This window comes from Mustela lutreola, chromosome 1 (genome assembly GCF_030435805.1).
Source record: "Mustela lutreola isolate mMusLut2 chromosome 1, mMusLut2.pri, whole genome shotgun sequence".
NCBI classification, from domain to species: domain Eukaryota; kingdom Metazoa; phylum Chordata; class Mammalia; order Carnivora; family Mustelidae; genus Mustela; species Mustela lutreola.
This window is the reverse complement of record NC_081290.1, coordinates 279,193,311-279,326,573: the sequence shown is the minus strand read 5'-3', so window position 1 is coordinate 279,326,573 and position 133,263 is coordinate 279,193,311. Positions and strand designations below refer to the sequence as shown.

The window sequence follows — 133,263 nt, the reverse complement described above, 5'->3', positions numbered from 1 at the left end:
CTCAAAACTTCAATAACCAGATTTAAAGTATGAAGTGAATATATTTTGTCCACATTCAACAAAAGTGTAAAGTAATCAGGAATTCACTGAAAGCATGAAGAATTTATATGAGGAAAGATACACATTTTTTATTACAGGACATCAAACAAGCCTTGGTTACATTAACATATTTCTGGATGTCAGTTATCCCAAAATTTAATTCAAATGTAATATACTTCCAAAAAAAAGTTTCTTGTAGAACTTGACAAAGATTTGAAGTTCATCTGGAATAAATTTATCTAGCCAGAAGCACTTCAGAAAGAGAAAAGCGGCAGGAAGGATTGTATTATCAGAAATTAAAGTAGAATACATGTTAAAAGATACAAATTGTGGGGCACCTGGGTGGCTCAGTTGGTTAAGCCTCTACCTTCAGCTCAGGTCATGGTCTCAGGGTGGTAGGATAGAGCCTCAAGTTAGGCTGTCTGCTCAGCAGGGAGCCTGCTTTCCCCTCTCCCTCTGCCTGCCTCTCTGTCTACTTGTGATCTCTCTCTCTATGTGTGTCAAATAAATAAATAAAATCTTTAAAAAAATATACAAATTGTGCAAATTGTGTGTTGCTGGTGCTGAAGTGAACTGAATGGTAAGATAGAGTAGAAATCCCCGATAGGGGCGCCTGGATGGCTTAGTCGTTTACTGTCTACATTTGGCCCAGGTCATGATCCCAGGATCCTGGGTTCGAGCCTCACATCAGGCTCCCTGCTCGGCCAGGAGCCTGCTTCTCCCTCTCCCACTGCCCCTGCTTGTGTTCCCTCTCTTGCTGAGTCTCTCTCTGTCAAATAAATAAAATCTTTTAAAAAAGAAAGAAATATCAGACAGCAGCCCTGTCTCTATACAAAAATAGTATATAAAAAATGTTAGTAAATGTCTATTGAAAGTACTCAATAAATTACTTTCAAACCATGGGAAAAAATATAGCTAGGCCTCAAGAAAACTGGTCCAGTTCTCAGAATCCAGCCCAGCTGCCAAACAAAGAAAACCCTATAACCTGATAGAGGACCGTATCCAAGCTTAAAGTTAGAGACCTTCCTGCGGCTGGTTGTTTCAGGAACATAAGCCAGGATGCACTTTTCACTCTTTCTCCATTGAAAGGAAAAGGAATTCCTAGTTTGGGGGATGAATTAGGATGGAGCATCCGGGGAAACCTCAAACACTGGCATTAGGCATAGCTGTTCTTCATTGATTACAAACACGTGTGGAAAACACCGCACCATCTTAAGAAGTCCAGAAATACAAAGACACACCACTCTGCTAGTCCCTGCCCTGTAGCGCTGATTGTTGTCATCTCCCTGCCTCTCCTCATCACCCTCCATCCCTGAATATCCCCTCACAAAACTTCTGCTATGGGCTTAGCCTATTCCTATATGCCAGGCCGCTGCACCCAGTTCTGCTGTCCTGAATTCTGTCTGTCTGTCTGTTTGTTTGTTTTCTTCCTACACATGGGCCTTCCTAATCCGTTTCCTTTGGGTAGCTTTTCTCTAAGCTTAGGAAAACACTCATCTTTATTGCCACTTGCCAAGCACCTTCTTATGACATGCATCAGCCCTTAAACAACTCGGCAATTTAGTGACTGTTAAGTCAACTTTGCATATGTGGCAGAACAGTGTATATGACTCACCTCTAGGGAGTGTTTAACGCATTGGATGACACCAAGGAGGAATTCACATAAATGCTTGTGTTTTCAAGTACGGTGAACCTGCTCTGACACAGCAGGCGATCTGTTTTACCGCGCCCTTGTGGTTCTTTTGGGGCCCTCTTCCTGTCTGCGACCTCATCATTACCAAGTTTATTCAGTCTAGCACAGAGATGCATGGAAGGAAGAAACTTGAGCTTGGAGCCAGAAAACCTGGGTTCTCATCCAGAATCTTGCATTTACCAGCCGTTTTGACCAAGTTCCCTGAGGTTAGGCAGTGCCCTGAATGGCCCTGGGTTGCCTGCCCCCTTGTGTGATAAACTGGGTGAATTCAGAGCCCTGCACACTCCAGTTCCTTCTTTTGTCCTAGAGCACCGCTAATGTCATGGAGACCCTCCCTGAGGAGTTGCTTAAATGAAACACACACACACACACACACACATACACACAGTTCTTACAGAGTAAAGGTGAGGAGTGGGCTCAACCTGAGAAGCCAATGTGCATCTTAGAAATACAGAAATCAGAGCTAGCAGAGACTTGGAGATCTCCCTACACTGAAATAGGAGGAAACTGTGACCCCGAGAAAGAAAGTGACTTGTATCATGAAGGTAATGGATTTACAACCAGTTTCCCCAACTCTCCTCCTGAATAACTTGACTCCTTTCTTTAACATTGAGTTGACATACTTAATGGAGCCACAAGAGGGAGACTGAGGGCAAGGAAAGGTGCTTGGCAGGCCCATATTAGCCCCAGGGTCTTGGGGAGGCTCCCAGGGGCTCTCTGGGAAGGCAGACCTACAGCTGTGGTACCTGTGCGAGATCTGGTTGGATCCCATTTCTATCCCATATTACCTGTGGGAATAGTGGATAAACTAATTCATCTGAGCCTCTGTTTTCTCATTTGCTAAGAGGAGACACTGTTCTATAGAAAGATGTTTGTAAGGATAATTGAGGTTGAAGACAAAAAACGCAGCACAAAGTTGAATCTTGAGATGGGTGTTAATGACGCTGACCGGTGGAGTGATAACGCTCTCATTTCAAAGAGTGCTTTTGTCCCTCGGTCCCATCTCATCCCCTGCACTGTGGGTAACTTGAAAGCCATCATTCAGACTTGGTGTAATTGTTATGTGCTCTCGCCTCCTCTTTTCTCCATCTTCACAGTCTGGGAAGTCTGAGCACCTGCCAGATGGAGGAGGTCATGGATTAAGGTAGAGGGAGAGACTAAGATGAAAAACTCACCTGGTCTCCTATTCTGTATGGTTTAGGTTGTGGGTGGGACCCCTGAGCCATTGTCATGTCCTGTTTTCTGTTTGGTGGAAAGGGGACCTTGCTGTAGAAGGTGAGGGTTGGGGAAGGCTCCAGGATGAGTGGCCCGGTGGCGCCACCAAAGTCTGTCTTCCTTCCGTTCCTGGTGGTGGCCACTGGCCTCTGGAGCAGATAACAGCCTGACCTTGACCTGGAGGCTCCTGCATACCAGGACTTGAGGATCTGGAACTCATATCATGGAAATAAGTCAAGGGCGGACATTGGAATAACTCATGATCTCTGGGGCTAGGCATGTCTCTGGGGGGGAACAAGCCAACCTGGTCGTTTCCAGTGAAGCCGACAGATGAGAACAGATGCTCGATGCCATAGAGTGGATCAGTGGGAGAGCTGAGAGGAACATTAAAAAGGTGAAATGAAACCAGGACTCAGGTCCGTCACGACTGGGCCATTTACCACTATTAGAGATTTTGGTTTGGTTTTAATTCTCTCACTGTGTCACACAGGACAGAGCTTCACTGGTTTGTTCTAACACTTCTCCAGCCCTGTCACCCCCACAAGAATTTTAAATTACACCCCATCCTAGGCCAGCAATTAAATAACCACCTTGGGTCCCTGTGTACCCCTTAGGGTTCTCACTCTCTATTCAATATGGCTAATAAAGGATTTTTTTTTTTTTCAGGAGGAATTGAGGTGGATACAATTTAATCGAACATAATACATAAGTACTATTATTTTTCTGACTAAAAATGTTGAACGTGGTGAGTGGAATAGAGCAATTGGATACTACAGATCCCTAGAGCTCACCAGCAATTCTTAGGGCAGAGGAAATGGAAAGAACAAAGTTCTTCAGGTGAGTAAGAGCCCGGAGCTTCTGAGGAGGCATGTGTGTGACACGGAGGGCCGGAGGTGGGAGAGGACCAGGCAATGCGGTCTGCCCTGCCTGGGAACTGGATCACAAAAGGGCTTGAGACCACGCCGCGGACTTGAGCTTTTATTCTGAGTGAGGTGGGATGCGTTGGGGGATTCTGAGCAAAGGAGAGAATGGATCTGACTTGTGTTTTCTCTGGATCACTCTGCCACCATGCTGTGTTGAAAACAGACCACAGGCGGGCAAGAGCAGAAGCGGGGAGAACCGTGAGGAGGCCATGCCCAGGACAGAGGATGGTGGTTCACATCACTGTGAGGGGGCATCACTGCGCCTCAAAACAAACTCCCAGGAGTGGGGTAGGCACTTCCCTGTCCTTCACCCCATCATGTTCAGTCTTGTTGAAGCCCCAGTTACCAGCCAGGATCTCCCCGGGAAACAGGATTCATTTGAAGGGACTTTAACAAAGGCCTAAGAAGGGATGGAAGGAAGCAGAGATGAGAACCGGCAGGAGGCTGCACCCCTTCTAGGTCTAAAGGCACGAAAAGAAGAAAGCGTTCCTTCCTTGAGTCCAACAAGAGCAGGAGTCGGTCAAGGAGCTGCTTTGCTGGCTAGCCATGAAGGAAGTAGTTCCAGCAGATGCTGTGCCCATGCAGGGAGAACATGGGGGAAGGAATGCTTTGCTCTTAATCCTCCAAACAACCGCACACACTTTGCTTTCTGATTCCAAATTTACTGGAGATTTGAGGTTTTCCTTGAGGCACAGTTGGTGAGTGGTCAGATTACATCTAATGCTCGTGTCTGCTGCCCTGGGATCTCTCCATCATGCCACATGGGACGCACCCCCCCCCCCCAATCCTGGAAGAAATGATGAAATGAAACTTGGCTTTGGCTCACAGGCATAGTAAATGTGAAAACTCAAAGTACAGGTGGGTGAGAAGACAAAGTATCTGCTCACTCCTTTCCTTCTCCTCCAGGGAGAAAAAAGAGGTGACAGTGAGGTTACATCCAGTTTTGGATTGAGCAGCTTTCTGGGACTGCTGGGGTCTCCATGGCTCTCCCTGATGTTTAATGTAGCTTTGATACCTAGAGTCACCTTCTAAGAGGATGAAGGCTGCAGCTCACTTAGAGTGGAGGAAGGGGGCGCACTTTGATGACCTTTACCTCCAGGAGCCCCACCAGATTCTCAGGGTAAAGACCAGAGAAAATTGCCCTGGTGCTTCTGGCCTATACCAGGCACCATCTGTTCTTGGGGACAGGACACCCTGTGACGGGGGCAGATGCTGACCTTGCAGCATGGAGTCCTGCCTCTTTGTGCCGCTGCTTGCACACAGCTCAGGTGAGGGGTGAAGAGCCTGTTCAGTAGCCCCAGCATGGACCAAGGCCTGGGCTTTATGGATCAAGGTGGTCAGGTCTGCAGAAAGAACAAGCACGAGATACACATGGCAGATGGCATTGCTGGTGGGGGAGGAGGTGTTCAGATCAGCGGGTCCACACTGACAAGGAGGCAGTCAGATAGGGAGAGTGAGAAGCCATGGTGGCAGCTAACCTGATGTGGAACCACGGGGGCTCAGGTCAGCTGGTCATTCGAATAGGTCTCTTTTGGTTCCTCTCTTGGAGGATGAAGAAAAAATCTCACTGGCATTGCGTTGAGCTCAGCAGCTGAGCAGAAATGAAAATCTGGGCCACCTCCCTGTGAAGTCCTGTAGCTTCTCATCTTTGGCACTGCTTCTCCTCAGTCTTCACAGCAACAAGCTCTGGGACAGAGTCCAGCGGGCGCTTTGCTGGTTTTCCCTTGTTACCACTGGTCATCTCTGTTTCCTCTTTGCTCCTGCCTGCAGGGTTTTCATGCCCTTTTCCTAAAATTCATAGCCAGATCTCAAATCTTACTGAATCAGGCTTCATGGGCCCATCAAAACGTCTCTATACAGAACGGATCTTAAAAGTTCCCATCATAAGGGGCACCTGGGTGGCTCAGTGGGTTAAGCCTCTGCCTTCGGCTCAGGTCATGATCCCAGGGTCCTGGGATGGAGCCCTTCATCGGGCTCTCTGCTCAGCAGGGAGCCTGCTTCCTCCTCTCTCTCTACTTGCCTCTCTGCCTGCTTGTGATCTCTGTCTGTCAAATAAATAAATAAAATCTTTTTTTTAAAAAAAAAAAAAAGTTCCCATCATAAGAAAAAAAAATATTTGTGACTAGGTGTGGTGGTGGACTTAACCAGACATCGTGGTGATCATTTTGCAATATATACAGGTGTTAGATCATTCTACTATACACTTGGAACTGATATAATGTGGTATGTCAACTATGTCTCAAAAAAGGAAGTATTAAACATACAACCTCATAATTCACTGGGAAAGCTCTTGTCCTGGGGTGGGGTAGAGAACAAGTTGTAATCAACTGCATTTCTATAGCACTTGACAGTGTACTAAATACTTTCACATCCTTCGTCTCACTTTACCACAGACACCAGAGCCCAGGAGGGCGGATAGATAGATTCCTGCATGCTGGGGCTCTGAAGAACTCTTGGGGCCTACCCTGTAAGCTCGGCATAGAAGCAGAGGTCCCTACAGATGAAGCATGGGGGCTCTTCAAAGACCCATCTCTCTAGTTTCAAATCTGGACTTAGCCCTTCTTTGCTGTGTGATCCTAGCTTTGTGTCTCAGCTTCTCTGAGCCTCAGCTGTAACTTGGTGCTAATGATACCTTCCTTGTAGAGTTATTGTGAGAATTAAAGGAGATATGTCTAAAGCATCTTGTCTAGCACCCTGCTCAGAATAGGCCCTTAATTCACAGCAGCCAGTTCTGGATTCAGGTACCCCCCGAGGCCACTTCTCTGTTACTGCTATGGTTCATTCAGCCCCCAGCCCCAGTCCCCTTGGCTTAAAGGGGAAAAAAAGTTTGTATATAGTTTTAAGTCATCTGCTATTTTATTTATTAAATAAATAAATGAATGGTTGCTGGAGAAGAGCATTTGCTTGGATTAGTGAATATATTAGAGGAAACCTGAGATAATTGATCATTCCAGGTTCAGAATTTAGAGGAAATGACACTGTGAGAAATGTCCTATCAAGCCAGTGAAGTTGGATTTGGAGAAATGCTTAGATCTCATATTTAGCTCTTTGTGGAATTTATACTTCCTGCTCCAAGGTTACAAGATAAAATCCAGTGTACCAAAAATATGTCTTTATAACTCCTGATAAAACCGAAGTGTTGGGGGAATTACTTACCACAGATTGTTGGTGTTTATTATTTGCTGGGAAACTCGGTGTTCAAAACAAGTGAGATTAGATGTCCCTGAAATTGTAGGCCTTTAGAATTCCCCTTTAGAAAAAAAAAATAAGAAGCAGTGCTTTTGTCTGAAAAACATTTTCTAAGAAGTTCAGCGAAAAACCCAATTTACTTAGTTGGCAAAATGATTGCAGAGCAGTAAATGAGCAGAGTTGAGGGAGCTGACAATGGTAAAGAATGGAAGACTAGGGGCGCCTGGGTGGCTCAGTGGGTTAAAGCCTCTGCCTTTGGCTCACGTCATGATCCCAGGGTCCTGGGATTGGGCCCCGCATCGGACTCTCTGCTCCCGGAGAGCCTGCTTCCTCCTCTCTCTCTGCCACCTCTCTGCCTACTTATGATCTCTGTCTGTCAAATAAATAAATAAAATCTTAAAAAAAAAAAAAAAGGAAGACTATAACATGTGTGCCTGTTTTCATGCTGGGGCAGAAACATGTTCATGCTGTCGCGGAACAGACTTTGTGTGTGTATGGGTCTCTAAGAGTAACGTATTAGACTCATACAGGCACAAGTGACTGAGGTTACATAGTAAGCATTTTCAGAGTGATTTCTTAAGAATAATACTTTTCTTTCCTGTGTATTTACTATTTGCAGAATCATTTTGTTCACAATCGTAGAGGAAGCCCACACGGAAAAATATGTATTTTGTGCTTCCAATTTGGAACTCTACAAACACTAGAAAAACACCTTTTTTTAAAAAAAATTTTGCTTTATTAAAGCAAAGCAATATCCTTCCTAGATTCAACATAATGAAGAACAATTCTTAAATAAATCACCTCAACTTTATATGACCCCCAGTTTCTAATATATTTGTCCTCACATTTTTCCTCTGCTCTAATCTTTAATACCAGATGTCTCAGTCTTTTCCTTTGTCTTTCGCTGAAGTTAGAATTTAATTTCCTCCTATCTCAAGTCCCTTCTAAGGCGTCACCTACAGCCACTCCCTCCTTTGACCCAATAACATTCAATAGAAATGTCCCTGTGTGGTATCAGATACCATTAAGTAAAATCAGAAAAATGAATAAGACACTTTCCCATCTTCAAAGGTATAATAGACTGGTAAGAAAACACATCATTTTTAACTGATGGCTAATCTTGGTGGATTAAACTAATCTGATTCTGTCGCTTCATGAAACCTAACAAAAATAACAGTAAGAGGTAGGAAGAAACTTATTAACCTACAAATCCAAAAAAAAAAAAATAGGAGAGAAAGGGGTGTCACATTTTTTCCAAATGTTAGCAAGCAAACGGATAAATAGTAAGTAACTTAGCAGCCCACAGAAAGTGTGAATCTGACCGATAGAGCTAGAAGTCTGGAAAAAGGCTGATCCTCATTTGTAGAAGTCAGTAAGTCTTGAGAATTGGAAGTGCCTCCAGTTGGATGTATCACAGGACACGGTGAAGGCCTGGTTCTGACTGAGAAGCTAGTGAATTAGTAAATCATGTAAATTGACTAAGAAGGGTGAACTAAGATCTCAGAAGGCCTAGAGGGTAATCATTTCTAAGTGGAACAACAGAATACAGAGTTCCAGAAGGAATGTCTCCAGAAAAATTAAATGAAATATTGTCCTCTGAGTCTGCAAAGATCAAGGGATTTGTGTTCATGGTGGGGTTCTTGGGAAATAATTGCCAAGGGGTAGGAAAAGCTAAGCATATGAAATGTGAGGCAGTTTTAAGTCCTGGAAAAGAAGTGGTTGAAAGAAGATACAAACATAACATGCATAGTAATTTACCTATTCATGACTAAAACACCATATATTGATCCAACTAAAAATGGTGGTGATAGAACTCTATTGGGAGAATGAGGGAGAAGAAAGTGTTATTACGGGGAGGGGTATCCAGAGTAAGGGAGGAAGATGTAGGGGTGAGTCCATTGTCTTCAATAATAGGGAGTTATTTATAAAAGCCCCAAATTAAAAATAATGTTAAATACATTGTCTTAAGGGCTCCTGGGTGGCTCAGTCTGTTAAGCATCTGACTTGAGCTCAGGTCGTGATCTTAGGGTCCTGAGATCCAGTTGCCCCCTTGGGCTCCACGCTCAGCAGGAAGTCTGCTTCTCCCTCTTCCTCTGCCTCCCCCATCCCACTTGTGCTCTCTCTTTCTTTCTCTCTCAAATAAACAAAATATTAAAAATAAATAAATGCACTGGCTTAGAAATATGGACGTAAACACAAAATGAAACAACTGAAAATTTAAATGCTTGCTTCTAGAGAAAGGAAATTAGTTGAGACTCTGGTCACGGGATACTAATGATCTCCTTCAGGCTAAATCCAATGAACATTTTGCTGTTAATGTCTTGCTTCTCTGAACTTTCTGGTATTACTCAGAATATTTCTTTCTGTTGAAATACTGCTGTGTACAGTTTATGTGTATTACCTAAGATAATCCTCTCAATAACCATATGACATATTACCTACATTTAAAAAAAAGATTTTATTTATTTATTTATCTATTTTTTGGACAGACAGAGACACAGTGAGAGAGGGAACAGAAGCAGGGGGAGTGGGAGAGGGAGAAGCAAGCCTCCTGCTGAGAAGGGAGCCTGACGCCGGGCTCCATCCCAGGACACTAGGATCATGACCTGAGCCGAAGGCAGATGCTTAACGACTGAGCCACCCAGGCGCCCTGACATATCTACATCCTACAGGTGAATAAACTGAAGCTTGGAGAGCTCATTGGTCCCAGATCATGCAAGGAAACCTAGCTCTGTCTGATTCCAGCGTCTACACTGAAGACTACTAGTACTGTGGACTTTTCTCTTCCTGTAAAGATAATTTGATCCTCAAAATTGCCGTGTACTATATGTTAGCTAACTTGAACATAACAAAAAAATCAGAAAAATAGTTGCCATGTGAATTTATTTCAATTATTATTTTTTGATAGTGTTAATGCAGCTACCTCCTACAGCATCCTCTTGGTCCATACGAATTCCATGCATCCAAATGTAGCTCGCCCTACTCTTTAGCTTCCTTTACAACAGTTGGTCAGTGTCCCATCTTCAGACTTCTTTGGGGCCACGTTAGATGGGAATCTCTAAACCATTGTAGACTTAAAGGGTCATGGGCCAGTTAACACATGACCTTGCTTATTCTCTGCTCTAGTGGCAACTTGGGGCTCGCCTATGGTTTTCTACAGCTCAGCAAGTAAAATTCCAGACTTGCCTTCTGACAACTGCTTCCCCCCAAACCTCCAAAGAGTTCCTTGCTGACCATGCACTTGTCTGTTTGTGAGGACTAATGTGGGAAATGCCAAAAATTTCTGTAGTCCTATAAATTCCCTTCCTCCTTTTTGATGATGAATCTCTAGGCTTTTCTGCAAAGGGCTGCTGGGTTTGATGATCACTGAGTAGTTTCGCTAACGTTTTTTTAAGTTCTGGAGAAATGGATCCAGAAGCTGTCTTTCATTTGGGGGTACTTGTTGGCTCTTACTCTCTGAATTGTGTTTCAAATAAACTCCAGGGCCTATAGGAAAAATCACAACCTACCTCCTATTATTTTCATTTGGTTTTCATTTTTCTCTTACTTTCATGATAGGTGGAATGTGTTAAGATAATGAAATCTACCGTTAGGTAAGAATAAAGAGACTGGGTCCAATGATGAGTCTATCTGTGCTTTATTCTCCCCCTGTGGGGGGGGGGGACAAGTGCATTTTTGTCTCTAAGGGGGATAGTTACATTACATTAGATGTACACATTTTAAAAAAAGAATAGATAATAAATGATGGATAAAGATTTTGATAGAAGGTTGTAAGTTTGTGAACTCGATATTCAAGGAATGGAAAAGAGTAGACATAATGTCATGGCTTGACCAGCCTCTTATTTTTCTGAACTGTATTCAGAGTTTTTTTCCTTTAAGGAATACCCTCAATTATTGCAAAGGATATTAGGATACCTGTACTTTTCCTCCTGTTTCTCATGTTGGAGTCATGTCATTTTGAGTTCCAGTTGTTATATTTTACATGAAAAAACACTTAGTCTTTAATCTCTTACTGCTTTATTTGTTCAATGCTATTTTGTGTTTTACTCATTATTTCACATTAGCTTTTTGTTTTGCTGGGTTATATCCTTTGATAATTCCAAACAGCTCTGAGGAGGCCTTCTGTGCCCAGTTGTTTCTTAGATAATACTTTTTTTGCCCTTACTTTTGAGTGTTGCTATTTTGTAGGACTTCTCATAGTTTCATTCCAGAAGATAGTGAAGTTTCTGTCCCTTCTGAACTTAATGATCCATAGAATCTACCCATTCCTGTTTTAACCCTTTAGAGTATCTCAAGGGACTAGTTTTCAACTGAAGCACTTTGGGAAATACCAGAATAACCCATTTTGGAACCAAGTGGTAGTAGTAGAGGTGAACTTTGTGGGTTGGGCTTGGCCAATGACAGGAATTAGAGAACAGGAGGAGAAACGGGTTGAAGACTTTGTATAGCCAAGAGCAGCTCACCATCTCGGGAAATTTTTCCTTAATAATTGAAAATGATAAGGAAACTCGGAGAAGTGAACCTAGTATACGGGATTCTTTTTATTTAAGAATATTTGCTGATTCTATTGGGTATCCATTGGTATCGAAATATGGCTTTAATTTTCATTTTATTTATTTCTAATGAAATTAAACATGTTTTCATATCTTTTTTGACCATTTGGGTGTTCTATTTTTGTGAAATGCCTGGACAAGTCTTTTAAACAATTTTCTCCTGAGTTGTCTCTTCTTTAGCTAATACTTATAAGAGTTCTTTGTATGTTCAGGATACATATCCTTTCTTGCTTATATATATTTAAAATGCCATCTAAAATTCAGTGGATTTTCAATTTTTGCTGTTATTAGAGGTTCTCTCTTTTTGCATTAAGGACAGCACATGATGTGATGCTCTGGGTATTGTATCCAACTGATAAATTACTAAATACTATATCTGAAATGAAAGATGTACTGTATATTGGCTAACTAAATTCAAATTAAAAAAAGAAAATGCTTTCAACACACACAAAAAGTATATACACATTTAAAATTGTTCCATCTTTTTTTTTTATTAATTTTTTATTTTTTATAAACATATATTTTTATCCCCAGGGGTACAGGTCTGTGAATCACCAGGTTTACACACGTCACAGCACTCACCAAAGCACATACCCTCCCCAATGTCCATAATCTTATTACATAAATAAATAAATAAATAAAATTGTTCCATCTTCCTGGAGATTTTGACTGTAATAATAATTTTTAATTATGTAATGTTCCTCTTTTGGATAAATAACACTTTCTGCTCTAAGGTTAACTTTGTCTGATATTAATAAGGCTTAGCTTTAGAGTTTGCCCGATACATCTTTTCTCATTCTTTTACTTTAAACTGTGTTGTATTTATTAAGATTTGCCTCTTTTAAATAGTAAGTAATGGGGTTTGGTTTTTTTAATCTAGCCTAAAATTTTTGTCACATGTTACACATAATATATTTGCTCGTATATTTGGAATTAAATCTACCATCTTAAAATTGACTTTCCTGGAAGAAATTAAAGTTCTAATTCTTATTAGAATCTGATAAGTCAATTATACATGCTGTGATTTTTAGAGATATAAGTAAACACCTAGTAAAAGACTTTATAATTAGTAGACTAATTGAAGAGAGAACTATAATAATAAAAAAAACTCATTGAAAAATACTCATATCGAAAATTAAGCAATAAAGGGGAAATAAGAGAATACAGAGCAGTTGCCAAAAAATAGAAAACATTTTTTTGTTTGTTCATTTGTTTAAGCTGGTTACTCTATTTTATGGTATTGGTTTCCCTAAATGCTCTGTTTCTATTCACACTTCAACTTGGTAATAGCTTTTTTCATGTCAATAAATATACATTCTGCTCACCACAGCCTACATCTGATGATTTTGAGGGAGAAGTAAGCATGAAGCCAGGTCATATGTGCAGGAAAATGGTGACTTAGGTGAGGAGAGCACCCACTTCTCTAGACAAAAGTGCCCTCTGAGTCTCCATGTTTAGAATCCTAGTTCTTGAGGGGATAGTCAGGACTTTCATTTGAGTACCAATTCCATAATACCCTTCTTCCTACTTTTTCTTCTGTTATTTCGAAGGCTTGACATTATTCCTGCCTCTGTTCTGCTTCTTACTGCGATCTGGTACTCACATCCTATGTATTTGCCTAAAGCAGAAAGGTAATTTTGCTCAGAAAAAAGTTCCCAAACCTTGCCTTGGGGCTACACCACACTGCTGTGTGGTGTAGTACCTGGGTGAAGGAGAAAGGGACTACTGACCTAGATGTTTCCAATAAAATTTTAAAAATGGTTTAACTAAATAACTGCCCCAGGCTCTGCCCTACTCTATTATTTACAGCTTCTGACACCGATCCTGAACTCTCTGTGTTTGCTCTTACTTCTGTGGTGGTCCTATCTGCTTTCTTTGGGGTAGAGAGATTCTATTCATGCTTCTCTGTCAAGTCTCATTTCTACTCTTCACTCTGTTTCCATAATTCTTCAACATCACTTGCCAGTTATGCTGTGTCTAACTTTTTTGTCGTTCCATGCAATCTGGTTCTTTGGAACACCCTCCAACCCCCAACTCAGTGGAACAGAGTAGAGAGCCCAGATATGGACCCTCAACTCTATGGTCAATTAATCTTCAACAAAACAGGAAAAAATATACAGTGGAAAAAAGACAGTCTCTTCAATAAATGGTGCTGGGGAAACTGGACAACTATATGCAGAAGAATGAAACTTGACCATTCTCTTACACCATGCACAAAGATAAACTCAAAATGGATAAAAGATCTCAACGTGAGACAGGAATCCCTCAGAATCATAGAGGAGAACATAGGCAGTAACTCTTCGATATCAGCCACAGCAACTTCTTTCAAGATATGTCTCCAAAGGCAAAGGAAACAAAAGCGAAGATGAACTTTTGGGACTTCATCAAGCTCAAAAGCTTCTTCTGCACAGCCAAGGAAACAGTCAAGAAAACAAAGAGGCAACCATGGAATGGGAGAAGATATTTGCAAATGACAGTACAGACAAAAGGTTGATATCCAGGATCTATAATGAGCTCCTCAAACTCAACACACACAAGACAGACAATCATATCAAAAAACGGGCAGAAGATATGAACAGACACTTCTCCAGTGAAGACATACAAATGGCTATCAGACACATGAAAAAATGTTCATCATCACTAGCCATCAGGGAGATTCAAATTAAAACCACATTGAGATACCACCTTACACCAGTTAGAATGGCCAAAATTAGCAAGAGAGGAAACAACATGTGTTGGAGAGGATGTGGAGAAAGGGGAACCCTCTTCCACTGTTGGTGGGAATGCAAGTTGGTGCAGCCTCTTTGGAGAACAGTGTGGAGATTCCTCAAGAAATTAAAAATAGAACTTCCCTATGACCCTGCCATTACACTCCTGGGTATTTACCCCAAAGATACAGATGTCATGAAAAGAAGGGCCATCTGTACCCCAATGTTTATAGCAGCAATGGCCGCGGTCGCCAAACTGTGGAAAGAACCAAGATGCCCTTCAATGGATGAATGGATAAGGAAGATGTGGTCCATATACACTATAGAGTATTATACCTCCATCAGAAAGGATGAATACCCAACTTTTGTAGCAACATGGATGGGACTGGAAGAGATTATGCTGAGTGAAATAAGTCAAGCAGAGAGAGTCAATTATCATATGGTTTCACTTATTTGTGGAGCATAACAAATAGCATGGAGGATAAGGGGAGATGGAGAGCAGAAGGGAGTTGGGGGAAATTGGAAGGGGAGGTGAACCATGAGAGACTATGGATTCTGAACAACAATCTGAGGGTTTTGAAGGGGCGGGGGGTGGGAGGTTGGGGGATCCAGGTGGTAGGTATTGGAGAGGGCATGGATTGCATGGAGCACTGGGTGTGGTGCAAAAATAATGAATACTGTTACACTGAAAAAATAAAAAAAAATTTTTAAGTCATTAAATTAGTTTATGTATGTATATAAAGACCTTTGAGCAGAGTGTGACCCACAGTAAATCCTTAGCCACTGATCTCCACCGATACACACAGTAATGACACATTATAGACTATATACACGGTATTACACATGCTATTATTTTCCTATAAAAGACTGTATGAGGCAGTCACTGCTCATTCAGCAAATTTCACAACAGACACCCACACTCGTATTAAGGATGCTAAATCAGTTAGCACTTCCGACATAAAAAAGGAAGCAGCTGTGCACTCAGAAATACTCAGCACTGCCTTTGGGGATCAGAAAAACTGCAGGAGAGGAATGCAGAATTGACCTGAGTGAGGTGTGGAGTGGGGCCAAGTGTTTTATCTGGACTGAAGGCACTTGCCCAGAGTCTCCGGCACTCATAGGACGCACTGCAGACATTGCAGGCCTGAAGAAAGGTAGGGCATGCCTTTCTAGGCTCTGGGGCTGATGGGCTTTTCATCTGCTGGTTCTAGGGTGACTGAGAGTGGAATGAGAGAGGATCAAGTTACTTCTCACAGCAGGAGCTGGTATTCTGGGTTGGGGGTGGGTCTAGTGCACCTTTAAGTGTATGTTGGGAGGGGTGGGTTGGAGAACATTCTTTGTTGCAGAGGATGGTGGTAAGGACAGGCTCCTAGAGGCTGAGCCTGGGTAAGGTGGTCACAATTATGTTTGATCCCTACATCCCTAGGCTCTTAGGGAAACCGAAAGCAATATTTTATATTTTTTCACTAAGTATTTCATATACTCTTGAGTCTCCTTCTTTCGTGTTCTTTATTCTCTGTCTCTGACATCATTTTTATAATTCAGCAGTCAAAAAGGGCCTGTCACGTGAAGAATTTGGTGGAGATGCTGTCAGGCGAAGGTGGGGTCCCCAGTCTTAAGCAGTCCCTGGGGTACACTGTGGTCTGACCTAGTTCTCCAACCATTCCAGGGCAGCATTCACGAGACGCCATGCCACAGACTGAAGATACCTGTGAGGAAGTCTACTGAGGAAAGGGATTTTGTAGATTTAAGTTTGATGAAGACCATTGTCCAGCTCCCTCATTGGCACTTGGGACTCAGGAGGGAGTTGGTGATAAAACAGTAGGAAACAAAAGATGGGTGGCGGTACTCACCCCCAAGAAGATTTGGCATCAGTAGAAGAAAAGTGGGATGTTTTCTAGGTTTCTCCACATTTGTAGCAGGAACAGCAATAACAGGAAGACACTCTACTTGTCAACAGCCCAACACATATCGCAAATAATATGGTAATACTACAGTTCAGAGTCTTCCCCAATCTAGAGGAAATGTTCCTCATACCTTTCCAAACTTTTTTGTTGTTTTGGTTTCCTTTTTATTTGAAAATAGGGAAGTCCAGACCTAGAGGGTAAACACGTATTTATCCTTGAGGACTTTATCTTCCCTAGGCAATTACACACGGATTTCTGTGGTAGGAAAGAAGGAGGCAGTTAAGCAAATGTATAGTCAGAGTTCATTAGAAGGACCAGAGCATCAGCCCCAAATTACCAGGACCAGATATATGTTGCCACAGAATATGGAAAGACCATTAGAGACATTTGGAAGTGTTATTATAATATAGTGTTTGCTTGTGGGAAACTCAAAGTCTTATTAAATAGAGAGGAAGAACCACCAAGGATGTTTGACAAGATAGGGCCTACATCACCTAAATCCTCAATCTGAAGATAAGTCTGAGAGGTGAACGCAGAAATTTATTTGCATTAAAAAAGTACACTAAAATACACCTTTATTTGGACTAAGAATTACCAGTAGTTACTTTTACAATACTTTTGGTCTCTATGGTACAAGAAGGAAATAACTGAGTCTTTTTTTTCTTTCTTTTCTAGGTTTATTAAAAAATAATTGGCGTATATCGTTGTATAAGTTTAAGGAGTACAGCATGATCATTTCATTTATATGTTGTGAAGTGATGATCAGTCAGTTAAGCTAACCTCCATCTTCTCCTATAAATACAATAAAAAGAAAAAGAAAAAAAAGGGGGGAAATTTCTCCTTGTGATAAGAATTACAGGATTTACTCTCTTAACAGCTTTCCTATATATTACATAGTCATGTTCACTATAGTCATCATATTGTACGTTGCATCCCTAGTACTTATGGATCTTATAACTGGAAGTTTGCATCTTTTTACAGCTTCTGCCATTTCTGCCCACTGACTCTTCACCTCTAGTGACCATAATTCTGATCTCTTTCTAGGAGTTTTGGATTTTTTAAAAAATAAAATTCGACATGTAAGTGATATTATATAATATTTGTCTTGCCTGACATATTTCACTTAGCATAATGTCTCCAAGGTCCCTCTCTGTTGTTACAAATGGTAGAATTTCCTTTTTTTTTTTTCATGGCTGAATAATAATCCAGTGTGTGTGTGTGTGTGTGTGTGTGTGTGTGTAATGCTGCCATGAATGTGGGGGGATAGATACCTTTTCAAATTAGTGTCTTCATTTCCTTTGCACATATTCTCAAAAGTGTGATTGCTGGATCAAATGGTCATTCTATTTTAAATTTCTATTTATTTATTTATTGGATAATACTGTTTTATTTTTTTGTTTTTTGTTTTTTTTGGCTTTTTTTTTTTTTTGCATGCATCAAGAAGTGTGTTTTTTTTGGCTTTTTAAATTTATTTTCAGCATAACAGTGTCATTATTTTTTCACCACACCCAGTGCTCCATGCAATCCGTGCCCTCTTTAATACCCACCACCTGGTACCCCGACCTCCCACCCCCCCCACCACTTCAAACCCCTCAGATTGTTTTTCAGAGTCCATAGTCTCTCATGATTTTTAATTTTTTGAGGAACCTCCATACTGTTTCCCACACTTACTGCTCCAATCTACATTCCCACCAACCATGTACAAGGATTTCTTTTTCTCCACATCCTCTCCAGCATTTGTTCTCTCCCATCTTTTTGAGGATGGCTATTCTAACCAGTGTAAGGTGATATCTTGTGATTTTGACTTGAATTTCCCTAAGGGCTAGTGATGTTGAGCATCTTTTCATATATCTATTGGGGTTTTATATATCTTATTTGGAGAAATTTCTTTTCAAATCCTTTGCCCATTTTTTTTTTCCTATTGAGTTGTATGAATTCTTTATGTATTTTGGACAGTAACCCCTTATCAGATATGTGATTTGCAAATACCTTTATCCTTTATCCCGTTCCATAGGTTGTTTTTCCCTTTCTTGATGGTTTCTTTTGATAAATAGAAGATTTTGGTTTAATGTAGTCCTGTTTGTTTATTGTAGATTTTTTCTTGCTTGTGCTCTAGATGTCATATCAAAAATTCATCATCAGGACGCATGTCAAAAGCTTTACTCCTATGTTTCCTTTGTAGGAGTTTATGGTTCCAGGTCTTACACTGAGGTCTTTATCCATTTTGAGTTAGTTTTTGTGAGTGGTGTAAGATTTATGTCCAGTGTAATTCTTCAACTTGTGTTCACCTAATTTTCCTAGCACCATTTGTGGAAGAGACTGTCTTTTCTCCATGGAGTATTCTTGACTCTCTTGTCAAATAGTAGTTGACCGTGTGTGCTTGGGTTTAGTTCCGGGCTCTGAATTTTGTTGTTGGTCTGTCTGTCTGTTTTTTGGCAGCACCACACTGTTTGGATGACTAAATCCTAATAGTATAACCTGAAATCAGGAAATGTGATGCCTTCTGTTTGTTCTCCTTTTTCAGTTTTTCTTTGGCTAATTGGAATCTTCTGTGCTTCCATATAAATGTTAGGAGTGTTTTTTTCTACTTCTATAAAAAATGCCATTAAAATCTTGATAAGCAATGCATTGAATCTATAGATGGCTCTCAGTGGTATTGACATTTTAACAGGATTAATTTTTCCAATCCGTGAACAGGGAATACTTTTCCATTTATATGTGTTTACAATTTCTTTCATTAATGTCTTGCAGTTTTCAGCATAGATCTTTTACCTTCTTAGTTAAATTTATTCATAAGTGTTTTTTGTTTTTGGTGTTGTTATAAATGAGATCAATTTTTTCATTTCTTTTTCAAAAATTCCACAGTGTCTAGAAATGCTACTGATTTTGTATATATTCATTTTGTATCCTGCAACTTCCCTGAATTCATTGATTAGATCTAATAGGTTTTTAGTTGAGTCTTTAGGATTTTTTAAATATAAAAATCATATCATCTGCAAATAGAGACAATATTACTGCTTCCTTTCCAATTCCAATACCTTTTACTTCTGTTTCTTGACTGATTGGTCCAGCTAGTACCATATTGAATGGAAGTGGTGAGAGTAGACAACCTTGTCTTGTCCCTGATCTTTGAAGAAAAGCCTTCAACCTTTCACCTTTGTGTATGATATTAGCTGTGGGCTATTTGTATATGACCTTTATTAAGTTGAGTATGTTCTTCTATGTCTATCAGGTTAACAGTTTTATCATGAGTGGATGTTGAATTTTGTCAAATACTTTTTTCTGCATCTATTGAGATGATCATATGGTTCTTTTCTTTCATTCTATTACTGTGATGTATGATTGATTTGCATATGTTGAACAATTTTTGGTTTCAGGAGTAAATTCTGCTTGGTCACAGTGAACAATCCTTTCAATGTGTTGTTGAATTCAGTTTCCTAGTATTTTACTGAGAGTTTTAGCATGCATCAGGGATATATTCCTCCAGTATCTCTATCAGTATTTCCCTTCCTGGTTTTGGTATCAGACTAATGCTGGCCTCATAAAATGAGGTTTGAAATTTCCCCCTTTTTAAAAATTTTTATTTTATTTTTTATAAACATATAATGTATTTTTATCCCCAGGGGTACAGGTCTGTGAATCACCAGGTTTACACACTTCACAGCATTCACCATAGCACATACCCTCCCCAGTGTCCATAACCCCACCCCCTCTCCTGACCCCCTGACCCCCCAGCAATCCTCAGTTTGTTTTGTGAGATTAAGAGTCACGTATGGTTTGTCTCCCTCTCAATCCCATCTTGTTTCATTTATTCTTTTCCTACCTCCCAAAACCCCCATGTTGCATCTCCACTTCCTCATATCAGGGAGATCATATGAGAGTTGTCTTTCTCTGATTGACTTATTTCACTAAGCATAATACCCTCTAGTTCCATCCACATTGTCGCAAATGGCAAGATTTTCATTTCTTTTGATGGTTGCATAGTATTCCGTTGTGTATATATACCACATCTTCTTTATCCATTCATCTGTTGATGGACATCTAGGTTCTTTCCATAGTTTGGCTATAGCGGACATTGCTGCTATAAATATTCAGGAGCATGTGCCCCTTCGGATCACTACATTTGTATCTTTAGGGTGAATACCCAGTAGTGCAATTGCTGGGTCATAGGGTAGCTCTAGTTTCAACTTTTTGAGGAACCTCCATACTGTTTTCCAGAGTGGTTGCACCAGCTTGCATTCCCACCAGCAGTGTAGGAGGGTTCCCCTTTCTCCACATCCTCACCAGCATCTGTCATTTTCTGACTTGTTAATTTTAGCCATTCTGACTGGTGTGAGGTGGTATCTCATTGCGGTTTTGATTTGTATTTCCTGATGCTGAGTGATGTGGAGCATTTTTTCATGTGTCTGTTGGCCATCTGGATGTCTTCTTTGCAGAAATGTCTGTTCATGTCTTCTGCCCATTTCTTTTTTTTTTTTTAAGATTTTATTTATTTATTTGACAGAGAGAAATCACAAGTAGATGGAGAGGCAGGCAGAGAGAGAGAGGGAAGCAGGCTCCCTGCTGAGCAGAGAACCCAATGCGGGACTCGATCCCAGGACCCCGAGATCATGACCTGAGCCGAAGGCAGCGGCTTAACCCACTGAGCCACCCAGACACCCCTCTGCCCATTTCTTGATTGGATTTTTGTTCTTTGGGTGTTGAGTTTGCTAAGCTCTTTATAGATTTTGGACACTCTTCTATCGTTTTGAGTTTTCTGTCATTTATTTCTGCTCTAATCTTTATTATTTCCTTTCTTCTGCGAACTTGGGACTCAGTTTATTCTTCCTTTTCTTGTCCTTAAGGGGTAGAGTTAGCTTGTTTATTTGTGATCTTTCTTACTTCTTAATGTAGGTATTTATTGCTGTGAAATTCCTTCAGAGTTGCTTTTGCTGCATTCCACAAGTTCTGGTAAGCTGTGTTCCCACGTTTGTCTCAGGAAATTTTAAAATCTCCCCTTTAATTTCTTTTTTTGACCCATTGGTTGTTCAGGAGTGCTGTTCAATTTCCATATGTTGATGAATTTTCCTCTTTTCCTCTTGTTTTGACTTCTAGCTTCATGCCATTGATGTCAGAGAAGATAAATGGTGTGATTTTAATTTTCTTGAATTTTCTAAGACTTCTTTGTATCCACACATATGGTCTATCCTAGAATGTGCACTTGAGAAGAAAATGTGTTCTGCTGTTGCTCTAGTGTCTTTTCTCATCTACAGAATGGGCTGGGGAACACTCTGACCAGGGGACTCGGTAAGATCCATATCTGACTGAATTGGATCCTTAAACAAGTTTTGTGTCTTTGTTCATAAAGGATATTCATCTGTGGTTTTCTTTTTTTAATGATGCCTTTTCTTGATTTTGATATCAAGGTAACCTGGCCTTGAACAATAAATTGGGAAGTATCCTTCCTCTTCCAGTTTTTTAAAAGAGTTTTTGAAGAAAAGTTATTGAATCTTTTGTCTTCCTCTTCCAGTTTTTTTTTTAAGAAGTTTTGAAGAGGGGTTATTGAATCTTTTTATTTTTTTTTATTTTTTTTAAAGATTTTATTTATTTATTTGACAGAGAGAAATCACAAGTAGATGGAGAGGCAGGCAGAGAGCGAGAGAGGGAAGCAGGCTCCCTGCTGAGCAGAGAGCCCGATGCGGGACTCGATCCCAGGACCCTGAGATCATGACCTGAGCTGAAGGCAGCGGCTTAACCCACTGAGCCACCCAGGCGCCCAATTATTGAATCTTTTTAAAATGCTTAATACAATCACCAGTGAAACCATATGGGCCTGGGCTTTTCTTTATAGGAAATTTTTAATTTCCTCATTTAAATGCTTGTTATAGGTCTATATAGCTTTTGTGTTTCTTCTTCCATCAGTTTCATTAGTATCTCTACAAGAATTTAACTGTGTCATCTAAGTTATCTCATTTATTGGCATATAGTTATTCATAGTAATCTATGAATTTTACAATTTTTTTTTTCTGTAAGGTTGGTTATCATATTGACTTCATTCCTGATTTTGGTAATTTCTTCTTACAATTCTTCTTGTTCAGTCTAGATGATTTTCTAATGATTTCTAAAAATCTAATGATTTTCCAGTTTTGTTGATCTTTTCAAAGAATACCCCATTCCAAGTATTCATTGTTGTTGTGGCTATTTGTCATTGCTGTGTTGTTGTTGTTGTGTAGTGACTGTCAGATCTCTTCTGTGAAGTATATATTCTGTGTAATCTGTGCACATCAGAATTTCTGTTTGATTCAGGTTAGTGGTCAGCTACTGATTTAAGAGATATCTTTAAGAGCCTCCTCCTCCTAATAAGTCTCCTTCCATTTTGTCTTAAGTCATGTGTGCATGCATTGAGCAAACTTTAATACTCTGGTACTTTATGACCCTGTATTTCATTTCTCTATAGCCTTTCCTTCTTCCTTGCACAGAGTCCTGAGATAAGACATAGTTGAGGAATTAGGAACTTCTCAGGTCTTTCCTGGGCACACATACAACATACACATATATGGACTTCTAGATCCCCAGGGATATATTAAGAATTTTTCAAGGTCCTTTCAGAAATCTCATTCCTGTTTTTTTCTTTTAACTATTTTTTAAATTCAGCTTTTTTTTTTTTAACTCCAACTGTATCACTGCCTCAGGAAGCTATGAATTAAACAATTTCTGATAATTGCTTTTGACAAACACCTTGGAGTTAAGGCTGCCATCACCGAATGAGCCTTGAGTCCTACATATCAAGTAAAGACAAGATCTATGAGTAGAGCTTTTCCAGATGTTTTCCAAACAAGTTAGTAGTGACAATTTCCTAGAGATGGGGTTTGTTAAGAATTTCCAATTTTATTTTAACCCCTTCACAGACTGTTAAGTGGCCAGTTTCTGTAGCTGCCATGGTTCTAAGACTTCTAGTTTTCAGGGCTACCACAGAACTGGGAGAGGGTTATAGGAGTAGGATTAAGTTAAAACAACAATAGAGAGAATTGATGAAACCAAGAGTTTGTTCTTTGAAAATATCAACAAAATTGACAAACATTTAGTTAGATTATCTAATACAAAAAGATGAGTCAAATAACTAATTTATAAGTGAAAAGGGACATAATACTGATTTTATAGAAATAATAAAAGGATTATAAGAGAGTACTATGAACAATCGTTTCCCAATAACTTGGATAACCTAAATGAAATGGACAAATTCGTGGAAAGATGCAGCCTACCTAGACTTACTCATGAAGAAATTAGAAAGTCTGAAGAGGCCTATAATTAGAAAAGATATTGAAGAAATAATTGAAAACCTCCCCAAAAAGAAAAACCAAGGACCAGGTAGCTTCACTGGTGAAATCTACCAAACATTTAAAGAAAAATTAATGCCAATCTTTATCAACTTTTCCAAAACATTCAAAGGGAGGAAACACCCCATAATTCATTCCATGAGGTGAGCATTACCTTATTACCAAAGCCAGATAAAGACATGACAAGAAAACTATAGAGCACTATCCCTTATAATTATTGACACCAATATCTTCAACAAAGAACTAAAAACCAAATTTGACAGTCTATTAAAAGGATTATATACCATGACCAGGTGAGACTTATACCTAGAATGCAAGGATAGTCCAATATATAAAAGTGGATTAGTTAATATGCCACATTAACAGAATGACCTAAAGAGTCACACATGATAATCTGAATTGATGCAGAAAAAGCATTTGACAAAATTCAACTCCCTTTCCTTACAAAAACACTCAGAAAACTATAAATAGAAGGAAGCTCCCTTAACATAATAAAGGCCATATATAAAAAGTTTACAGTCAACATTGTACTTAACGTTAAAAAAAGAATGAAATTCTCTCTCTGCCTGCCTCTCTGCCTACTTGTGATCTCTGTCTGTCAAATAAATAAATAAAATCTTTAAAAAAAAAAAGAATGAAACCTTTTCCTCTAAGATTAGAAACAAAGCAAGGACCTGCTTTCGCCACTTTTATTCAGCATAGAAACAGAAGTTCCTGTCAGAGAAATTAGGCAAGCTAAAGTAATAAGAGGCATCATCAACATTGTAAAGGAAGAAGTAAAATTATCTCTGTTGGCAAGATGACATGCTTTTATATATAGAAAACCCTAAAGATCGCACACACACAGCTGTTAGAAGTAATAAATGAATTCAGGAAAAGTTGCAGGACACAGAATCAACACACAAAAATCACCTGCATTTCTCTATACTAACAATGAACAACCTGAGAAGAAAATAAAGAAAACCAATTTATAATAGTGTTGAAATAATAAAAGATTTCAGCTTAAACTTAACCAAGGAGATGAGACTTTCAATGCTGAAAACTACAAAATATTCCTCAAGGAAACTGAAGATAACACAAATAAATGGAAAGACATGCCATGTTCACGGACTAAAATTGCTAAGATAGAAGTATTGAAGAGAATTAATGCAATACCCAGACAAAGAAAATATGGTTTATACATATAATAGAAACCTATTCAGCCTTAAAAGGAAAAGAAGTTTTGGTACCTGGCTACACATGAGTGAAATAAGACATTTTGTTAAGTGAAATAAGCTAGTCACCAAAGAACAGTATTGCATCATTCTCCTTATATGAGTTTCCTGCAGTAGTTCAGTTCATGAAGACAGAAAGTAGAACATTTGCTAGGAGAGGTGGAAATGGGGAGTTTCAGCACAGAGTTTCAGCTGAGAAAATAGAAAAAGTTTTGGCGATGTATGTAATGCTTGCACAACAATGTGAATGGACTTAGAGCAACTATTACACTTAATACTAGTTTAAATGGTAAATTATATCCTGTGAATCTTTATGACAAAGAAAAAATGACAAAGTTCAATATGCCTATCAAAAGTCAACAATTATCTTTGAATAAATGTTTTTGATTGTTACAAGATCTTGGTTAATGTCTAGACTTCTGGGAAAGTAGATTTTCACCATTTTCCCAGTGTGATCTCAATGCTTTCAAAGAAGAGTGGATTTTCAGATGCCCTCAAATAATTCTGGAGGTGATTAGTCCTCTACGATAGTTTTTGCTTTCTGTTTGTCTCGCTTATTTTTCTGTTCATTTTATCTCCTTTCTTGCCTTTTTGGTGGATAGATAACATTTTTTTCTTCATTTTCTCGTAACATTTTCCCTTCTTTATTGAAAAAAAATTACATAACCATTTCTTATCTTTATCAGTAACTCTTGTTTTTTTCACCCTAATTGAATGGGTGAGCCTGATGATGGGTATTAAGGAGGACATGTATTGCATGGAGCATTAGGTGTGGTACATAAACAATGAATTTTGGAACACTGAAAAAATAAAAAAGAAAAAGAGAAAGGTAAAAAAAAAAAAAGAAATCTAAAGTTACTATCTTCACCCATTTCCCAAAGAGCACAAGGACATTAGAAGACCAATTCTTATCATCCCAATCCTAAATTTTGCTTTTTGGGGAGTTCAGTGTTTTCTATTTTGTCCTTACGTTTCACCTAATGAATCAATTATTGTTGGTCTTATTTTGTGCAAACAACACATATGCATACATGTTTACCAATTTCTTTGCTAACCATTCCTTCTTGCATCAAAAAACAACCTTCTGGGACTCATGTTTCTCATTTTTTAAGCACTTCATTTGAAAGTTCTATTTAGTAAACATTCTATTTGGTGGATGTTTGCCAGTGCTGGTAAACACCATCAAGGGTTTACTTATCTGAAAATGTCTTCATGTCACCCTTGATCTCGAAGCCCAGTTTTAGTGCATAAAACAAAATTCTAGGTCTATCATTGTTTCCTCTCAGGCTTTTGAAAAATATTTTTCTATGGTTTTCTGGCTTATGTTGTAATCAGTCTAATTGCTCTCACTTTGCACAGGATCAGACTTTTCGTTTTTACTACTCTCTTTTTTTTAAATTTATTTTTTATTTATTTTCAGCATAACAGTATTCATTATTTTTGCACCATACCCAGTCCTCCATGCAATCCGTGCCCTCTCCAATACCCACCACCTGGTACCCTGACTTCCTACTCCCCGCCCCTTCAAAACCCTCAGATTGTTTTTCAGAGTCCATAGTCTCTCATGGTTCACTTCCCCTTCCAATTTCCCCCAACTCCCTTCTCCTCTCTAACTCCCCTTGTCCTCCATGCTATTTATTATGCTCCACAAATAAGTGAAACCATATGATAATTGACTCTCTCTGCTTGACTTATTTCACTCAGCATAATCTCTTCCAGTTCCATCCATGTTGCTACAAAAGTTGGGTATTCGTCCTTTCTGATGGAGACATAATACTCTATAGTGTATATGGACCACATCTTCCTTATCCATTCGTCCATTGAAGGGCATCTTGGTTCTTTCCACAGTTTGGCGACCGCGGCCATTGCTGCTATAAACACTGGGGTACAGATGGCCCTTCTTTTCACTCCATCTGTATCTTTGGGGTAAATACCCAGTAGTGCAATTGCAGAGTCATAGGGAAGTTCTATTTTTAATTTCTTGAGGAATCTCCACACTGTTCTCCAAAGAGGCTGCACCAACTTGCACTCCCACCAACAGTGGAAGAGGGTTCCCCTTTCTCCACATCCTCTCCAACACATGTTGTTTCCTGTCTTGCTAATTTTGGCCATTCTAACTGGTATAAGGTGGTATCTCAATGTGGCTTTAATTTGAATCTCCCTCATGGCTACTGATGATGAACATTTTTTCATGTGTCCGATAGCCATTTGTAAGTCTTCATTGGAGAAGTGTCTGTTCATATCTTCTGCCCATTTTTTACATATACACTGTGTTTTCATTTTTACTACTATTAAGATCATCTTTGCTTTTTGCTATCTTGTAAGTTTACCATGATGTGTTTGAATATAAATTTTTTGAAAGAAAACTGCTTGGTGTATGTTATGTGATCTGTGTCTGTGAGTTTCACATATTGCCAATTTCACCCATCCTCCATTTGTTGTCTCCTTTTTTTATAGGACTCTATACACATCTCAAATTTTTAGTTCTGTACTTCTAATCTTTTTATATCTCTTCTCCTATGTCCATTTCTTTGTCTGTGTGACTTCTAGGTCATTTTTCCAGATTTATCTTCCAGTTCACAGATTCCCTTTTCTTTGTCCATTGCTGTGTAACACATTAACCAAGTATTTTTTTTAATGTCGACATTGCTTTCTTTACATTTGAAATTTGTCAAGTCACTTCAGCACTTTATCTGTGTTTTCTCATTTTTGAAATTCCATTTTTATTTGAACACTTTGTCAATACTTATTACACATTCTGTATTTGATTATCATAATATCTGAAGCATTTGTTGTTTCTCATAACTAAATCTCTTGTTTTTTGTACACTTGGTGATCTTTGACTATGATGATATACTCAGATGATTCCAATCTGTAGGATTTCTTGGAGATTTTTGGCAAGAAGACTTGCTTCCTCCTTTGTTTGTTTTTTAAGATTTTATTTATTTATTTGACAGACAGAGATCACAAGTAGGCAGAGAAGCAGGCAGAGAGAGGAGGAAGCAGGCTCCCTGCTGAGCAGAGAGCCCCATGTGGGGCTTGATCCCAGAACCCTGGGATCATGACCCCAGCCGAAGGCAGAGGCTTTAACCCACTAAGCCACCCAGATGCCCCTGCTCCCTTCTTTGCAGACTCCAGTGTAAGAATTATTCAGAGACAGATGGCTTCCTACAAAAGTGGCTTTTTGATGTGTTTTCTCTGCTATTCCCACCTTTTATGTCTCAGAACTATACTTGCCCAGGGAAGCTGCAGCTGTCAGCTAGTGTGTTCATTCTCTGGATTATAAATAAGAGCATGTGTTTTATACCTCAGCGAGACTCTCGCCTTTGATAAGTGTACGCTGAAATCTGTGGCGTAATGTCCTGCTTCTTTGATACTCCTTCTGCATTTCTCCCAAATTTTTCTTCATGCAGTCTTCATTGCTTTTAACAAATACTTCATCTGAATTATGGTAATTTTAGTTGTGTCCCAGTTTCAAAATGGAGTTCTACTTTTCTCTGTATTACTTTTGGAAATATTCTCGAACAGGAGAAGAAACATTGACTTTTTGGTTATATCCTCTTATTTACTTCCTCATCTTAACTGTTTTATTCTCCTTCATATTATTATTCCTTATGAATTACCAATTATATTTTTCTGTCATCTTATTTTTAAAGTTTTTGTTTTATTATTTTATGATTTACTATTTTGTACTTTTCATTTTATTGCTTTCCAGAACTTTGAATACATTTGTTACTAAAATTAAATTAATGTTTTAAAATTATTAATATTTATTTTCATTTGGGTTGTTTACCCTTGCCTGTCTCTGAGATAGATTCATTTTTTTTTTCTTATCTTGGCCAAGTGTTGTTTTGTTTTGTTTTGTTTTGTTTGCTAGATAACTAATAATGTAGTTCCCTTAGCCTATGGAGTATAAATATAGGTTAATAATCCTTTCCTGAGAAAAATGGATTCTTTCCCAATACCAGAAAAATGTGTGTTGCTGGAACATTCTTTGATATTGTACTACCAATGAAAGAGCACACATCTCCAAACTGGAGGCTTTGACAGAGCCTCACCAAACCATGAATGGAATCAGAATTGATTGTGGCTTTGCAAAGTCTTAATTTTCACTTCTGTCAAAATTTATGAATGTGAGCCATGCAACATCTGAACATGGATTAAATGAGTAGATAAAGTGTTCCGGTGCTTTAAACTCACTTCTACATAACCTGACTGGGGTTACTAGATTGAAGAGGGTTACTGGCACAAGAGTATTACGTTTGTGCTTTGAGCCTCAAAAAAATAGTTTTATGTGTCCTTGTCATGCATTGACAAGTCAGGTTTTAAAATATTTAAATGAGACAAGAGATTTAAATTCTCAGTGCCAGGATTATGACTCAGGATCATAAATTCCATCCACAGAGTCCAAAGTTTATAGGATAAAATCCAAGATTAAAAGAATTTAATAAGATAAACCTGGAGGAGTTTTCCAGCTCTGAGAATATAACTCTGCTCCAATTAGAAAAGGGAGACCATAAAATACTTTTACGATCAATGGGAACAGAGATGATTCTGTGTAGTTTATTCCTATTATAAAAGTTCTCTTTCGGGGCGCCTGGGTGGCTCAGTGGGTTAAGCTGCTGCCTTTGGCTCAGGTCATGATCTCAGGGTCCTGGGATTGAGCCCTGCATCGGACTCTCTGCTCAGCAGGGAGTCTGCTTCCTCCTCTCTCTCTGCCTGCCTCTCTACCTACTTGTGATCTCTCTCTCTCTCTCTCTCTGTAAAATAAATAAATAAATAATCTAAAAAGGAAAAAAAGGTATCTTTCAAAGGGGAAATGGTGGGACGCCTAGGTGGCTCAGTGGGTTAAGCGTAAACTCAGGCCATAATCCCAGGGTCTTGGGATGGAGTCCCTCATGGGGTTCCTTGCTCAGCAGGGAACATGTTTCTCTCTCTTCCTCTCACCCTGCTTGTGCCCTCTCTGACAAATAAATAAATAAAATATTAAAAAAAAAAACCCAAAGGAGAAATGGTTATAATCAGAGAGATAATATGTGAGTACAAACTTCATATATTTGAGGGACCCAGCATATTCACCTCAATTCTATCTAGATTTCCTCTCTTCAGTACTTTCTAGCATCTGGATGACACATGGCATTTCTCTCTCTCCATTTCTCTCCTTAAGGTGTTTTATCCACTTTCCTGGCTGATGTTTGCAATAACTACATTTTGCAAGATGTTCTAATAGCTGTTATAATAAAGCAAGGGAATGTAGACCATAGTTTGTCCTGTCATTAACAGGACCTCATCCTAAATTACATTTCTTTTTGTAGCTTCTTTTCTGCTGCCATGGCAACCACACAAGGACTAGAAGGGACCACAGGGGCTGGCCCTGATGTGCACCAGCCAGAGAAGTCTGAGGTTCTATACCCACATCAGTGGAAATGGATGCCAGAGAAGTTCTTGAAGGGGGAACCTAAAGTTCTCGGGGTAAGTCAGTGGCAGATCCAGAAGTAGACCAGTTGTATTGTAAACTCACAGCTGATCAGTTTTAATGACAAATATTTTGTCCCATTAACCTTATAATACATCAGCCTGCCCAAGGGTGATTGGTATCTGATGCTCAGGACCTTTTAGTCAAAATGGTACAATATTCTATTACATCATGCTTCTAATCTCATTGTATTTAAAACATAGTGACTTCAGATCTATTCTACGTTTGTGGGTCATCCATGATAACTTTAACTTCAGCAGGGAATAGCAGCAAAAGAAAAGGCCACATGTACACTAGCTGGTGTCCATCCAACAGATTTTTCTGAAAGCTAATTACCCCACATTGTTACTGTCTGGGAAATTTTCTCAGACTGCTCCTCAGAGGATGAAAATTCTTTTATTCTCTGTGCATTTCTGTTCAGAGTCTCAGGTGAGTGTGCCTAAAAGAAATGGACAGTTTAAAGAAAGACAAATTAGTGCAGATGGAAGGAGAGTGAATACAGAGGTTGATCTCTAGCCTAAGCTTTAAACCAATGGGACCAAATCATTATGAAACTTTGTATCCTTTTTATGCCATGGGATAACTCTAATCTAATGCCTCTATTTTTAGATCCTAGATGCCAAGAAAAGCTCATATTGCTCTTTTCTTTTGCTTCACCTATACCCATGCTCCTTCCTTCACATTATTTTTCCTTGCTTCCTAATTTCTGAGTCACTCCCATCTGAGCAAAAGAGAGCAAGAGCTGCAGTAGGAGTAACACCACAGGGGTCAGTAAAGAACCTCTGGGTAGGTCCTGGTTCATTCTTCTTACCTTGAAAATGACTGGGACATTTGGGATGGATATCCCAAGAGACAGTTTTAGTAAGCTAATATACCCACAGTTCTTTATATGAAAGAAAAACAACAGGAGACTATCAAGACCGTCTATCATATTAGAAGATGGAGAAGAGGAGGAACTTAGTGGTTGGAAAGGGGGTGGCAGATAATCAGTCTTTACTTTCTTCATCATTTCTAGGTTGTGCAGATCCTGATTGCCCTGATGAACCTCAGCTTGGGAATAATAAACATTAATGTCATATTTCCATTCAATGAGTATCATTATTTGCTAGAGCATGAGGTGTACAAAATTGTGGGGTCGCTGATGGTGAGTAGAATACCTTCTGTTATCGTTGGAGACAACATAATTTCGTTGTTAATGTCTTGAGCTTTAGAATCATATATAGCCCTCTTTTGTAGTTCTATAACTTTGAGAAAGGTATCTAATCTCCTTTGACTCCATTTTCTCACATTTAAAATAGGAATAATAATAAAAGACTCATAGAAAGCTGGGAGATTAAATATTTAGTATGGTATATTACAGCAGCATATAGCAAAAGACCCAAACAGGATGTATTAAACATTGAAAGCATTGATTTTTTTTCACAACTAGAAACCCAGTGGCTAGTCATTACCAGGGTTGGTTAGTTCAGGAGTGCAAGAACTTCATTGAAGATGGCTGGCATATCGTATCAGACTAGATACATCTCATTGTTCATAAATGTTTTGTGTGCATAAATTCTTTATATTCCCAAACCAACTCTGGGCAAAGGTAATGGATTTGCCATTGTTGGCTTGGGCTAATTGAAATTCACTTCTCAGTTAGCCTGGGAAGGGCTCACTGACCTCATGAACAAAATGAGGATTTCATTAACAAGAAAGAAGAGACATGGCTGTTATGCAGGCAATTTATAATCAGCTATCAAATCTTAACAAATGGAGCTGCTATTAGATAAATTTTGTTTCAAAAATTTAACAATAACTATAAGATTAAGTGAAAATTTAAGAAAGTTTATGGACATTGGGGAGGGTATGTGCTTTGGTGAATGCTGTGAAGTGTGTAAACCTGGTGATTCACAGACCTGTACCCCTGGGGATAAAAATATATGTTTATAAAAAATAAAAAATTAAAAAAAATTTTTTCCCCTTAACATAAAATTCAAGGGAGTTTCTCTGCAAATTAAGAATGTAAACAGAAAGCAAAGTATCAAGTGATAAGAGGAAAATAAGTTTATGTTAGAACCAGAAAACCCTATTCAAGAACTGTAAGGTTTCTGTTCATCTACAACGTTGAGAATGAGAGAGTTTAGAGCTTTATTACAGAGTTGGCTTTTTGTTCCCCTTTGCCTGTTTACAAAAGTGAAGATTTAAAGAACAGCATACACTGTGTTACTCCTGGGCATTTGTACCATGCTTTACACGTCTGATGATACTTATGTCAATAATGGCTTTTATTCAACACTTACCATAGTCTGGGCACTATTTTAAGTGATTTATGTATTTAGTTCCATTTGTGCAACCATCACAGACTTCTGAGAAAGGATTTACCATTGTCCTCATTTTGTGGATGAAGAAACTGGGACTTGGAGAAATTAAGTGATTTGCTCAAGATCATGCTTTTATTTGGTACAGGAATCAGGGTTCAAACAGGGTCGTTCTGATTTCAGTCTTGCAGACATCAGCCACTCACACATTCTGCTTCCCCTTCACTCTCCCCTCCTTTTTTTAAATAAGATTTTATTTACTTATTTGATACAGAGAGAGATCTCAAGTAGGCAGAGAAGCAGGTGGCGGGGGTGGAGGGTGGGGGAAGAAGCAGGCAAAGAGACTGAAACAGGGCTTGGTCCCAGGACCCTGAGATCATGACCTGAGTCAAAGGCAGAGGCTTAACCCACTGAGCCACCCAGGCACCCCTAATTTCCTTTTCAACACTACTTTGGAAACCAGTTCTCATAATTTATGTCCTCTGCACAGGTTCCATAGATTTCCAGGAACAGCAGGAGCTATGTTTGTCAATTGAACTATCACTCAAACCATCATAGGAATCCCACTAGATCAGTCTTTATTTAATTGGTGGAACATTTTTGCTGAGACCTTCCATTATTCTTTCAACCTCATTTTCCCTTTACTCTCTTATACAGTACAACAACCAATACCAAGAACGAATCACAAATATCTCTTATCTTTGACAATTTGGTTTCCAGTACAGCTGTATGTCTTTTTTCAGAATGCTATAAAATTATTCCCTCATGAGTCTATCTGTGCAAGTTTTCTTCTGTGGACTATTCGAACACTGTAAAGTTTTACTCATATACACTGTTCAGAGTCCTTGTTAAGTTTTTTTCTCTTGGAAACTTAATATATTTTTTACTGTGATATTAAATCCTGTGTTTTAAACACAGAAATACAAAGGCACCTGGGGGGCTTAGTCATTTAGGCATCTGACTCCTGATTTTAGCTCAGGTCATGATCTCAGTCATGGGACTGAGCCCTACATCAGGCTCTGCCTTCAGTGAGGAGACCACTTGAGATTCTCTCTCTCCCTCTCCCTCTGCCCCTTCCCCCACTCATACGCTTTCTCCCTCTTTCTCTCTCAAATAGTTAAATCTTTACACACACACACACACACAAATAAGTATGCATTTATATGTAATTTCTGTATATAATGTTCTTCCCATGTACCTTACTAATTTTTCTTAAAGTTTATAGTAGCCTTTAGTTGATATTCTTGGAGATCCTCAGCATAATGCATTCACATTTAAATAACAGTAAATGTAAACATTTTCCTCAAATATTTTTCTTACATAGTAATTTTGGTTAATATACTAAGAAGAGTAATATCTGTTCATCTACACTTTTATCTTGATTTTGACTTTAATAGAGATGGCCCTAGTGTTTCCTCATTAAATACGATAAAGACTTCCAGACCAAGACAAATGTTCCATTACGTATGGAAGATGAAACTCTTTGTATCTTATAAAGAATGTTTAAGTCATAATAGTGTTGAATTCTATTAAATGTCTTAACATTGTAAACATGAGTAATAATTTGATGTGAATTTTCTCCTTAAATTTGTATTTATAAATTATAATACTATTCAATATTTTAAAAACCTGGACATTTAAAGGAATATCCCACATAGTCATGATTCATTTCATATAATATAATGGATGCTTCTTGCTGCTATTTTTTTCTGCAGGTGACTTAATTAACCTTTACCATCTCCATGTCTTTGAATTTATAAACATTTTGAAGAAATTTACCAAGCTGTTTCATTAGATCAGTCTTTGTTTGATATTAAGATACAATTTTTGAAACTCTTGAAATCAAATTGGAAAGCAAACCCAGAAATTCAAACAGTCAAATAGTTCAAGGCAGGGGCGTGGGGGGAATCCAATCAACTTGATTCTAGCTGTTTTAGATAAATGGAAAATAATCACCCAACTGATAGAACCAAATGGAATAGTATATTATTAAAAACTTTTTAAAATAATCATTATCTAATATGGAATTTTAAAACTTTCACTGCTACTATTTTGTTTATAGCTTTTAATAGTCATTTTAAATAAAAACGATCTTTACTTTCTTTTCTTTTCTAAAATCTTATTAAATTTTGGTACCATATTAGGGTTCCTTTATATCAGGAATTTAGGAGCTTTCTTGGTATTTCAAGGACCTCAAACGTTTAAATACCATTGCAATTAGACATTTTTTTGAGAGGCTTGAAAAATTCTCCTGTGAATCCATGTGGTAGAGTTTCTCTGTTGTTTCCGGGAGAAGAGGAGAGTTTTTTTACAATCTTTTGTGTTTCTCCCAATATAATTGATCTTTTTAACAAATTTATCAGTTAGGGGTAAGTTTTAGTACATTTTGACTTCAAATATTTGTTTAAAGTTTTTCTACCCACACTTTTTTTCTCTTGTTACTAGTTTATTGTTTCGGGGTCCTTGTCAATTGTAGCAGGGACTAAAACTACAAAAGGCCTGGTGAGTACTATTTCCTTTTTTTTTTTCTTTTAATCTGTTTGCTTATTTTTGTCCCAGAAGAAGAAGGACTAATCAAGTATTTGTTCTGCCAGAGTACAAGACGGGTTTTGTTTTTTAAAAATCTGGAGAGATTGTTTTACATAGTTGCATTGGTGTTTCAGAAATTGTAATAAAAAAATGACTGCTCATAAAATTACTGATATGACTATGAAAAGTTTGGGAAGGCAGTGTTGAGAGAATCTTTATGAAAATACAGAGCATTCCTGAAAAGGAATCTCTAATGGGACTGGCCAAACAGATGTTGCAGCTTGAGATCGAATCCAAAACAATGACACCAAGTGTCTGCGTGGCATAATCTCTGTTCATTTATTAATTAAAATGTGTATTCCGACTGCTTATGGAAAGGATTTTCATTTGGTTTGCCATGAAAGAAATTCACAATAAGGCTATTAAGTAAGGAAAAGCAAATTTACAACACAGCTCTCATGCCAATAGGTCTTTCACAAAGCCAAGAAAAGTTAAAAGCCCAGATCTCAACATATGTTTTTGCTCACTAAAGGCCATAGTTGCGTTTTCTTAGCTCAAAGGATAAAGATCAGATTATGGAGCATGATCTTTATGGCTTTTCCAAATCTGACCTGTGTGTCTCCATAGTATCTGGTCCAGCTATGACCATTAAGAATCCCCCTTGTGCTACAGCCACACTCAACCTCTCATGCTTTCTTGGAGAATTTCCATTCTTATAATAAGCTTCCACAGGAGGAGAATGCAGGAAAGGAATACAGAGCAGAGGGAGGTCATACGCAAAAAGCGCAAAAAGCGTGGAGGCCACATTTGAGAAATAATGCGCAGCCAGGCACCCGGCACAGAGCAGGGCAGGAGATGGGCACGGGCAGAACTGTCTAGTTAACATGGAAAAAAGAGTTTATCTCATGTGTGTGGTGGTTGCCTGAAGGATTTAAGCTTGAAAACCACAGGATCGTGTTTGTGCATGGGCAGCTGTGAGGGGAGAGACCAGTGAGGAAACAGCACAGCAGTCAAGATGGGTCAGCTGGACTGTAGGGACAGAAGTGAGGGGTGTGGAGTGCCTGTTGGTGACACCCCTGGGGATACCACCAGATTGCTGGATTGATTTTCCTTCCGTCCTAGATCAGAAGTAGCCTGGGGTTAAACATCTCCAGCTCTGTCTTGGCGGCATTTGGGACCTATTTCACTGCAAGCCACTTGAATAGTTTCCGATACAATCTCTTTCACTGTGGCACTTATGAGAAGACGGAGAACTGCTTCCTGTCCCTGTATATTTTCATGGTGAGTGCTTCCTCTTTTCCTGGGGTTCTGTGATGGAAGCAAGTTACAGGAGCTCTGGCTCTGGCAAAAGCAACACGCAGTAGTAGTTCCTGACTGATGAATGCATCACTTTAGGAAATTGAAAATGATTGAAGAAGAGGAAAATCTTGTATTTGGAGCCGTGCCCATGTCTCATCTCTCTCTTTGTTCCTCCATAGGTGATGAGGGAAAGTGGGAAGGAAGCTCATAGTTATGGAACATCTACTCTCACTAGTTAGTACTCTAAGCACATTGCATATTTTTTTCTGTTTAATTTCAAAACAACAATTCTGTTGTCCAGTCTGAAAAAGGAGCCCAGATGTCAATCCCTCTGTGTCCCCAGAGCTCCCTGGTGGAGTTTCATGATTCTCTAATAATAGAATAAAATTGTCTTGAACATCACCCAACAAGTGGCAAATCACCCATTACCCTCCTCCCCCACCTGCAACATCTCTGAATGTTTTTGCAAGATTAAGCTCTTTGGGCCTCAACATTCAGCTCCCGGCAAACTCCCAATTTCCATTCTGTATATCACTACTTCTCTGCGCCACTTGCCCTCATTTAGATGTTATCCTAATGTCTTTAGTTCTCCAAATTGCCACTAACACAAGATATTGTAGGCTGTGAAGCTGTGGGCCTCTGGGTAAGTGCAGGGAGGGAGCGCTCTTGAGGTACAGCCCTGGACAAAATGCAACTGAAACTTTACTCCTAAGAAATCTAAAAAAAAAAGTCTATTAGCCATTCTCAGCACCACAAAGTTTCCTGTTGTCTCCCCTCCATGCACGCTTCCTTCTGGCCTTTCTCTGTGCTGCTTGCTTAGTCCTCTGTCTCACCGTCTCTTGTCTGCGCCCAAACATGGAAACTTAACATTCTTCCAGACTCATTATGGTTTTTCTTCATTCCCAGCTAATCCTTGATCAGTCCTGAGTGCTGCATCATCACGCCAATACAACACCTTGACTGTCTCTGCTAAACTAACGCATACTTCCCTTGAGGTTTCTAATGTGGCTTATAGTAGGCAAAGCTCATTTCTTGCCTGTTACTCAAAATAATAGAGCTTCTTCAGACAACTTTCATTTTTGCCCCAAGATCATGCAGTTGGGAATTGGCAGAAGCAAGATGAGATTCTGTGCTTTCCTGCCTCCAATGTCCCTATCCATTTCTGTATTTTATATTGTTCTGTGTTGTTATCCTGAAGAAGAAGCCTCCTTTCAGTTTCTGCAGTTCTGTCCATTTGCAGTCTGTCAGGGTACAGTGCTAAGGACAAAATGTGGAACAGACCGGCTTCATGGGGCTGGCTGCCTGGGCATGGGAACTGCGCAGACACACAGGCTTACCAGTTAAAAGAGACCTACACTTGCTTTACTATTCTGCTGTTGCTGTCTTGAAGTCCTTAATGATTTTTTTTTCATTGCTTTTAATATAATTTTTTATTTTTTATAAACATATATTTTTATCCCCAGGGGTACAGGTCTGTGAATCACCAGGTTTACACACTTCACAGCACTCACCAAAACACATACCCTCCCCAATGTCCATAATACCACCCCCTTCTCCCAAACCCCCTCCCCCCAACAACCCTCAGTTTGTTTTGTGAGATTAAGAGTCACTTATGGTTTGTCTCCCTCCCAATCCCATCTTCTTTCATTTATTCTTCTCGTACCCACTTAAGCCCCCATGTTGCATCACCACTTCCTCATATCAGGGAGATCATATGATAGTTGTCTTTCTCCGCTTGACTTATTTCGCTAAGCATGAATGGATCAAGAAGATGTGGTATATATACACAATGGAATACTATGCAGCCATCAAAAGAAATGAAATCTTGCCATTTGCGACAACATGGATGGAACTAGAGCGTATCATGCTTACCTTAATGATTTTTTTAACAAGAGGCCTTCTAAATAAGGTAGCCAGTTCCGTGTTCAATCTCAATCACATTCTCCCAGAGGTAGTCACAGAAGCCTATTGTGAACATTTTTCCTGCCTGTCCTTGGTGGGTAAATCCATAAGGGTTACTTGGGATCTGAACTCTCGGGTCTCTTCCTACGTGGGCACCTGCACAGTCAGTCCACAGGTCTGTGAGCCCACACTATACTCCTGGTCCTAGCATTGACACTCCAGGAGACTTAAGGAGACCAGGCCTCTACCTTTAGGAGTTCCTTGTAGGAAAGTTAAGAAATATTGGAAAGCAGCTAGCAGTTGATGAAGACCTAAGATCTTACTTTTGAGTACGATTATAAGAAGAGGCTAGAAAAGGTGAGCTCTTGGCAGGAAAGAGGAGAGCACATACTACTTGGAATTATTAGGCAGAACAGTATGAAATTGACAATGATCAACTCTGCTTCGTCGAGAAAGACAATGGTTTTATATGGCTTAAACTCAGATTTTTGCTCAAACTACTTTTTGCTGGAAATCCAGCCCGACTACTGTTTTTTGTAAGTTAAGCTTTATTGGAACATAACCACACATTTGTTTACATATTGTCTGTGGCTGCTTTGGTATTCTGAGAGCCTGAGTATTTATGACAGAGAACCTACAGCCTATAAAACTTAAAATATGTGCTAGCTGGCCTCTTACAGAAAAAGGTTTTCCAATTCCTGGGCTACCCCACCAGTGGTAAGATCCTTGAGGTTAGGGAAATCGTCTGTTCTATATGCTGCTCTGTCTTCTGTGCCTACAACAATTCCTGAAACATAGAGTCTACTGTATGTTGAAGAGATGAGTAAATAGATTTTTAAAAATGATGAATGCCAATATTCTCAAGGCCCAGTTGAGTCTGTGTCACTTGTGTCCTGGGCTCTGATCTGTTGACACTTCCACAAGGTTAGGGATAGATACTATGCCTGTCCATGGAGAGAGAAAGAGAGAATATTTAGACCAAAGAATCCCAGGCCTCCAATTCAGATTTTTAGGAGTAAGAGTACTGCCCAGTGTTTCTCAAATCTGACCATATGTTTTGGTTAAAGATGAAACCTAAAGCCAGTTCTCTGGGGAGATGGCTTAAAGACTGATTAACTTTGTTTTTATTGTTACTTCAGCTTCTTACTGCTGCTGTAACAAAACTATTGCCAACTTAGTGACTCGAGACAACATAATTTTATTATCTTACAATTCTGGAGGTCAGAAATTTCAAATGGTTGTCATTGCGTTAAAATCAAAGTGTTGGCAGAGCTACATTCTTTTCTGGAGGCTGTAAGGGAGAATCCGTTTCCTGGCCTTTGCCGGCTTCCAGAGTCTGTCCTCAGTCCTTACCTTGTGGTCCCATCCTCTGTCTTCAAAGCAAGCAGGGCAACATCTTCAAATCTCTCTTGGACTTTGACTCTCCTGCCTCCCGCTTCTACTTAGAAGGATTCTTTCATTATTTGGGGCCCACCCAGGTAATCCAGAATAATCTTTTTATCTCAAGGTCAGTTAATAAACAACCTTAATTTAATCTGCAAATTTGATTCTCCCTTGCTATGTAACTTGACATATCCCTAGGTTCCAGAGGTTAAGATGCGGACCTCTTTGGTCTTTTAATATTCTGCCCACAATTATTACTCTGCGTGTAACTACCAAGATAGGAGATGATATTATTGTGTCAACAGTATGGAATGTCTGGTGTTTGAAAAACCTAAGCTATCTTTATGATCCCTTACTCCTCTTTAAAGAGTTTTCACATTCTGTATCTACAATAGCACTGGAAGGTAGAGGGTGGGGGAAAGTTGTTATTTCATTAATGAAAAAAATGAGAGGATAAGTGGCATTCAACAGGCCCACACTGGTCAAGGGCGTATGACTGCCATGAGGAACCAACCAGTTTTTCTGACAGCAGGCCAGTGCTTCTGGTTTAGCCTTGTAACCCGATGGTCTGTATTTTTCATCTTGTCATCTCCATTTCTCACATTTCCTGGCTATAAATTCGTTTCTAGGGTTTGGATGCTATGGTGATCCTGTTAAGTATGCTAGAGTTCTGCGTTTCTGTGTCCCTCTCTGCCTTCGGATGCAAAGTAACCTGCTGCCATCCTGAGGGGGTGAGTGTTGAGCTTGCCTCAAAGTCAAGTGTGCTAGTTTTCTGTGGCCGTGGAGTACATTCCAGAAAATTAGAGGTTTCAACAACACACATTCGTCACTTCTCAGCTTCCATGGGTGAAGAGTCTGGGCACACCTCAGCTGGTTCCTTTGCTCAGGGTCTGTTATCGAGAAACTGGCTGGGGCTGCGGTCGCAGCTGAGGCCTCTACTCCCCTTCCATGCTCGTGTGGCGGAGCTGATTTCCTTTCAGCTGTGCAACTCATGACAACTGACTTCTACTTTTGAGGCCAGCAAGAGAGTGAAAACCTCTGATGATCTAAGTTTCTTTTAAACAGCTCATAGGATTAGGTCTAATCTACCCAGAATAACGTCCTTTTTAAACTGAGGTATACAGCTGAGTGATTTGACAGTTCTTTTCAGTACCCAGTGCTCACTGTGATGTCACCTGTCACCATGCAAGGTTGTTACAATACAATGAATATGTTCCCCACGCTGTACTTTTCATTTTCATGACGGATTCACTTTATAATTGGACATCTGTACCTCTTAATCCCCACCTACCTTCACTCTGGCAACCACCAGTTTGTTCTCTGTATTCAAGAATCTGTTTTGTTTGTTTTGTTTTTTAGATTTCACATGTAAGGGAGATGATATGGTATTTTTCTGTTTCTGCATTTTACTTGGCATAATACCTTTTAAATCCATCCAAATTGTCACAAATAATAGGAACTCATTCTTTTTTTTAAAAAGATTTTATTTATTTAACAGACAGGGATCACAAGTAAGCAGAGAGGCAGGCAGAGAGAGAGAGGAGGAATCAGGCTCCCCGCCGAGCAGAGAGCCCAATGCGGGGCTCAATCCCAGGTTCCTGGGATCATGACCTGAGGCAAAGACAGAGGCTTTAACCCACTGAGCCACCCAGGCACCCCAAGAACTCATTCTTTTTTATGGCTGAGTTGTATATATCCATCTTGTTCACCCATTCATTTATTGATGGATTTTACAATTACTTCCGTATCTTGGCTATTGTAAATAATGCTGCAATAAACATGGGGGAACATATATCTTTTCAAATTAGTGTTTTCATATTCTTTGGGCAAATACCAGGTGTGGAATTACTGGATCATGTGGTATTTCTATTTTTAATTTTTTGAGGAACCTCTATACTGTTTTCGGTAGTGACTTCACCAATCTACATTCCCATCAATAATGCAACAGGCTCCACATTCTTGCCAACACTTGTCTCCTGTCTTTTTGGATAGTCTCCATTCTGACATGTTTGTGAAGTGGTACCTCGCTGTGGTTTTGATTTACATTTACCTGATCACGAATGACATTAAGCACTTTTTCCTATTGGTCATCTGTATGTCTTCTTTGGAAAAATGTTTACAAAGTAATGTCTTTTTTGATAAACTTAAAGTCAACTGCTCAGTTACCTACTCATAGGAGTGATATCCCATCAGATACACAGATCCCACTCATTTTCAAGCAGTGGGTATCACATAGGGGCATGGGTCACTGGGTGTCTTTTTAGCATCTTGCCTCCCACAATGAATAAAGACAAATTAATTTTCTCCATCCTTACTCCCCCTTAGGGCCTCCTCTCTTAGTCCAGATCAGAAAATACTTCACAATGGAGAGGTCCCCAGAGAGGGCCAGATTTCGCTTCATTATCCTATCATAGCAACCTTCCCTGGGTTACTAAAGAAAGTCAGTGTTTCCAACTTCTTTACCAATGCCTGCATGCCTGCCTATCTCTTACCCAGAGACCTGCAGCAGATCCTCCTGGCCACTGAAAGAGCATCACATAGAGACAATTGGTAAATGGGAAGAGAGAAGAGACCAAGAGGCATTGGGAAGAATAGGACAAGGATATCTTCCAAGAACTGAGTTAAAATGCCAAGAGTTGCTCATAGTTTTATTACCCAAAGGCAAATCCTAAAACAATAATAGTTTGATGAGATTATTTTTCTCTTGCTCTTCTCTACCATTTTGTGCCTCTTTACTCTCTTTTGGGGCTGCCGTGGTACACTGCATCTCCTGCCCCACAGAAGAGAGCTGGACTAACTCTATCTGTGGACTTCTGTGTTATAAGACCCCAGAAGTTAAAGTTTTCAGCAACTCCTGATGACTTTTTAATTTCATTAAGTGAAACTTTTTTATTTTCATTGACCAAATCATCTGCACAAGGGAGCAAATTCTTTAGTAACCTTCCTATCGTAATGTCTAGGCCTGTGTTCCCTTCTGCTCCTGGAGTTACAGAGTTGGGAAAAGCTTCTCTCACAAATCTCTTGGGGCAAATCCAGAAGAGCAGTGTCTTTGAAACATTAAGGCCAAAGTTTTATCTCTTCCTGTTTCTATCCTCCCCCAGCCCTCACACACATACATACTCCATTTCACACTTGAGTTTGTGGAAGAGAGACCAGAATTTTCCTTAGTTTGCTGATGGTTCCTGCCTTTCTGGGTCTCTGTGGTTTTTGAAATGATTGAGTCATGGCCAGCAAATCATGATTTGGATATCTTGTTGCCATCAGCATAAAGAACTGGATTTGGAAGAAAAGCTCTAAATTTTCCATAACACTTTGATCAGCAACTTGCTGTGCACACTCATCCATGTGTAAGATCAGTCCACTTACAGAGTCACAAAAACAGCCACGAGCTATCACTGAATGTTTTTCCAAGATCCAGTCTGAGCTCCAGAATGCCAGAGAAACCCCACCAAGTTAATATGGAAACCAAATTCCAAGAAGAAAGAGTAGACTCTGATAGTGATGCATTGTGTGGACAGGAAGGAAAAGCCCTGTGGTTTTTTTTTTTTTTTTTTTTTTTTTTTTTGGTTGACTCACCTATGGCTCTCTGACTGACTTCACAGGTTATGTTGATTATGCCATCAAATCCTCACACGGCAGAAACTGCATTTCCTGAACCATTTTCAGGAGGTTTGATGCCACCAACAGACCAACAACAAAATGTTCCAGAAAATGCATCCTGACAGTTGTGCAAGAACCCCATTTGGGAAAGTACCAGAATCCAACTCTGGTATATACATGATTCAAAGTGATGTTCTCATTTTTCCCGAAGAACTCGACCGCTCATTTTACTGGCTCTTTATCAACAATAGCAGAAATTAAATAAATAAATCATGCATTTAATGAGTTAATGGTGCTTAAAAGTTTTTATCCATTGGGTCGTCTGGGTGGTTCGGTCGGTTAAGTGCAGACTTGATTTCAGCTCAGGTCATGATCTCAAGGTCATAAGATCAAGTCATGTCAGTCTCCTTACTGAACCTGGAGCCTGCTTGAGACTTTCTCTTTCCTTCTCTCTCTGCCCTTTCCCTCTTGTGCTCTTTCTTTCTTAAGAAAAAAATTTTTAACCATCTTCAGAACTTTATATAAGGACATTAAGTTGGTAAATTAAATTCAGCAGAAGAAGGTCAAAAAGACATTGCTGAAATGAGGGCTCCTAAAGACTATATTTTTCTGCTTCCCTGGCCGGTACTCCTCGTATTTGTTGGACTTTCCTCTCCTACCTTTGGGAATGCAAGGTGTTTTTACCTTCAGAACATTGAGATGCACAGCTTTCCCCTCTCCTTCCTTTTCCTGTTTTTCTTCTACCATAGAAATACCTTCTAATAGTATATTCAGTCCTTGTATCTATGCAAGGACTCTTTCTCTCTCCTTCCCTACTTTTTCTCTCTCCCCCACTTTTTTTCCTTCTCTTCACCCCATTCTGTCTCTTCTAAGGGCAGGATTATATCTTAATCAAATATCTATCCAGTGTGATACTGTGTGTATAGATATGAGATTGTGCAGTATATGGTATTTTCTGAATGCTCATTAAATACACTTGATTTATTACAGAGCAAAAATAAATTAAATTAAATTAGAAACACCACGTTCAGGCACTGCCTACTTCCTAGACAGATGAAACTTAGAAGAAACTAAATGATGATATCAGGAAATATAGTGTGGTGGTAAACAATGACAACCCTGGGTTTTCATCTCAAAAATTCCATCTCTCCCATGAAATGTCTCTGTGTATCCTATTTCTCTTCAGTAAAATAGTAATAATATCACATGGCTCGTAGACTTGTGATAAAATAGGTAAAGCAACTACTACTTTGGCTGGCACAGCCTGAACCATAGAAGTTTTAATACACACACACGTGAATACATATGTGCATGTATATGCATTTGGACATTTTCTTTCCATTCATTGTTGTTTTATTAAGCACATATTTATAAAGTGTCTGTTTTGGGCAGGCATCCAGAGAGTGAACTGCTTCCTCTCATGTAGGTTAAACTGACAGGGCAGGGCATAGTTGAACATGTAAATAATCAGTCAAAATATTTTCATGTGTTGTTAGGAGCTATGATGATGAAGCAAGTTAGTGGGCTCACCGTGAGGCAGACATTAGAAATGGTAACCAGGAAAGTTCTTTCTGAGGAACTAACATTTTCATGATAGAAATACTATCATTGCATTTTTTAAAATTATGTTCAATTACCCAAGATATAGTACATCATTAGGTTTTGATGTAGTGTCCAACAATTCATTAGTTACATGAAACACCCAGTGCTCATCACATGTGCCCTCCTTAATACCCATCACCTGATTACCTCATCCCTCCACCCCCCTTCCCTCTGTAACCCTCAGTTTTGTTCCTGGAGTCCAGAGTGGTGTGTCTCCCTCTCTGATTTCTTCCCATTCAGTTTTCCCTCCCTTCCCCTGCGGTCCTCTGTGCGATTCCTTATGTTGATGGACATTTTCTTTCTCCTTTAACTTTTAATTTTTAAATTTTTTCCAGCTTTATTGAGGTATAATGGGCAAAAAATAATTACATGTATTTAACATGTACAATGTGATATTTTGATATATGTGTATATATTGTGGAATGATTATCACATACCCATCACTTCACAAAGTTATCTTCGATTTTTTTCTTTTTTCTTCAGATCAACTCTCTTAGCAAATTTCAAGTGTACATTTTATTAACTGTAGTCAGCATGCTGTACATTAGATCACCAGAGCTTAACTCATTCTGCTTAACTGAAACTTTGTCCTGTGACCACCATCTCCTCATTTCCCTCACTCCCCAGCTTCTGACAACTCTCTTTTTACTTTCTGCTTTTATGAGCTTGAATTTTTTAATTCCACATGTAAGTGAAACATATGACATTTGTCTTTCTCTGTCTGACTTACTTCATTTTACATAACATCCTTCAGGCTCAACCTGTTGTCATTAATGGCAGGATTTCCTTCTAACTCTGAAATTCCTTATGTACACACACACACACACACACACACATATACACACACACACACATTTTTTAATCCATTCATCCACTGGTGGACACAACCAGTTTCCATACCTTGGCTATTATAAATAATGTTGCAGTGGACATAGGAGTATAGATACCTCTTTCAGATTGTGATTTCATTTTCTTTGTCAATATACCCAGAAGCAAGATTGCCAGATCATACAGTAGTTAATTTTTATTTTTTTGAGGAACCATCATACTCTTCCATAATGGTATACTAATTCACATTCCAAGCAACAGTGCATGACGATGGTTCACTTTTATTCACATCCTCATCAACATGTGTTATGGCTTTTTGATAGCAGCCATTCTAACAGGTGTAAGTGATATTGCATTGAGGTTTTGAATGTGCATATCTCTGATGATTAGTGATGTTGAGTATCTTTTCTCATTCCTGTTTGCCTTTTGCATCATAACTTCTTTGGAGGAATGTCTAAGTCCTTTGCCTCTTTTCTAATCAGGTTATTTGAGTTTGGGTTGTTGTTTTGCTTTGTTTTCTGTTTGGGGTATTTTTGCTATGGAGTTGTTTGAGTTTCTTGTATGTTTTGGAAATTAACTATCCAATGCATATATCAGATGAATTGTCTTACAGATATTTCTTCCATCTCATAGGTTGTCTCATCATTTTGTTACCTCCTTTGCTGTGCAGAAGCTTTTCAGTGTAGGTATATAAAAAGAATTTGACAAAATTCAACTTTATTTCATGGTAAAAATTGTTAAGAAATTAGGTTTAGAAGAGAAGCATCTGGCTGGCTCAGTCAGTAGAGCATTTTACTCTTGATCTGGGGGTTACTGGTTCGAGCCCCATGTTAGGTATAGAGGCTATTTAAATAAATAATAAATAAATAAGTAAACTTAAAAAAAACCAAATTAGGTTTAGAAGAAATGTGCCTCAGCATAATAAACTCCATATATGACAAGCCCACAGCTAATAATGAAAAGCAAAAAACTTTCCTTTTCAGATCAAAACCAAGACAAGGACATTTGACACTTCTATCCAACATAATACTTGAAATCTTAGAGCAATTAGGCAAGAAACAGAAATGAAAGATATATAAAATGGAAAAGAAGAAGTAAATGATCTGTTTTTAGACGTTATGATCTTATTTACAAAAAAATTCTAAATACTCACCAAAAATTTTCTAGAACTAATAAACAAATTTGCTGAAGTTATAGAATACAAGATCAACATACAAAAATAAGCTATATTTGTATATACTAATAATAACAATTCAAAAGAAATTAAGAAAGCAATCATATTTAAATAACATCAAAATAAATAATATACTTAGGAATAAATTTAACCAAGGTGTTGAAAGATGTGTAATGAAGTCATGCCTGGGTAGCTCTCAGTTGGTTAAGCATCCATCTCTTAATTTCAGCTCAGGTCATGATCTCAGGGTCATGAGATCAAGCCCTGTGTTATATTCTCTTTTTTACACCTCTCCTTCTGCCCCTCCACTTCATCATTCAAACACACACACACACTCTGTCTCTCTCTCTCTCTCTCTCAAAAAAAAATTTGGACACTGAAAACTATAAGATATTGATTAAAGAAATTGAAGGAGGGGCGCCTGGGTGGCTCAGTGGTTAAAGCCTCTGCCTTCAGCTCAGGTCATGATCTCAGGGTCCTGGGATCGAGTCCTGCATCAGGCTCTCTGCTCAGCAGGGAGCCTGCCTCCTCCTCCTGTCTCTCTCTGCCTACCTCTCTGCCTACTTGTGATCTCTCTGTCAAATTAAAAAAAAAAAAAAAAAGAAATTGAAGGAGACACAAGTAAATGGGAAGATAACCTGTGATTGTGGGATTGGAATAATTAATGTCTTAATGTCTATACTGCTCAAAATGATCTACAGAACCAATGAAATCCCATCAAAATTTCAATGGCATTTTTCATGGATATAGAAAAAAACAATACAAAAATTGGAACCAGAAAAGATCCCAAATAGTCAAAACAATACTGAACAAGAAGAACAAAGCTGGAGGCATTTTATCTTCTGATTCAAAATACATTACAAGACTATAGTAACCAAAAGAGTATAGTACTGACAAAATACACACAGACCAATGGAAAAGAATAGAGATCCCAGAAATAAATCCATGCTTTTATGACCAATTGATCTTTGACAAGGGTTTCTAGAACACACAAAGGAGAATGGGTATTCATAAAAATGTAAGGACTCCCTCCCTCTACACCAACCTGTACACTTTCTCCAGCACTACAGATTGACAATAGTTAGAAAAAAACAAGCAAGACATTCTTTTTTCTGGTTAAAGATTGAACAGTGATCTAGCAAGATCCATCAAGGTGGAACCTCAAAAGCTTGCTTTTATGTTAATATAGATATTCTATTTGTATTGCTGGGCATCAGCGTGGATACTGATTACTGGCAGATGTGTTTATCTGTAAAGGAACTAACTTTAAGATAAAATTCAATAAAGAGAAATAACAAGACATGGAAATAAGATGGGTCTTTGATTCCACAGTTGAGAAGCTATATCCCAAAGCTTGTTTTAACTATGATTTTTAATAAATAGTTTCTATGGTTGAGCCATTTCAATTGAGTTCCTTATTTATTGTAACATGGATTTTTGTCCTTCTTCTTCATCTTGTAGTTATTTGTTCATGTTCTTTGCCTATTTCCTTTTTATTATGTATATATATTTTCATATTAGTGTTACTAGTCCATCATCTATATTTATTCTATGATGCAATTATGTTTTCTTAGTCAGCTATTTTTGTCTTACATTTGTTTTTGTTGTCTCTTGCCCTAAAGTTATTTTTAGATTTAATGTAGAGTTTTAGGAATCCATCAAAATCCTCAAGGAGAACACAGACAGCAGCCTCTTTGACCTCAGCTGCAACAGCTTCTTCCTAGAAGCATTGCCAAAGGCAAGGGAAGTAAGGACAAAAATGAACTACTGGGACTTCATCAAGATCAAAAGCTTTTGCACAGCAAAGGAAACAGTCAACAAAACCAAAAGACAACTGACAAGATGGGAAAAGATATTCACAATGACATATCAGATAAAGGGCTAGTATCCAAAATCCATAAAGAACTTATCAAACTCAACACCCAAAGAAAAAATAATCCAATCAAGAAATGGGCAGGAGACACAAACAGACATTTCTGCAAAGAAGATATCCAGATAGTCAACAGACACATGAAAAAGTGCTTAACATCACTTGGCATTAGGGAAATACAAATCAAAATCACAATGAGATACCACCTCACACCAGTGAGCATAGCTATAATTAACCAGTCAGGAAATGACAGATGTTGGCAAGGATGCGGAGAAAGGGGAACCCTCCTACATTGTTGGTGGGAATGCAAGCTGGTGTAGCCACTCTGGAAAACAGCATGAAGGTTCCTCAAAAAGTTGAAAATAGAGCTACCCTATGACCCAGAAATCACACTACTGGGTATTTACCCTAAAGATATAAATGTAATGATCTGAAGGAGCACATGCACCCAAATGTTCATAGCAACAATGTCCACACCAGCCAAACTACAGAAAGAACCTAGATGCCCATCAATAGATGAATGGATAAAGAAGATACAGTACACACACACACGCACACACACACACACACACACAGGAATACTATGTAGCCATCAAAAGAAATGAAATCTTGTCATTTACAATGACATGGTTGGAACTAGAGGGTATTATGCTGAATGAAATAAGTCCATCAGAGAAAGACAATAATCATATGATCTCTCTGATATGAGGAATTTGAGAGGCAGGGTTGGGAGTTTGGGGGGTAGGGAAGGGAAAAATGAAACCAGATAGGATCAGGAGGGAGACAAATCATAAGACACTCTTAATCTCACAAAACAAACTGAGGGTTCCTGGGAGGTGGAGTGGTAGGAAGAGGATGGTTGGGTTATGGACATTGGGGAGGGTATGTGCTATGATGAGTGCTGTGAAATGTGTAAGCCTGATGATTTACCCCTGGGGTAAATAATACATTATATGTTAATAAAAATAATTTTTAAAAAATTTAATGTAGAGTTTTTAAAAGTAATTTTATTTATAAATTCTCATATTTTAAATTTCTCATTTCTCATTACAATATATTCTTTAGTATTTTCTTTTCTTGCTTCAGAGACTTGTCTCTAACATTTGTTTTTATTAGTACTGTTGAGTATTATAAAACACTGACATTAAATGTTAGTATTTTACCATGCAATAGAACCATATTTGTCTTGATTTGTACTAGCCACAGTCTTCTAATTATTTTATACATGTTGATTTTTAAATGAAAACTCCCTCCCTCACTTACTATTTTTTCTCCCATATTTCATTTACATTTTATATTTTTTGATACACAGTATTTATTCCCATTTGTTCTGATAGTTGTGACCTGAATTTCTTCTAAGGAACCACCCCATCATTCCATTACTCCCAATTTATCTACAAAGGTGGAGCTGACTCTACCCTCAATTCCTCCTAGATCTGGGCAATGGCAGAATTGCATCAACCCAACTAAAGTAGATGGTTCTGTTATAGCTTAGGGGCCCAAGAAAAACCAATTGTATAAATGATACATTTCCAAGTGATGCTAATTCCAGTATTTTTGCTATACTGACCTGGAAAGAGAATCTTACTCTTTTCTCTTTCCTGTTGTGTTTAGAGCTGTGTTGGTATAAATCTAATGCTATTAGCGGTCATCAGGCTACTGTATGAATCCTATCAGAGACAAAAGGTTATAGAAGAGAGAAAAACTTAGAGGTTCTAAGTGATAGGTCAGTCCCTAACAATGTCCTTTGAATCTCTTGAGTCAACGTGTACCTGGAACTGGGCTAACATCTGGAGTCAAGCCAATCCCTGAAGTTTTAGACAGATAAAGGAATTAAAATAGCTCTATTCAAATAGTGCAGTAACTGGACAGAATCCTACTATGGTTTCCTCTTTAATTCATAATAAAAGCCGAAGTTCTTACTAAGTCCTACAAGTTCTTACTAAGTCTTACTAAGCCCCACATCACTCAATTCTTTGTTATTTCTTGGATTTAATAAAATACCTATACTTGTATTTATTGAGAAGTTGCTTTGGGTTTATATTAAATGGACAGAGAATGTCTTCCTTTGGCAAGAACTTTTGCATCCATGAAACTTTCTATGATTTTATTTATATAAGCAATCGAAGAATAGTGCATTTTTACTTGTGAAAAGTTCACACAAACATTCCAGGTTAGTAGAGCAAGATGTTATGATTCTAACTTTTAGAGAAGACTACCTGCATTTCATATTATATCATTTTTAAACTTTTCATGAATGTATATGTCTGTTTTTATTGATTGATTTTTCTCCTGATTTTTCGTTTTTGTCCTTTTTCTGCTTCTTGGCATGTATAATAATTTTTGATTTGATGATAGATGTAGTCATTTTTATGTGGTTGACTGCTCAAATTTTCTTTTTTCAGAATATTACACTTTATTTTTGACAGACAGTTAAACTTGTAGATAAGTTTGGTTCTTCTGAGGCTTTTTTTTTTCTAATCTGGAACTTTATTGTAACAAAATATAATTTTGTAAAGTTTTACAACTTATAAGAGAAAGAAAGTATGATTTGTGGTATTTTCCTTTAATTTTCTTCCAATTATAATACTAATACACTGCATAAAAACTAGAAAATCTAAGAATATATGAGACAAAACCCACCAATAACCTTACTATTAAAGATAAACATTGTTAATATGCTAGGATTTTTACATATATACATATATGTACATACATTTAAAAAATAGAGTTCAGTTATGTGGCATTTCTAGGCCTACATTTTAGTGTTTTTAAAAGCCTTTATAGGGAGGCTTTAGAGTTATTATTATTCTGGACTAGTTCAGATTTATCTTTTGTGTGTGTGTGTGTGTGGTACATTTTTCTTAATTTTATTTTTCCCGTGTTCCAAGATTCATTGTTTATGCACCACACCCAGTGCTCCATGCAATACGTGCCCTCATTAATACCCACCATCAGGGTAACCCATCCCCCACTCTCCTCCCTTCCAAACCCCTCAGTTTGTTTCCCATAGTCCATAGTGTCTCATGCTTCATCTCCCCTTCTGATTTACCACAATTCACTTTTCCTTTACTTCTCCTAATGTCCTCCATGTTAAGGCTTAACTCTCTGGAGGTCCTTATATCCTAAGTATTCATGGAGACTCTGTACTCCCACTTATAAGAACTTGAATGTCTCCCAGCTCTGTGTGATTTCTGGTAATCATTTAGCTTGCAACTATCTATTTAGTCTTTGATTGGACTTGGAATTTCAACTTGTAAATGTCAGCTTAGCATTTGACAACAGATTCAAGGAGACCTTCTTGCAGACTTCAGGAAATCTCTCTGCATAGCTACCTCCCTTTCTTGTTCTGCACTCACTAATTCAATTTCAGCTACTTTAACTCCCTCCCCTCTGATTTCTGTCTTCTCAATGTAGCAGGATCAGTAGGGATCCATGGTTCTTCATGCAGAACCAGATCTGTTGTTATATTCACATTTGTTTCCATTTTCTCCATGTTGTAAGCCCTACAGTGACTACTGTCCAATGTCTGAAAGTAGTTGTTTAGAATTGTTTTTAGTTTTGTAATTGCACAGAGTGGTCTACAGAGTAAGTCTGGATCCATGATGACAGGAAGAATTGATTTTTTCCAAATTTCAATATCAATAAACATATAAGTTTGTATTTCTTGTTTCCTTTTCCAACATTTAAAATTCACTTAAGGTTGTCTAAAGAGGACATTTAATTAAGTTAATACTTGCCCAATCATTTAAAATCTTCAACCATAAAGTTCAAGTATAACAATTTTCATATGCTCATTTTCTTAAGTCACCCTCTTTAGATTTCATGAGAAGCAACTCATAAAAGACACTTGCACATTTCAGTTGTTATTTTATATGTGAATTCTGACATTTTCCAATGCCTTTATATAGTAATACCTGACAGTTTGGGGCCATGTTCAAAGATTTTTGTTCTCACATAATACAAATAGTGGTAACATAATAAGACAAAGCTATACAAATTTCAGGGCAAGTATTTAAATTTTTTAATTAATCGAAATATGTTCCTTGGTTTGATTTTTTAAATAGCTGTATTATAAACACAGAAAAGATATAAGAAGTCACTTTCTTTTGATTTCTTGGTGGGTAAGGAAAAAATATGACTTCTAAATTTGAGATACGGTTTAAACAAAGCTGATAAAATGTTTGGCTTCCTTTTGGAACCTCTTCAAGGTCAGCAATTTGTTTTTTAGTGATCAACATTTGTTGGGGTTACTGCAGCCCATTAGATTTTCACTAATTTAGCAAACTTTGATTGACTTGTAGGGTTAAAAAGCTAACTCTGATTAACTTGTAGGGCTAAAATTTAGACATTTTTTTCCTTCATGTCCAATAAGTGCAGACATCAGGCAGAGGAAGTTCTAAAAGTCTCTGTGGTTGCTCCCTGGTTATTCCCATTTTAATTGTCAATTTTAGCAACGTGTGGTATTTTCCCCCAATGAAAATTTCGAACAGCTTGTTCCAATTCTTCTCTACTAACACATAGAGCTTCACCAGAATCACCCATGTCTTGAGTGGACTTATTCCATGCTATTTGTTATGTTGATACAAGAGGATTGACTGTCAGGAAGAGAAGAGTCGTGGGAGAGCTGGGAGTCAGTCACCTCATAGTGCTTTGCAGCCCAGCTGTCATCCAGGCTGTTTTCCGTTGCCTGGCTCCCAGACCAGAGCACCATACTGATTCCTTTGAAAACTGATTTTTCCTTCAGTTGTTTTTTTTTTTTTTTCTACTTAGTATTCCTTCCCTCCCAAATTTGATTAAAGATGACGGAGAGCAATGAAAATTTTTCCATTTTCCCTGTAGCTTTTTTTTTAAAAGATTTTATTTATTTATTTGACAGAGATCACAAGTAGGCAGAGAGGCAGGCAGAGAGGGAGAAAGGGAAGCAGACTCCCTGCTGAGCAGAGAGCCCGATGTGGGGCTCGATCCCAGGACTCTGAGACCATGACCTGAGCCCAGGTAGATGTTTAACCAACTGAGCCACCCAGGTGCCCCTGTACTTTTCTTCTTTAATGGGGCAAACACAAAAGAGTACATGCTCTATGATTCTATTTATTGAGACACCAAAATCCCAACAAAAAAATCAGTGGTATTAAAAAGTCAATATGATGGTTACCCTGGGGATGTGATGGCTAGAACAGAGCTCAAGGGTTGTGCGCCTCTGGGTGCCCTCACTTTGCTAACTTTTGATCTAGGAGGGGTTAATAAGCTGTGCTCCCTTTATGTTTCCCATTAAGCTTTATATTAAGACTTCTGCAATTTTGAGGTTCCTCCAATGAAAATATCCACATTAAATCTCCATCTCCAGCTCTGTTTCCTGGAAACTTGGACTAAGACTATTGAAAGTTAATTTTCAAAAGAGGTGCTCCTCATCCTCATGTAGATAGATTACATATGAAGAGGTTTACCTCTACGTAACATACACATAAAGTGGTCTGTGCATTAATCATCTTCTCTAGGCTGTCTGTGCAAGAACAAAAAGTCACACTATCATTTAAATTTTCATTCCTAGCTTAAAAGGAAAGGAAAAAATTCAAACAAATCCAAAAATCACCAGTGCAGAGCTTCACATAAGGGATTTGGGGATTCAACATGACACTTTTTTTTCCCCTTAACTTTCTGGTTTCCAAGGAAACGGGACTCGGAATCTACTTCTTTTTTTTCTTTTCTTTTTTAACTTCTCTTCAGCGTAACAGTATTCATTGTTTTTGCACCACACCCAGTGCTCCATGCAATCTGTGCCCTCTCTAATACCCACCACCTGGTTTCCCCAACCTCCCAGCCCCTGCCCCTTCAAAACCCTCAGATTGTTTTTCAGAGTTCATAGTCTCTCATGGTTCACCTCCCCTTCCAATTTCCCTCAACTCCCTTCTCCTCTCCATCTCCCCTTGTCCTCCATGCTATTTGTTATGCTCCACAAATAAGAGAAACTATATGATAATTGACTCTCTCTGCTTGACTTAGTTCACTCAGCATAATCTCTTCCAGTCCCATCCATGTTGATACAAAAGTTGGGTATTCATCCTTTCTGATGGAGGCATAATACTCCATAGTGTATATGGACCACATCTTCCTTATCCATTCGTCCGTTGAAGGGCATCTTGGTTCTTTACACAGTTTGGTGACCGTGGCCATTGCTGCTATAAACATTGGGGTACAGATGGCCCTTCTTTTCACTACATCTGTATCTTTGGGGCAAATACCCAATAGTGCAGTGGCAGGGTCATAGGGAAGCTCTATTTTTAATTTCTTGAGGAATCTCCACACTGTTTTCCAAAGTGGCTGCACCAACTTGCATTCCCACCAACAGTATAAGAGGGTTCCCCTTTCTCCACATCGTCTCCAACACATGTTGTTTCCTGTCTTGCTAATTTTGGCCATCTGAATCTACTTCTAAGCCAGGTTTGGTGGTAACCCCCATATACACAGCTCTGCTTTGTTTTAAGCCAATCAAAACACCACATCTAAAGTTTACCTAAATTCCACCTTTCCCCAAATCTTAAAATAATCCCATTTTTCCCTCTATTTAAGTGTCTCCTAGTTCTTATGTGTGCACTACACTTGTGGAAATGAGTCAATAAACCCACTGTGTTGGACAAAATATTTGTCCCTGGTACTGTTTACTAGATGGGCTTTATCTGTCTACTATAGATAATATTTTATATTATTGACTAGGCAGGAACACACAGACTGTAATTTGTAGAAATACATTATTTGGTCACTCAGATAACCGAAATATATTCCATATATATACACACATATATATATATGTATTCAGTCTTCATGCACAGTTCCTAAATCATTTTTCCCAAAACCCTAGGAACTTCCTGAGTGATAAGATCAATGGGAGCATCTTTTGTCATAATGTTTGGTGTCTTGTCCTCGGTTCCTAAAATCCCTTCAGAGAGGTAAAGGTGAAATGGGTGTCTTGTGATTTGTAACAAGCCACTTTCCACCAACTGGGTTTATATTAATGAGATGACTTGGAAGTTCTTAGGGTACTTAGGAACTTAGGGAACTTAGGAAGACCTAAGGAAAGGAGCTGATTACCAGAGGAAACAACCACGTGATTAGAAGTTTGGAACTTTTAGTCTACCCTTCTGACCTCCAAGAAGAGGAGAGGAGCTGGAGGTTGAATCAATTAATAATGGCCATTCAATCATGTCTGAATAATAAGGACTCCATAAAAATAAAAAATTAAAAAAAAGGAAAGGATTAGGATAGCTTCCTGGTTGGTGAACGTGGAGGTCTGGGGAAAGTGGCACACTCAGAGAAGACAGGGAAGCCCCGAACCCTTTCCCTTCACCCTGTCCTATGTGTTTTTTTCCATTTGCCTATTCCTGAGTCAAGTCCTTTTGTAATAAATCAGTAATCTAGTAAGAACAGGGGTGCCTGGGTGGCTCAGTGGGTTAAGGCCTCAGTGGGTTAAGGCTCAGGTCATGATCCCAGCATCCTGGGATCTAGCCCCGCATCATGCTCTCTGCTCAGCGGGGAGCCTGCTTCCTTCCTCTCTCTCTCTGTCTGCTCTCTGCCTACTTGTGATCTCTGTCTATCAAATAAGTAAATAAATAAATCCCCAAAAAGTCTAGTAAGAACAGTTGTCCCTTGGGCAATGCAGGCTTGAACTGTGTGGGTCTACTTATACATGGCTCTTTAAATTTTTTTATTTTTTTATTTGAGAGAGAGAGAGTGCAAGCAGGTGTGGGGGAAGAGACAGAGGGACAAGCAGACTCATGCTGAACATAGAGCCCAATGTGGGGTCAATCACACAATCCTGAGATCATGACCTAATCTGAAACCAAGAGTTGGATGCTTAACCAAGTGAGCCACCCTGGTGCCCCATACATGGAATTTTTTTTTTTTTTTTAACAACACATACTATAAATGTGTTTTCCCTTCCTTATGATTTTCTTAATAACATTTTCTTTTCTCTATTTATTTATTGTAAGAATACAGCACATGATACACATACAAATATGTGTTAATCCACCATTTTCGTTATTGGTAAGGCTTCTGGCCCACAGTAGGCAATTATTAGTTAAGTTTTTGCAGAGGTAAAAGGTATACATCAATTTTCAACTGTGAAGGAGTCAGTGTCCCAATCCCTGCATTATCCCAAGTCACCTTGTAATATACTTCTGAGTTTAATTAATCAAACCCAAGGCGGTTGATCAAATCTCCAAATCCATAGGTAGTGGGTCAGTAGCACAACAACCTGGAATTACAACTGGCATCTGCAATTGTACATTGTGGTGGAGATTGGTTTTGTGGGACTGAGCCCATAACCTATGGAATCTGATGCTGTATCTGAGTAGATAGTGTTAGAATTGAGTTAAACTGAAGACCACCAGCTGGTGTGCAAGAATTGCCTGGTGGTGTGGGTCAAAACCACTTTACAGATACACACGTACATGCACAGAGTGCCGAATCATTTGAAAGCAAGTGCTTGACATCACGATACTTGGTCCCTAAATACCCAGGACCTATCTCCTAAGAATAGCATTCTCCTATATAACTTACTAGCATAATTATATCACCAAATTTGTTCATATAATAATCCAGCACGTAGTTCCACAGAAACTCTGGGATCAAGCTCTAAATGTTTATATTTCTTGGGAAGACAAAACTGTAAGAAGCTCTCAAATACATCAATCCTAATTATGTCCCAATGTTTATTATTTCATGAGAAAATTATCCTAGATCTTGTGTTAGTTTGACATAGCACAGTTTAAACCATCTGTATATTTCGGGTAAAGCAAGGTTTCCCCCACACTGGGATGTTAAATGCAGATACTGACTTATTCAGAGAGACATAAAATTTCTTTATCAGCTGGCCCACATTAATAATGTGAAGAGAGACCTTTGAAAACGCTTTTCAGATATAAGCCATAAAACAAAATACCAATAATAAAAAGTGTATATACATGTATACACACACACACACACACACACACACACACAATGGAATATTACTTAGCCATAAAAAATGAGATATACACACACACACGCACACACACACACACACACACACACACATATACATACACACACACACACACCATACCTTCTTTATCCATTCATCTCTCAATGGATACTTGGGTTGTTTCTGTATTTTGGCTATTGTGAATAATGCTGCAAAAAACATTCAGGTGCATATATCTTTTCAAATTATTGTTTTTGTTTTCTTTGGTGAGTGCCCAGTAGTGGAATTACTGGATCATATGGTATTTCTATTTTTAATATTTTGAAGAAACTCTATCCTGTTTTCCATAGTGATTGCACCAATGTGCATTCCCACCAACTGTGCATGAGGGTTCCCTTTTCTCCACATCCCCACCAACACTTGTTTCTTGTGTGTTTACTTTAGCCATTCTGACAGGTGTGAGGTGATAGCTCATTGTGGTTTTTGTTTGTTTGTTTGTTTGTTTGTTTGTTTTTTTAAACAAAACAAAGATGAACTTTTGAGACTTCATCAAAATCAAAAGCTTCTGCACAGCCAAGGAAACAGTCAAGAAAACAAAGAGGCAACCCACAGAATGGGAGAAGATATTTGCAAATGACAGTACAGACAAAAGATTGATATCCAGGATCTATAATGAACTCCTCAAACTCAACACACACAAAACAGACAATCATATCAAAAAATGGGCAGAAGATATGGACAGACACTTCTCCAATAAAGACATACAAATGGCTATCAGACACATGAAAAAATGTTCATCATCACTAGCCATCAGAGAGATTCAAATTAAAACTACATTGAGATATCACCTTACACCAGTTAGAATGGCCAAAATTAGCAAGACAGGAAACAACATGTGTTGGAGAGGACGTGGAGAAAGGGGAACCCTCTTCCACTGTTGGTGGGAATGCAAGTTGGTGCAGCCTCTTTGGAGAACAGTGTGAAGATTCCTCAAGAAATTAAAAATAGAACTTCCCTGTGACCCTGCAATTGCTCATTGTGGTTTTGAATTACATTTCCCAGATGATTAGTGATGTTGAGCATCCTTTCATGAATCTGCTAGGCATCTGTAACTCTTCTTTAGAGAAATGTATATTTGTGTCTTCTGCTCAGTTTTTAATTGGATTATTTGGGATTTTTTTGGTGTTGAGTTGTAGAAGTTCTTTACATATGTTGGATATTAACCTTTTATTGGCAAGTATATTCTCCCATTCGGTAGATTGTCTTTTTGTTTTGTTGACAATTTCTTTTGATGTGCAAAAACTTTTTATTTTGATGTCGTTCCAAGAGTTTATTTTTGCTTTTGTTTCTCTTGCCTCTGGGGACCTATCTAGAAAAATACTGTTAAAATTGATGTCAGAGAAATTACTGCCTACGTTCTCTTCTAGGATTTTCATGGCTTCAGGGCTCACATTTAGGCCTTTAATTCATTTTGAGTTTGGTTTTGTGTGTGGTGTAAGAGAAGGGTCCAGTTTCACTCTTCTGCACTTTGCTGTCCAGTTTTCCCAACACTATTTGTAGAAGAAGTTTTTTCCCATTGCACATTCTGTTGAAGATTAATTGACCATATAACCATGGATTTATTTCTGTGCTATGTTTTCTGTTCTGTTGATATATGCTTCCGTTTTTGTGCCCATACCATTCTGCTTTGATTAATACTTTATAATATATCTTGAAATCTGGAATTGTGATACTTCTGGCTTTGTTCTTCAAGATTTCTTTGGCTATTCAGGGTCTTTTGTGGTTCCAAACACATTTTAGAATTATTTGTTCTAGTTCTGTGAAACATGCTGTGGGTATTTTGATAGGGACTGCATTAAATATGTTTATTGCTTTGGGTAGTATGGACATTTTAACAATATTTTTTCTCTCAACTCATGAGCATGGAATATCTTTTCATTAGTTTGCATCATCTTCAATTCTTTCACTAGTGTTTTACAGTTTTCAGAGTACAGGTTTTTCACCTGTATTTTATTATTTTATTATTTTTTTGGTGCAATTCTAAACAACGGGATTGTTTTCTAAATTTCTCTTTCTGTTACTTCACTATTAGCATACAGAAATGCAATAGATTCCTGTATATATGGGACACAAATGGAAAGCAGTTGACCTGAGCCTGTTCCTTAGCTAAAACAAACAAGGCTTTTTCCCTTTATAAACACCCTAATGCCCACAGGGATCAAGTCAGGGGCCTGTTTGTTCAAATCAAAAAGATTATGTACACTTCAGTCTACTTAATTCTCAGTTGGGAAACAGTTTTCCCCTTTCTTGCTGCCCACTGCAGGCTTCTTCTCCATTATGGGAAGAAACTCCTCACGTAGGAGTATCTTGGTCTATGCCATGAACTAGCCTGTGCTGGGCTCTGGCCCTTCCTTCTCCAAACATCTTGAAGGTCGGAGCAGGTGGTCAGGCTGTATTTTCAGCTGCAAACTTCCTGTTGCCCAACAGCACCTTATCCACAGACTGTGAGCAAGACTAAAATTCTTGCAAGATAATATTTGTTTTTCCTTTTTCAGTCCAAGCATTTTAGGACTTTCTTAGCTTTTTCCTTAAGATAACCTATTAATTGGGGGGTGAGGAAATGGTGGGGGGAAGTACAGGCATATATAACTGGAGGAAGGAAAAGGAGATTCTGCCTACTAGTTTATAGCTTTTGTTTTCCAAAAGTACAAAGAATCAGATCCCACTAAAGAAGTTATGATAAATGCTTCAGAAAGAGAAGTGTTCCTATTGTTTAGGAACAAAGGGGGATACAGAATGGAAGGAGTAGTCATGATAATTAAGAGCATAACAGATGTCTTTGGCAACTTTAAGAAGATTCCTATGGTCCTGAGAAGAGAGGGGGCAGAGGGTCAGTGACAAAAGCTGAGGCAGATGGAGGACCTAGCTAAAACAATGAAGACCCAATGGTTGTTTTAGGTCCAAAGAGTTTGGGTCTTCTTACTTTACAAGTGGATCCTTGGATAACCTGTTTTGATAAATGGTAGGATATGATTTTAAAAAATGCTTTGATAAGTGGTATGAAATGATTAAAAAAAATAAATTTTGATAACCAAAATTACTCCCCAATCCAGCTCTCCATCACTATATTAAACACCTGCTTTACAGATTATGCCACAGGTAACAGGAAGACTTTCCACCTCTCAGCAGACAGAATGGTATCTTATAACAAGAAATTAACTTGAGTGACATCAGCAAGATGGTGGAATGGGAAGCCCCAAGCCCCCATTCTCCCATGGAGACACCAAATTAACAACATACGGACCAAAATGCCTTGAAAGCCCTCTGGAAACCAGTTAAGAAGTCACAGCACACTAGACAAGCCCATGGCCACGAAGAGATGCATCCAAATGGATGGGAAAACATGTGATACTTACTTTTCCCACCTGGCACAGTGTGATATAATGGGGAGGAAACTCCCAATTCCAGCTTTTTCCTCAGGAGGGAAAGAAAAATAGAGGCCCAGAGTCATGTGTCCAGCATTCTGGATTTTTGAGGGGCTACCAGAAGGATCGGTTTCTGTCTCATGGATTTGGAGTGCTGAGGCAAACTGGCAGAGTTTGGGTGTGAGACTGGGGGGTCGCTAAAAACATAGCAAGCACTGTGGCTTGTCATAGCTCCAAAGGGACTGTGGTACCTCAAATGGATGATGCAGAGGAAGAATGTGTGGGTTTCAGAGAAGAAGCAGGCAGACCTCTTTAACTGGGAGGTTTACACACACTTGCCCAGAGCAGATGCATCTCCAGAAAATGTTGGAAAGGTCCCCAGAATCTCTAGCCATGCTGATTGGCAACCGTCTTCCCCTTTATGAAGCCAGTATGAAAGACTGGAGGAGGTGGTTTTGGTTTTGTTTTGTTTTCAAATGCCCAAATCTCACCAAAAGATCTCAAGACATGAAGAGAAACAGGAAAGCATGGCTCAACCAAACCAAAATAAATCTTTAAGAACTGACCCGAAGGAAAAGGAGAGTTTCACACTCACACTTATGACAACATTATTCACAACAGGCAAAGAAACAACCCAATACCAATGGCAGATGAATGAATTAACCACAAGTGGCGTATGCATACAGTGGAATATTATTCAGCCTTCAACAAGGAGATCCTATCACATGCTGCAATGCGGATGAAACTTGAGAACATCATGCTGACATAAGCCAACTGGAAAAGGACAAATAAAATATGATTCTATGGTTGTGAGGTATCTAAAGTAGTCACATTCATAGTAACAGAGCCAGAATGATGGTTGCCAGGGGTTGAGGAGAGAAGAAATGGGGAATTGTCATTCAATGGGTATAAAGCTTCAGTTTTACAAAAAAAAACCTGAAAAAGTTCTAGAGACCTGTTGCACAATAATGTGAACATACTTAACACTACTGAACTGTATTCTTAAAAATGACTAAGGTGATAATTTTATGTGTGTTTTTTTTTTACCACAATTCAAAATAAAAACTAAAGGGGCACCTGGCTGGCTCAGTGGGTTAAGCCTCTGCCTTTAGCTCAGGTCATGGTCTCAGGGTCCCGGGATCGTGCTCCACATCGGGCTCTCTGCTCAGTGGGGAGCCTGCTTCCCCCCCTGCCCCTGACTGCCTCTCCGCCTCCTTGTGATCTCTCTCTGTGTCAAATAAATAAATAAAAATCTTTAAAATAAAAAATTATAAAAAAATAAAAACTAAAGAATTAATGAGCTAAAGAACAATAATTATTCGCTTCTTGCATGTTTGCCTTTACGCAGAAGCCACAGAAAAACTTTATTCTTCTAGATCAGTAGTTCTCAATGAGGAGATTTTGTCCCCTCTCCATAGGGGGACATTTGTCAATATTTGGTGACCTCGCATCTGGGGTGGGCAACGTTTCTGGCATCTAGGGAGTAGGGGCCAGAGATCTTGCTAAACATCCTACAATGCACAGAACAGGACCCCTTGTTCTGCAACAAAAACTTACCCAAATCAAAAATTCATTAGTGCTTCTTTAGAGAAACCTGAATTATTAAGTGCGAGTGTTAACTACTCTGTCATTCCTTTCCCTCCAGGTTGGGTTGACAGAGTTCAGACTCTGGAAACAACAGATGGTCAAGGTGGGACGGGTCTAATTTGAGAGAATAGAAGGAGAAGCTTCTTGTTCAGATATTACTGAAGCCCCCCAAAAAAAGAAAAAGAAGGAGGAAGGTGCAGAGTGGGAGAGAGAAGCATGGAGGGAGATTGGAATTGGGAGTTTGAGTGGGGTGGCTGTTGATAGACTACTTTTGGGTCACTCGTCTGTATAGTTCTGCAGCAAGCACCTTGAAGTGTCATCTCATGCAATCCTCGTAACTCCTCTGAGATCATTTAAAGTTGTACTAGTAAGAGAGGAAGACAGACTGTGAAGGAATCTTTGCTTGGTCAGTCGACTTAATTGGTTATTACCACATTCCACTGAAGGGAAAGAGGTTGCGGTTGTCCCTTATGGAGCTAGGCTCCTTCTTTGTCAAAGCCTAGGGGAGAGCTGTACCCCCACTCTTTTACTGGCTGCTGGGATGGTGATAAGGGCACAGGGCGTGATGGGAAAACTACAGCAGACACCTTGGGAAAGGAGAAGGCACACCAGAAGCTCAGGAGCGAGAGGGTAGAGGTTCTTCTGTGGCTCTTCCATCGTTTCTGGGCGTGTCATTCCCTCTCTCTATTCATCTCTAGAATTTAAGAAAAGAGAATTGCATTTAGTAATCTGTGCCATTTGGTCCTGGAAACTAAGCCAACCTTAATGGTGTTTCTTAATTCTTTTTTTTGAAGTATGGAGTTAACTTGCAGAACCCACGTCCCGCTGAGGGGACAGTGATCATCCTGGTGTGTTCCCAGGTTCCTTCTGGCACTCCCCCAAGGGAAGGAGGAAGCTTATGGTATGGGGCTGTTTAGCTTCCTTGACTGGCTTTGGCATCGGTATCCTCGTCTGGCATATCAAAGTTGGCTTCCAAAGAGCACCCACCTGAGGGCTTGAGGGGGCACAGGACCTCTCTGTTTCACAAAACCGCCCCAAGTATGAGTTTGCCAAGTTTATGCATCCCCATCTGGTTTCACCACTTCCTAGAGATGTCCAACTTTTTCGGGGGACAGGGATCTATTGCTAGAGAGAGAAGCCAGAGAAGAAAGATAATTCTGTAGCAGCCAGTATCTAGGTAGTAGATGCAGAGAGGCTGGTTCAGCCTGTCCAGAGCCCAGGGAACTGGAAAAAGGAAAACATACATAAGTAACAAAAAAAAATCTTTCTATATTCTATTATTACTATTATTAGCTCTATATTATTGAGTGCTCCTTGAAAGCAGTGTAGTCAGACTATGGTTAGCTATATATCATTGAATATTATGATTTATCAATATCACTATTTCAGTCAATGTTACTATTATTAGTTACATATTATCGAACGCTCCTTGGAGGCAGTGAAAGACCTTCTATAAACATTTTCTCTAAACTTTATAACAAATCTCCTGTGTTGATATTGTTTCCCTATCTAAGAGATTTGAAAATGGAGTCACAGAGAAGAGCACAGACTTGTCTAATGACAGAGCTAGTAAGTATTGGCCTGACAATACCCACACAGAGCTCCAGGAATCCTACGTCCTCACAGCCATTAGGTGGTTCTACGTGTGACTTTTCTGAAGATGCTAGGAGTTTCGAAAAAAAGGAAGTGCAGACACATTTCACAAATCTACGATCTGTAAGTATCACATCCTGTGTGGCTGGAAACTCTGGACTAAGGAAGGGCTGGTGACTTTCAAAAGATGAAGACAAGTAGAAAATTCTACAGGACTCTGTGACAGCCCAGAGTCACCGCCTCCCGGAGTTTGTGAGCACTCGGCTGGAACCAGCAGGCTGGTCCACAGGCACAGGTAGGCATTGCTGAGAGACTGGTTTAAACTTCCCATTCCCCTGCTGTGCCTCCCTGTGGGAGATTTGATTGGAAGCTCCTGGAAAGAAGTTAAGAGGCAGGAGAGTATTTTGGAAACAGAATGAGAGGAGGGAAGGAGCAGTGTGTTGAACACTTTCTGCTGTTTTCTGTGTGATCTTGGGCCCCTTCCCTGAGGTCATGTGATTAATGGGAGCATAGTTCTTACCTCTATGGGCCCTGTGCAAACTAGACAGGTCCTGGGCTGAGAATGGTGCTGCAAACAGAGATCCAAGCTGAGCTTGCTGCTAAGACGGCTAATAGAGCTAATATCACAGGTACTGGTTCTTGAGGCCAGCAAACTGAGGGCCTGACCTTGAACCTGGGTTTCATGACTCCAGGTCCTGTTTCCATATTTCTGACTGCTGCTACTTCTCCACCCTGAATCAACTCAGGCACAGGCTACCGAAGCAAGGTAGGATGATGAAGAAGTCGTGTGCTCTCATGAATTGTACAAAGTCTTCAGATTCAGAGAGACCTGGGGTCCTGTCCCAGTTCTTACATCTCCCCAGCTGTGTGAACCTACCTGAGTAACCATTATAACTGCAAATATTTTTTTGGCATTAACTCTTATAGGCACATAGGAAAAGCAGGTATTATTTCCATTCATAATAAACTTTTGGATTCCAAGTTTCCCTAATTATGACATGGTTTTGCTAACTAAAGAACTAACATACAGAGTTGTTGAAAGATGAAAGGCGCTATAGGATGGGGTAACCTGGCTCACTCCGTCAGTAGAACACATGACTTTTGATCTCAGGGTCATGAGTCAAATTCCCAGATAGGGTGTATAGCTTACTTAAAAAAAGAAAGAAAGAAAGAAAGAAAGAAAGAAAAGATACTACAGGATAATGTCCAGTAGAATACAATAAAAAATACCTAGGATCAGTCCTAGTAAGTATTACTTATTGGACGAGAAAATGAACAGTTAGTGTGAGATGTGCCAAACCCGAATAGGAAAATGTTGACAAAGAGAACCCTTACTGCGTCTCATGACTGGTAGGGAAGTTTGGGGGTGCAATCCATGGAATATTTGGCAATTCAGTTGTTGCAGGTAGAACCAGAAGAAAGAGAGATTTCTACATATTGTAAGTTTTTTGTGACCATTTGCCTCTGGACATTGAGACCTCTCACAATTGGTGCTTCTGCTTCCCTGTGGTATGTCTCTTATCTCTAATGAATAGACTGGGCCAAAGACTGTACAAAAAAGTATTCATGGTGGGGCCCCTGGGTGGCTCAGTGGGTGAAAGTCTCTGCCTTTGGCTCAGGTCATGATCTCAGGGTCCTGGGATCAAGTCCCACATTGGGCTCTCTGCTCAGCGGGGAGCCTGCTTCCCCCTCACTCTCTGCCTGATGCTCTGCCTACTTGTGATGTCCCTCTCTCTCTCTGTGTCAAATAAATAAATAAAATCTTAAAAAAATATTTATGGTACCAAATTTTTGTGCTTTTTATAGCTCTCTAGGCTGTCCATTTCCTTCCCAAGGATAGATCAAGTCAGGACTAATGGGAAAATACTGAGGAGACTTGAGAGCTCTATACTTTTTAAAAGCTGAGTTTATTTTCTTTCCCAGTGCTAGTGACCCCATCGTATCACAGCCCATGGCCAATCAGACCATCATAGTTCTGACACCAAATGGCATCAACTTTCCCAAAACGGAGGATCCCAAACCCACCAACCAGAGGCAAGACAGCCTAGAGAAACATCTAAAGGCAGATGTCAAAATTCTTGGGGTAAGTCCAATTAAGAATTTGCTGGACTGGAATGGGGAGGGGGTCCAGGAAATTCTTGGGACTACACGGTGAGCACAGAGACTCTCAAACTTTACCTGAGGAATTCCAGGTTGATGGGCAGGCCAATGGAAGCCCCCTGGAGGGCCATCTGAACCCTCCCCAGACATAAGATGATATGAAAAGTGTATTCCTCCTATTCTGAATCTGATCAACTCACTTTTTGTTGATGTTTCTGTATTTTTGCAATAACACACTTCTCAACATTTTCTTTAAAAAAAAACACTTTATTGAGGAATAATTGGCCTACAAAAAGCTGTATATCTATTTTTTTTACAAAAGTAATGGGGCAAATAATGTGTTAATAATAATAATAATAATAAAGTGATGGTAAATAATTACATATTTTAGGTACTTTTTTTCTGTGATTACCAACTGCAAGCTTAATAATATGATTTTTAAGGGAATTTTTCCCTCATCACAAATTATAGGACAAATAAACCTCCTTCCCCTTTTTTCTCTTTCCCTTTTGAGAACAGAGATAGTTGCCTTTTGCTGGCTTCTCTCCTCTTGTGCATGATTTATTAAAGAAGCTCTGTGGGTATGTCTGGGTGGCTCAGTTGGTTAAGCGTCTGCCTTCAGCTCAGGTCATGATCCCGGGGTCCTGGCTCTACATTGGGTTCTCTGCTTGGCGAGGAGCCTGCTCCTTCCTCTCCCTCTGCCTACTGCTCCCCTTGCTTGTGCTTGCTCTCTCTCTGTCAAAGGACTAGGAGGGAACTAAAGAGCTCTGCCTCTTGGAGTCATCTCTGCATTTATATGATCTAAGTTTGCACAACCCAGTGGGAGCGACTGCCTTGCCTCTAATATACGATCCTGTGGATTACTGTGAGGCTTGTGGGACATAATGTTTGGAAAACTTTGGCTTGGTAAGTGTTAGCAGAGCTATAAGTGTCTGAGGTGGACTTCAAGGAGGAAAACTTGGTCACTTGGAAGCCAAGATCCTCAGCTGCAGGGACATGGACTGGAGGGGTCACAGAACTCAGAACTGGCCAGAGGGCCAGGCTCTCTGTTGTATCCAGTGGGGCCTGGGGGATGTAAGGAGGCACGTCCACACCAGCAGGGCTAAGACAGCGTGAGGGGTTTCAGATGTCCACACCAGCAGGGCTAAGACAGCGTGAGGGGTTTCAGATATCCCCTGTTCGCATATGAGGTAGAAAGCGAGTTAATAGCAACAGATTCAGAGAGCCAGGGGAAACAGTGTTGCAGGGAGCTGGGAGCTGGCACCACATGAGCAGACACGGGCAGAGAGCCAGAGATGCCTGAAGACTTGCTGAACACTTGCCAGGTGTCCTGAGACAGTAGTTGTCTGCGGCACAGCAACATCTCTTCCAAAGTATATTTGCAGAGTTGTCACTCCGGAGCTTTTCAAAGTCTGTATCCTTGCTGGAGTCCTGCAGAGAGTGATAATGCACGAGCACCGTGGGAGAGAGAAAGACGTCTTGCCTTTCCAAATGCTGATGTTAATTCTCTATCTCCATCTCCCTTCTTCTTCCAACAGACCATCCAGATCCTGTGTGGGGTGATGGTGTTGAGTTTGGGAATTATTTTGGTATCTGTTCCCTCTTCTCCACAATTTGCCCCAACGCTTTCTGCCCTGTTGAAGGCTGCTTACCCATTCATAGGAGCCCTGTGTGTGAGTAGAAATCCTTAGGAGGATGGGGGGAAGTTGGGGCAGAGGGAAAAGGGGGAAGAAATCCTTGAGGATTTCACAAGTTTGTCCTGTTATCTGTTCCAAGGTCTCATCAAAGATACTACATTACATTACATTGTGTCTCCTTCAGCTCCTCTATACTTCCTCAGACTTCTCCTTGGGGATGTTGGTGGTCTTGAGTAGCAAGGGCCAGGATTTTTTTGAATTTCAGCATGTTCCTAAATTGGGGTTCACATGGTACTTTTTTCTCATATTCAGACTAATTGTGATGGATTTCCAGGTGGAAGGGACAGAGGTGAGGTGTCCTATTGAGGACATAATGCTATCAACATGATTTGTCACTGAGCACATTAACCTTAACCCTGAGGCTGAGGTGGAGTTGGCAGGTTCTTCTGCTGTGGAGTCACCTCTTCCCTCCTTTTTCCATACTCTACTCTTCAAGAGCAAGTCATGAAGCACAGCCCATGTTGGTAGAGGCACCTCGTTCAATTTTGAAGACCCAGGCTTAATTTAGGCAGATCTGAAGTACTTAAGGCTGGGGCTGTGGGATCTACAACTTTTCTTTTCTCGCTGTTTTGTCATTGTTAAAGGATTTTCTATTACTTCACTGCCCCAAATAAATTAGGTCATGAATATTGTAAAATGATTCACTGTGTCCAGCTTTGTCTTCTCTCTGATCTCAGCCACCACTCCACCTAAACCGGGGAGCCACCAACTTAACATGTGTGTCTCCATCCTCACATATCTGTTAACTGTCCTCACTCTTTTCTTTTTCTGTACCATTGCTTTCATATTTTTCTCTACATAATGTCTAACTCCAAAACTTCCTTCTGTCATTAAAAAAATACCCCCAGGTGCCTGGGTGGCTCAGTGGGTTGAGCCGCTGCCTTCGGCTCGGGTCATGATCTCAGGGTCCTGGGATCGAGTCCCGCGTCAGGCTCTCTGCTCAGCAGGGAGCCTGCTTCCTCCTCTCTCTCTCTGCCTGCCTCTCTGCCTAATTGTGATCTGTCTCTGTCAAATAAATAAATAAAATCTTTAAAAAAAAATACCCCCTTTCCTGACTCGTAAGGCCCTCATTTTGGTTACTGGGATATATTCTTACTTGTATCTGCCTTTGTTCATGCTTTTCTGAATACTCTGTGGGAAAAAGAGTCACATCTCTGTAATTAATTGGGCCTTACATTGTAGGTCAATGGTTTTTTAAGACTGTTTCCATAGGAGTTTTCCATAAACACCATGATAATAACATTGTAGCTTCACCTGTACATAGACACTGACTTCACCATTGTCTCTCCTTTCTGAACAGTTTGTCATTTCTGGAATTCTATCAATCATCATGGAGAAAAAGTCAACTAAGCCTTTGGTAAGTATGAGAAGCAAACCCTACAACTCATGGATTGAAATGAAATTGAAGGAGAACTCTTCAAGATCAATCTCTTTACCTTGCAGAGTAGGAAACTGAGTTTCAAAGTAGGCATGTGGCATAGTCAGGAATTGAACTTGGCTCATTGATATTCCTACCCAGTGCACAGTCCTCCAACCACTGTGCCCTTAATCACACTCTTCATTCAGGGTGTTGTATTATCCCCTAGATCAGCTCCCAGGAATCTATTCTAGAAAAAGTCTGTCTCCTTATAATGTCCTTTTCACAGTAACTGGCCTTCAATTTTAGATCTTCAATGACAAAGAAGGTGACAGCATTATAAAGAGGTCTATTTGTTGTGGATTCACTGTGTAAGCCCATCTGTCCAAACCCTTGAGAACACCCAGTCAAAATGTTATTCATGTTAGGACTTATCTCTCATTCTTTTATCTACCTAATCTAAAAATTATTACTTTTCTTGGATTTGAGTATGACCTCTCAGGTCCTAAAAGTTGTCATTAGTCATTGGCATTGGCTAAGAAGACAACTTTACCTGCATTTAACTCTTCCAGGAAAACCAGAACTGGGAGTGGCAGGGAGAGGAAAGCTGCATTATAGGGAGAAGATTTCTAATCTGTAAATGTTCACCAAGTCTTCACTCAATCCTAGACCCCTCAAATAGTCTGATGTTGGGAGTCATGGGTAAGAATGACATATAACACAGTTGCACAGAAATTCAATTTGGAAACTCTGCCTACAAACATTTCCTGAAGACAGCAGGAAATTAGAGAGAGTGCTCAAGGGCATGCCAATCTATCTCTTTTTTTCCACCAGAATTTAGAGAGTGATCACTTGGAACCCTCACTTATCCTCCAAACTGCTGGATCCGTGCTGTCCAGTAGAACCTCTGGTGACAATAGAGAGGAGGGTAGTCTTATTGCCTGGGCTGGTGGTCACATGTTGCAACCGATAGCTTGAAATGTGGCTACTGAAATCAAGAAACTGAATTTTAAATTTTAAATTTTACTTAATATTACTTTAAATACAAGGAGTCCATGGTGCTAGTGACAACCATGTTGGGTAGTACAATTCAAGAATAGTGTTTCTAGATTTGCAGGGAGGAAGCTTATGGGGTTCTTACTTCAGAGAAGAACAAGACCAGAGTGAATAGGGCAGCAAACTCAAGGATATAGGGTGTGGTTTTGGGATATGCTCAGGCCCACCAGAGTAATCTGTCCTGTAGTAAATTCTACTGGGGTCACACATGATACCAGCCCTTTTGGAGCCTGAAGCCAGAGGAAACCTAAATCATTCTAAGAAATATATCCTCTGGAATTCATGACTATTATTGGCTGTAAGGAGGCCAAGGAGCATATACTGTAGTCATTGTTTTAGGAAACTTGGGGTTAGGAGGAGAAAAAATACCCCGCCTCTTCTCTTCTGTGCCCCAAAGCTCCAACTGCTGAGCCCCTGGATGGGATTATGTAATATTCTAATTTGTGGTTACTGGGTGTGCCCTGGACTACACTTACCCATAAATAGACATTTCAGGATAATCCTAGATCAATTCCCCCTTCTGTGAAGTGGGGTAGGAAGGAACATATTTCTGAGATCATTTTATTCATTCCCCTCCCTCACCTTATAAACGTAGAAATGAAACCAGAGAGGGAAGTGAAATTAGGGAACTGAGCACTCCAGAAAATGGAGAGGGTCTCAGGCAAAGCTACCACAGGGACCTCAGTTTCCTGACATACAGTCTGATCATTTACCTCACACTGCTGCTAACGTGTTACACAACCCTTGGACCGGGGTTAGAAGTCCAGCTACACTCATTCATATGGATCCCTGCCTGTGACCACCAGAGCCTGTCCACTCCAGGACTCACCTAAGCCTGAGGACTATGTTCCCACACTCATCTTTGGGAATATGTGTGCATTGAAGAGAGTCATATGCTAGGAAGAATAGCTTGCTTCATCTGCCTCTTTTGTGTGGTAGACAGCTTCCTTGAGAGGTTTCTGAATGAGTCGGGGGAGAGAGAAATCATATCTGCCTTTGGTCATACTTTTTTGGGAATTCTGCAGGCACGGCCCCATGAAGCCCTGCTTTCAGTCCCAAATAAAGAATTTAGAAGAGCAATATTCTCTGCCACCTACCGAAGTCCTGCCTAGGGAGAAACATTTCATACATTCATTCACTTAGCCAAGATTTACCTGCTAGGTTCAGAGATGTTGCTGAGTACTAGGGAAGATGTCTCCTGGTTTAAGTCTACCGGTGCTAGATCCCCTGAGGGACAAAAATAAGAAAAAAATTTTTGCAGTGCACTGGCAAAGAGGGATAAAAGACACGTGTTGGTCATTGACGGTGATTCTTACTCAGCCTTTGTCTTTCAGGCTCAGAGCAGCGTGGCTGCAAACATTCTGGGTTCTCTGTTTGCTCTTATGGGTTTTATTCTCCTCTCGGTCAACCTGGCTGCTTTGGATCCTGCCTTTTGGAAGTGCGAATTGAACAAAGAGGACAAAGCACCTGCAGGGGATTACTTTTACCATTATATGCACCCATATATTAAAAATGAATGTTTCATGGCCAAAACTACTCTGGCTGTAAGTATTTTTAGGCTGAGATAAAGGCGTTAGGCTCTAAGGTTACATACCAGTGATAGGGAATGGAAGAGTCAATGTCAAATCAAGTTGATGATGAAGAATGAAAACTTACTGTTGATAGAGTTTCTTAATAATCAAAGTAATTCTGTTGTTAGAGATATAAAATAGGAGTTTGTCCAACCAAAAATCTTGGCACATAGAATGGTAAATTAAGAAAGGCAAAGACACCAGGAAGACCCAAGTGGTCAAAAAGCATGGAAAGTATGTGTGCTGGGCTTTAACTCAGTCTGAGGGAACTCAGTGCTGGGCTAACTCACAGCACTGAGTTCTGATTAACAGGATTGATCAGGGGAGAAGGCAATATCACTGTTGTTTGTGATAACTTATAGGGGTGGGATTTATTAAATTCGGAAATAAAGATGTAGGAAGGTGGAGAATGGGAACTGACTATGATTGTCATTATTGAAAAAAAGAAAAGAATGAAGTTTGGCTAACAGAAAAAATGTCTTCAGTTGAAGCATTAAAGAGTATGTGTATGGTCAGAAAACACTGAGAAAGACCCAGGCAACATATGAGTAAAGAGACTGCTGCCTATCTGTTTGTCCCACAATCACAAAAGTGAGTTAGGTCAAGGCACGGTTGGAGGATGGCCAGATGCTAACAGCTGGTCAAGCATGCACTTGCGCAGGGCTCCTTGTGGACCTGGCCCCAGGCGCTTCTCTCCAGGTTCATGATATTACAATGAGAAAAGGTACATGCAAATGAGGTTGATAACAATTGACATAAAGCAACACATGGAGTAGGCAGCCCCACCTTGGGAAAAATTCTGGAGAGAAAATTGGGAGGGATTTATGGAATGGATAAAATGTGAATTCATGAGGGATAATTTTGCTTTATAAATAAAGGAATTATACTGCACCTGCTTGATGGGACAGTTTCTAATTAACGTAAACAAGTTGTACTTCCTCTTGAACTGTACATAAATAGGCTAGAGGTTTATGCAATCACATTTTCTCTCCTGTCCTATCAGGTTGCCTGATCTGCATGAAGGATGCCTCAGGACAGAAATGGTAGAACTTAGTCTTTTGGCATAGTATCTTTTTTGAGTTGGTGTGGGTTGTTAGCAATGGAGGCCGATCTCTTTATGCTATGTTTATTGCCTTGATTTTTCTTTCTCTTACCGACATTAAGGCAGGCTAAGGAAGCTCATCCAGCCCATTCAAAATGTTGAATTTTACAAAGGGTTTGCACCACTGAGGTCAAACCTCATTGTTCTCAGGTGTCTCTGAGAAGGAAATATCATTGTGCACATTTGATAAATGTGGAGACTTCAGGTTCACACACTATGTCTCAGTGGGATAAGAAACGATGCACAAAGTGGGTTATGTGTAGCTGATGTAGTTCTGCTCATCTGCCTCTCAAGGGAATAAATTAGCAAAGGGATTAAATAAAAGCCAATCACTAGGCTAGGAACGAGCATTGTTGATGTTCTGCCTTCATCTTCTGAGGGTTGAGGCAGTCTTCACCTCTATGGTCAACACTGAATAAGGCATGAAGGTGTCAGTTGATTCAAGCACCACCAACCTTGTATTTCCTGAATTTCAGGGAACTCTGTCTGTGATGCTAATTTGCACGGTGCTGGAGTTCTGCCTGGCTGTGCTCGCTGCTGTGGTTTGGTGGAAAAAGGCTTACTCCAACTTCACTGGGGTGAGTGTGCTGGCCTGCCTCCCTAAGTCTTGCCAGGTGTATCTCAAGTTCTGGGTTGTGTTGAGCAATGTCAGCAAGACTGGCAGAAGGGTCAGCAGTCGTCGGTTACAAGATACACATGAGAGATGGCGACTTGATGGGGGTGGAAGACTGATAAGTAATGCAGATGGCAATTGAATAGCTGACTAGCTAAGTTATGGTTGAACCTGAAAAATTGTCTGGTTTATAGATGCAGAAATATGTAAATTAAATGACTTGCTCAGCATTGTGTATGAGTTTGTGCTCAGGCCCCCAGAACCTGGTTTGTGTCTTTATCAGACTGGAACACTTTCTACCACAGACCTAGTCTCTCTCACAGCCTTGACTTGATCAAGGGCATTTGCATACATGACTGGATTTGCTACATGTCCTTATGCTCTGGTTTCCCTTCTGTGATTTCTTTTTTTTTTTTTTTTTTTTTTAGCTTCTAAAATGCTTTTTTTTTTTTTTTAATTTTTTTTTAATTTTTTATTTTTTATAAACATATATTTTTTATATACATATATTTTTATCCCCAGGTCTGTGAATCACCGGGTTTACACACTTCACAGCACTCACCAAATCACATACCCTCCCCAATGTCCATAATCCCACCCCCTTCTCCCCAACCCCTTCCCCCCGGCAACCCTCAGTTTGTTTTGTGAGATTAAGAGTCACTTATGGTTTGTCTCCCTCCCAATCCCATCTTGTTTCATTTATTCTTCTACCCACTTAAGCCTCCATGTTGCATCACCACTTCCTCATATCAGGGAGATCATATGATAGTTGTCTTTCTCTGCTTGACTTATTTCGCTAAGCATGATACGCTCTAGTTCCATCCACGTTGTTGCAAATGGCAAGATTTCATTTCTTTTGATGGCTGCATAGTATTCCATTGTGTATATATACCACATCTTCTTGATCCATTCATCTGTTGATGGACATCTAGGTTCTTTCCATAGTTTGGCTATTGTGGACATTGCTGCTATAAACATTCGGGTGCATGTGTCCCTTTGGATCACTACATTTGTATCTTTAGGGTAAATACCCAATAGTGCAATTGCTGGGTCATAGGGCAGTTCTATTTTCAACATTTTGAGGAACCTCCATGCTGTTTTCCAGAGTGGCTGCACCAGCTTGCATTCCCACCAACAGTGTAGGAGGGTTCCCCTTTCTCCGCATCCTCGCCAGCATCTGTCATTTCCTGACTTGTTGATTTTAGCCATTCTGACTGGTGTGAGGTGATATCTCATTGTGGTTTTGATTTGTATTTCCCTGATGCCGAGTGATATGGAGCACTTTTTCATGTGTCTGTTGGCCATCTGGATGTCTTCTTTGCAGAAATGTCTGTTCATGTCTTCTGCCCATTTCTTGATTGGATTATTTGTTCTTTGGGTGTTGAGTTTGCTAAGTTCTTTATAGATTCTGGACACTAGTCCTTTATCTGATATGTCGTTTGCAAATATCTTCTCCCATTCTGTCAGTTGTCTTTTGATTTTGTTAACTGTTTCCTTTGCTGTGCAAAAGCTTTTGATCTTGATGAAATCCCAGTAGTTCATTTTTTCCCTTGCTTCCCTTGCCTTTTGCGTTGTTCCTAGGAAGATGTTGCTGCGGCAGAGGTCGAAGAGGTTGCTGCCCGTGTTCTCCTCAAGGATTTTGATGGATTCCTTTCGTACATTGAGGTCCTTCATCCATTTTGAGTCTATTTTTGTGTGTGGTGTAAGGAAATGGTCCAATTTCATTTTTCTGCATGTGGCTGTCCAATTTTCCCAGCACCATTTATTGAAAAGGCTGTCTTTTTTCCATTGGACATTCTTTCCTGCTTTGTCGAAGATTAGTTGACCATAGAGTTGAGGGTCTATTTCTGGGCTCTCTATTCTGTTCCATTGATCTATGTGTCTGTTTTTGTGCCAGTACCATGCTGTCTTGATGATGACAGCTTTGTAATAGAGCTTGAAGTCCGGAATTGTGATGCCACCAACGTTGGCTTTCTTTTTCAATATCCCTTTGGCTATTCGAGGTCTTTTCTGGTTCCATATAAATTTTAGAATTATTTGTTCCATTTCTTTGAAAAAGATGGATGGTACTTTGATAGGAATTGCATTAAATGTGTAGATTGCTTTAGGTAGCATAGACATTTTCACAATATTTATTCTTCCAATCCAGGAGCATGGAACATTTTTCCATTTCTTTGTGTCTTCCTCAATTTCTTTCATGAGTACTTTATAGTTTTCTGAGTATAGATTCTGTGTCTCTTTGGTTAGGTTTATTCCTAGGTATCTTATGGTTTTGGATGCAATTGTAAATGGGATTGACTCCTTAATATCTCTTTCTTCTGTCTTGCTGTTGGTGTAGAGAAATGCAACTGATTTCTGTGCATTGATTTTATATCCTGACACTTTACTGAATTCCTGTATAAGTTCTAGCAGTTTTGGAGTGGAGTCTTTTGGGTTTTCCACATATAGTATCATATCATCTGCGAAGAGTGATAATTTGACTTCTTCTTTGCCGATTTGGATGCCTTTAATTTCCTTTTGTTGTCTGATTGCTGAGGCTAGGACCTCTAGTACGATGTTGAATAGCAGTGGTGATAATGGACATCCCTGCCGTGTTCCTGACCTTAGCGGAAAAGCTTTCAGTTTTTCTCCATTGAGAATGATATTTGCGGTGGGTTTTTCATAGATGGCTTTGATGATATTGAGGTATGTGCCCTCTATCCCTACACTTTGAAGAGTTTTGATCAGGAAGGGATGTTGTACTTTGTCAAATGCTTTTTCAGCATCTATTGAGAGTATCATATGGTTCTTGTTCTTACTTTTATTGATGTGTTGTATCACATTGACTGATTTGCGGATGTTGAACCAATCTTGCAGCCCTGGAATAAATCCCACTTGGTCGTGGTGAATAATCTTTTTAATGTACTGTTGAATCCGATTGGCTAGTATTTTGTTGAGTATTTTCGCATCTGTGTTCATCAAGGATATCGGTCTATAGCTCTCTTTTTTGGTGGGATCCTTGTCTGGTTTTGGGATCAAGGTGATGCTGGCCTCATAAAATGAGTTTGGAAGTTTTCCTTCCATTTCTATTTTTTGGAACAGTTTCAGGAGAATAGGAATTAGTTCTTCTTTAAATGTTTGGTAGAATTCCCCCGGGAAGCCGTCTGGCCCTGGGCTTTTGTTTGTTTGGAGATTTTTAATGACTGTTTCAATCTCCTTATTGGTTATGGGTCTGTTCAGGCTTTCTATTTCTTCATGGTTCAGTTGTGGTAGTTTATATGTTTCTAGGAATGCATCCATTTCTTCCAGATTGTCAAATTTATTGCCGTAGAGTTGCTCATAGTATGTTCTTATAATAGTTTGTATTTCCTTGGTGTTAGTTGTGATCTCTCCTCTTTCATTCATGATTTTATTTATTTGGGTCCTTTCTCTTTTCTTTTTGATAAGTCGGGCCAGGGGTTTATCAATTTTATTAATTCTTTCAAAGAACCAGCTCCTAGTTTCGTTGATTTGTTCTATTGTTTTTTTGGTTTCTATTTCATTGATTTCTGCTCTGATCTTTATGATTTCTCTTCTCCTGCTGGGCTTAGGGTTTCTTTCTTGTTCTTTCTCCAGCTCCTTTAGGTGTAGGGTTAGGTTGTGTACCTGAGACCTTTCTTGTTTCTTGAGAAAGGCTTGTACCGCTATATATTTTCCTCTCAGGACTGCCTTTGTTGTGTCCCACAGATTTTGAACCGTTGTATTTTCATTATCATTTGTTTCCATGATTTTTTTCAATTCTTCTTTAATTTCCCGGTTGACCCATTCATTCTTTAGAAGGATACTGTTTAGTCTCCATGTATTTGGGTTCTTTCCAAACTTCCTTTTGTGGTTGAGTTCTAGCTTTAGAGCATTGTGGTCTGAAAATATGCAGGGAATGATCCCAATCTTTTGATACTGGTTGAGTCCTGATTTAGGACCGAGGATGTGATCTATTCTGGAGAATGTTCCATGTGCACTAGAGAAGAATGTGTATTCTGTTGCTTTGGGATGAAATATTCTGAATATATCTGTGATGTCCATCTGGTCCAATGTGTCATTTAAGGCCTTTATTTCCTTGCTGATCTTTTGCTTGGATGACCTGTCCATTTCAGTGAGGGGAGTGTTAAAGTCCCCTACTATTATTGTATTGTTGTTGATGTGTTTCTTTGATTTTGTTATTAATTGGTTTATATAGTTGGCTGCTCCCACGTTGGGGGCATAGATATTTAAAATTGTTAAATCTTCTTGTTGGACAGACCCTTTGAGTATGATATAGTGTCCTTCCTCATCTCTTATTACAGTCTTTGGCTTAAAATCTAATTGATCTGATATAAGGATTGCCACTCCTGCTTTCTTCTGATGTCCATTAGCATGGTAAATTCTTTTCCACCCCCTCACTTTAAATCTGGAGGTGTCTTCGGGCTTAAAATGTGTTTCTTGGAGGCAACATATAGATGGGTTTTGTTTTTTTATCCATTCTGATACCCTGTGTCTTTTGACAGGGGCATTTAGCCCATTCACATTCAGGGTAACTATTGAGAGATATGAATTTAGTGCCATTGTATTGCCTGTAAGGTGACTGTTACTGTATATGGTCTCTGTTCCTTTCTGATCTACCACTTGTAGGCTCTCTCTTTGCTTAGAGGACCCCTTTCAATATTTCCTGTAGAGCTGGTTTGGTATTTGCAAATTCTTTCAGTTGTTGTTTGTCCTGGAAGCTTTTAATCTCTCCTTCTATTTTCAATGATAGCCTAGCTGGATATAGTATTCTTGGCTGCATGTTTTTCTCGTTTAGTGCTCTGAAAATATCATGCCAGCTCTTTCTGGCCTGCCAGGTCTCTGTGGATAAGTCAGCTGCCAATCTAATATTTTTACCATTGTATGTTACAGACTTCTTTTCCCGGGCTGCTTTCAGGATTTTCTCTTTGTCATTGAGACTTGTAAATTTTACTATTAGGTGACGGGGTGTGGGCCTATTCTTATTGATTTTGAGGGGCATTCTCTGAACCTCCTGAATTTTGATGCTCGTTCCCTTTGCCATATTGGGGAAATTCTCCCCAATAATTCTCTCCAGTATACCTTCTGCTCCCCTCTCACTTTCTTCTTCTTCTGGAATCCCAATTATTCTAATGTTGTTTCGTCTTATGGTGTCACTTATCTCTCGAATTCTCCCCTCGTGGTCCAGTAGCTGTTTGTCCCTCTTTTGATCAGCTTCTTTATTCTCTGTCATTTGGTCTTCTATATCACTAATTCTTTCTTCTGCCTCATTTATCCTAGCAGTGAGAGCCTCCATTTTTGATTGCACCTCATTAATAGCTTTTTTGATTTCACCTTGGTTAGATTTTAGTTCTTTTATTTCTCCAGAAAGGGCTTTTATATCTCTCGAGAGGGTTTCTCTAATATCTTCCATGCCTTTTTCGAGCCCGGCTAGAACCTTGAGTATTGTCATTCTGAACTCTAGATCTGACATATTACCGATGTCTGTATTGATTAGGTCCCTAGCCTTCGGTACTGCCTCTTGTTCTTTTTTTTGTGGTGAATTTTTACGTCTTGTCATTTTGTCCAGATAAGAGTAAATGAAGGGGCAAGTAAAATACTAAAAGGGTGGCAACAACCCCAGGAAAATATGCTTTAGCCAAATTAGAAGAGATCCAAAATCGTGAGTGGGGAGAAAGGGGATAAAAAGAGGTTCAAAAAGGAAGAAAGAAAAAAGAAAAAAAAAAAAAGAAAAGAAAAGAAAAGAATTTTTTTTAAAAAAGAAAACACCTAAGAAAAATGTAAAAAAATATATATATATATTAGATAAACTATTAAAAAATCGTTAAAAAAGAAAAAGGTAACAGTTAAAAAAAAAAATTTTACCTGAAGGCGAGAAAAAAAAAAAATGAAAAAGAAAAAATTAAATTAACTGCAAGACTAAAAAAAATCACAGGAAAAAAGCCATGAGTTCCGTGCTTGGCTTTCTCCTCCTCTGGAATTCTGCTGCTCTCCTTGGTATTGAAACCGCACTCCTTGGTAGGTGAACTTGGTCTCGGCTGGATTTCTTGTTGATCTTCTGGGGGAGGGGCCTGGTGTAGTGATTCTCAAGTGTCTTTGCCCCAGGCGGAATTACACCGCCCTTACCCGGGGCCGGGGTGAGTAATCCGCTCGGGTTTGCTTTCAGGAGCTTTTGTTCCCTGAGCGCTTTCCGTAGAGTTCCAGAGGACGGGAATACAAATGGCGGCCTCCTGGTCTCCGGCCCGGAGGAGCCGAGAGCCCAGGGCCCCACTCCTCAGTGCGCCCTCAGAGAACAGCGCCCAGTTACTCCCGTCTGCCTGACCTCCGGCCGCGCTCCGAGCTCACCGAGCCTGCGACCGGTTCAAGGTAACACCGAGCTGCGAGCTTACTGTCGGCTCTGTCTCTGCAGCCGGCTTTCCCGTTCCAATACCCGCAAGCTCTGCGACACTCAGACACCCCCGATCCTTCTGTGACCCTGCGGGACCTGAGGCCACGCTGACCCCGCGTGGGCTTCGCCCCGGTTTAGCCTCTGGAGCGATGTCCCTCAGCGGAACAGACTTTTAAAAGTCCTGATTTTGTGCGCGGTTGCTCCGCCGCTTGCCGGGAGCCGGCCCCTCCCCCCGGGGTCTATCTTCCCGTCGCTTTGGATTCACTTCTCCGCCGGTCCTACCTTTCAGAAAGTGGTTGTTTTTCTGTTTCCAGAATTGCTGTTCTTCTTCTCTTCGATCTGCCGATGGATTTTCAGGTGTTTGCAATCTTTAGATAAGCTATCTAGCTGATCTCCGGCTAGCTGAAGCAGTCTCAGCTTGCTACTTCTCCGCCATCTTGACTCCTCCCCCCTAAAATCCCTTCTGTGATTTTTTTTATTTAATTTTATTTTATTTCTTTTCAGTGTTCCAGAATTCATTCTTTATGCACCATACTCAGTGCTCCATGCAATACGTGCCCTCCTTAATACCCACCATTAGGCTCACCCAACTCCCCAACCCCCTCCCCTCCAAAACCCTCAGTTTGTTTCTTAGAGTCCACAGTATCTCATGATTCGTCTCCCCCTCTAATTTTCCCCAGCTCAGCTGTCCTCTCCATCTTCCAGTGTCCTCCATGATATTTGTTATGCTCCACAAATAAGTGAAACCATATGATAATTGACTCTCTCTGCTTGACCTATTTCACTCAGCATAATATCTTCCAGTCCCATCCATGTTGATACAAATGTTGGGTATTCATCCTTTTTGATGGAGACATAATACTCCATTGTATATATAAACCATATCTTCTTTATTCATTTGTCCACTGAAGGGCATCTTGGTTCTTTCCACAGTTTGGTGACCGTGGTCATTGCTGCTATAAACATTGGGGTACAGTTGGCCCTTCTTTTCACTACATCAGTATCTTTGGGGTAAATACCCAGTAGTGCAATTGCAGGGTCATAGGGAAGCTCTATTTTTAATTTCTTGAGGAATCTCCACACTGTTTTCCAAAGTGGCTGCACCAACTTGCATTCCCACCAACAGTGTAAGAGGGTTCCCCTTTCTCCATATCCTCTCCAACACTTGTTGTTTCCTGTCTTGTTAATTTTGGCCATTCTAACTGGTATAAGGTGGTATCTTAATGTGGTTTTGACTTGACTTACCCTGATGGCTAGTGATGATGAACATTTTTTCATGTGTCTGTTCACCATTTGTATGTCTTCTTTGGAGAAATGTCTGTTCATGTCTTCTGCCCATTTTTTGATGTGGTTATCTGTTTTGCATGTGTTAAGTTTGAGGAGTTCTTTATAGATCTTGGATATCAGCCCTTTGTCTGTACTGTCATTTGTGAATATCTTCTCATGTTCCATGGGTTGCCCCCTTCCTGTGATGTTAAAATTCTTTTCTCACTTAAAAGATACTTTTAAAAAAATAGTTGTTTCAAATTCTATGGGACAGAACTCTACCACCACCATGGACTTGTGGCTTCATTTCACTGAAATAAAAAGCATTAATTTATCCAGATTGTATTACAGAAAGCAGAATGACTATTGAGCCACACTTATTTAAAGAACTTAATAACATACTATATTCATCTTGTAATATATATGTATATATACACACACACACACACAAAGATGGAGGAAGTGACATTGATATTTATATCTAGATATAAATGTAGATACAAGTGTATATGTATAATATATATCTATTCTATGTGTATGTATATATATGAAACTGAACCTGAGTGAAGTCTGAAGAACTAACATAAAGAACTAACATATTTTGTTTCCTTTAGAGTGTGCTTTTCTTGCCTCAGAGTTACAAGAATAAATCTGGCGTACCCTTGGCAAAATCCTTAAAGGCATCTTCTGACCCTGGATACGAAGAACTATTGACTTCTTAGGAGAAATATTCATCAGGAATTTGGTTTTATGATGCTATATAAAAACCAACCAAAGAAACTGAACTCAAGAAAGCAAATTTTGAATTCTCTGAAATGTAGGCTTTTATATAATGAACACCGAAAATATATGTCTTTTTTTTCTTGTTATTGAATATTTGTGTTCAATGGGGGTCTCTTCATTTGCCATTAGGCAAAGTGCAAATGTGTAAATTACAATGCCTAGACTGCCTAAACTGCAAAACAGAGATTTCCCAAGAAACTAGACAGAAATGTGATTCAGGAGTCATGGTGAAGTAAAGGAGACAACTCCTTCTTGTCCTCCTTAATTGTCAATGGGAGTTCACCCAGTAATGGTGGTGTTCAGACTCTTTCATGGTAGACACTAGTGTTGCATCACATGATTATCCTCGTTATAGCTTGCAAACAAGCCCCCCACAATTAAGTCTCAGGAGCTATGTGAGTAACTAGCTTCCAAATAAAATCTTTATTCAATTTCTATGATGTGTGTTTTTTCAATACCACCAAGCCATTAACTCAATCCTCACACTATCTATCTACCTGGAGATAGCATCAAACCCCACACAGGTTAAGGGCTCAGTGGCTACAGATGGAAGTTCTCAAGACCCCCTCCTTGGCTCAATTAATTTGTCAGAGTGGCTCACAGAACTCAGAGAAACATTTAACTTACTGGATTACCAGTTTAGTATAAGAGGATATAACTCTAGAATAGCCATAGGGAAAAGAAACAGAGGGCAAGGAATGGGAAGGGGTGTGGAGCACCACTGTCCCTGAATCTCCCTGGGTTTACCAAGAAGCTATCCCAATCCTATCCTTTTGGTGGTTTATCGAGACTTTGTTACACACATAAGATTGATCAAATCATCATCCCCTGGTGATTAAACTCAGTTTTTAGCCCCTCTTCCCTTTCTAGATGTCGGGGGTAGGGGGTAGGTGGACTAAAAGTTACAATCCTCTAATTGTAAGGTTGGTTCCTCTGCTTGGAGGGCTCCACAACCCAACCTTAGGTTCTCTGAGGTCTTTCCCAAAGTCAACTCATTAACATAAAAAAATACATCTTTGCTGCTCTTTCACTTAGGAAATTCCACAGATTTGTTCCAGGAACTGGAAGGAAGCCTAAATATATATTTTTCTTATTAAAAATATCACAAAATCATCATTACATATTTTTGGAAACTCATTTTTTTTCTTTTCCTTTTAAATACTGAATAAGTCAACAGTGATAGATATAAACCTAAACTTGAACTCTGTTCTCCCTCATCAGCTACTCAAACAAAACAAGCAAACAAAGGCTAACCAGAATATTTATGAAGAGATAGCCAGTTCATTTTTTTCTTGATTTCAAAATAAGAAAGAACAATTGTTCGAGCATAAATGTTAAGCCCCCCCCATACACACACATACACACGTGCTCACATGCTTGTAATTTTATACAAGCCCCATTTCTTTGAAAGATTTTCTCATATTTTCCCTGCCCTGACCCACTATGTCAGGGTCATACCCACTGTGTCAGATCTGAAGCTCAGTTTCCCCATTCTGTTTTTCATTCTGAGAGTAGGATGTTGGAGCTTTCAGCTCTTTCTTCAAATTCTCTCCCCATTATCATCTCCCTTTCTTTTGCCCTGCTTCCCTATGCACACATTTTTACACCATTCCTCTTCTTTATTTGCTTATTATGGATATCGAATATTTATGGGGACTTTGGGGTTACCCGATCCTATGCTGGATGCCAGGCTTACAAAGATGAATAACATGGAATGTTGGCTTGGCTTCAGGGAATTCATAATCAACTGGGGAAAACAGATGACTTGTAAAGGTAGAGAAACACCATTCAGGGCACTACGAGCTATTTAAGCACAGAATAAAGAACCCTCTTCTCTGCCTGAAAGACTGTAGGGGATAAATGTGCATGTGTGTCTGTGTGAGAAAGAGAGAGAGAGAGAATGATTCCTTCTCTGGAGAACACCCCAGTGGACACTCGAAGTGGGGCTGTCAAACACATGAGGCCACTGTCTTTCCACACACAGTTGACTCTACCATACCCTCATCTTGCCACCCCACCACTTCCATCATTCTAGTGCTGGAGCTCCTCCTGGGTCTCTCCTGTTAGGACTGTAATCGAAGGACTGAGACTGATACAAAGTGAAAGTCAAGCAAAGCTTTATTTCTCGCCAAGCATCGAGAATCAAACCGACCATTCGGGGCCGCCTATTACAGAGAGGGCGAACTCTCCCTGCCTTACAGACTAACTTTTAAAGGGCAAAGGCCATGTGGTTGGGCCTGGCCACACACAGATGCCCAATGAGATTGCAACACACAGAGAAAGCGGCATAGTCATGCTAGGTCACACACGGGTGACCAATTGAATCACAATTTACCTTATAGTAGATATTTGAACTAGCCTATCACCTTGGTCAGAATTGGAACCCAAAAGGGCCCAAAAGGCAGGGCCCACACTCCTTGGTAGCTAGGGAGATAGTATGTATGCCCACTGATTGGATGTCTCCACCTGGCCTGACCCGCCCTTGTATTTGGGCTTTGTTACCTGGGACTGTTTTCCCCGACTTGCTTTTAAGTCCCCTGTGGGGCGGAGGGCAGGGTCAGTTTAAGTTTTACTGCATAAACGTCAAAATCACTGTTTAGCCTGATGGAATCACTCTGGCTAAATAGGCCCTTACACTCCTAGCTTTGACTCCTTTCTCAGAAAAGGCAGCCAGCCCTTTAGGCAACCCTCAAAGTCAGTTCTCACCATAGGTTCAACATAACTGCTAAGCACCCATGCCCCGTTGAGATATGAAGATGTATTGAAACGTGTGTGAAGTGCTTACCGTTATATCTATCTAGTACATAGAAGATGCTCAGTTAACGAGTTTTATTCTCTATTTTCTTCCACCCTTCCCCTAACTTCCCTACACCACTCTGATCCTCTAATCAATTTTAATCTCAATCCACCTCTAGGATTTGGAAACTGATTAATCTCATAAAACCCTTCATTTCTTCAAGAGAGTCCGTACACCTCTAAATAAGGAATCTTAGATGGCGGTAATTTATTTTCTCTTCCCTTTGCTACAAGGGAAGGTTTTAGAAGTAATGGCTTTTCAGAGCTTCCGCCACACGTGACTCTACTGACACCCAGTGGTGATAGAGAGAAAAAATTTTCCCCCTAAAGAAAAGGCAAGGCAGTGTATTAATTCGGTATCCCTGTAGGCAGCTAATCTGACAGCACGAAATCATACCCGCAAATTTGTCTGCACATGTCATTAGTGAGGTGGGGACACTACGCCTCTAGAAATTACTTATTATTTGCTTCTTCAAAAAGAAACAAACCATAACCATAAGGGTGCTGGAGGGGCTATGTTCATGTGAAATAAAATATACTTAATATGAAACATTATTAGAGAGAAAGAGGGGTATTTTGTAATGACAAAAGGGGCAACAGAGCAGGAAGAAACAAGAGTAAATGAATGTGTCCCCAAATATAGGAAGCACCACTGATAGAATTGAAAGGAGAATTCAGCAATATTGGGTTTCAATATTTTATCCTCAATCACTGATAAAAAAAAAAACTAGAAAGAAAAATCAAGAAGAAAAGAAAAGACTTGAAAGCTATTAACCAACTTAACCTGATGCATATATTTTTAAAAACTTAACAAAATATAATATATATTAATAAAAATAATATTAATATAACATTATAGTATATAAACATAATCATAAATATATAAAACATTACAATATATAAAATATAGTATACTATTAAGACCCTCCACCCATTTTGTGAAAATGGATTTTGAGTGAAACTAGTGAAATCACCAAGTATCACTCCCAGAATTATGCTGTGTGGCAAAAGGACTTTTAAGGGTATAATTAATATTCTAGGAGTTGATTTGGGGTTAGTCAAAGACATTGTCTGAGCAGCCCCAACCTCATCACACAAGCCACTTAAATCTGGGTCTAGAGATCAGGGACAAGGCAGCTGCCATGTCTTAGAGAGAGACATGTGGCAGTGAATGGTAGATGGTCTCCAAGAGGCCCCTAGTTGACAGCCAAAAAAAAATGGAACCTCATTCCCAGTGTTGTTAGGAACTAAACTCTGTCAACACCCTGAATGAGCTTGGCATATGCTCCCATGCCCAAGATGATATGGTAGCTCTGGCCAACACTTGACTTTAGCCATTTGAGACCCTGGACGGAGAACCCCATCCTGTCATGCTCAACTCTGGACCCAAGGAAACTGTGAGATAACCCATTTGAATCATGTTAAGCCACAAAATTGGTAATATTGTATTGGTAATAATGTATTTACCTATTATTTTATATATATAATATAATATGTAAAATATATATTTATATATATAAAATATATATATAGATTATAGAAGATTCATAGGACCCAGTAGGACTATGTGTACAACTAGAATCTATTGGAGGGACAGGACATGATATCACAATAGCATACACACACACACACACACACACACATACATACATATGTAAATATATAATACCAATAATTTACCAATTATTAAAATATTGGTAATAATGTATTTTTCTACAGTGATAGAAAACAAATACCAATCACATGCTAGAACTTAAAAGACAATAAATTTTAAAAGATAGAAATACCACAAAGTAAGTTCTCTGAACAAAACAGAACTAAATGAGATATCAATAGCAGAACAACATTGTGGAATCCTCCACATAACTGTAAATTTAAATTACTCACTTCTCAATTGACAATGAATCAAAGAAATCAAAAAAAGAAATTGGAAAATATTTTTAAAATTTTTAAATTTTAAATATTTTAAAATATTTTAAAATATTTTAAAATTAAAATATTTTAAATTGAATAGAAAAGAAAACATATCAGAATGTATGGGAGATGGCAAACCCTGGACCTAGAAGAAAATTTATAGCTTTAAGTCCTTATATCAGAAACAAAAATGTCTCAAATCAATAACCTAAGCCCCTCCTACAACTAGAAAAAAAAGAAGGAGAGAAAATTAAATCCCAAGTAAGGAGAAATAAGGAAATAATTAAGTCTAGAGTGAAAAATCAAGGAACAGAAAACAGAAAAATAATAAAAAAAAAATCAATGGAACCAAAAGTTGGTTCTTTGAAAATTCCAGCAAAACTGACGACACCATCAGCTAGGCAGACTAAGTGAAAATGAGAGAGAAGACACACATTATCAAAATCAGTCATGGAAGTGGAGACACCACCCCAACTCCACAAAAATTAAAAGCATTATAAGGGCATTAAATATGATTCCAGACGATTTCATGCCAGCAATTTATACAAGTAAATGAAATTATAAAATAGACATAAGTTACCAAAACTGATCCAAACGAATTAGAAAACATCAATATATGTATAACAAATGAAAACACTGAAATAATATTTGAATACTTTGCCACCGAGAAAAGCTCAAATATATCTATCAGATAAAAACAAAATTATAACAATCCATGGCAAATTTCTTCACAAAAGAAAGGAGGGGGACACCTCAACTCATTCCATTAGCCAGGATTACCCTGATACCAAAGCCAGACAAAACATTAGAAGGAAAGAAAGCTACAGAAAAATATGCCATCTGCCATCTGCCATCTTCCTGAGGTCACAATGACAAAGCCAAATAAGAGGGCCGCTCTGGTGGGTGGGATGTCTGTTATCACCGTATCAGCTTGTGCGATAGTCTTTGTGGAACAATTCTGATGCCACTAGCTTCTACAGTGTTTCTGTGGCTTCAGTAGCCACTGACCATCATAAGGCGAAGGAGAGACAGCAGAGCAGGTGCCTTTTTTGAGTGTAGAGGGTGCATGTTTCCTTTAATCCATTGTAAGCTACATTCTCAAAAGCCTATATAGATGAAGACAATTTATCAGTGTGGGTTGACTGGATTCCTTTGGCTGGCACTCCTCCTGTTGGCCAAAAAGGGAAAAACTCACTTTTGTTTTTGCTAAGCAGGAACACTAAAAACGAATTTTTAGCCGAATTTTGCAGTTTCTTACTCATTCATTTTGCTAGATCCTAAGGTCAAATTTCTATCATTTTCATATTATACCTGGAAGTTCTGTGATCAGTAACTGATTTTAAAGCCTGTGCTACTTCACGCCACAGTGGTTCAGTAACCACCTCTGTACCCCCTTTATCAAAAGCATCCTTTTTTTTTCTATAAATAAATCCCAAGCAATATTTTTAGTTAAAGATGAATCTTGGTCTTCAATGCAACGTCACTTCTAATGCCAATGTTCCAATGGAAAGAGTTAGTGTTTAATTTGTAAAGAAGAGTCATAGGACCCAGCAGGACTATGTGTGCAACTAGGATCTATTGGAGGGATAGGACATGATATCACAATAGCATTAAACTAAGGATATATGTTCCAGCTAAGAACTGCCTCGTAGTCCGTAATGCCAGGCTTGAGCTCCAGTTGTCTCCCCCTTTCCTCCGGAATGCATGTTCTGCTTTTGACAGCGAATCCCAACAGAATACCTCAGGACCAGGGAGCCCAGAATTGTAGTGGAGGTTGGACTTCTTATACCTGGCTTGTCCTGTGGGCATGTTATGCAACCAGCCCCAACAGCACACAATCTGTGGTCTCCTTGAAGCCACGTGCAAATCACCAGTCACACTGTTATCAGTAAACAATGCTGACAAGCTGGCACAAACCACCCAGAAACTCCTCAGACCCATGGTTACAAAGCAACTCAATGAGTCCATGTGTTCATGCCTTGACCAAGGTCAGCGCCTTGCAGGCACTCCACCAAAAACAGCTCTGGGGATTATAGATGGGCTGAAATTAACCCTGACAACACAGGCAGGCGTTTTGACAGACTTGGTTTGAATAATCAGAGACTTGGTTTGACTAAGCCTTGTGATCTTCCATCCAGTTCTCAGCTTCCTTTTAAAAAAAAATTCTAAAATACATAAGTAGATCCTTGTGTCATGTAAGGTCTGGAAGAAGAAATTCTGAATGCCATTGACTGTACTGCTCTCTGATGTTGGAGATAAGGGAAAAGGAAACATTTTAAACCTTTCAAAAGTGTCCTCTCAGCAAGGAGAAAAAGCAGGTGGCAATGGGGAAGAGGCCAGGGTTTGAAGTCATCTTTTTGATAGCGGCACATTGAGGACATCACAAGAATGAGAACAGAACCATTAATGTACATGTCAGCCAGGGAGCTTGAGTCTAAATAATCCAATAAAAACAAACGTGATAGAATATGTATGGTCAGAGGAGTCCAGGAAGCTTTGTTTCTGAGCTTGGTAGATTGCTGACTATCTTCCAATACTATTAAGGCTTGCTTATCTCTACTGCCCATATATGTAAGTGGAAGCTGGAAATGAAGAAGTCTAGAGTAACAATTCTGCCATAACCATCCTTCTCTAGGACAGAAGGCAGTGGGGCAGCTGGGTGAAAGAGATGAAACACAAAGTTGCAAACCAGGAGAGCTTGTTTAAAAGCCCAGCAGCCTAGGAGAGAGATCAAGGTAGGTGCAGAGCGTTTTCGGTTTCATATATTCTGGTAGAATTTGGCAATGATTCTGTGATGAGTCTGGGCTGGGGATACACAAAATCCTTCGGTTGGGAGCAGATCCAGGTTTGCAGAGTGAGGACCCAGGGAGGGGAGCAGGGAGCAGGACATGCTTTCTCTGCCAACAAAGCGGTTGTTGTGTTGTATTGGGTTATTGTATTTTCTTGCTGTTATCTTTTTAGTAAGGATATACACACAGACAACACCGTTCCGAATACTTCGCCTACTGCCCAGAGTCAATAGATCGCCTTTTGGCTTCATTTGCTTCAATGTCACATAATAAAAATAAATAAATCTTTGGAGGCAGAGCTGAAGCCTTAGCCCTGAGACTTCAGTCCCTTTTCCCCTCTTCTGCACTCAGAGACAATCATTATTTTCCCCTTCTTATCCCTGTAAAAATTTTAACCACAAGCATATGCGCTCATACACAGGTTAGGGAAGTGTTTCATTTTGAAATTAGAGTTTTGGAAAATACAGTTATCTTCTTCGCCAAAACGTGAGTATGCCATTTTCTTAAACTCTGAAATACACAGATAAAAGGAATTCACAGAGGCCATTGTACACTCCATGGTCAAAAGTGATTCAGGAAGTTCCTAGAGCCACGTGTGTTGTCCTTAATTCTATCTGTCCTTTTGCATCAGAATTCATGTTTTACCCGTAAAAGAATTACTTGTTTTTGTTTTAGAATTTCAGCAATATCTTCCTTTCATTGTTTATCATTAATTCATTTAAAAAGTAAAGGTTATCCTCCCACTAGATGCCAAACGATGGTCTAGATGCTAAACAAACAACAATAAAGAAAATCTTAAATTACTAGAATGTCACAGCCAGAAAAAGAAAAAAAAAAAAAACCTGCCACTATGTTTTACATTTAGTTTGAAATATTTTGTAAATACTTGATTGAATCTTTAGAAAAGAAGTGTTTCAGTGAGGGTGTCCTAACCTGATAATCCAGGTATTTCTAGTGACGACGAAGACAGAGAAAACCTTCTTGGCACGAAATTTGGGCTGTGTAACACATGCTATATAATCCTTATGCTTTGATGCAGTAATCCCACAAAAGGAAATATGATAAATATTAATGTTAAATGGATATTTATTAAAGTAACAAAAATGTCACTTTAATATATAGCATCGTGAGAATGCTCAATAAATTATACCATTAGCCTTTTTATCAAATATTGTACAGATGTAAAAGTGATGATTAGAAGACACTTGGAAAGATTTTTAATATATAATGCTAAGTGTAAAAAATTTAGAGATAAGCATGCACATAAACCATAATTAAGCTCTCAAAAACCATTTATGTATATATCAACAACTATTGAGATGGAATGGAAACAAATATCATTAGTGGTGTGTAGTAAATCTAACTTTGCGTGAATTTCTCTGTATTTTTGAAAATCTTTTAATGTATTTAGCACCTGGGTGGCTCAGTCAATGAAGCCTCCTACTCTTGATTTCAACTGAGCTCATGATCTCAGGGTCTTGGGATGGAGCCTCACGTCAGGCTTAAGATTCTCTCTTTCCCTCTTCCTCTGCCTCACCCACCACCATGGGCTCACTTGCTCTCTCTCTCTCTCTCTCTCAAAAGAAAAACAACAGTGTAGCTTTCTAAAGAAAAAAATAATAATTTGGGCTTAGAGGAAAAGCCAATAGAGTGAGATCCATTCTGTTCTATTCTAAAAATTGATCATATTGAAATTTTAGGCAATGATATGGGAGAATTAATAGAAAAGCTTTAAATTGCTCTTGTTCTGAGGAGAAAAGAAATGAAGTGGAAACACTCCTCCAATTGCTGATTATTAAATAGCTCTGATGCATTATCTCAATAACATTACATCATGAAGTCCTTATGAGGTGAGATAAACACTGCTATTCCTCAATCACAACTGAAGAATAGAAACTTGGAGAATGGAGGCGCCTGGGTGGCTGAGCGGTTAAGCGACTGCCTTCAGCTCAGGTCATGATCCTGGAGTCCTGGGATCGAGTCCCACATCCAGCTCCCTGCCCCGTGGAGAGTCTGCTTCTTCCTCTGACCCTCCCACCTCTTGTGTTCTCTCTCATTCTCTCTCTTTCAAATAAATAAAATCTTTTAAAAAGAAAGAAACTTGGAGAATGTACATGAATTTTCTGAAGCTCCAGAACAAATAACTAGGAGAGTTGAGATCTTTGTCAGGGTGTGCCTGACATTACAGTATGCATCCTTTCAATCAGATTTCACCCTTTGCAAGGGTGAGCATCTTTGATTCCTGGGAGTGGCACCCCATTTACCTGTCCCTGCCTGTCTCCCCTTACTGTGCTCCAGAATCCCATAGTGCATTGATTGATTCCATCCTGCAGGGCCTCAGAACCCAGGCTTCCAGACCTCCAGTAAGGGTTGCTTATCATCTCCTTCAGATAGATTTGTTGGGAGCCAAGGGAACAAGTTTTACAGGTAATACCTTTTGCCAGTGTCTTCTCTTCCTATGAAATGCAATCCTTTCAGGGCACCTGGGTGGCTCAATCGTTAAGCATCTGCCTTTGGCTCAGGTCATGATCCCAGGGTCCTGGGATTGAGCCCTGCATCAGGCTCTCTCCTCTGCAGAAAATCTGCTTCTCCCTCTCCCATTCCCCCTATTTGTGTTCCCTCTCTGGCTGTCTCCCTCTCTGCATCAAATAAATAAAATCTTTAAAAATATGTATATAATCCTCTCGGTACTAGGAAGTGTGCAGCTGCTTTCTTCAAAACGCCTCCAGAAATGTGTGTAGCACTCTGCACCCTGAGCGTTGTGGGGCTTGATGAAGAATTCTGACTACGTGTGGTCTTTTACAGAATGAGAGATGTCATTGGTACCGGTGGGTTTGTTGAGGGCATTTCAACAAATGAAATTCAAAGCATGCACGTGGGACAAGCAGATGCAACTAATTCTGATGGACATCTACCCAGCAAGCTGCATAACTTCCTTAAAAAAAATCTGAAATCTCTGGGTGTAAGTTACCGTTAGTCCTGTAGAAATTGGGGGGGTGAGTATAAAAAATTAATGTGCTCTGTAATTTTATTTGGGATAAATTCTTTCATGCCAATTCATAAGATTAGGTAAGAAGTGAGTGAGGGCGATATATTTGGGTGTACCATTAGGTCAAATGTTTTGGGATGAAGGTGTTTGGGGCTCTCAGAGATCAAATGGAATGTTTTTCCCAAATGTAATATCCCCATGAGGTAATATCCATCAACAAGGCTTGATTAACCAATACAATTTCTTTGGATTCTCTTCCAAGGATTATTTTCCAATTAAGGTGAAAAGATCACACGTGATTCATATATGATCTTGAGATCTGAAGGAAAGATGTCTCTAATTGTAAAGAGTTTCTACTTCACCCCTATGTTCTGTTTTTCTTCCTCCAGGTAGCTCAGATAATGACTGGTCTGAAATGCTTCTTAGCTGGCATCATCGAGATTTTTTTCTACTGGTACATTAAGGACAGGGGTCTTTTATTCTGCTTTTATATTGGCTACCCATTCTGGGCTGGAGTGTCTGTGAGTATATCAATTAGAAATACTTTGGGAACCAAAGAAGTTATTTGGAAATTATAAATAAAGGGAAAATGTATTTAATTAGTTTATCCTCCTTTTTATAGTCAACAGCTGAGATAGATTCATTTATTTATTTATTTAGCATAGCCACTGTATTGAGTAGATAGGGGATTTGTAGGAGAGAAGGTGACAAAAGTAGCCTCAGGACCAACTGCAAGTGTTTGGCCAAAATTAAAAAAATGCTCGAGTCCCATGCTCTCTCCTTTGAAAGGAGAGATCGTCCTTAACTGAGATGATCCAGGCGTACATTAGAAAGCAAATGAACTTTCAGATTGGAATATGTTTGGATGGATTAGAATGGGGGTGTGTAGGGCAGATCATTCTTCCCATCCAACTTTGTCACAACTGATGGCATCTACATGGAGCCCTTGCCTCACCTTCTGTCCACATCAATATTCTTCCATCCATATGCCCAAAGTAGACTCAGATCCAACTTGATTCAGTTCAATGATTTGTTCTTTAGGAATATTCTATCAGAATATACATATTGACTGGGTGAGATGTGGGGTTCAGGGTAGGTCATCCAGGGTAGTGGTAGGTGATGTGGATGGGAAAGAGTTCTCCCCCATGAATGTCTTCCCTGTCTTACAAACAGTTCATCATGTCTGGATCTTTGACCATCTCATGTACAAAAAAACAAACAAAATTTCTGGTGAGTATCATTTTCCCTTTTGCTATTTCATGAGTTAATAAGAGCAGTTGACTCTGACTCTCTACACAAAGCTAAACCAACACAAAATTTGGATTTTCCAGTCTATTTTATTGACTACCTTGCAACTTTTTCTTCAATGATCTATTAATTCTTTAGCATATGAGGCATATACTTAGCTTTTTTTAGGAGGAGAAAGTGTTCAACTGTATGAGTTTTAGCAAACACTTTTTTAAAAATCTGGTAAGAAGCAAAGTTAAGGGAGTCTTTACATACAGATCCCATCACAGTGGTTGAAGAGGTACATTTTGGAAGGATAAAATGGGGAGGATGGTGCATATGTTTGTGCGTCTGTATCAGGGAGCTTCTAATTCCAGGAGCTTCTAATTCAGGAGGACATATTAGAGATCACTCCTACCAGTGATATCAGAAGAGACAGAATCCCCACCATGTGGCTCTGTCCATGACCTTTCATTTCAGGAGGACCAGGTATTTCCTTCTCTCCCATGTGTGAGGTGGATTGCCAGCATACCGCTCTGGTAAAGAGGCTGGGTTGCTTATGAAGGCTCACCTACACTAGCCCACGGAGCCAGGGTGTGACTCAAGGATACTGCCGAAGAGGCATCCAGATATACAAAGGCCCTGAGTACTTCTACTAAATGCATTATTCTCTTGCAGACTGGAGTGACTATTGGAGCTAACATCATCAGCACACTACTTTCAAGCACTGGGGTAGTTCTTCTCTCAGTGAATTTAGTTGATCTATTCTTATCTGAATGCTCAGAGTTACGTGAGTGTTCACTGATTAAAACTTTTGTAAGTGTAAGTACTATTTTGTTGGATGGTCTTTTCACCTGTGATGCTTGCTTTCAGTTCTATTAGTCCTCAGAGACTAAAACCTACCATGAAGTTTCTCAAAGTTGAAAAGTAATAGAGGGAAAAAACAAACAAACAAACAAATGTAATCATGAATTTTGTTTAAAAAGGAAACAAAAACCTGATATTAGAATTGAAGAATTGTGTGAGTGTATCATTTGAAAAACATATACTCTTATCATTCCGAATTCTCTCTCTTCTCTGGGCACACTGATCTACGAACAGTCCCCCCGCCCCGTCCCCACTGATCTATGAACAGTCTTTTATTGTTCATAGATCAGAGAAGAGAGACTTGATCTGGAACACTAATTGAAAATTAGCCTATGGGGGCACCTGGGTGGCTCAGTGGGTTAAGCCTCTGCCTTCAGCTCAGGTCATGATCTCAGGGTCCTGGGATCGAGCCCCGCATCATGCTCTCTGCTCAGCAGTGAGCCTGCTTCCTCCTCTCTCTGCCTGCCTCTCTGCCTACTTGTGATCTCTCTCTCTTTCTGTCAAATAAATAACTAAATTTTTTTTTTAAAAAAAAGAATATTAGCCTATGGATTAGAATTAGTTAAAGTAGACATTTAAATTATAGTTAAAATTATATAAAATTTGGGAGCTGGTCTGCGTCCTTTTAATGTTAATGTTAATGTTAATTTAAAAGGCAAGTGGAATGTTGGTAAATCCATTTTTTCTGCAAGTAAAGTTGAATCTCATGACCTTTGTGTATGTGCATGTATGCCTGTGCATACGTGGATGCGGGTATGTGAGAGAGAGAGAAACAGACAGACAGACAGAAATCCTGGCCTGTTCATAGTCAGTGTTTGTCTAATAAATGGGACAAAATGGCTGAAGTAGCAGTAATTCACTCTAGAATGTGAAGGGAGTTTTTTGGCAGAACTTTGCCATTTAGAACTCCCATAACTCACATTTGTTTCTGTAGGAGTTTATGTCTGGTGCTCACTGAAGCAAGGTTTGTGTCTGATCCAGGCTTCTGTCTGAAGAGAATGTGCATATCCTGGATTGGGAGCGCATTGTTCTGCAAAATATCCACTAACTCTTGCCCCTGGGCAACCAGGGGGAGCATTGCACAGGCTAAAGCTAAGTAGGAAAATCTAAGCTCCTGCTCCTCTTCTCTTCCGTAGGTTATCGTGATCTTTCAAATGATAGTGACTTGTGTGCAAATTTTTATTTCCTTCTCGCTCTGTGGGCTCACTTATACTGTGCATGGCAATGAGATCAGCTGGGTGAGTAACCTTTTTTTATTGGGAAAATGAGGGAGCATTTAAAGCATTTCAGAGAATCATAGGTGCTGTTAACTTCCATCTCTGGTTGAATAGAGATGGCAAAACCACCACTACAATCACCTTCAAAAGCCCTCTTAATGGGAAGACAGGGAGCTGGTGAATTTAGACAACCGTGGCTCTGTGTTACAGTCACCAGACAACCTATCTCTACCTATTTCTTTGTAGAAACATTTCATTCCTCATGACTTACACAGTTTCCCTCATTCCCTCACACATTACACATTCATTTCTTATTCATTCATCCAAAATATACTGAACATGTATTTATATTCACTGGGTTGTGAGATAAGGAAACAGGGGCTTTACCCATGTCTTCAACTAGTGAAAATCACATAGATACAGTAAATACTTAACGGAAGATGTCGCAGTGAAGTAAGAGATGCGGTAACTCTGGGAACACATAATTTAAATAGTAATTCCACACCTCATGATTTTCCATGTTATCCCATCAATCATCTACATGCCAACATGTTCTTGTGCTCATGTGTACCTACATATTCATATGTGTATATCTCTCACATAGCCACATGTCATCGATTCTGAAAGCCCTCAAAAATGATTGGCCTTGTGACCCCCCCCCCACCAAATTTATCATACCAATATTTCTGTTTCCATGTCCCTAGGATGAAAGAGAGAGGGGCATAGCTCTCTGTGTTCATGGATAGCATTTTTAAAAGATCCTATTTATTTGAGAGAAAGAGCATGGGGGTGGGGAGGAACGGAAGGAGAGGGAGAAGCAGACTCCCCACTGATCAGGGAGCCCCACAAGGGGCTCAATTCCAGAACCCTGAGATCACAACCTGAGCTAAAGGCAGACGCTTTCCCGACTGAGCCACCCAAGTACTCCTTCACGGACAACATTTTATTATTTTTTTGGAATGGCCCTCTCTCTTTCTCCTCCTCAAACTCCTGTAGATCCTGGCATGGATTGTTGACTACATAAATACCCAACAAGATCAATGAAAAATGTATTTTACTGTGGTTCCAGATATGGCTGGAATTGCTCTATCTCTGCCTTGGCTGTCGTGAATACCTCGGCTGGCCAGGGTGTCTCAGCTGGGGCACTACTGACATTTGGGAATGGATAATTACTTGTTGTGGGGGTGGTGGGGATGATCTGTGCAAAGTAAGGTGTTTAACACCATCCCTGCTTCTATCCCTTAGAGGTCAACAATGTCTCCCACCCCCAATTTTCACAACCAAAATGTCTTCAGACATAGCTAAATATCCCCTGCCTGGGTTGGGGGTGGGGTGGGAGTAGGAATACCACCAGCTGAGAGTCAGTGACCTACCTAGAGCATTGCAGGGATAAATTGACAAGATCAGACAAAATCACTGAAAATTGAGGTGAAATAATTGTAAATGTTATGATGTCATATTTCTAGATTTCTGCACTAAGTTGCTTGATCAGATCACATTCTGAAGATCCTTATCAAGATTTATTGACTCAACCTGAAATTTATGAAGACTTAGTGCTGCAAGATATAGATCCTGTTCACTCTGATCTGTGAGACACCATCATAATCATCTTTACCATACCGGGGCATCTTGGATCCATGATGGCAACCAAAGACAGATTTTCTGTTAGGATCTCCTACAAATACCCTCCTTCCCACAGATTTCATCATGCAATTCTCTCTCTCTCTCTCTCTCTCTCTCTCTCTCACACACACACACACACACAATTATCAGTATATGTGCTTTATTTTATAGTTGACCAGCAAGTACTAGTACAAGCACTCCATAGATGAATAGACCTTTTTTTTTTCTCATTTGGATAATCTATTACCATTTTTAAGCAAATATTAGTTCTTGGGTCTCACAGAGTAATTTGTTGTTACCCACTTGCTTCTTCCTAGAAACCGTACTTCCTTCTTGCTTGACAATTGATTCAAGTGAAAAATCTTTATACAAATAGTTTGGATAAGTGGTGGCATACTGTTCGGCATTGGGTCCAATCTAAGTTCCTTTGACTGCTGAATGTAGCAGCTCTTCCTTGCTTGTGTTAAGGTGAACATGAGAAAATAAAATAAGATACAAAGTGTAAATGACCACACTCTGATGTATGACATACAATAAAAATCTAAAGCAACTTCATTATTAACTGAACGCCAATTTAATCACCCTACCACTCAATGATTTTTTTAAAAGTAGTGTTGCTTTCTTCTTGGTGACTGTGTATCGCAGCATTTTTAAATTTTTTCATAAGATGCTATCTAGGGTTTGGTTTCTCAAAGCAGGTTTTGAGATTAAGATTTGAGAGTGTGTTTTTTAAGAAAACAGAGACCACTGACTGGGAGAAAATATCTATAAAGCATATATTTGATAATAGTCATGAATCCAGAATACATAGAGAATGCTCAGAACTCAGTAACAGGGGCACCTGAGTGCATCAGTCATTTTAAGGAACTGCCTTCTGCTCAGGTCATGATCCCAGGGACCTGGGATCGAGCTCCGCATCAGGCTCCTGCTCAGCAGGGAACCTGCTTTTCCCTCTCCTACTCTCCCTGCTTGTGTTCCCTCTTTCACTGTCTCTCTCTCTGTGTCAAATAAATAAATAAAATCTTAAAAAAAAAAAACCTCAGCAACAAAATACCAAACAACCTGAGTAATAATATGTGTGCAAAATAATTGAACAGACACTTCACCAGTGAAGGCATGGAGATTACAAATAAACACAAGATACTTGGTATCATTAATTGTTAGGAAATGCAAATTAGAACCATAATGAAATTCTTCTATACTTCTGTTGGAATGGCTAAAATGAAAAAGACTGATCATAACAAGTATTAACAAGAACAGGGAGAATAGAAACTCCCATACACGGTTGGTGGGGATGTGAAATGATCCAATTACACTGGAAAACATTCTGGCAGTTTCTTAAAAATTTAAACACCTGCTAATCACCCAGACATTCTGTTCTGGGTAGATACCCAAGAGAAATAAAGGTATATGGGGTTTTTTTATTTTGTTTTGTTTTTTGTTCTTTTTTGAAGATTTTATTTATTTATTTGAGAGAGAGAGAGAGACAGAGTGAGAGAGCATGAGAGGGGAGGTCAGAGGGAGAAGCAGACTCCCCATGGAGCTGGGAGCTGATGTGGGACTCGATCCCAGGACTCTGGGATCATGACTTGAACCGAAGGCAGCTGCTTAACCGACTGAGCCACCCAGGCGCCCCCAAAGGCATACACAAATGTCAATAGCTGCTTTATTTGTAATCGCCCCAACTGGAAACACTTTCAGTGTCTGTTAACAAGTAAGTGGATAAACAGATTGCGGCATATCCAAACAGTGAAATCCTACCACGGAACAATTAAAAAGGAATGAACTGTCCACAGACAATGCAACATGCGTGAATTTCAATTTAATTATGCTGAGTGAAAGAAGACAGACAGAAAAGTTACCAGATGTATGAATCCATTTATATAAAGTTTCAAAATGGCAAACTAATCTGGAGCTTAGTTAGAAGTTGCTCTTGGATTTGCTCTGAGACAGGATATGAAAGGAGAAATCGGTTGACCTCTTCCCAGATGGTGGCCCTTCATCCTCCTGGGGGAGTCCAAGCATCTGAAGTCATGCCCACGTGCTCACACAGGGATGTACGGCTCTGACATCACTGTGCCAACCCGGTGTAAGAACCACCCAGGCATTGCTCAGAGCTGTCCCTCTCCTTTCTCCAAGTATGAATTCCTAGGTTTTGTCAGGTCAACCTCTCCCTTTCTCTTGAACCCCCAATCTTGCCTCAGCTCTCATACTGAGCATTTTGCATTCTTGTCTGGCATGCTTCTTCCACATCCAGACTCAGCTTCTGATGTGGACCTGCTCATGCTATCCGGTGACCAAAGTCATTAGCTAAGCTAGAGGAATGTTTTGTTTTGTTTTGTTTGTTTGTTTGTTTTGAGCAGAAATTCTGGATGCAAACAAAAGGCCTGGGTTAGGGAAGATCCAGGTTAATACAATAATTTCTAATTTGGGGGCATCTGGGTGACTCGGTCAGTAAGCAACCGACTCTTGATTTCAGCTCAGGTCCTGATCTCAATGTCAGGCTCTGTGCTGAGCATGGACCCTGCTTGAGATGTTCTCTTTCCCTCTCCCTCTCCCTTTGCGCCCCCCCCCCCCCACTACAAAAATAATTTCTAATTCTTTCACTACATCTGTTTTAAGATTTATGAACAGAAAGTTCTGGCTTCTGTCCCACCACGCAATATGGTCTTTAGGTTCTGTGTCTAGGCAGGGCCCCTCCTGCCTCTTCTGAACTGCCATTCGCAAGGCTACACCACCACAGACACTTCCATCTCGATAACAAGGGGCGATGAGGACCGTGAAACCTGCCTTCCATGATGGTGGCTTCTGGACTGTGTCACTTGTTTCAGCTGGAGAATCACCCTCAGCGGATTCCTAAACTAAAACCCTTGCTTCACATTTGGCTCAAGGACCTACGCAGTTCCTGATGCTTCCACCATGACTTTTCCAAGACATTGCCTTTCCTAACCCTTGCATGCCCCAGGCTTTGAGAAGCATTTTCTCCCCATGTCTCTGTCCAGAGGCAGTATATCGTGTTAGAACGCCTTGTACTTTGTGTGCCTCTAAATTCGTCTTCTTCATAGAAGCACCTTTTAATTGGTGCTTGAGTTGCGCCTGTCCGTCTCTGAAAAGGAGGCTAGAAGGTTGTGTTCATCAGAAAGCCTTCCCCTAGAGACTGAACACCAACCTCTCTCCAGCGTATTTCTTCAGGAAACTGTAAATGCCAATCAGCCTATCTACAACCAGTGTACTCTTCAGAAATGCACAGTCATAATATTTGAGTAGGACTTTTGAGCCTCTGTACACACCTCGAAGTTTCAAGGTCACTCAGTCTGCCCTATTCTGCTTTCTTTTCAGTGCACGTTACTCCCTAATGCCCTCCCAGACCCGAAACTGCCTGTTTGAATTACAAGCTCACCAGTGCTTCGAGAGACACAAATGACTCTCCTGAGCTGCAGGATAGAATAATTTCTACTCCTTAATTTGTAAAAGCCTACTTGGGAACTCTTTTCATTCTGCCGTAGCTGATACCCTACTGTCTTTGTTGGCATGGTGAGTTCGTTTCTGTACTGAGAAATTCTTCCTACATGTTACCTGTTATGGGTAACGCTGTGTCAACTGGGCTAGGCCGCAGTATGCAAATATTTGGTCAAACCATTCTTTTTGTTGCCTCTGTGAAGGTATTTTTTAGATGAGTCTAACATTTAAATTAGGAGGCTTGAGTAGAGCTGAAAAACCCTCCATTATCTTACCCTGCAGATTTTGTATTTGCCAGCCTCCATAATTACGTGAGTCCATTCTTTAAAATAAACAACTCTTGGGGCACCTGGGTGGCTCAGTGGGTTAAGCCTCTGCCTTTGGCTCAGGTCATGATCTCGGGGTCCTGGGATTGAGCCCCGCATCGGACTCTGCTCGGCGGGGAGCCTGCTTCCCCCTCTCTTTCTGCCTGACTCTCTGCCTACTTGTGATCTCTCTCTGTCAAATAAATAAATAAAATATTTTAAAAATAAAATAAAATAAACAACTCTTCCTACTCTTTTGTTAGTTAGATACACAGCTAGGTATAGATATAGTTAGAAATATCTCCTATTGGTTCTTTTATAGTTTACAGATGTAACTATCCATCAAGGGACCATGCTCTTACGAGCTAGATGACTGTCAAGGTAGAAACCCCACAAGGCCCCTCTACAGGACCGCAAAAAGGTAAGTCCATCCTCCACGCCCCTGCAAGAAGTTTCTATCTGTGCGCATCATTCTGTGACCCAAGATATTAGGTTTTTTTGTTTGTTTGTTTGTTATTGTTTTTTTTAAATTTTCAGCATAACAGTATTCATTGTTTTTGCACCACACCCAGTGCTCCATGCAATCCGTGCCCTCTCTAATACCCACCACCTGGTTCCCGCAACCTCCCACCCCCCCACCCCGCCCCTTCAAAACCCGCAGATTGTTTTTCAGAGTCCATAGTCTCTCATGGTTCACCTCCCCTTCCAATTTCCCCCAACTCCCTTCTCCTCTCTAACTCCCCATGTCCTCCATGCTATTTGTTATGCTCCACAAATAAGTGAAACCATATGATATTGACTCTCTCTGCTTGACTTATTTCACCAAGATATTACCTTTTTTTAAATTTTTTTTATTTTTTATAAACATATATTTTTATCCCCAGGGGTACAGGTCTGTGAATCACCAGGTTTACACACTTCACAGCACTCACCAAAGCACATACCCTCCCCAATGTCCATAATCCCACCCCTTTCTCCCAAACCCCCTCCCCCCAGCAACCCTCAGTTTGTTTTGTGTGATTAAGAGTCACTTATGGTTTTTCTCCCTCCCAATCCCATCTTGTTTCATTTATTCTTCTCCTACCCACTTAAGCCCCCATGTTGCATCACCACTTCCTCATATCAGGGAGATCATCAATTGCACTATTGGGTATTTACCCTAAAGATACAAACGTAGTGATCCGAAGGGGCACGTGCCCCCGAATGTTTATAGCAGCAATGTCCACAATAGCCAAACTATGGAAAGAACCTAGATGTCCATCAACAGATGAATGGATCAAGAAGATGTGGTATATATACACAATGGAATACTATGCAGCCATCAAAAGAAATGAAATCTTGCCATTTGCGACAACATGGATGGAACTAGAGCGTATCATGCTTAGTGAAATAAGTCACCAAGATATTACTTTTATTTCCTTTTCCGTGGCCCTGACTTAGCAGCAAGGACTGAGATTTGAGAGACATCCAGTAAATATTACTTATCGTCCTTCACCATGTTTCTCACCTTTTAGAAAATGAGAGAGTAAAACAGAAGATCAGTAAGTCTGATATTGGCCGATGTAGCTTATAACTGGTGGCTTCTAGATTTCCCAAGAGTGGGTCTCAGAATGACACAACCATGCAAAGTCATGGCAAGGCAGGACCCACACAAGGTTAGCCACTGTCATGTACTACATTTGTAAGCTTTGCAGTCAGCTTACTCTTCCAGAGGGAGCAGTGACTGGCTACATTACGCTTGGTTCCTCTTTGGAACGTACCACACCGCCTCTTCCTTTCTGCGGAAGCAGATAGCGATGGATAAGACAGACGCTCTGGTGGAGCTCCCTCCCCATGGAAGGAAACACCGTAGAAGAGAAAGCAACCCTCCAGCCATAGCACACCCCCTAGTAGCTACCCCTATTCTGTAGATGGGTAATTCAGGATTAGCAAAGACAAGATCTGCTGTAGGTCACACCACTCATATGGAGTTCGGCCATGGTTCAAACCTGACTCTGTTGTGGGGGAGTCTGTTCATGCACTGTTCCTCACACGGCAACGCTCGCTTTTCATAGGAAGTAGAGAGCCCCCTTCCACATGCTTTATCCCAACAAAATGTGAAAAGAACCATTTAAGGAGGTCGTATTGCAAATGCCACATTCATTCTCATAAAGATCACGGGCTGGTGATTTCAAGAAAAAGATTCTCAGGGCAGCTAGGTGGCTCAGTCAGTTACGTGTCTGCCTTCAGCTCAGGTCATGATCCCAGGGTCCTGAGGTCAAGCCTCATGTCAGCCTCCCTGTCCAGCAGGAAGCCTCCGTCTCCCTCTCCTCCCTGCTCCCGCTCTCTGTCGCTCTCGCTGGCTCTCTCTCTCAAATAAATAAATAATATCTTTTTAAAAAAGTTTAAAGAAAAAGATTCTTGTAGCTGGATTAACCAAAGAAAATGGAAACAAAACAGAAAAGAAAAATAACGAAGAAAGCTCAAAATGTTAATGGGTTAGGCCGAATTACCATTTTCAGAAATAATCAGAATCCCTTCTCTCCTTGGTCTGAGAATCTTCCGGTGATGATAGACCATAGACTCCATTACTCTACTTCCTCTGACGGGCATGTCCCTCTTTGGTCCCCTTAGCGCCCTTCCTTTTCTTCACTTCAAAATAGACTCATTGAGGTTCCACATGGGAGTTCTGGTTCATTCATGGTCATTGCCTTATAATGTCGCTGGACACATACATACTGCCCTCTCTCTCTCTCCTTCTAGGCGTGCGCATGCACGCGCGCGCGTGTGTGTGTGTGTGATCCATTACATTCAGTGGGATGTTTGCATTATTTCAATTGTATGCTGTCGCCATCCTTGCTTTAAAATACCCTTCAGTGGGGCTCCTGGGTGGCTCAGTAGTTTAAGCAGCCGACTCTTGATTTCAGCTCAGGTCAGGATCTCATGATCATGAGAGGAAGCCCCCCACTGAGCTCTGTGCTCAGTGTAGAGTCTGCTTCAGATTCTCTCTCCCTCTTCCTCCAGTTTGCAATATCTCCTCTCTCTTAAGTAAATAAATAAAACCTTTTAAAAAAATACCTTTTGGTGCCTGAGTCCTAGTCTACATGTGTACAAGTATACCTCCATTCGGGGTGTGGAGGGGGGAGTAGCTGGATGGCTCAGTTGGCCAAGCATCTGCCTTCTGCTCAGGTCATGATTCTGGAGTCCCAAGATCCAGCCCCAAATTGATCTCCCTGCTCAGCAGGGACCCTACACTCTCTTGTCCTTTTCTTTCTCTGTCTCTTTCCCTCTCAAATAAATAAACAAAATCTTAAAAACAAAACAAGTATACCCTTGGGTCTGTAGCTAGGAGAGCAAGAACTGGTTCTTAGAAAAGCATGGTATGTAACTTTATGAGAAAATTTAAAATTGTTATCTGGAATGTTTTTTTAAAATCAAACGTCTCCCTCAAAATAAGAGTATATGTTCACATTAATCGACATCTTAGCCATCAGCTGGTGTCATCAGGTTTCCTAGATGGCAGGAAGTTGTGCCCCCACTATGGACCTAATTTACATTTCCCTGAAGACTGATAAGGTGGATTTTCTTGTGCTTCTTTGTTATCTGCATATTCTCTTCTATGATGTCCCTGTTAATATTTTTTTGCCCCTTTCTATGTCTTTTTTAAAAAGTTGATTTGTTGCAGTCTGTAAAGATTCTGCACAATAGGGGTGCCTGGGTGGCTCAGTCAGTTAAGAATCTGCCTTCAGTTCAGTTCATGATCCCAGGGTCCTGGGACTGTGTCCCACATTGGGCTCCCTGCTCAGCAGAGAGCCTGCTTCTCCCTCTCCTTCTACCCTTCCTCTAGCTCATGCTCTCTCTCACTTTCTCTTTCTCAAACTGATAAAATATTTTTTTAAAAGATGCTACACATTAATCCTATTGATGTTTTGTGTATTGCAATTATGCCTTAGAAAGTTACTTCTTGATTTTTCACTCTCTTTTTGATTCTTTTTAATTGAAGAATTAATTTTGCACCTACTGTCATGAAACATACTTTCAGGCAAGTTCTATTCATCTTGCTTGAGAAATTTTTCTGTGCCTCAACATAGTAATACATCATTCTACACTGCCTTCTAGACTTTGTAATGATTTTCTTTCCTAAATCCATTATTCATACGGAAGTGCCTTTTATATGATGTGAGTTATGAGTCCAATTTTACCTTTCTCCCTCTTAATTTCACTTAAGATTTTATGATTTTAATGATTATGTTTTCCACCCGTCTATATTTATATCATCTGTCATTTATTAACTGGAAGAAAAACCAGTGGCTCCTCAAACAGGATGAATGAGGATTGCTGCTTACATCTGACTTTAAAATGGGGAGGAAGCACCTGGGTGGCTCAGCCAGTTGAACACCTGACTCTTGATTTTGGCTGACATCATGATCTCAGGGTTGTGAAATGGAGCCCCAAGTCGGGCTCCATGCTGGGCATGGAGCCTGCCCAAGATTCGCTCTCCCTTTGCCCCTCCCGCACTCAATTGGCATTTCCTCAATCTCTAAAAATAAATAAACAAACAAACAAATAAATAAATAATAAATAATTTGATTAAATTATTACATTTAATTGTATTTAATTATAGAAAATATTATGTGTTAAATTAAATAAATAAATAAGTGCTATATATTTGGTTAATGAAACACAATTAATTCATTCATTAAGATGAAAATAAGGAGAGTCTCCTGAATTGTCTCTTGGGCCCAGTATAATCACATCCCCTGACACCAGCAAAGCCAGCAATGGTGGGTCAGCCCCTTGTCCCACTGGATCTCTGACTCTTCTTTCATTGTCGTATCACCTCCATGTCCACAACCAGGAAAAGTTCTCTACTTTTAAGAACCCATATGATTATATTGGGCCTGAGAGACAACCCAGGATTCTGCAATCTTAATTCTTTCTGTGATGTTTGACTCCCATTTGCCAAGTAATATATGCAATGGTTCTAGGAATCAGGATCTAAAAAGCTTTATGGGGCTATTCTGAATCCCAAAATGCCTGTATCTGAGAGGGGTATCAAGGAACTCAGGAAGAAAAATATAAGTAATATTTTGCTTGACCTTGACTAAGAATTTATTGGCAGTAGAAATGTCCTGAATCTTCAGCCGGGGGGGGCAGAATAAAAAAAAAAATAGGGACCCACAGAGCTGTTGGAATAGGAAATAATCAACGTGCATGTCTTTGTCTCCTGTGAAAGATTTGGCACAGCGTGGACTGATACGAGAAAATCTGAATCAAACAATTTATTTCTATTTACGCAGATTCGGGGACCATAGAATGAACTGTTTTATGATTCCTTGAAAAGTTGGTCAATGGCATGGTGGGCAATCAAAAGAAAATTCCTCATCAGCAATTAAAATAAATCTTTATTTATTTTTTTGTTTGCATTGTTTTTTAAAATTTTATTTTGAATTCAACTAATTAACATATATATTCTTTAATTTATTTTCAGCATAACAGTATTCATTATTTTTGCACCACATCCAGTGCTCCATACAATCCGTGCCCTCTCTAATACCCACCACCTGGTACCCCGACCTCCCACGCCCCCACCACTTCAAACGCCTCAGATTGTTTTTCAGAGTCCATGGTCTCTCATGGTTCACCTCCTCTTCCAATTTCCCCCAACTCCCTTCTCCTTTATTATACTGTTTTTCCACCCACAGGTGGATCCTAGGTATATAAACTTAAGGACAGTCAGGCAGGTGTATTCTCACAGTCTTGGTTGTATGTGGTAAACAGCCAAACAAGGGAGAATTAATAGGTCAAACTGATTGGAAATGCCAAACCACCGTGATGTACTAAAATGTGACCTCATCATACACATGTTCAGGAGAGACTACTGAGGAGTTGTTGTCATTATTCGGTAAGAAAACCACCACCTGTGGAAAAATCAGAACATTGAATCCTTATAGTCTACAGTTAGGGGGAAGTTGTTCCACATGCTTAGGAACAATATGGTCTCTCAACACTTTCCTTCAGAATCCTGATACCTGGTGGGTCTATGTTCTCATTCTTGCTTTAACCCTCCTTTCCTTCAACAATACCAGAAACGACCTGCATATCAGAAAAAAAGGACTCTTCAGGGTCTAGGGACAGTTCTTTGGCTGAGTATGGTTGGCCATTTCCCTCGCTGTCCACCTGTGCTATCTCCTTCAAAGATGATAAAGATTTATATATGAAACAACATTTTCCCACTTTCTCTTCCTAATACCTCCCAACTAAAAGAGGACACACACACACACGCGCGCGCGCACGTGCGCACACCCACACGGAGGCAGAGAGAGAGAGAGAGAGAGACAACCCATAAAGACCCAGAGCACTCACCTTGTTGACAGAACAGGCCACTTTGCATGCATAGATAGAGAGAGACAAAGCGATGCAGCCTTCTGCCAGAGAGAGGAACACCATGCCAGTCAGCATTCCCTGCAAAACAGATGGAAAATCCCCACAAGTTATAGAAGACAGAAAAGCAGGAGTTGTAAGAGGAGAGAATCGGGCAGAAGTTGTTGGCCAAATTTCACATCTGGTGGATTCCTGAATTTTCTCCCAATTCACATTTATACTAAATGGACAACTTGAAAATGGATCATTAGAATTCTCCTCTTTTCCTCACAGGCTCAAGAACATCGGGTAAGTCCAGGCAAGTCCATACCGATTTTCGTTTGTTTGCCTGACTCGGCCCCACGTCTCATGACCAGGGTTGACTTCTTGCCTTACACGTCTCCTTCCGTCTCTCAGCAATTGTTTCTTAGAACAGCCTGCCTTGAACCCCCTGAACTTCTCCCCCTCTCTGGCTGCACATGCATTTAAGAATACGAATGCACGCTCCCCCCCCCCCCACTGCAGCTGGTTGTTCAGAATCTCTGAACATCACAGAGCACCCAGAATACCAGCTTTCTTTTTCTCCTCAGATAGTTTTTAAAATCATGAGAAAAGTGTCCCTCAGAGAACTGAGTTCTCGCAGAATTTTCTGCTCACCGACCACACATCAGGGATTTCAGACATGAATGGTATTGAAAAGCTAACTTTTTTGCTCAGTGGTCCTGGCAAGACACAAAGGCCTAGATCCCTTTGCCTTCAGGAGGGTGTTCAGCATCTACATAACCAGTGGCTGTGGTCAGTTCTGCGGTGAGAATTTACAGAGGAAAATTCAGACAAGACCAGTTTACAGATTTCCATTAAAAGAACAGGATATACTTACTATAAATAAACTTCCATAGGAAAACCCCCATATCACATCTCTATATATTAATATTTCTTTTAAAATTGTCATAATTGTGCCAAGCACTGCTACAATAGCACTGACGGTATTCAATCCCAGGCTGCATTGGATCTGAAAAGAATGAGAGAGAGAAGTTGTTGCAAACCCTTCTCCTGCTCTTTCTGTGTTCGACTTGTCAGTCAGGACCATTCAGCTGCGCTGAGCTGAGTATGGGAATTGGCTTGGGGATCTTCCCCAGTCTACGGAATAAGGATGGACAGTTTTGGCTGCCTCAGGCTTAGGCACAGGAAACATGTGCCCATAGAACTTCACACAGCACAGAGCTAAGCCCTTGTAGGGAAGCCCTTGTAAGGAAGCACTTGTAGGGGATGCCCCCAAACATTTCTAGGGTCCTTTAGAGAATGAACAAGGTTCTATGTGCCATAGCCTTGTAGCTGAGCCATTCCTTGTTTCACTAGACCTACCTGAGCCTCACCAGTGAGACACTTACCAGACACCTGGTCACTTTTCTTCCCGCAGCAATGGACAGTGCTCCAGATGTGAGGAACTGACCAGAGAGAGAGAACCCACTGAGGGCTTGCCCCTGCCCTCCCGTCCTTACAACATCCTCCTTGCTCCCCAAACAGTCAGCCCAAGCTTGGGACCTACACAGCAGTGTGTGGATTTTTGAGAGAGAAGGATGAAGGTATTGCAGGTACCTGAAAAATTGCAAATGCTGAAACAATCGCTCATACTCACAGAGAAGGACCCCCATATGTGATAGCCTGTTGCAGTGGCCACGTAGTGAAGTCTGGAGTCAAATGGAGGAAAAAGACTGATTGTCACACCCAGGCACAGCATTATCAGTCCAATGAGGATCTGAGCCACCTGGAGGGTAAAAGACATCCTCGAGGGGGCCGCTTCTCAGGAGGAAGATTCTCTCTCAGATCAGTGCACACTAACTTCTCTCCCACCTCTGAGACCCCCAGGCTTGAGACGATCTCCCAGGAAGATAACAGGGAACCCATCAAGTCTTTTTCCTTGTCTGGTGCAGGACATTGGCAGTAGGTTAAAACTATTTTTTCATGTAATTGCTACCTAAATAGAGACTTGTTTTTTTTTTTTTTTTAAATTCCAGTGATGGACCGCTTTACACTTCTTTCCACTTCTAGAATCTATAAGGTTTGTGCAGCTCAGGAAGGCTCCACTCAGTCCACCACAATCAATGATCTAGAGAACTGGAGTGTCATGAGGAAGTCCCAGTGCCATCTGGGGAGTCATTCTTCTCCCCACAGCCTATGCACTGATCTTGCGCCCACTCACCCCTAGGACCTGTGGCTGTCCCTTCAGGAAAAGCAGCAGATTCTTCTGCTGCTGGGAGGGTAAAACCCAGGCACCCAGGTGGCGCAGCTGGTTTATACTCTCACTCTCAGGAAGGTTTATTGTGTAGTCTTGGGCTGTCTCTGCCTCCAACGTCCCTGTGTTGCTGTTGACACCAGGAAAGAAAACACTCTCAGCATAGATTCACATTTAAATATCTTCCTTGTTCAATAGCAAAATCCAATGGGAAGGGATTTGTGTCTTTGAGAAATATACCACCTTTTACTTCTATGGTTTGATTAGGGCATAACCCAGATTTTTCCCATACCTACCCAAGCAGATAAATCTAGACTAAATTACAGTTTCCAAACTTCGGCAGTATACACACATTATTGATCCTAAAGCAGGGAGTCTAGCTAACCCTGTAAGACTGAAACCCAGATATCTACCTCTCCCCCTCATCTTCCAGAAACAAAAGCAACTACCCATTCACAGCAAGACTTCAAGCAAGAGTTTTCCATTCACAAAGTTCCTCTAGCTTGACTTATAGGGAGCCCCATAGTCTAAGCACCTGTATCTATCCCTCCCACCTAGACGCCATCTCAGAGACAAAGCATGGGGTTAAGATGAGAAATGATTTCTTCCTACCTTTGCATCTCCTCAGTACACACTTGATGAGTACACAAGACTTGATGGGTACACAAGTCTCAGTACACACGAATGGGTTATGATCCCTTCTGGTGTGTGGTCTCTAGTTGACAGTGTTCAAAGACAGTGACCCACTCTGATGTATTAAGTGTGAAGAAAACATCGCCCAGAGTCTTGTGCTGGCCATTTGTTTCCTGTGACTTATCTCATTCAACCTGCCAGATGAGTATCTGTGATGTTCTTCGTCTTGGTAATACATCCCGAAGATAATAATCTAACTCCACTTCTCACGCACTGAAAACCGTATCGGAGTATGCACGTGTTCTCCATGTCACCTCCTCCCCACTGCTGTGCTCCTCCTGAATTCTACACAGAAGTCGGTGCATGCCAGATCCTCACTTTTTGGGGTGCACGCTACCCTGATTTCATAAGTTTTCATAAACCAAAGCTTTGCTGAAGCCCTTGCTTTAATTAATGCTATTTTATGTCATTTTATATTATCAATGCAATACACTCTCCATATTAAACTTTCTGGTTGTATCAGGAATTTTTAGCATAATCTATGTGATTTTTCTAGACTCGTAACGCAGGGCATACCCACTTCACTAAATAAAAGTGGAGCGGTTCTTCCTTCTAATTGTAGCCAGATGTGACGCAAAGAAGTATTTCCTAGTTATTCATGGCGTATGTGCCTTTGAAGAACAATGATCATTTATGTAGATGGTATCTCTCTCACAAATTCATTGCTTCCGCCCCTTAGCTAGTCCTCTTACCAGCTGGCACACTGATTCTCAAAGACATCAGCTTTCCACCAATATCCAACAGTATTTCCTAAATAAGAGTAAAAGCCCAGTAATGATGGTGGTGTGTGTTGTATTAGAGTATTATACCTAGTCAGTTCTCCTACAGCTCGTGGTCTTTGTAGGTGGATTTCCCGCTGTATCCATGTCCCTGAGAAAGTGCCCCCTCTACTGTCCCTATTTGGGCTTGCAAGTCCTTTTCCATATGATAAGATGCCTTGGGGGACAGTTCTGGTTTTAGGCTATAACCCACACAGCAACCCCACAAGAATCGTCCTCTCTTGGACAAGTTGTGTTGCTGTGAGTCTAAAACTGACAAATCCCTCCTCCACGCTGTGAATCTTCTTACCACCATGCAGTTCTGGAGTTCTGCACAATCTCAGACCATCTATAGTAGGGTAATAGGCTAGAAATGCCTAGGAACACTCATCTGGGCTCCACTGAGCCTCCCACAGACATCTCCCCTTTCCAAACCAAGGTTAGGGCTGGACCAACCTTTGTGGTTATTAGAATTGCAAAATGTCCTTCAGCAGCAATCATTGGGAGAGATCTGAAAATTACACAGTGCACTGGGGGCCACTGTGTCAAGGTCAAGAATGGGAGAGAAGCGGGGGAGCAGGGGTCTTGAGTTCTGCTTTTATTGGGGATGACGGTGAGGACCTAGGGTTTGGGGAACTCATTCTCTACTGGTGAATTTATAACACAAGAGCAGGAATTTAAAGCACTGAGAAGAGAAAAAAAAAAACATGTGGCCCAAATGATCAGTTAGGGAAATCAACAAAGAACTCTAAAAAAAGAGTCAGTGCCAGAGGAGTCCTGGCTGCTTACCGTCTGGCTGGCAGTGGTTTATTCTGGACAGCTGTCTTTGAGGGGAAGCCTGTTTGAAATGAACACCTCTCAAAATCAAAGCTTAAGTTGTCAGACATTTGCATTAACAGATATTAAAACAAAACAAAAAACTTTCAAGGCTAAGCCCACCTACCTGTGCATAAGAACTGTCTTCTGAGGGTGACTCTGTGGGATCCATGTCTTTACCCACAGGGACAGGTTAAGTCACAAAACCTGAAGCTCAAAGATTTGCTTCCACTTAGGGATCAGTCACATGCCCAAACATTCCTTTCTACCCGGCAGTATTTAGAATTAGTACTATGTCCCCTTATTGTGAGATTAAGAATCCCAGGCAGTAATAATGATCTTCCAAGCTTCTGCTGATATTTCTGGAAAGTGTCCTAGTTCTTACACATGACTCCCTTGGGATTTCCTATCCCCTTCATCCTAGTCTCTGGTATACATGCAGTTTTTGAGTAGTAAGTGATTTTAACTGAGTAATTTCTGAGTAAATAAAAGTCTTCTCAGGAGGTCCTGGAGGCAGAAGACTACTCAGGAAAAGCAAAACTTATCACCTCTTATTCTAAGACTGTATCACCTCTCTTGAAAACTGATTAGTGGTTTCTTTCTTTTTTTTTTTAAGAATTTATTTTATTTTATTTATTTGCCAGGGGGTGGAGGGGAGAGAGAGAGTGTGCACAAGCAGGGGAAGTGGCAGGCAAAGGGAGAAGCAGGCTCTCTGCTGATCAAGGAACCTGATATGGGACTTGAACCCAGCACCCTGGGATCATGACCTGAGCTGAAGGCAGGTGCTTAACCTACTGAGCCACCCAGGTGTCCCTGATTTCATGGTTTCTAATAAAGCTGAACATGTGCTTTCTGAGATAGATGTCTGGATAAAGAGAGAATTTTTGATGACGAAGAAAATTTCAAATCTTGCCAACTCAGAATCCTTTCCACAAAATGTGGAAAAGACAGAAATCAGTTTTACATCTTTTTTAATGCTAGCACATTTATTCACAGTAGTATTGCCAGGTCTACAATATCCACAAATATTGCCCTTAAAAAAAAAAAATCAAGGTAAACCATGAGAGACTATGGACTCTGAAAAACAATCTGAGGTTTTGAAGGGGTGGAGAGCGGGAGGTTGGGGGACCCTGATGGTGAGTATTATGGAGGGAACATATTGCATGGAGCACTGGGTGTGGTGCATAAATGATGAATTCTGTTACACTGAAAAGAAATTAAATGTTAAAAATGGAAAAAAAATAGTTGTATGAAATAGAAATCAACTGAATAAAAGATATTGTGGGAAAAAAATCAAGGTAGAGTTGACACACAATGTTATCTTACCTCCAGGTGTACGACATAGTGATTAGACACATCTGCATGTAGCAGGGGAGGAAGATTTCTTCCTCTGCTGTTCAAGGTCTTCCAGCTGAACTAAGAATTAAGTTTATGTGACACAGATAAACAGGAGGGGGGAAAATGGTTTAATTATGTGTGCACAGAGGTCCACTAATAAAGTTGAGACCCAAAGAAATGACCAAGGCAAACAGTTGTTATATAGTTAGACAAAGAGGCTACCCATTTGGGATGAATTTACAGGAAAAGGAAAACAGGCATTTAAGAGCTTTAATGAGTAAGGAATTCTAAGCAGAATTTGGGCTGAGGTAGTAGATTAGTAAAAATATAACAAGGTTTATTTCTATAGCTTCCTCACCTTTAAAGTCCCTTTCCCAGGTGATAATAAGGGTGTCCTTTTACTTCTTAGGACAAGCAGGGTACGTTTCCGTATGGGAGATTTGTTCTCCACTTTCAGAGGGACAGAGGAAGTTCTGGGTGTCCTGGCAACAACTGTTTACCAAGTTGGTTTGATTCAGAATGCTCAATATGCCATTGTGGTACATTTTTAGAGTGACTTGGCCTTGATCCCAAAAATTTTAAGCAGAGATCACCACATGCATAGCTACCACTTGTCATAGTACACGATTACAACACCATTGACTATATTCTCTATGCTGTGCCTTTCACTACTATGACTTAGTCATGCCAGAACTGGAAGCCTATATCTCCCATGCCCCTTCACACATTTTTCAATGTTACTTTGAATAAGCATAAGCCAGTGTACCAAGTACATCTGTGAGAGCAAATACAAGTTAAAAATAGAAGAAATAATTTGCCCTGTTGAAAATTAGGGAAAAGACGTCCTCTTCCTCCCTTTCTTGTAACATTTACTTTAGAAAACTGATAAATTCTTTCTCTGTCTCATTGAAATGTATGTACATCTTTTTTGAGACAGGGAAACTGAAGGACTTATAAAATTCTGCTTTTTGCTCCTCTTCCTGCTTCTATTCTTGCTAGGACTGGCACCTCCACCCCACTCTGTACACACCTCGGAATGCAAATAGCATATGTCCTTCTGGTAAGGGACAAGGAGTTAATGATTTCTCTAAAAGAGATTATATTTAAGGAAGGGCCAAGTGAGAACGACTGGACAAACCCTTCATATGTGTATTCCAAACCACTGGCACTAGACATCTTGACACCCAAACTCCCTGTCTTTAAGGAAAGACACCTGGACCCTCATCTTTGCTCTCACCAGTTCCTGGATACCTGAGAAGACATGTATGCTAGATCTCCATCATCAGTAAAAAACCCCAGAGTCTGAAGAAAGATGAGACTCGTGCTCCTTTTATTTCCGAGTCTCCCAGATGCTCTCTTAATCTGCCCTTCTACATCTTCAGTAAACACTTCTCTCACTTCCTGCTGGCTCACATTTGATTTCCATCCTTCAAGAAGCCAAAGACCTTCTTGATTGGTCTTGCAGAACCCAATTTGGGTCCTGGTACCCAGACTTCCAGCGTCATTTGAAAAGCTAAATACATTCCTTGTCAGTTTTAAGACCTAGGAATGTCCTTCTTGGTGACCTGGGACCATTTTTTTGGAATATAGTCATGAAGAGAGTGCCTCCACCTCCCAGTTTCTCTGAAGGGTAAGAGTCTAGCTCCAACAGGCAGCTCTTACTAGATTGCAAAACTGCCTCCTGACAGACTAGATGATGGCCATGTGTGTCTTTGTATTTTGCATCTGAGAAACATTTTTTGGAAAGATGTAAAAATTCTTGTAAGGCTTCCATTGTCATATAAATGTGATATGACTTGTACGATTGGCAGGAACTCAGGAGAAATCTATTAACCACAGCACCTTCTGATTTAATGCTTATCCAATGATGAAATGGTTCTGTTTCCCTTTTTCCTTTGTGGAGAGGTTTTCTGGGTTGGGAGCAGATTCTGTTTTTAATTATATTTCCTCAAAAAGTCATAACTAATCCACAGAAGGGATTTTTAGACAGCTAAGCAGGTACAATCTTTTAGATACATGTTCCCAAGAATAATGGCAACTGAACTCATGACAGACCACTTGATAGCACGTACATTCTTTTATATTTCACCCTAAATTTATATAGCCATGGGAATAGCCATTTAGGCTAGCTGTCTTTGTGTGAAAGAATAATAAAACATCTGGTATCCCTATGACAAGCAGATGGTTACAGTTTGGAGCAAGGTACTAAGCCAAACTCCAACAGCAAAAAAGAAATGGCAATGCTATCTTTTTTATTATTTACATTTCAAAGAGATGGCTTTAGGGCCTTAAGAAAAATATTCCTGAGTTGTAATGCTGGCAAGAGGTCTATTTAGCCAGAAAAAAAAAATCACATACATATCAAAGGAACATAGGAAAGATTCACAAATACTAGGTTTCTCAAGGACATGATTTTAAAAAGACATGGGAGTGGGCAAGAGAGAAGTCTATTTCCACTGGCAACAGGAAAAATTCTAAATGTTTTTATTCACCATTTTAGTAGTCCTGAAGTAAGCAGAAAAGTAACATCAGGAGTGAAATCTTGGGGTAAAAATTTGAGCACCTCAGTTTTGGCGAGGGAATAATGGAGGCTATTTTAGAGAAATGTGGGACCTAAAGCTGATAATATGCTACTACCATCCCAAAAACCCTATGCTCTTTCTTGGTAGTTGGTTGAGAAAAAGTAATGCCTCATTAGTGGTCTGTTGATATTTGCTTGTTTTAGAGATGTCATGCCCAGATAAATCTAATATTAGAAAAGTTATGTATTTGGAAGCAGAGTAAGCTTTTGGGGTAAGTTTTAGATATAGATAAAGAGAGCCTTCTAGTGACAATTTTCTAGCAAAAGATTAAATCATCCATATATAGAAAAAGAGTAAGATTTACCACAAATTATGGTTCAACTCCTGTTAATCTATCTCATGTAGATTGCATTCTTAGTCCAGCTGGAAGAATCTGAAGGGTAGAGGAAGAATATTTCCTTCCTTACAACTGATAAAACTGCAAATTATACATTTTGTTTGAATTATCCTCTTTGTTACCTACGGTTTCCTGAGGATGTTCAGCACATTGCTTTAATGGCAGTTAGGAGTCGTTGTGTTCTGATATTCTGTCTTTGCTCCTACCCTTGCTAGTGAGCTCCCATCCATCCAATTGTGTGCTCAGCTTTTTAAAATTCTTCCTTTCTTTTTGTATTCTCAAACAGAACAGTTTGAAGAAAATATACTTTTCTGTATAAGATCATCACCATTCTCTCTTGAAAACACCCGTATTTGCAGCTTTCAAATTGCCTTGATCTTAGTATTTTGAACTCTTCACAATTCAACAATGAAGCAACAGACGTGATTTTGCTGTTCCTTTTGTAGAACTCGACCAGAGGGTTCTGGGTGTAAAGTCTGTATTCTTTTCATTCTCATGCACTAATTCCACAATTACCAGACACAATTATTAGAACAATCTTCCTCTACAACAAGGGTAGTGAAAATACACAGACACTAATTCTTGAATTTGGCCTCTCTCTTTGATGAAAGGTCTTAAATCAGTAGAAGAATTCCAAACTATTTATCTTTCTACAAATACTGAGGAAGACTGAAAAAGGGAAAATCACACATTAGCTAACCAGCGTAAGTACCCCTGAGATTCATACTTGTCTCAGAACGATCCCCTGGGATGCCTATCTTGGTTACCTAAATGGCCATGAGGCAAATATCTAGGTCAGTTTTCTATTATGTATATGGAATAGGTCTAATGTTAATTGGAAATAAGTGAGATCTTTTTAAAACAGAGTTTAGAATAATTCTTTGCAATTTTAACCTTGCAACATTAAATCTGCAGTAAGATAGTAACATTAGTGTTCTCTACAAAATTAGAAACGTTTCCAAAAAGGGTTTAACCTTCTCAATTTATGCTCTCAATGCAGTAATCTTTATTTAAGGGAATAATTTGTTCCTAAGTAATTTTGAAATTATGACTCAAAAAAGAGAATTTGGGTAAGTCTCAGAAATTGGCCAGGGGACAAACTTATTTTCTAACAGGAGCAAATGGAGAAGATTTGCCATATGTGTAGGACAACAAGAGAGGGATTCATGCTTTGGCCCATAGACGCCATCCCATTCCACCATAGTCACAGGATGATAGCTCTGTAAGGCACTGGTTTAGATTCCATCACAGAACTTTCCCCAAGAAGCAGTACCCTCGGTTCTCTGGGACACTATACAGTAAGGTAGTTGGGTATTTCTTTCATTTATGCTAGGTTTTTTCTTTTGAAACTGAGTTCCTCTGTTGTGTAAAGAAATAATTATGCAACACACTCACAGGCACCCTCCAGCCTCTACTTCCTCCTGATAAGAAGGGTTAAGATGTGGACTCTCTCTGAGATAGTCTTTTATCTTTTATTTTGAAACATTCAGACTTTTATCACAACCTACAAACATCGATCCCCAGAGCCTGACACACATTTTCCTCCCTCTGTCTACCAGTTGTCTGAGAGGCCAGTGATGGGTTATGTGGGGAAAAATAACAGTATTAGAAAAACTGGCATTTTGAGAATCAAAAGCCAATTTGTCCACAGAAGAATCATGACATGAGAAGAATATAGGGAAGATTCCTTGCAGGAGTTACAGTGTCTTAGGAATTCTCTCCTAGTCTTTTAGAACTTCATTTGGCATCATCAACAATGACATAATTCCAGGCAACCTTCTCAAAACCCTGTTATTCTTCTAGAGAAGAATCTACAGGAAAGGAACACCTACTGAACCCTCGAAAGAAAATCATGGCTGGCAATGACCTGTCATTTGTCTCTGGTCTTCCTTTTCCTAATGTTCTAAGGAGGGCATGTCATGTTTTATTCCTGTTGAAGAAATATGGTTGAAATCAAGATTTTCTCCCAACCATGAAAATCTCTCCACAAAAGTAGAACTAGAAGGAAAACATTTTGCATAATAGATGTTTCAATTGTTCATACCCATTTCACAGGTGAACACTGCTTTGAGGTTGATAAGAAATACAGTTGGTTAGTGTAACACTTAACCACCTTGTCAATTACTTTCCATAAGTAGCATTAAAATATACAACTGACCAGCATCAATGTATCCACAGTACCTAAACTGATCAAGAATTCATTGTTCCTACTCATTAATTCTATGTATCACGTCGCTCCTTTTATAAGACAGGGAAGTCAAGAGTAGAACAGGTGTCAGTCCTAATTAACACCCATTCTTAGTTCCCTGAGAACTAACCCGACCTCTCAGACAACTGGTAGACCAAGAAGGGTTCAACATAGCTCCCTTGCCTTTCTATTACACTGGAAGCGAATGTTGATTAGAATACAGGGGGTGATGCCCTAGTCTGATGCAGAGATTCATAAAATGAAAAGGCTAGGGTGCACAGTCATGCACCAACAGCGAGCTGCTGCTTTTGTTGCTTCATTTTATTTTCTTGGCGGGGGTGGGGAGTTGCACCTATATGAACCAAGCCAATTCTTCCTCTAAATTTCCATAAATTTCTGTAACTGAGTGCCGCACATGGGAATGCTCTTTTTTGTCTAACCATCTGGGGCTAATATTCCTGATCGCCTAGAAATCCTGCCTGCTAACCCCCATTCCTACCCTACACACCCCTGTGATTCATGAGCAAAACCTGCCTTCTACTGCTAAATAAGTTACTATTACCTCTGAAATACTCTGTCTAATCCATCCAGATTTTATTGCCATCCAAACAGCAGTGGAGTCATTAAATCAGGAATCCCCATTAGTAAACTAAGCAACCTGCTTTGCCATCGATAGGAGAGACTCTTAGGATTCAGATCACAAAGTGGGACAAGGAGGTTCTCAGAGGACTCCTCCCTTGCCTATGTTACAAAGCAAACTGATCTCTTCATGAATAACCTTTTTTGTGCTGCTTCCTCTCTGGTTAACTGTCTGTCTGGAATCATCAAATATTTCTCTTTTTAAAAAAAGATTTTATTTATTTTTTGTCAAAGAGAGAGAGAGAGAAAGCACAAGCCGGGGGAGCAGCAGCCAGAGGGAGAAGCAGGCTCCCGTTGAGCAGAGAGCCCAACACAGGACTGGATCCCAGGACCCTGGGATCATAAGCTGAGCTGAAGGAAGTTGCTTTATCAACTAAGCTACCCAGGCACCCTATATATTGTATTCTTATAGTAAAGTAAGCTTGAAAAAAAAATGTTCAGAAAATCCTAGGGAAGATGAAATTTATTTTCAGTACTGTACTCTATTTGTACAAAACAACTCTAGGTATAGGTGGACCTCTGTGTTTCAACGTCTTCTTGTAGGGATTTGAGGAGATAGTGTTCATAAAGTTCTCAGTGTAAAACCTATTTTACTAAGAGTTTCTACCATTCCATCTGTCTATTTTTATTTCTGAAAATTCCTTCTGAAGCCCAGAAAGGAGACATGGGGCCACGGTGACCACTATGGTTGTCAATGCTTATCTGTACCCTGGTCCTTCTCAAGTGTGTCTGAAGAGGTGTTCTAGCTGAGGTACAGGAAGACGCTGAGATGACTGAAGAGGGACCCACTTTAATGAACTGATGATGGGACAATGAAGAGAACTTTAGTTAGCAAACTGAAAGGACAGGGAATTGGAGGGAGTGGTGAATAAACCATCAGCTAGTAGGAGTAGGCTAGAATTCTCTTAATTATGATCTGTGAAGTTTGATAAGTATCACCCGTTAGCAGCATTTGCCAAAACACATCACAACCCCTTGATGTAGAAGTATAGCAAATAAGGAGCTTCCGAAAGATCAGTGTGTGGATCTTTTCCCCACATGTGTGTGCCAGACATGGAAGAGAAACAACACCTCAGGAGTACCCGGACCCCCATTTCTGTGTGCTGGAACAAACCAGGTATGCATCCCTCTTCACTCTTCATGATCTGGGGCCTCTGAGGGAGTTATTGGGTAAATGTTGGCATGTGGAGACAGACCCTGACTCTGGAGAGAAACAGACACTGGGCAGAGTGGGGCTCTCAGGGGTAGCTCTGAGATGTGCTTTGAGCCCCTGTACTTCCTCTCCAGCTCCCCTGCCTCCTTTCCTTGTATCCTCACTCTTGCTTTCCTGAGGGAATTGCCCTTTATCATAAATAAGCTTTCTTCTGGCTATGCTTTCCTGGGGATCCTTGCAGTAGAGCTATTTGTTTTTAAAGATTTTATTTATTTATTTGACAGAGAGATAGAGGGAGCCAGAAAGCACAAGGTGGGTGCGGGGCACAGAGGGAGAAGGAGAAGCAGGTTCCCAGCTGAGCAGGGAGCCCAGTGCAAGACGGGGCTAAATCCCAGGACCCAAGATCATGACCTGAGCTGAAGGCAGGTGCTGAACAGATTGATCCACACTGGTACTCCCAGCAGGGCTATTTGTAGTAATTGATTATGGGAAAGTTTTCATCTCATCGGACTATTGAGTAAGAAATAGACTTTGTGTAATTGTGAACTCTGCCGGGATGGCAGAAGGTGGGGGGGATTGCTGCAGTAACATATTTTTGGACCACAAACTGGGGAGCATTTGTTTTAAAGAACCAGACTCCCTGTCCTTCAATGGTAAGGAGCCATTTTAGTTACTCCAGCGTTTGGAAAGACCAAGATCAAATCTGGCACTTATTAGAAACCTGGTGCACATGGGGAGCAGATGAATGATGGATGAAATCAGCAGAGAGATGTTCTCCTGGGAGGGGAGAAAAACCTCCCATTAGATCCAGGAACAAGCAAGCAAACAGCCATAAGTGTGTCCCCGGACCCTCCAAGTGGGCTAAATTGCTCTACTCTGTTCTTTTTACCCCAAGTGAATTCAGAATGTAGGCACTCTTTCTTGCTTTCGATTATTTAAAATATAGAGTGTCTCACATTGTCTTTACACCTGAACTTTTCACTGAGGCTGCAGTTAAACACATAAACCCATAGAACGCTGGCACCGGAGTGATGAGCACTGTCTGTCGGAAATGTGTCCTCTAAGTTTCACTCAACAAAACTGGAGAGCTGAGCACAACAAGGTTTATTTTTAGAACAGTGCTTAAGGATGTGGATGCTGAAGCCAGGGAGCTATGCTCACCTCATATTAGTTTTGTGACATGGAATGTGTTACTTGCCTGTACCTCAGGGTGCATGTTTATTCAATTAAAAAAGGAAAATTTGATCAAAAGTTACAAAGTAGGATTGTTGAGATTCAATGGATTATTCACTTAATCAATTTAATGAGATTTCATATAAAATATACCTAGAGTAATAGCATGTTATTAGTATTCAACAAATATTATCATAGTATAAATGAGTAAGAGATAGGAGGGGCTAGATAGTGAGGGATAGATAGGGGACTGCGTGACTAGGCTTACATAGGGGACAAGGTGATCAGGCTCACTGAAAATCCCAGAAATGCTGAGTCATAAGGAAACCAGAGGTAAGGGAACAAACCCGACCATCCAGTCCTGGGTGTCAGAGGTGGGGGTCTTTTAATGGCAGTCATAGAGGAACCAGGCCCCAAAGAAGAAGTAAGCCATTAAAGACGTTATTGCCAGTCCTTTCACAAACCAAGATATCACAAGAATATTATGGCCTCAAGCTCCCTGGTCAGTTCTAAATAAAAGACCATCAGTGGAGGCCCGCATTGGCAACCCAGTGGGGACCCCTCTCACTCCTGAGAGTTGTACCTGCATCCTTGCTTAACAAAACTCTCTCACTTTACTCTCCTTTGTCCACAAGATTCATTCTTCAACCCCATGAGACAAGAACCTCAACTCCCCTGCTTCATAAACACAAGATCAACAAAATATATAATGGTAGTCAAATTCTATGCAAAAGGTGGTTTGAAGTTTCTACTTCCAGCCTGACAGGATGAAGAGGTTTACAGAGCCAGCCTCAGGCGAACTGGTAAAAATTCTTTAAAAGCATTTAATATCTATAAATGGGCATAGAGTCAATGAATAGTATTTATTGAAGGCAAATCATTAAAGCACAGGGAAAAAACAAGAACCTGTGGTATTTATACCTAGACCTACTTGTTCTGTCAACCTTCCCCCAGCTGCCACTCAGAGGGCCATCCTCCTGAGAGGGACAGGACTCAACACTTCTCATCCTGCCCCCACTACCTGTTGTGAGGCTAAGTTCCAGATGAGTGTACCTGAAATGGGCTCCTTCTTTCTTCTCACTCCCTTGCTTTTCCTTGGGCAGAGCATTACTGAGAATACGGGTGTCCTGACTGCCCTACTCCAGCTCATGAGCTGGGTTCCATACCATGAGAGGCAAGCTGAGGGAACCTGGGTTGTTACCCTACTTCATTCAGCATTTAGCTCCTAGGGTAGTGTAAGGGCCTATTTAGCCAGAGTGATTCCATCTCAGTTAAACAGTGATTTTGTTGTTTAGGCAGTAAAACTTAAACTGACCCTACCCACCCCCACCCCAAGGGGAACTTACTTAAAAGCAAGTCCGGGAAACAAGGATGAGTCAGGCCAGGTGGAGACATCCAATCAGTAAAGCACACATACTATCTCTCTAATTACCGAAGAATGTGGGACCTGCCTTTTGGATGCCAATTCTGATCAAGGTGATAGGCTAGTTCAAAGAGCTACTATAGGGTGAATTGTAATTCGATTGGCCACTGTGTGTGACCTAGCATGACTATGCAACTTTCTCTGTGTGTTGCAATCTCATTGGCCACCTCTGTGTGGCCAGGCTCAACCACATGGCTTTTGCTCTATATAAGTTAGTCTGTGAGGCTGGGAGTGGTCGCTCTCTCTGTAAGAGGCGGCCCCAACTGGTCAGTTTCATTCTCGATACTGGCTCGAAATAAAGCTTTGCTTGACCTTCGCTTTGTATCAGTCTCACTCCTTTGATAACAGACCCTAACAGTAACAGTGTCACACATCGAGAAATGTGTCATTTTATCCATAGCACCAGAGCTATGATTTAGAGGTTTTTATTTTATTTTATTTTGCCTGGGGATAGGGAGTAGATGACCTTAGAACAGAGCTGACCATAGAACAGAGGTCTCCAAATTCAAAGGAAGTTACTTTCTTTGAAGCAGAGTATGGAGAAGTTTAAGCCTAAGGGTTCTGTCAAATCTGGTGTAGGTTGTAGCGAAAGGAATCAGAGGAAGAAATGGAATTATATGTGGAGCTATACACTGGCTAGCTTCACAGGAAAAAATGGAAACAAACAGAAGAAGCCTGCCTGGGACCAGAAAAAATTTCAAACACTGACAGGAAACTATCTTTTTAAAGGAGCTTGATTCTGATTACATCTGTTTGTGGAACAATTTAAAAGGCACTGTAAAGGCACTGTTCAAAACAATAGAGCAATCAGCGTGCAACTAGTGGAGATTAATAGCTAGTTGAGGGCAGGGAAAGAAACATTCACAGCAAGTCAGAAGGAAACCATGGTCATCCCAGGGTGACTGTGGGCATTCCCAAGGCTGTGTTCCCTGAGGAGAAACATGGGAAGCTTCATACTACAGGGGGAGAAATAGGCTTATTAAAATAGTCCAGGCAGTGTATGTAAAAGTAAACAAAGAAATAAAAATAGAGAGCCCAGGAGCAGTACTCTTCCCAGAAATGCTGTAGTATATTATGTAAAATGTCCATTTTCTAACAAAAAGTTACAAGACATGCAGAAAAGCAGGAACATGTTATTATAGAAAAAGAGGGGCATTTTATAGTTAAAAAATGGCCAGTTCACCAAGAAAACACAATTATAAACATATACGCACTTAACAATAGAACATTAAGATATAGGTAGCAAAACCAACAGAAATTAAGGGAGAAATAGATAATTCAACCACCACAGTTAGAGACTCAGTGCCTCAGCCCAATAAGGGTTAGAACAGCTCTCAACAGAAGAAACTTCACATAACCAACTCAACTGATGGAGAAAAGCATCTGACAAAATCCAACACCCTTTCATTATAAAAGCACTTAATAATTAGAAATAGAAGGGGGCTTTCTTAAATGACCGCTATGAAAATCCCATAGTTAATACCATACTTAATGGTGAAAGAATGGATGCTTTCTCTCCAAGAGTAGGAATAAGATAAAATTGTTATCACTACTTCTCTTACGATCATTGTACTGAAAGTTCTAGTTAGGCAATTAGGAAATGAAAAAAAAGAAGGAAAGATATGAAAATAAGAGACATTCAAAATAGAAAGGAAGAAGTAAAACTGTCTCTACTGGTGCATAACCTCATTATGTATTATCAGAAGTCCTAAGGAATCCACTAAAAAATCTATTAGAACTAATAAACATGTTCAGCAAGGTGCAGGATACAAAATCAATATACAAAAATCACTGTAATTCCATGCACTTGCAATGAACAAGCTGAAAATGAGATTAATAAGACAATACTATTTACAATAACATCCAAAAGAATAAAATATTTAGAAATACATTTAATAAAAGGGGCATAAAAGTCAATGTTGCAAAGACATCATTCAAATGAATAAGGCATAGTCAAATGAAACAAATCCTGTGTTCATGAATTATAGTGCTTAATATTGTTAAAATGGCCATAGCCAGTGCAATACTCTCTCTCTTGTAATCCCAGTCGGCTACTTTTTATTTTATTTTAAATTTTATTTATTTATTTGTCAGAGAGAAACAAAGAGAGATCATAAGCAGGGAGAGCAGTAGGCAGAGTGAGAACCAGGCTCCCTCCTGAGCAGGGAGCCTGATGCAGGACTCAATCCCTGGACCCTGGGATCATGACCTGAGCCAAAGGCAGACGTTTACCTGACTTAGCCATCCTGGCATCTTTGAGATAGTTACTTTTTAAAAAGTTAATGCACTGATTTTAAAAATCATATGAAATTGCAAGGGACCCAGAATAGCAAAACATTTCATAAAAGAACAAAGTGTAGGGCTCACACTTCAGTTTCAAAGCAATAATACAAAGCAGTGATAATCAGGACAACATGGTATTGACATAAAGATAGACATACACACCAACAGAATAAAGTTGAGAGTCCAGAAGTGAGTTCATGTGTCTGTTCACAGTCAACTGGTCTGTGACAAGAGTGCCTAAACCATTCAATATGGGAAGAATAGCCTTTTCAACAAATAGCGTTGGAAACAACTAGATAGCCCTTGCAAAATAATGAATTTGGGCCCTTAGCTCATACCATAAATAAAAAAGAATCCGAAATGAGTTAAAAATCTAAATTTAAAAGCTAAAATTACAACACTCTTAGAAAAAGGTAGGAGTAAATCATCATGACCTTGGGCTTAACGATGGATTCTTAGAGATATGACAAAATACCACAAAAAAAAATATGTGAAACAGAAGAAAAATAGATCAAGTGGACTTCATCACAATCAAAGCTAGGCTTCAGAGACCATCAAGAAAGTGAAAATCACCCACAGAATAGGAAAGAAATATTTGCAAACCATATATCAGATAAAGGACTTGTCTATAGAATATATAAGGAATTCTTGTACGTCAAGACTAAAAAGACAAATGACACGATTTTTAAATGTGCAAAGGAGTGGAACATACATTTCTCCAAAGAAGATATATAAATGGACATAAACGTATGAAAAGATATTCAAAATCATTAGTCACAGGGAAATGCAGATCAGGACCACAAAGCTATACCACTTTCCATTCCCTAGAGACTGTCTTTTTTCCACTGTGTATTTTTTCCTGTTTTGTCAAAGATTAATTGACCATAGAGTTGAGGTCCATATCTGGGCTCTCTACTCTGTTCCACAGGTCTATGGGTCTGTTTTTATTCCAGTACCATGCTGTCTTGGTGATCACAGCTTTGTAGTAAAGCTTGAAATCAGGTAACATGATGCCCCCTTTTTATTTTTGTTTTTCAACATTTCCTTAGCGATTCGGGGTCTCTTCTGATTCCATACAAATTTTTAGATTATTTGCTCCAGCTCTTTGAAGAATACCGGTGGAATTTTGATCGGAATGGCATTAAAAGTATATATTGCTCTAGGCAGTATAGACATTTTAACAATGTTTATTCTTCCGATCCAAGAGCATGGAATGGTCTTCCATCTTTTTGTGTCTTCTTCAATTTCTTTCATGAGTGTTCTGTAGTTCCTCAAGTACAGATCCTTTACCTCTTTTGTTAGGTTTATTCCCAGGTATCTTATGGTTCTTGGTGCTATAGTAAATGGAATTGATTCTCTAATTTGCCTTTCTGTATTTTCATTGTTAGTGTATAAGAAAGCCATTGATTTCTGCACATTGACTTTGTATCCTGCCACGTTGCTGAATTGCTGAATGAGTTCTAGTAGTTTGGGGGTGGAGTCTTTTGGGTTTTCCATATAAAGAATCATGTCATCTGCAAATAGAGAGAGTTTAACTTCTTCATTGCCAATTTGGATACCTTTTATTTCTCTTTGTTGTCTGATTGCTCTTGCTAGGACTTCTAATACTATGTTGAATAAGAGTGGTGAAAGTGGGCATCCTTGTCTTGTTCTTGATCTCAACGGGAAGGCTGCAAGCTTTTTTCCATTGAGGATGATACTTGCTGTGGGTCTTTCATAGATAGATTTGATGAGGTTCAGGAATGTTCCCTCTATCCCTAGACTTTGAAGCGTTTCAATCAGGAACGGATGCTGGATTTTGTCAAATGCTTTTTCTGCATCAATTGAGAGGACCATGTGGTTCTTCTCCCTTCTCATATTAATTTGTTGTATCACATTGATTGATTTGTGAATGTTGAACCATCCTTGTAGCCCAGGGATGAATCCCACCTGATCATGGTGGATAATCTTTTTAATGTGCTGTTGGATCTTGTTGGCTAGGATCTTGTTGAGAATCTTAGCATCCATATTCATCAGTGATATTGGTCTGAAATTCTCCTTTTTGGTAGGGTCTTTGCCTGGTTTGGGGAATCAGGGTAATGCTGGCTTCATAGAAAGAGTCTGGAAGTTTTCCTTCTGCTTCAATTTTTTGAAACAGCTTCAGGAGAATAGGTGTTATTTCTTCTTTGAAAGTTTGGTATAATTCCCCAGGGAATCCGTCAGGTCCTGGGCTCTTGTTTTTTGGGAGGTTTTTGATCACTGCTTCAATATCGTTATTAGATATCGGTCTATTCAGGTTGTCGATTTCTTCCTGGTTCAATTTTGGTAGTTTATAGTTTTCCAGGAATGCATTAATTTCATCTAGGTTGCTAAGCTTATGTAGAATGGTTATAATCAAAAGGTTATCCAATGCGGAGAAACCAGAATTGTTGCACGCTGCTGGTAGGAATGGAAAATGGCTGACCCACTCTGGAAAATGGTTTGGCAGTTCTTGACATGGTTAAACACAGAATCATCCTATGATCAGCAATTCTACTCCATGTCTACACCCAAGAGAATTAAAATCATAGGGACATATAAAAATTTGCACATTAATCTTTATAGCAGCATGATTCATAATCACCAAAAAGTGGAAACAACCAAAATGCCCATTGAATGATGTGGATAAACAAAATGTAATATATCCTTAATAGGGAATGTTCCATGGTCACGCACACACACATACACACAAAAGCAGCACAATACATGCTAAAACATGAAATAGTTCTTTCTGGGCCATCTTGCTGCCTAATCCACAAAGAACTCTTTTTCAAAACCAGACACAAGAGTGACATAGTTCTATAACCTAAAAAAATTTCCCAGACTCCTGATAAATGACATTTCTAAGGCTCCATCATTTTCTTTCTCCTTATTTTTCCTATTTTTGCTACTAGGGACCTAAGTGTGGTCATAGTGTTGGGATCTGATATCTTAGACAAACATGGCTTGGCTTAAGACTCCTTTGATTTGTGAGCTATAAAGTCTGCAGAGACAGGAACACTAGTGTGTACTTCCCTACTATATTTCTCATGGAAGAGCACAGAGTGTTGTGAATAGTGAGCAGTGAGTCGTGAGTAGTGAATCCAATGCTGCTAACAGATGGTTTCTTTACAGAATGAGAGAAACTGTGGGTTCCAATGGGATAACTGTGGATATTTCCTCAAAGAAAAACCAAGGTAGAGAGGTCTGTAACATCTGATACCTCAGAATACACACCAAACAAACTACAGAGATTTTTGAAGGAAAATCTCAAACAACAACTGGGTAAGTGAGGTTCAGCCAGGTGGAAGTTTTTGCTTAGGGGAGACTGGAAGTTTTGTTTAACCCTGGGTGGTCGTGGTGGTTGAGTTGCCTGGAGGTGGTAGAGTAGAGTGCTGGGAATCCCACTGAGAAGGCCATGATGGATGCCAGCATACACCTGCTGGGCTTCCCAGGAAGAGAAGGAAAGGGGTCACTAGATGCTATTTTAGCTGTTGTCACTAGAGGAAGCAGATGCCTCTGTACTGGGCTTTACTTAAGAGCTCCTTATTATTATTATTTTTTAATTTGCATTTAATTTAGTTAACATAGAGTGTATTATTAGTTTCAGGGATAGAATTAGTGACCTCTGAGGGTGCAGTCCATGGGTGACCTCTACGTTTGAACCAAGAAATCTCCCTTGGAATGTTCACTGATGTCTATTTTATTCTGTTCTGTCTTTTATCCAGGTGGCTCAGATTCTGACTGGTGTGACCTTCGTCTTCTATGGGATCATTGGACTTATGGCTCTCCATTACAGAAGACAAAAAATCAGTTTCTACTCATTTAAGGTAGGCTTTTCTATATGGGCAGCTTTATCTGTAAGTATATCTGACTTATGTCTAAAATAATCAATAGTCAATTAAGTTTTTATTCAGTCCTCCATCCAATTATGCATTAGCCTCCTGCAAATGCTGCAGAGTTTTCAAACATGTTCATTGGAGATTCAGTATTCAATCTCAGCCATTCTAGATCTTTCATTGTAATGTGAGCTTTAAGGTCTATGTGTTGGGGATTCTTATTAAATTCTAAGTGTGCAGTCAAAATGGCTAAAATTAAAAAGTAAGGAAATGACAGATGCTGGCAAGGATGCAGAGAAAGGGGAACCTTCCTACACTGTTGGTGGGAATGCAAGCTGGTGCAACCACTCTGGAAAACAGCATGGAGGTTCCCCAAAAAGTTGAATATAGAGCTACCTTATGACCCAGCAATTGCACTACTGGGTATTTACCCTAAAGATACAAGTGTTGTGATCCGAAGGGACACATGCACCTGAATGTTTATAGCAGCACTGTCTACAATAGCCAAACTGTGGAAAGAACCTAGATGTCCATCAACAGATGAATGGATAAAGAAGATGTGATATATATATATATATATATATATATATATATATATATATATCATGCAGCCATCAAAAGAAATGAAATCTTGCCATTTGTGACGACATGGATGGAACTAGAGGGTATTATGCTTAGTGAAATAATTCAATCAGAGAAAGACAACTATCATATGATCTCCCTGATGTAAGGAAGTGGAGATGCAACGTGGGGGGGGTTGGGGAGTAGGAAAAGAATAAATGAAACAAGATGGGATCAGGAGGGAGAAAAACTGTAAGAGACTCCTACCGTCACAAAACAAACTGAGGGTTGCCTGGGGGAGGGGGGTAGAGAGAGGAGGGTGGGGTTATGGACATTGGGGAGCGTGTGTGCTATGGTGAGTGCTGTGAAGTGTGTAAACCTGGCGATTTATAGACCTGTATCCTTGGGGCTAATAATACATTATATGTTTATGAAAAATTTAAAAATTTTTAAAAAATTATAGGTGTGTGGCATAAAGCCATACAGCAAAATCCTGATCACTTGCTTTAGGAAACTGTATTGGGTTGGGTTATTTGATAATCCCTGGCTCATCCACAGACTTATCTTCAAAAGTACAAGGGGCATTGAAATGTTGAAGATGATGGTGAGGCGGTGAACTACTCGTTTCAACTTCTCCATTTTCCTGGACAAAATTACTGAGATGAATATCATGTTGCATGAGTGCATATGATCCCTTGTCTGAAACTCAAAATAACTTTATATCTAGCTCTCTCTTCCATTTTTCTCCACCTTCGATTAAAATGCCTATGTTCCCTTTGATTTCACCCATCTATTTTAGATAAAGATTTTTTACCTTTAAATATTGTCAGTTATTTTCATAAGGATGTGAAGACAGCCAGGAAAATGTAGTCATGTACTATATACAATCCAATAATCTACTCTATTCAAAGTTTTGAAGGGATTTTCATAGGGAAAGAATACCCATTAAGGATAAAGTTGGTCCTTTAGGGATGGACGATGTCCAGGAAGCAGTGCTAATACGCCCATTTCTCTCTCATGTGCAGTTTATCTTTTCTGAATCAATGACAGTCATGTCTGCAAAGAAGCAAACAAAAGCTCTGGTAAAGTATCTGTTAATTCGTATTTCGTTTATTAATAGTGTGTGGCTATCTCCCACTCTGATACCTTATTCAAAGCCTGGTGAGCCAGAAGTTCCATGTTTTTCAGTACATTTGAGGACAAATACAAATATCTTATCTTTCCAGAACCTCGTCTGATCACCTCAGATCTGGACACAATCAGAAGCTCTCTCCGGTTTAGATAAGATATATTTCCCTTGGAGTTTCAGAATACAATTCTCAGCAAGTAAAACTGGAGATTGACCTCAGGGTCATGAATGATGTTGATACAGAGAAAGGGATGCCTTTAGGCTTGATCGAGGTAGACTTCTATTTGGGCCCACCCAGAGCAGGGAAGGGAAGTCACAAAGACCCACAACTCTGATGCTGCCTATGGCACATTTTATTCAGTGGTCAATTGCCTCCAGCTTCCCTTTGCTCCTTTGTAAGTTTCCATTTAATTTAACTGGCCGGAAGTGAGTATCTCTCCTGGGAAATGCTTATGAAGGCCTCTAAGAATATGGAAATAGGAGTATCTGGGTGGCTGAGTCAATGAAGCATCTGATTCCTGATTTAGGCTCAGGCCCTGATCTCAAGGTTGTGGGATAGAGCCCCACGTGTGGCGTTCTGCACTCAGCACACCTGTTTGAGATTCTCTCCCTCTCCCTCTGTCCCTCCCAGTCCTGAGCTCACTGTCTCTAGAATAAATACATAAATCTTTATTAGAGAGGGCACGGATTGCATGGAGCACTGGGTGTGGTACGAAAACTATGAATATTGTTATGCTGAAAATAAATTTTAAAATAAAAATAAAAATAGAAAAAAAAAAGAACATAGAAGTAAAGGGTCCTGAATATTTTCGGTGAATGGACTTTTTTTTTTTTTGTATTTCAGCTGAGAGGAAACGTGAGAGCTAACACTCTTAGTACAACTGTTTCCGACATTGGAATTCTTCTTCTCTCCAACAACTTAATAAAAATCATCTTCCTGGACTGTAACAGAGATTTATGTCCTGATATCAAATCAGTTGCAACTGTAAGTATTTTTCTTCTGAATGTTGAAAAGCCTGACAACTTCTGAGGCCCAGAATGAGGAGATCGGATAGCACAGGCACAAGTCTTTAAAAAAAAAAAAAAAATCCTGCATTTGAGGTTTATTCATAATTTCTACCTAAATTTGATGTCCTTTTAACAAGAGGCAAGATATTTCCATTCCATACGAGCATTACCAGGGCATAAAGCCCAATATTCCTTTATCCCAGTTGGATACCTTCAGGAAAAATGGCCAACAAATGGATCAATGTTATTATTTATTTCACCACCATGACTGTGGTGATTTCCATTGTTTACTTTACATTAATTCTTCCACAAATTTTCTATAATAAATATGCATTACTTCCATAATTAAAAACAATAAATAGAGTAACATTGCCTTCAGGATTTATATTTTATCTACATTACCAGTACCCATGAGCAGACCTTCAACTTTACAGTCATGTGGAAGAAAGGGAGATTGACTATCTAAGGAAGAAGAAGATAAATATATATTATACTTGGCAAATTTCTTTTTAACAAAAATAAGAAGATTGGAGGATTACTGGTTCTGGACAAGTTGGAATAATAGGGACTTTGACTGGAAACACCACCACCAACAAAACTCAAGAAATATATGAAATATATGAACATAAAAACTCAGGAAATAGATGAAATATATGAAGTATATAAAACAATGATTTTCAAGACACTGGACATTGACAGTGACAAAAAATTCGATTTCTGGGGATGATAGACAAATGAAGCAAGCCTAATGACTGCTCCCATGTACTGACTTATGAGCGTTTCTGGCCACAGCACAGGGTTGGAGAATCCAGGTGGAAGCAGGAAGACTCTCTGAGTTGAGGAGATGGGGGAAGTTGAGAATCAGGAGAAACCAAAGCATCTGGAGTTTGCAGGACAGAGCACTTGAGAAGAGAGATCTGCAAACAGAGATAATTCTAGATATATACAGTAGCTTCCCTTTAAATATTAATTGCAGTACTTATCAGTGCGTGCTCATGAAAGAATACCTGAGGGCAGAGAAAGGATAACCCCAAATGATTAGAGGGAACAGTACCCATCATTCACATAAGGCCAGGTAAAATGTCTGTTGCTACCTGTCAGCCTGTAAAAAGATCCTATATCCAACATGATAAAAGTACAACGTCTCACATTTAATAAAAACATTGTATTGACATACAAAGAACCAGAATAATATGTCCCATAATAAATCAATTGAAACAGACTTACAAAAGACACAGATGTTAGAATTAGCAGACAATGATGTTAAGAGTTACATTATGCTGCGTTCCATACTTTGAACAGTTAGGTACAGACATGGAAAATATTTTCTTAGAAGTCCCACATCAGACTTCTAGAGAAGAAAAC

General features: G+C 39.8%; 4 protein-coding genes across 14 annotated transcripts; 3 read left to right on the top strand and 1 right to left on the bottom strand.

The window, feature by feature from the left end:
• The first annotated feature begins 15,278 nt into the window (after window positions 1-15,278).
• On the top strand, window positions 15,279-43,530 carry LOC131822711 (membrane-spanning 4-domains subfamily A member 4A-like). Of its 2 annotated transcripts, XM_059159002.1 has the most exons (7): window positions 15,279-15,474; window positions 30,073-30,229; window positions 31,249-31,377; window positions 34,979-35,035; window positions 36,185-36,343; window positions 40,276-40,377; window positions 43,249-43,530. In XM_059159002.1, the coding sequence occupies exons 2-7, from the start codon at window positions 30,089-30,091 to the stop codon at window positions 43,366-43,368; spliced, it is 708 nt and encodes a 235-aa protein (XP_059014985.1). In that variant the 5' UTR covers window positions 15,279-15,474; window positions 30,073-30,088; the 3' UTR covers window positions 43,369-43,530. The 2 variants fall into 2 exon arrangements, with proteins under 2 accessions (XP_059014985.1, XP_059014986.1); XM_059159003.1 differs by lacking the exon at window positions 40,276-40,377.
• A 20,876-nt stretch (window positions 43,531-64,406) lies between these two features.
• Window positions 64,407-82,652, top strand: LOC131813223 (membrane-spanning 4-domains subfamily A member 6A-like). 4 transcript variants are annotated; one of them, XM_059143556.1, is made up of 8 exons: window positions 64,407-64,582; window positions 64,980-65,053; window positions 66,217-66,370; window positions 67,926-68,060; window positions 69,385-69,441; window positions 71,832-72,041; window positions 73,647-73,748; window positions 82,049-82,652. In XM_059143556.1, exons 3-8 carry the CDS (start codon window positions 66,239-66,241, stop codon window positions 82,154-82,156), a joined length of 744 nt encoding a protein of 247 aa, XP_058999539.1. In that variant the 5' UTR covers window positions 64,407-64,582; window positions 64,980-65,053; window positions 66,217-66,238; the 3' UTR covers window positions 82,157-82,652. The 4 variants fall into 4 exon arrangements, with proteins under 4 accessions (XP_058999539.1, XP_058999533.1, XP_058999515.1 ...); XM_059143550.1 differs by having other exon boundaries at window positions 66,211-66,370; XM_059143532.1 differs by lacking the exon at window positions 64,980-65,053.
• Window positions 82,653-89,532: 6,880 nt separating this feature from the next.
• On the top strand, window positions 89,533-98,194 carry LOC131813210 (high affinity immunoglobulin epsilon receptor subunit beta-like). Of its 3 annotated transcripts, none has more exons than XM_059143513.1 (7): window positions 89,533-89,662; window positions 92,522-92,678; window positions 93,095-93,226; window positions 93,879-93,935; window positions 94,611-94,748; window positions 95,936-96,037; window positions 97,483-98,194. In XM_059143513.1, the coding sequence occupies exons 2-7, from the start codon at window positions 92,523-92,525 to the stop codon at window positions 97,606-97,608; spliced, it is 711 nt and encodes a 236-aa protein (XP_058999496.1). In that variant the 5' UTR covers window positions 89,533-89,662; window position 92,522; the 3' UTR covers window positions 97,609-98,194. The 3 variants fall into 3 exon arrangements, with proteins under 3 accessions (XP_058999496.1, XP_058999488.1, XP_058999502.1); XM_059143505.1 differs by having other exon boundaries at window positions 94,611-94,754; XM_059143519.1 differs by lacking the exon at window positions 93,879-93,935 and having other exon boundaries at window positions 94,611-94,754.
• Window positions 98,195-106,816: 8,622 nt separating this feature from the next.
• On the bottom strand, window positions 106,817-110,724 carry LOC131822709 (membrane-spanning 4-domains subfamily A member 4A-like). Of its 5 annotated transcripts, none has more exons than XM_059158999.1 (6): window positions 110,594-110,724; window positions 109,385-109,513; window positions 109,137-109,193; window positions 108,626-108,757; window positions 107,749-107,847; window positions 106,817-107,303 (listed from the first exon to the last, which is right to left on the bottom strand). In XM_059158999.1, the coding sequence occupies exons 2-6, from the start codon at window positions 109,484-109,486 to the stop codon at window positions 107,223-107,225; spliced, it is 471 nt and encodes a 156-aa protein (XP_059014982.1). In that variant the 5' UTR covers window positions 109,487-109,513; window positions 110,594-110,724; the 3' UTR covers window positions 106,817-107,222. The 5 variants fall into 5 exon arrangements, with proteins under 5 accessions (XP_059014982.1, XP_059014981.1, XP_059014984.1 ...); XM_059158998.1 differs by having other exon boundaries at window positions 109,385-110,111; window positions 110,594-110,718; XM_059159001.1 differs by having other exon boundaries at window positions 109,385-109,436; window positions 110,594-110,718.
• Window positions 110,725-133,263: the final 22,539 nt, after the last annotated feature.

What these genes read in the sequence shown, in the direction of transcription:
- LOC131822711 (XM_059159002.1), top strand. Translation starts at nt 30,089, where the DNA reads ATGGCAACCACACAAGGACTAGAAGGGACCACAGGGGCTGGCCCTGAT. An exon ending in GGGAACCTAAAGTTCTCGGG is followed by an intron (nt 30,230 to 31,248) that starts GTAAGTCAGTGG and finishes CATCATTTCTAG; the next exon opens with GTTGTGCAGATCCTGATTGC. An exon ending in AAATTGTGGGGTCGCTGATG is followed by an intron (nt 31,378 to 34,978) that starts GTGAGTAGAATA and finishes TCTTGTTACTAG; the next exon opens with TTTATTGTTTCGGGGTCCTT.
- LOC131813223 (XM_059143532.1), top strand. Translation starts at nt 66,239, where the DNA reads ATGGCCAATCAGACCATCATAGTTCTGACACCAAATGGCATCAACTTT. An exon ending in CAGATGTCAAAATTCTTGGG is followed by an intron (nt 66,371 to 67,925) that starts GTAAGTCCAATT and finishes TTCTTCCAACAG; the next exon opens with ACCATCCAGATCCTGTGTGG. An exon ending in CATTCATAGGAGCCCTGTGT is followed by an intron (nt 68,061 to 69,384) that starts GTGAGTAGAAAT and finishes CTTTCTGAACAG; the next exon opens with TTTGTCATTTCTGGAATTCT.
- LOC131813210 (XM_059143505.1), top strand. Translation starts at nt 92,523, where the DNA reads ATGAGAGATGTCATTGGTACCGGTGGGTTTGTTGAGGGCATTTCAACA. An exon ending in AAAATCTGAAATCTCTGGGT is followed by an intron (nt 92,679 to 93,094) that starts GTAAGTTACCGT and finishes TTCTTCCTCCAG; the next exon opens with GTAGCTCAGATAATGACTGG. An exon ending in TGATTAAAACTTTTGTAAGT is followed by an intron (nt 94,755 to 95,935) that starts GTAAGTACTATT and finishes TCTCTTCCGTAG; the next exon opens with GTTATCGTGATCTTTCAAAT.
- LOC131822709 (XM_059158998.1), bottom strand. Translation starts at nt 109,531, where the DNA reads ATGTCTTTTACCCTCCAGGTGGCTCAGATCCTCATTGGACTGATAATG. An exon ending in GAAAAGTGACCAGGTGTCTG is followed by an intron (nt 108,758 to 109,136) that starts GTAAGTGTCTCA and finishes CATTCTTTTCAG; the next exon opens with ATCCAATGCAGCCTGGGATT. An exon ending in CCTATGGAAGTTTATTTATA is followed by an intron (nt 107,848 to 108,625) that starts GTAAGTATATCC and finishes TCTGTTTTGCAG; the next exon opens with GGAATGCTGACTGGCATGGT.